Here is a 144,179-nt window from a genome sequence, read left to right as displayed (position 1 = left end):
TTAAAAGGACACAGAGCAAGAATGTGTATCCGAAAAGTGTGGTGCAACTTTTGTAAGAGCAACACACACCAAGAAACCATATGCAAAAAGAAAGATAAACGAGACAATGTCAAAAAGGTTACGGATGAACAATCCAATGATTACCTCTTCAAAGCAGCACAAGAAGAAAGTGAGTCAGCACCCAAAATAAAGATGAAAGGCATTATGGTGGATGCAGGAGCGACATCCCACATTGTAAATGATATAAATAACTTTACAAGCTTTGACAACACTTTTCAACCAGAGACTCATTCAGTGGAACTAGCTGATGGGACAAGATGCAGTGGAATGGCCCAAGGAAGAGGAACAGCAACGATACGTCTAGTGGACAGCGATGGAACACAGCACAGGGCACAACTACGAAATGCTCTGTACATGCCCTCATATCCCCACAACATCTTTTCAGTGGCGAGAGCAGCCGACGGAGGAGCAACCATAACTTTCAAGAAAGGAGAGAGCCACATGATCACTAAAGATGGTAACAGATTTAACATAAACGAAAATGAGAAGCTATATTATCTACCAACTGTTGATGCAAATGAAGATCAGTGTAAAGTTTGTCATGACGTACAAACATGGCACGAGATTCTAGGGCACTGCAACTATGATGATGTAATCAAACTCCAAACTGTGGTCAAAGGTATGGTAATTAAGGGAAATGTTGTTAAGCCAGATCAGATGTGTGAAATATGTACAAAAGGCAAGTTTACCCAAACGAGAAATAGGGAGCTAGATGCTAAAGCAAATAAACCCCTGGAGTTAATCCATACAGACCTAGCAGGGCCAATGAAAACTGAAAGCATAGAAGGACACAAATACACACAATGTTTCACAGATGACTATTCAGGTGCTGTATTAGTATATTTCCTTAAGTCAAAAAGTGATGCAATTGCTGCAACAGAAAAGTTCTTAGCAGATGTAGCACCCTATGGAGATGTGAAGTGTATACGTTCAGACAACGGCACTGAGTTTACAAACAGAAAGTTCCAAATGTTACTAACAAAGAACAAAATAAGACATGAGACGTCAGTGCCTTATTCGCCACACCAAAATGGCACAGCAGAGAGAGAATGGCGAACACTGTTTGACATGGCTAGATGCTTACTGATAGAAAGCAAACTATCAAACTATTTGTGGAACTATGCCATTCAAACAGCAGCTCATGTTAGAAACAGGTGTTACAATAGACGGACAAAGAAAACAGCATATGAGTTACTTACAGGAAAAGTACCAAATGTGTCACAAATGCAAAAGTTTGGGTCTACATGTTTTAGTTACAAACAAGAAAAAGGAAAACTAGACTCCAAAAGTGAGCAGGGCATTTTCATAGGATATGATAAAATCAGCCCAGCCTTCCTTGTATATTATCCAGAAATGGAAAAGGTCCAAAAGATCAGATTGGTGAGATTCGCAACCAAAACAAGTGTAGAGAGAGAGACACAAACTTTGGAGCCATACGCAGGACATGACATTGGCAACAGAGACAATGCAGTCTGTGACAGTGACCAGAAGGATGAGGACAGAGTTCAACCTGAAAACAGAACTGAGGATTTAAATGAGCAGGAAGATGTGGAACAGTCAGCGGCAAATGCCGAAACAGAAATCAGAAAGAATCCATTCAGGATAAAACAAAAGCCAGCTTATTTACAAGATTTTGAGACTGATGATTCATTGGACAGATTACAAACATGCGTTGATTTCTGTTATCGAGCAGTTTGTGACATTCCAGAAACTTATCAGGAAGCCGTGTTATCATCCAAGTCAATGCACTGGAAAAACGCCATGGATGAGGAGATGAACTCACTAGTGGAAAATGACACATTCCAGTTGACTGACTTACCACCAGGTAAGCGAGCTTTAAAAGCAAAGTGGGTTTATGCACTCAAAACAGACACAGATGGATCTAATAAATATAAGGCGAGATTTGTTGCCAAAGGATACGACCAGAAAGTAGGAACTGATTACGAAGAGACGTTTTCACCGACAGCTGACATGTTAAGTGTAAGAATTCTCATGCAGAAGGCGGCACAGGAGGACCTAATCTTACATCAGATGGACGTGAAGACCGCGTATCTGCACGCACCCATAGACTGTGAAATCTATTTAGAACAACGACAAGGATACGAGAAAAACTCTAACACTGGTGAAAAACTGGTATGTAAACTGAACAAATCATTGTATGGACTCAAACAGTCGGGCAGAAACTGGAATACAGTGTTACACACCCATTTATGTGAAAATGACTTTGTGCAAAATGAAGCAGATCATTGTGTGTACATGTAGTGAGTCTTCTTCTGCGTTGTGTAATTTTTTTAAATAAAAGACACTTCACCATGCCGTCGGTTCAGTATTTATTGGGAAACCTGTGTTGGAAACACAAAACACACACACACAGGTCTCAACTTTCTGGCGGAGTGATATCTGCTCCTTCTCACTCAAACGTCCGAAGGAAGAGGAAGTAACATTCATTCATTCATATAAAAATAATAATAAATTAAATTACATTAACAACAACGTTTTCTTACAAAATAATAATGCACAAATCCACATACCTGTGTTGGAAACACAAAACACACACACACAGGTCTCAACTTTCTGGCGGAGTGATATCTGCTCCTGTGTGATGCAAACACCATGCGTAAGTACTATCAAACAATTTACACAGTCGACGCTCTACGTCTAAATAACCGAAATTGTGCATAAAAATTACTCAAAACAACACATCACTTGTACCCACAACAATATTGGGTTAACTTTTCAAGTATCTAGAAACGTTTAGGAAGAATATTTACAATATGAAGAAACACGGAGCAGTGAAGAACTATTACCTTCTCGTTCAAACGTCCGAAGGAAGAGGAAGTAAAGCAATCGAAAAACAGCAAAGACACTTCCCGCACCGGACATCCGGTTCTTCAAAATAAAAGCGTTACTTCAAAATAAATATAACACCCTGTCTAGTTCATAATATAGCGCAACAACATCACACTATTACATACACAAGAGAAAAATATGGTCAAAAGGTAATACTTATTATTTGGGTAGATGACCTTATTTTAGCTGCTTCAAGTGAAAAATCAATGCAGGATGTAAAAAGAATGTTAACTCAGAGATTCAAAATGAAGGATTTGGGAATCCTAAAACATTTCTTAGGAATAGACTTTGAACAAACAAATGGACTAGTCAAAATGTCACAAGAGAGATATGTGAAAAAGGTTTTACAAAGGTTTGATATGGAAAATTGTAAACCAAGAGAAACTCCTTGTGAACCAAAACTTGATTACGCAGAAAATGCTGAAAAGTTGAAACAACCAAGACAGTACAGAGAAGCAGTGGGAAGTTTAATTTACTTATCCACATGCACTCGACCTGACATAAGCTTTGTTGTGAGTAAATTATCTCAACACTTTAATGAACCTACTATGGAACATTGGAATACAGTGAAACATGTATTCAGATACCTAAAAGGTACATCAGAACAAGGACTTGATGGCTGTCAATATGTTAAAACAAAAGTGTACGATGTTTACAAATTGGTTTAACACAGTGAGCTAATAGCGAGTGGGGGTGTTAAGATTGATCTGCGCTCTTACTCTGTGTGGCTTTATTGTGTAGGTTGGATGTTGTAGCGCATGTTCCCCTCTTGGGGCGCTCTGCTGTGTTGTGTGGTGCAGTTGTGTGTTATGTTCAAGAAGAAGAAATAATAAAGTCTCCTCTGTGAGAGGACGTTGATCAGACTCGATGAAAGTGTCATTCTTGTGCACGCACAAAGAACTCCACGAAGCTCAAACACCTTAACATGTTGCCTTCATTATAAGACTCATATACGGATTTTCATTTTTTGCAGCTCCAGACAGATTGTTTTTTTGTATTTTGGTCCAATATGGCTCTTTCAACATTTTGGGTTGCCGACCCCTGATCAACTTTGCTGGATTGTTGTTTTATGACCTGTTGTATTGTCACCAGTGTTCGGCAAATTACTTTGAAAAATAGTATTTAATAATACAAACCCTGTTTCCATATGAGTTGGGAAATTGTGTTAGATGTAAATGTGGCACTGAGTGATTTGCTTGATTAAAATAGTTGCACCCCCCCCCCCAATTAAAAACTATTTAAGGTCAGAAAACTCGATTTAAATACTGTTTATAGACTAATTTTTTGTGATGTCAAGATTTTCTATGTATTTCTATGCAGCAGGCGATATTTAGTTAAACCAGCAGAGGGCGCTTGGTGCCGTTGGTATCAGTAGCTGGCGCCGTAGAAGAAGTCTGTCAGTACGTGATATGAAAAAAACAGATGCATCAAGCTCCGGTTGTAACGCTGTGTTAATTGTTTTGCAGGTAAGCTGGTTTGCATATAACACATACAAGCAGTAGTAGAATTGATTCTGTACCTTTTAGAGTAAGCAATGTTAAGCTAAGGTCTGTTTTGTGAATGTTATGACTATGAGTTAAAAACGAGTCACATTCAGGGTATTTTCTAAGATGGCGGACGTTGGTCCGAGAGTAACCGCAGTGACGAAGCAAAATACAGTTAGCTTTAGTTTAAGAGTAAGTTCACGACATAAATCCTCAGAGATACTTGAAAATAAAATGTTAAATGCCATTTATGTTACAAGGACATGCTAAACGAACTTTTGAGTGTTGTATTGATCATAAGCACACCAGATGTGTGTCAAAGCTAAACTACAGTTAGTGTGTGCTAAGGCAGTAGATTTACAGTCACACATTGTACAGTAGGTTGAGTACAAGTAATGATAAAATGACATAAGTGATAAATACAATCCATATATTATTAAACAGTGATTAAAAACAGTAAAACAGGTTTTTGTGTATATATACAGTATGCATGTGTAGGTGTATACATAAATATATTTTTGGAATATTTGTAAAATTGTTCAACTCCATACATTGTATTTTGTAGAAGAAGTCTGTCAGCACGTGATATGAAAAAAACAGATGCATCAAGCTCCGGTTGTAACGCTGTGTTAATTGTTTTGCAGCTTGATCCTGAAAAATAAATGTGTCGCACAACGAAAGAGTTGGCCCATCTTTCGAGCTGTGTAACATATTTTGGCGAGCTAGCCAGGAGCCACCACCACCATCGACCCTCCTTCCCAAGAGACGGACCTTATTCTTCTATTAAACATGGAAAAAGTACAGCCACTGCGTGATGAACTGAGTGCAGCCTTGTGGCAGCTGGAGGAAGAGCTTCTCGTGGATGTCTGCGGGCGACTGAAATTTTCCGGCCTGGACAGCCGAGAGTCTCGCAGCAAGTCAAGACGGGCGCTCATCCAGATGGCAGAAGGCGCGTTTGATGAGATTGAGGAAAGTGAACAAGAAGAACAAGTTGAAGAATGTTACAAAGAGTTAAGTAAATATCTGAATAAATTAAACGTTGAACCATTGTCAAAGAAAGGATCAGAGAAACTGTTTGACACTGACACCTCACCCAAAAATACACCTTCTCCACTCAGAGTTCGACCAGAGCAAACACATTTTCTAAAAGAGGTAACTTTGAGAAGGGAGTTCAAGATCTGTGGGCAGATAGGTGAACCCGGACAGAGGGAAAAGCTATCCTACCTCAGTCTTGTGCGTCAAATTGGGGTGGTGACTGAAAAAGGACATTCAGAGACTGAAATAATCGAAGCAGTAATCAGGGCTATTAGTCCAGGCCTGCCCCTCAGAGATATGCTGGAAATAAAACGTGAACTGACCCTCAATAAACTGTTCACCATATTAATGGAACACTACAAGGTAGTGATGTGATCGGCAATTCTTTTGACTGTACTGAATCACTAGAATCAGTTCCTTAAATTGAGTCGTTCAAAATATTCGTTCACCGACACCCCCCTCCCCCCTCCCAAAAAAAAAAAAGGAGGAGGGCGGCGTGTGTAGTACAGTACAGTGCAGACATTCGCGGGAGAAGCAGCAAATAGGGTGAACGCGAGTCCCTACACAGCTCTGTGCATGCAGTACATCAGGCAGTGAGTGACACAGTCAGCACAGTTCAGTACGTGAACCTGAATCACTTCTGCAGCAGCAGTTCTGCGTGCAGTTAAGCGAATCATGAGTCAGTCAGTAACAGCTTCCCCAGCGGCAGATCTCGGTGTGTGTCAGTTCGCGAACGACACAAGCCCTCAGCACCCAATGAACGACGCGCACAGTCACTGAACGAGAGCCTCAATGTGACGTCCTCCTCCGCGACACAGTCAGTTCTCTGTGTCAGTAGGTTCGCGAGTCCTGATTCTGAATGAGTGACTGAGTGCAGCGCGAACCTGAATCACGTCCTCAGCGACAACCAGTCAGTTCTTGTAGGTTCGTGAAGCGAACCTGAAGCACTCAGCTACAGTTCTGTGGGCCAGAGGGCGACAGACGTGAATCGCTCTCTGCCCTGACAGACTCCCCTTGACGTTCGCAAACAGACATTGCAGCTGTAGTAGAGATTCTGTTACTTTTAAAAACACTGTGTGTGCGTTTCCGGCCTGTCCAAAAAAACAAAATGTGACTAAATGTCTTGGTTGTTAAATATGTTTTATTGCACTGAAATGAAAATAAGAAATAAATAAAAGTGGGAAATAAAATAAATAGTAATAGCTTACTAAAATGCTTGCAATCAACAGTTAAATAAATAGGCCTTGTTTGTTTAGTGCAAAAACAAATATTAAATTAAGAAACCCTTAACAAATGCCAACATAAAAACTAAATGTTCTGTAGCAAAGAAAATGTAAACTTAAATATGCAAACAAAAAGAAAATAAATACCTTCAAAATAAAACAAATAAATTAAGAGCCAGAAATGCCAACATAAAAACTAAATGGGTTGTACTTGTATAGCGCTTTTCTACCTTCAAGGTACTCAAAGTGCTTTGACACTACTTCCACATTTACCCATTCACACACACATTCACACACTGATGGAGGGAGCTGCCATGCAAGGCGCTAACCAGCACCCATCAGGAGCAAGGGTGAAGTGTCTTGCTCAGGACACAACGGACATGACGAGGTTGGTACTAGGTGGGGATTGAACCAGGGACCCTCGGGTCGCGCACGGCCATTCTTCCACTGCGCCACGTTGTCCCAAATGTTCTGTAGCCTACGTTTAAAAATATAACAAAGAAAATATCAACTTAAATGTGCAAACACAAAGAAAATAAATAGGCTACCTTAAATAAAACAAAACAAATATTAAACCAAGTGCCAGAAATGCCAACATTAAAACAAAAATTTCTGTAGCTTACATTTAAAAATATAAAAATGGAAATTACAACTTAAATATGCATTAAAAAATAAAATAAATAGCTTAAATAATATACAAATCAAGAAAACTAAACACACACACACACACACACACACACCAAAAGTGTCAAACAAAGGAAAGATTGTTCTTGTACATTATGTTCTCTTTCAAGGTATTTTCGTCCAAAGATCTTGCCCCTACTCCAGATTTGCATTTAAAAATAAAAGCTGACTGACTTTGGATGAGCTGAGCCGATTATTTTTGTTACAATAACTGTGTAAATAATAGCCTATGTATGTGTACATACATTAGTTATTATTTTTATTTTAAATCTTCTCAAAACAGCCTGCCCTACACTTTACCCCCCACCCCTCCCCCTCGCGTCGCTGCTGCTCAGCCTTGCCCTGCCTGCACTGAGTTTCTTTCTGTCTCCTCTACTCTCATAACTTTATGTTTTGAGATGATGGGGCGCACGTGTGTTTGTTTTCATTTGGCTTGAGTCAACATTAGCCGTTAGCTTGGAGAATGAATGGAGAACGGATGCCAATGGCATGCAACATATCCCCGCGACGGGAGGAGAATCACTCGCGGCATTGGGGCGAGCAGTGCAGAGAGCGAGAGCATTGTCGTTCACTGAGTGATTCATGTCGTTAATCCGCGGTGAACGAATCGTTCGCTCAGTCCCTCCCCCCGGCCCCATGATGAGTAGCTGGCTGCGTCGTTCGCCGACGTCGAGGGTTCAGTGAGTCACAGAATGCGCCAGTTCCACTCATACCGGCATGGTCGCAGCGGAGCTCAACTGAACTGAGAAAGGAACGAATCAGTTCATGAAGTGATTCGGTTCAGTACGTTCACTCAAAAGATTCGTTCGTTCGAACGAATCGTTCGCAAACGACACAACATTACTACAAGGTAGACAACCCCACTGAGCTATACCACCAGCTCCTCAATATCTCCCAAGAGTCCAGAGAGACTGTCCTTAACTTTGTTTTTCGTACCATTGAACTGAAAGAGAAACTGTTGTGGAAAGTTGCTAATGAGGAAACTGATGAACTTTACAGCCGACGCACAATCCAGAGCAAGTTTTTACGTTCCATTGAAAAACAGGGCTACTCAGCGATTCCGTTAAGTATCAGTTAATGCCCCTCCTCAGTGATGTGAGCACAACAGATGAAGAATTGATCGAAAGAGTAACTGAAGCGTCAAAGCTGGAAAGTGAAAGACTTGAGAAACGTAAAAGGTCAGCTGCAACCAAGATTCCCAAAGTGCAAGAGCTCCAAACAGAATGCCAGGCAGACCCCGCACCTGTCCAGAGCCCCGCAAAGCCCAGGGAAGCCCAGAACGCAGTGGCCGTGAAAGCTGTGAAAGGTAAAGGGACTAAAAGTGAAAGCACTGACACACAACAAATCATTGAAGAGTTGCATAAAGAAATGAAGCAAATGTTTATGACAATGATGGGGACCAGTCCCCGTGCAAGTGGACCAAAGCAGAGAGAAAAGGGCTGTACAAAGTGTAGAGAAGAGGGAACAGGAGATAACTGTTCACACTGCTTCAAATGTGGGCGTGAGGGTCACTTCTTTCGGGGATGCCGAGCTCTGAGACAGTCGGGAAACGGGGAGGGACTACTGAGACGGGACCAGCAGTCGTCCAAAGCCAATCGTCCCAAGGGAAGCTCCCAAATCCAGAACCAGCCTCCACACAACCTACAGACAATACCAGTGTAAGCAAAGTTCACTATTTACCCCCTCAACGCAAGTCACAGTTAGTCAGCCTTGTGGGAAACGGATGTACAGTGAACTGTCACGGCCCTGACGCACACCAGTGCGCAATCATCTGGGAGCCGCGCTGAGCGCACCTGCGCTCGCGCGCGCGTCACTCAAACTGCTGCAGGCAGCTGCGTTTCTTCAATCAACACACCGGCAACTGATGAGAGGGACGACTACTTAAACAACCGCCACCAGAGATCCCTTGCCAGAACGTAGCAATCTGTACATCGTACCGTAAGCTCGTCTCCAGCTTCCTAGTGCCTTTTTGATCCTGATCTCTGTGCTTTTTTCCCTGCGTTAATTGTCGTGTCCTTCCTCACCCCGCAGCTTCCTGTGTGTCCCCGAGTCACGCTGTGTGTCGTGTGCTCCTGGATCTTCCCTGTCTTCCTCGTGCTTCCTGGTTCTCGACTCATCGCTCGCCAAACCCCCCCCCCCACCCCCCGGACTACGACGACCCACTCCTGCCTCCCGACCAACGCTTCCACCCCTGGACAAACCCTGTCTGACAGCACCGCTCCTCTCAACACGCACCTCCAACACTTACGGTAAAACCCTCCAGTTAAATTCTACACATAGTCTGACACCCATTTCCTGTTTGATTACATACACATCTACTATATATATATATATTGATATATATAATATAATATATAATATCATATAATATATTGGATAATATATTGTATGAATTATACATATATATATATATATATATATATATATATATATATATATATATATATATATATATATTTATATATTTATTATTATTATTATTATTATTATTATTATTATTATTATTATTATATATATTTATATAGAGATATATATATATAATTCCCTTTTGAATAAATACGCCCCAGGCTAAACGCTCTCCCTGTCTCAGTGCCGTCTCCTTCTACCCGGTATCATCACAGCACGTTCTGGCCAGGTCGGAACCAGACGGCACGAGAAGAGCACGCTCCACTCCCTCTCCCCGACCCCCCACGAACCCCGATCTTCCCACCGTGTACACTATTGTCCAGCAGCAACAGTCCCGCTTCGATCACTTGGAGACCCAGCTTACTGCTGCCTTTGCCAACCTGCTGTCAAGGCTGGACACCATTGAGCCAAGACCCCCCCCCCCCCCCCCCCTCCACCTGCGCTGAATACGGGTGCCTCCGCGGCTGCCTCAGCGGCTGCCACATGGGACGCCTCCCTCACCAGGGAACCCAAGATTGCCACCCCCAAGACATTTGAGGGAGATTTTGAACTCTGCCGGGGATTTTTGGTCCAGTGCGAGCTCATATTTCAGCACCAGCCTTCTCGCTACTCATCTGATGGGGCAAAAATTGCCTTCCTGTTCTCTCTCCTGTCAGGGAGAGCGCTGCGATGGGCCACAGCGGCAATCGACCAGAGCAACGGACTCGGTACTGACTACTCAGCCTTCCGCGCCGAGTTCCGCGCTGTTTTTGACCACCCAGTGGACGGGGGGGATGCCGCCTCCCACCTCCACTCCATTCAGCAGGGCTCCCGCTTTGTTGCTGATTACACCCTGGAGTTTCGCACCCTCGCAGCTGACAGCGGGTGGGGGGACAAGGCACTCCAGAGCGCGTACCGACGCGGGCTCAGTGACTCAGTGAAGGACGGACTTCTTCGGGACCGACCAACGTCCTACCGGGCCTTAATTGACCTCGCTCTCCAGATGGACCAAAGACTAATCGAGCGAGCGGCAGAGCGAGCACACAGCAGGTCAAGCCCAAGTGCTCGCACCAGAACGCCCGCTGTCATGTGGCCACCACTATCGGCCCCTGGGACCACCGGCACGGATGATCCCATGCAGCTAGGCAGATCCCGCCTGGCAGCCGAAGAACGAGAGAGACGCTTTCGGCAACGCCTCTGTCTCTACTGCGGGGTGGCAGGTCATGAGATCAGGAACTGCCCGATACGGCCAAAAGACAAGGCTCACTAGTCAGGGGAATCCTGGTGAGCCATACGTCCGTTCCCCACAAGCTGAAGAATCCAGGCATCCTCTTCCCAGCGACTTTATCATGGAACTCCAAGAACTTAACCATCGGGGCCTACTTGGGTTCTGGAGCGGACGACAGTCTTATGGATCGGGAGTTCGCACAACAGGCTGGTATACAGCTTCCACCCCTTGAGACCCCCCTACCGGCTCAAGCCCTGGACGGACACCCTCTCGGTCCCATAACCCACCGGACGGAACTCCTCTCACTTACCCTCTCAGGGAACCACACTGAGACTATTAGTCTCTGGGTTCTGGATGCCCCCATTGCCCCCCTAGTCCTTGGTCGCTCTTGGCTCTGCAAGCACGATCCCCACATTGCCTGGTCTACAGGCAAAATCCTGGCCTGGAGCGCTACATGCCACGCTAACTGCCTCGGATCCGCAGTTCCTCCGAGTGGCAGCCCCAAGGCCACCTTACCCCCCACAGACCTCTCTAATGTGCCCCCCGTCTATCACGACCTTGCCGCGGTCTTCAACAAGGAACAGGCACTCTCCCCTTCCCCGCATCGACCATATGATTGCTCTATAGACCTAGTTCCCAATGCTGTCCTCCCATCTAGCCGCCTATACAATCTGTCCCTGCCCGAGAAGAAGGCCATGCAGGACTACATTTCGGACTCTCTCGCCTCCGGCATCATTACTCCCTCTAAGTCCCCGGTGGCAGCAGGATTCTTCTTTGTGGGCAAGAAAGACGGATCTCTACGCCCCTGTATTGACTACCGGCAACTAAATAACATCACAATCAAGAACAGATACCCCCTCCCCCTCCTGAGCTCTTCCTTCGAGCCACTCGCACCCGCCACAGTTTTCAGTAAATTGGATCTCCGCAACGCGTACCACCTGGTACGCATCAGGAAGGGGGATGAATGGAAAACCGCATTCAATACGAACCTGGGCCACTTCGAATACAGGGTAATGCCCTTCGGCCTGACGAACGCCCCGGCGGTTTTCCAGGCTCTGGTCAACGACGTATTGCGGGACATGTTGGACCAGTTTGTGGTGGTGTACCTTGATGACATTCTTATTTTTTCTAAAACCCTACAGGAACACCAACAGCATGTCCGACTGGTCCTGCAGCGTCTACTGGAGAACCGCCTGTTCGTCAAGGCCGAAAAATGTGAGTTCCACAATTCTGCAGTTAACTTTCTGGGTCACATTATACAAAAGGGACACATCAAGGCGGACCCCAAAAAGGTCGAGGCAGTAATAGAGTGGCCACAGCCCTCCACACGGACGGAGTTGAGACGTTTTCTGGGCTTCGCAGGATTCTACCGCCGCTTCATAAAGGACTTCAGTAAGGTGGCCGCTCCTCTCCATAACCTCACTTCCACCCTCATCCCATTTCAATGGACCAAGGAAGCCAATGTCGCCTTCCAGGGGCTGAAGAGGAGCTTCACCTCCGCACCTGTGCTCGTCCATCCCGATCCTGATTGTCCATTTATCGCCAAGGTGGACGCATCAGATTCTGGTATCGGCGCGGTACTCTCCCAGCGTGCCCGAGAGAATAATGTCTTGCATCCATGTGCATTTTTTTCCAGAAGACTCACACCATCGGCGCGCAACTACGACGCAGGTAATCGGGAACTGCTGGCAGTTCACGACGCCCTAACTGAGTGGAGACACTGGCTGGAGGGGGCAAAACATCCGTTCCTGGTACTCACCGATTATCGCAACCTCATCCATATTCGCTCTGCCAAGAGACTTAATGACCGTCAGGCACGATGGGCACAATTGTTCAGTAGATTTGACTACACGCTCTCATTCAGACCAGGCTCCCGCAATACAAAGGCTGATGCCCTCTCCAGACAGTTCTCGGTGGAGACCATCAGCACACACTCAGCGGAACCCATTCTCCCCCCTGCCCGGGTGGTGGGGATGGTCACCTGGGAGATCGAGGCACTGGTAAAAGCGTCACTCCTCGTGAACCCAGGACCTGGTGGTGGACCCCCCAACAGACTGTTTGTTCCACCTGACCTTCGATCCAAGGTACTGGACTGGGGTCACTCCAGTATTTTCGCTTGCCATCCGGGGGTCCACCGCTCGCTATCATTTATCCGGCGCTCATTCTGGTGGCCATCTATGGAGACCGACACCAGAGAGTTCATCGCCGCTTGTTCCACGTGCGCCCGCAACAAGGCTTCCCACAGCCCTCCGGCGGGACTCTTACGCCCCCTACCTATTTCTGGTCGACCCTGGTCTCACATTGCTCTGGATTTTGTGACCGGATTCCCCGCCTCCCAAGGTAATGCCACTATCCTAACCATAATTGATAGATTCTCCAAGGCTGCACATTTTGTCCCCCTCCCCAAGCTTCCCTCCGCAGCTGAGACTGCCGATTCACTCATCAGACATGTGGTCAGACTCCACGGCATCCCCCAGGACATCCTCTCTGACCGTGGCCCCCATTTATCTCCCGTGTGTGGCAGTCATTCTGGATATCACCCACAGAGTAACGGACAAGCAGAGAGAGCCAACCAGGGGTTAGAGACAATGCTCCGCTGCGTCGCCGCCCGCCAACCCTCTCACTGGAGCAAATACATACCCTGGGTGGAGTATGCCTTTAACTCCATGACCAGTTCCGCCACAGGTATGTCCCCTTTCGAGTGCTCTCTAAGCTACCAACCACCCATGTTTTTACAGCAAGAGGTCGAGGCAGCGGTACCCTCCACCCGGGCCCACCTTAAACGCTGCCAGACCATTTGGAAGACTGCTCGGGCTGCCTTAGTGAAGACATCAGACAGGATGCACCGCAACGCCGACCGGCACCGCATCCCGGCACCCTCCTATCAGCCCGGGCAGCAGGTGATGTTACGGGCCAAGGACCTCCACCTCAAGGTACAGTCCTCTAAATTGGCACCCCGCTACGTGGGACCTTACCCCATCAACGCCATTGTCAACCCTGCTGCCGTTCGTCTCTCTCTCCCATCTTCCATGAAGATCCACCCAAGTTTTCACGTGACCCAAATCAAGCCTGTGTTTATCAGCCCCCTCTCACCCCCCACCCTTGCCCCTCCTCCTCCCAGGGTTCTCAAGAGCGGTAATCGGGTTTGGACTGTTAAGGAGATCCTCAGGGTTCGTCGGCAGGGTAGAGGGTTGGTCTACCTGGTCGACTGGGAAGGCTATGGACCGGAGGACCGATCCTGGGTGCCGGCCTCCTACTTCGCGGACCCCTCTCTTATAGAAGATTTTTACCATGCCAACCCGGATGCACCCCGTAGCTCGTCTGGAGTCTCGCATAAGGTGGGGGGTACTATCACGGCCCTGACGCACACCAGTGCGCAATCATCTGGGAGCCGCGCTGAGCGCACCTGCGCTCGCGCGTCACTCAAACTGCTGCAGGCAGCTGCGTTTCTTCAATCAACACACCGGCAACTGATGAGAGGGACGACTACTTAAACAACCGCCACCAGAGATCCCTTGCCAGAACGTAGCAATCTGTACATCGTACCGTAAGCTCGTCTCCAGCTTCGTAGTGCCTTTTTGATCCTGATCTCTGTGCTTTTTTCCCTGCGTTAATTGTCGTGTCCTTCCTCACCCCGCAGCTTCCTGTGTGTGCCCCCGAGTCACGCTGTGTGTCGTGTGCTCCTGGATCTTCCCTGTCTTCCTCGTGCTTCCTGGTTCTCGACTCATCGCTCGCCACCCCCCCCCCCCCCCGGACTACGACGACCCACTCCTGCCTCCCGACCAACGCTTCCACCCCTGGACAAACCCTGTCTGACAGCACCGCTCCTCTCAACACGCACCTCCAACACTTACGGTAAAACCCTCCAGTTAAATTCTACACATAGTCTGACACCCATTTCCTGTTTGATTACATACACATCTAATATATATATATTGATATATATAATATAATATAATATAATATATTGGATAATATATTGCATGAATTATACATATATATATATATATATATATATATATATATATATGTATTATTATTATTATTATTATTATTATTATTATTATTATTATATATATTTATATAGAGATATATATATATATAATTCCCTTTTGAATAAATACGCCCCAGGCTAAACGCTCTCCCTGTCTCAGTGCCGTCTCCTTCTACCCGGTATCATCACATGAACTGTGTAATGGACAATCATCCAGTCAAAGTTTTGTGGGACACAGGGGCCCAGTTGAGCATAGTCAATGAAAACTGGCGACAACAGCATCTAGCCCACACAGTCGTCCGACCGATATCTGAACTGTTAGAGAATGAGACACTCACAATTTATGCTGCTAATGACACGCCCATTCCCTACACTGGCTGGATTGAAGTCCGATTTCGGCCCGACAGTGATTCATCCAAAAGTGAGTTTGCCGTGACCCAGCAGTGGCCAGTGACCCCATCATCGGCTACAATGTGATTGAGGCCATTGTAAACAACAATGAAGGCAAAACTAAAGGGGGGAGAAAGCAGCTTGCCCACAAAGTGAGTAAAGCTTTTGAGATAACAGTCAGAACTGCTTGAGATAACAGTCAGAACGTCGTCACGCTAGTGCAGAACAGCAACGGAGATTCAGACATTGGTGTGGTGCGTATTGGTGTAAAAACAGTGACATTGCCAGCTAAGCAGGTCACAGTAGTTCACATGCGGGCACATGTTAGTCAACAAGTCAGGGGCCAAGACATGTTCTCGCCTGACACATCTGATCCGCCACCAGAGGGCATCGTCTACAACGAGATACTGGTAAAAATCTCAGACAGAAAATTGCCATACGTGCCCATCCCAGTGACAAATACCACAGACCACACCATCTACTTGCAAAGTTGTAAAGTTATTGGGCATCTCGAACCAGTGAAGACAGTTTATTCTGCAGACATTCAAACGAAAGTAAACAAACTGACAAAAGACGACAAGAGCAGCACAGAGTTTCAGACAAACAAGCCAAACCACACGGAGCCGTCCGAGAATCAACACACACACAGACCAAAGTCGTGGGATCCACCTGTGAGCCTACAACACTTAACACAGGATCAACAAGCAGCGGCAAGGAGAATGTTGAGGGAGGAATGTGAGGCATTTGCATTTGACAGGGACGATGTAGGCTGCATACCATCGCTCAAGATTCACATCACCCTAAATGACACCAGCCCAGTGCAAAAGACCTACATGTCTGTCCCAAAACCCCTTCACAATGAAGTCAAAGAGTACTTGCAAGATCTGCTCAACAAAGGTTGGACCACACCCTCACGGTCCCCCTCCTCGTCGCCTGTCGTGTGTGTTCGTAAGAAAGATGGGGGCCTCCGTCTCTGCTGTGATTTCAGAGAGCTTAATCGCAAGTCAGTTCCAGACCGTCATCCAATACCAAGGATTCAAGACATGTTGGATACGCTGGGTGGAAGCTCCTGGTTTTCAGTGTTAGATCAGGGAAAAGTGTACCACCAGGGTTTCCTTGATAAAGAAAGCCGGCCGCTGACAGCCTTCATCACACCTTGGGGATTATATGAATGGGTGCGCATTCCCTTTGGCCTAAGCTCCGCACCCGCAGAGTTCCAGAGAAGTATGGAGCATTGCTTGGCTGGCCTTAGAGACACTATTTGCCTCCCATACCTGGACGACAGCCTTGTACATAGCAGCAGCTTTGTAGACCACGTTCCGTACATCCGTCTTGTCCTCCAGCGATACAAAGAGCACGGTGTAAAGTTGACTCCAAAGAAATGTGAACTTTTTAGGAGTAGTGTTAAGTTTCTGGGGAAGCTGGTGACAGGAGAAGGCTATACCATGGATCCGGCAGAGATGGCGCCAGTAAGGGCCCTAAAAGAAAAGAGACCTGCAACTGTTGGAGAGGTACGTCAAATGCTTGGCTTTCTCTCTTATTACAGGCCCTTCACACCCAACTTCTCTCGTGTGGCCCACCCGCTGTACAACCTGCTCAGTCCCCCAGCTCCTGAGAAAACCACTACAGCTCCTGCAGAAAAGTTCAAAAAGGGGGTCAAGAAGAAGAAAGGCCACAAGCCATCACGCACGCCCATACATTGGACCAGTATCCACCAAGAAGTATTGAACCAGCTTGTCGATACACTCACAGCGCCTCCAGTCCTCGGGTATGCTGATTTCACCCAACCATTCGTGTTACACTGTGATGCTTCGCAAGTCGGCTTGGGTGCTGTGCTATATCAGCGGCAGCAAGGAAAGATGAGAGTGATCGCGTTTGGCCCCCGCACCCTAAGTCCAGCAGAGAAGAACTACAACCTGCACTCTGGCAAGCTTGAGTTCCTGGCGATGAAGTGGGCCATCTGTGAGCGCTTCCGAGATTATCTGTACCATGCTTCATCGTTCGTCGTGTACACAGATAATAACCCATTAACGTATGTGCTCACAACAGCGAAACTCAATGCCACAGGTCACAGATGGGTCGCGGAGCTGGCCGATTACAACTTCACCATTCGCTATCGTCCAGGAAAAACCAACGCTGATGCTGACGGACTGTCGCGGATGCCCTTGGACATTGAAAACTACATGAACACCTGCACAGCCGAAGTCACTCAAGAAGCAATGAGTGCATCGATGGAGTCAGTGCCCTAAAGTTGATCAAAGACTCTGACACGAACCAGCCTTTCACTCCAGACCAGATCCGCAAAGAAGAAGAAGACGAGATCCTGGAAAGAGTCATCTGGTTTAAGACACAGAACAAAAGGCCAAGTAGAGCCGAAGCAAAGTCCGAACATCCTGCTGTCGCTGCACTGCTCAAGCAATGGCTAAAGATTCCCATTGATCCAGATGGTGTCCTGCGTCGCCGCACTGTCCACAGAGAGCAGCTGTTGATCCCTGGTTTTCAAAGAGCTGCACCAGGAGATGGGCCACTCAAGGGTGGAAAGGACGCTGGACTTGATAAGAGAGAGGTTCTACTGGCCACAAATGAGTAATGAAGTGGAGCATTTTGTCACCGAAGAATGTGAGTGTTTGAAGAAGAAAAAGCCAAGTAAGCAGACTCGAGCACCTCTGACCACGATCTATACTACATACCCGTTCCAACTCGTGTCCATAGACTTCCTTCATTTGGAAAAGTGCAAAAACGGCTAAGAATACATTTTGGTAGTTATGGATCACTTTACAAGGTTTGCTCAAGCCGACGCTACAAGGAACAAAACAGCCAAAACAGTTGCGGACAAGCTGTTTAACGACTTCGCACTCAAGTTCTGGTTTCCTACAAGAATACACCATGACATGGGTAAAGAGTTCGAGAACAAGTTAATGGCAAGGCTCAAAGAACTGTCAGGCATCCAGGGCTCACACACGACACCGTACCACCCACAGGGTAACGGACAGGTTGAGAGATTCAATTGCACCCTGTTGTCCATGTTGCGTACCCTGGAAGACAAAGAGAAAGACAATTGGAAAGAGTCGTTAGCTAAAGTTGTCCATGCATTCAACTGCACGAAAAGTGAAGCGACAGGCTATGCTCCGACTACCTCGTCTTTGGTCGTCCCACCCGCTTGCCAATTGACCTGTTGTTCGACATAAAGAAAGAGGAGTCCCATGTAGATTACAACGATTATGTAAACAGTTGGAAGAAAAGAATGCAAGAGGCCTACGCTATAGCAGCAAAAACAGCTGACAAAGAAGCGACTCGAGGAGAAGCTCACTACGACAAAAGAGTTAAAGGCAGAGACCTCAAGCCGAGCGATAGAGTTCTCCTCCGGAATTTCACTCCCAGGGGTGGTCCCGCAACGATCCAGTCCTATTGGGAAGAGCAAGTTTACAAAGTAAAAGAGAGAAAAGCAGAAGATAGTCCAGTGTATCAGATTACTCATGAAAACGGAAAAGGAAGAGGTAAAGTAGTGCACAGAAATCTTCTCCTCCCGTGCGACTTTCTGCCCTGCGAGAAGCCCCCAGCAACTACTCCACCAGCAGCAAAGAGGACATCCAGACTTCAACGGAGAAAGCAGCAGCAGCAACCGCCAGACAATGGTGACACCTCAGACGATGACTACAATGGAACCTACCGGTGGTACCTTCGGCCTGGTCCAGGAAGGCGGCGGCAGCAGACTCCACTCAACCCACTGGCGGAGCCCTTCCAGCCTCATCAGGACCCAGTGCAACTTGAAGAGGATTTGCCACTACAGAGCGAAGAGGATTTGCCACTACAGCGCGAAGAGGATTTGCCACTACTGAGTGAAGAGGACATACCACCACAGACTGAAGAAAATGTTTCGGGTCCCGAACAAGACCATCTAGCACGTGGTGAGTCCAACACTGATGTCTCAGTCGTCGATGAAGGTGAGATTAAGACTATGAACCAGCGACCTCAGCGACAGAGACAATCACCTATGGTACTGAGTTACAACACTTTAGGTCAGCCGACTTGGGTACAGAGGGGTTGTAAGGTAAAGACTCAGGTTATTGAGAGTAAAACCTTTTGGAGACCCTGGGCTGTCCAAGTGTGCTAAGGTTACAGACTAAGTAACAGAAATGTCAGTAGACATTTAATTTTGTGGGGGAGAGTGTGGCACTAAGTGATTTGCTTTGACTAAAATAGTTGCCCCCCCATTAAAAACTCTTTAAGGTCAGAAAACTCGATTTAAATACTGTTTATAGACTAATTTTTTGTGATGTCAAGGTTTTCTATGTATTTCTATGCAGCAGGCAATATTTAGTTACACCAGCAGAGGGCGCTTGGTGCCGTTGGTATCAGTAGCTGGCGCCGTAGAAGAAGTCTGTCAGTACATGATATGAAAAAAACAGATGCATCAAGCTCCGGTTGTAACGCTGTGTTAATTGTTTTGCAGGTAAGCTGGTTTGCATATAACATACAAGCAGTAGTAGAATTTATTCTGTACCTTTTAGAGTAAGCAATGTTAAGCTAAGGTCTGTTTTGAGAATGTTATGAGTTAAAAACGAGTCACATTCAGGGTATTTTCTAAGATGGCAGACGTTGGTCCGAGGGTAACCACGGTGACGAAGCAAAATACAGTTAGCTTTAGTTTAAGAGTAAGTTCACGACATAAATCCTCAGAGATACTTGAAAATAAAATGTTAAAGGGGAACATTATCACAATTTCAGAAGGGTTAAAACCATTAAAAATCAGTTCCCAGTGGCTTATTTTATTTTTCGAAGTTTTTTTCAAAATTTTACCCATCACACATCCCTAAAAAAAGCTTCAAAGTGCCTGATTTTAACCATCGTTATATACACCCGTCCATTTTCCTGTGACGTCACATAGTGATGCCAACTCGAACAAACATGGCGCATAGAACAGCAAGCTATAGCGACATTAGCTCGGATTCAGACTCGGATTTCAGCGGCTTAAGCGATTCAACAGATTGGTATGGATGTATTGAAACGGATGGTTGTAGTGTGGAGGCAGGTAGCGAAAACGAAATTGAAGAAGAAACTGAAGCTATTGAGCCATATCGGTTTGAACCGTATGCAAGCGAAACCGACGAAAACGACAAGACAGCCAGCGACACGGGAGAAAGCGAGGACGAATTCGGCGATCGCCTTCTAACCAACGATTGGTATGTGTTTGTTTGGCATTAAAGGAAACTAACAACTATGAACTAGGTTTACAGCATATGAAATACATTTGGCAACAACATGCACTTTGAGAGTGCAGACAGCCCAATTTTCATCAATTAATATATTCTGTAGACATACCCTCATCCGCGCTCTTTTCCTGAAAGCTGATCCGTCCAGTTTTGGAGTTGATGTCAGCAGGCCAGGGAAGCTAGGGTCGATATTCTTCTCTTGATCATCTTCGGTGGCATAAGGGACGGTGTGAGCCAAGACATCCAGGGGGTTTAGCTCGCTCGTCTGCGGGAACAAACTGCCGCCCTTGCTTGCCGTGCTACCGAGGTCCGTTGTCCCTGAATAGCTCACACACTCCGGCAGATTCAATGGGGGTCTGGCGGCAGACTTCTTTGACTTTATCGTTGGAAATGCATCTGCTTTGAGTGTCGCAGGATATCCACACATTCTTGCCATCTCTGTCGTAGCATAGCTTTCGTCAGTAAAGTGTGCGGAACAAACGACCAATTTCTTGCCACTTTCGCATCTTTGGGCCACTGGTGCAACCTGAATCCGTCCCTGTTTGTGTTGTTACACCCTCCGACAACACACCGACGAGGCATGATGTCTCCAAGGTACGGAAAACAGTCGAAAAAACGGAAAATAACAGAGCTGATTTGACTCGGTGTTTGAGAAAATGGCGGATTGCTTCCCGATGTGACGTCATGTTGTGACGTCATCGCTCCGAGAGCGAATATTAGAAAGGCGTTTAATTCGCCAAAATTCACCCATTTAGAGTTCGGAAATCGGTTAAAAAAATATATGGTCTTTTTTCTGCAACATCAAGGTATATATTGACGCTTACATAGGTCTGGTGATAATGTTCCCCTTTAAATGCCATTTATGTTACAAGGACATGCTGAACAAACTCTTGAGTGTTGTATTGATCATAAGCACACCAGATATGTGTGTCAAAGCTAAACTACAGTTAGTGTGTGCTAAGGCAGTAGATTTACAGTCACACATTGTACAGTAGGTTGAGTACAAGTAATGATAAAATTACATAAGTGATAAATACAATTCGTAGATTATTAAACAGTGATTAAATACAGTAAAACAGTTTTTTATGTATATATATATGTATGTGTAGGTGTATACATAAATATATTTGTGGAATATTTGTAAAATTGTTCAACTCCAGACATTGTATTTTGTAGAAGAAGTCTGTCAGTACGTGATATGAAAAAAACAGATGCATCAAGCTCCGGTTGTAACGCTGTATTAATTGTTTTGCAGCTTGATTCTGAAAAATAAATGTGTCGCACAACGAAAGAGTTGGTCCATATTTCGAGCTGTGTAACATAAATATATACGGAATACAATGATTTGCGAATCCTTTTCAACCCATATTCAATTGAATGCACTACAAAGACAAGATATTTGATGTTCAAACTCATAAACTTTATTTATTTTTTTTGCAAATAATAATTAACTTAGAATTACATGGCTGCAACACGTGCCAAAGTAGTTGGAAAAGGACATGTTCACCACTGTGTTACATGGCCTTTCCTTTTAACAACACTCAGTTAACATTTTTGAAGCTTCTCAGGTGGAATTCTTTCCCATTCTTGCTTGATGTACAGCTTAAGTTGTTCAACAGGCCGGGGGTCTCCGTTGTGGTATTTTAGGCTTCATAATGAGCCACACATTTTCAATGGGAGACAGGTCTGTACTACAGGCAGGCCAGTCTAGTACCCGCACTCTTTTACTATGAAGCCACATTGATGTAACACGTGGCTTGGCATTGTCTTGCTGAAATAAGCAGGGGCGTCCATGGTAACGTTGCTTGGATGGCAACATATGTTGCTCCAAAACCTGTATGTACCTTTCAGCATTAATGGCGCCTTCACAGATGTGTAAGTTACCCATGTCTTGGGCACTAATACACCCCCATACCATCACAGATGCTGGCTTTTCAACTTTGCGCCTATAACAATCCGGATGGTTCTTTTTCTCTTTGGTCTGGAGGACACGACGTCCACAGTTTCCAAAAACAATTTTAAATGTAGACTCGTCAGACCACACAACAATTTTCCACTTTGTATCAGTCCATCTTAGATGAGCTCAGGCCCAGCAAAGCCCACAGCGTTTCTGGGTGTTGTTGATAAACGGTTTTCGCCTTGCATAGGAGAGTTTTAACTTGCACTTACAGATGTAGCGACCAACTGTAGTTACTGACAGTGGGTTTCTGAAGTTCCTGAGCCCATGTGATGATAGCCTTTACACACTGATGTCGCTTGTTGATGCAGTACAGCCTGAGGGATCGAAGGTCACAGTTTAGCTGCTTACGTGCAGTGATTTCTCCAGATTCTCTGAACCCTTTGATGATATTACGGACCGTAGATGGTGAAATCCCTAGATTCCTTGCAATAGCTGGTTGAGAAAGGTTTTTCTTAAACTGTTCAACAATTTTCTCATGCATTTGTTGACAAAGTGGTGACCCTCGCCCCATCCTTGTTTGTGAATGACTGAGCATTTCATGGAATCTACTTTTATACCTAATCATGGCACCCACCTGTTCCCAATTCGCCTGTTCACCTGTGGGATGTTCCAAACAGGTGTTTGATGAGCATTCCTCAACTTTATCAGTATTTATTGCCACCTTTCCCAACTTCTTTGTCACGTGTTGCTGGCATCAATTAATGATTATTTGCAAAAAAAAAATGTTCTATCAGTTTGAACATCAAATATGTTGTCTTTGTAGCATATTCAACTGAATATGGGTTAAAATGATTTGCAAATCATTGTATTACGTTTATATTTACATCTACCACTATTTCCCAACTCATATGGAAACAGACAGGGATTGAATGCACTTTGGTGGCTACATCTCTTCTTGTCCACAAATAGGGTATTGTGGGATTACATGATTATTACTTAATTGAGTTGCTGTCAAATAATCTCCTGTAGTAGTTAAAATTGTGTATGTCTTAGTAACACCATTATTATGTAACGGCATTATGCCTAACACTGGTTGTCACACATCTCCTTTCCTTCCATGTTCCTCCTTTACTCAATGGTTCCTTATTTTGGCTGTTTTCTATCGACAACTTGTTTATGCTGCTGCATTAAGGCAAGCTGTCTTCCCCCTCCAAATCCTCTTGTGTACTGAGACGTACGCCTAAAACAAGGTCTAACCTTGCATAGTAGCAACGCGGCAAAGGCTGTAAATGGTTGGCTTTTAGTACTTGTCCTGTGTTGATACGATCCAATCATGAGGCATACTGCCCCTATGAAAAAAGGTCTTCTTTATTTACAATTAAAGTTGTATCACACAGCACCAGTTCCAATAACACTCAATGCCTTTTTAGGTACCATTGTTTATTAGCAGCAAATGAGCTAATTATGACAATTTAAATGTCTTTGTTTCTCACCAGAAAACACCCCTAGAATTAAAAGACTGATGCGCGGCACCGCTGCTGCCCACTGCTCCCCTCACCTCCCAGGGGGTGAACAAGGGGATGGGTCAAATGCAGAGGACAAATTTCACCACACCAAGTGTGTGTGTGTGTGACAATCATTGGTACTTTAACTTTAATAACTTTGAAAGACTCATGAAAGTGCCTCAAGGGACAGCTGAGTGACAACAGGAGCCACAACAGAGGGATACAAAAGCCGCAGGTTGCACACCCCTACATTAGACATTCATATAAGTAGCATATTTCTTTCGACTACATAACTACATAAAAATATCAGATTTTACTAAACATCTGAATTTGGCATCATAGCCTGCAGTGTGAACGTAGCCTGAGCTGCGGTGGAAAAATCTTATTTCTTTGGATTTTTTATGGGTCAAAAGTTAAGAAAGTTGTTGAAAGCATTTGTAAAGTAATTAGATCAACGCATTGCATTTATTTAATAATAAGAATTTCCATTTACGCAGTAATGATGGACCAAATGTGTCACTTATAATAGTTCACACAATTCAAATGTGTGGGACAATTACGTGAGAGGTAGAAAAAAGAAATTAACCAACTTAAATAGCTTCTGAGCTGAAGTGTGAACACCGCCCACCCCTCCCACACACACAGGCAACCATGTGTGATGTGTGTGAATTGCTGACTTCATAAAGCCAAGCTCCGCTCATCCTTAATTTAATTGCTAGAGAAAAGGTTAGTGCTACAAAGCAATTACCAAATGTGATTTCTTAGCAGCTATTAATTGTTTGTTGTGGGAATGTGTGCGTTCACGAGTGCGTGTGTGTTTGTGTGTGTGGGCGTGTGCGTCTGCGTGTGTGTGTGTGTGTGTGCGTGTGTGTGTGTGTGTGTGTGCGCGTGTGTGTGTGTACCAAAAGAGGGGGGCAGGGAAGTTGTGAAAGCATGTGTGTTTATCTGTGTTTCGGTAACATATTTAGACAATAAAATATCCTTACATTTTTCAGTATGTATATATATATACAGTATATAAAGTACAAACTGTACAGTGTGTGTATATATATATATATATATATATATATATATATATATATATATATATATATATATATATATATATATATATATATACATATATATATACAGTATATAAAGTACAAACTGTACAGTGTGTGTATGTGTGTATATATATATATATATATATATATATATATATATATATATATATATATATATATATATATATATATATATATATATATATATATATATATACTATTTTATACAGTTTTTGAACAATTTCCCTTGTGGATCATTAAAGTTTGTCTAAGTATATGTATATATATATATATATATATATATATATATATATATATATATATAAATATATACAGTATATATATAGACTTAGACTTAGACTTCCTTTTTATTGTCATTCGAATTTGAACTTTACAGTACAGATAAGAACGAAATTCCGTTGCATTAGGTAGTGCAGGATAAAAAAGCAATAAGGTGCAGATATAAATAATTAGATTACAGTACAGATAAATATATTGCACTTTTGCATATGCATCCACGTTTATGGATGTATGTTATATTGTTTTTATATTCCAGCGAGTTAATCCATTTTTGGGGGGAATTGAGGGGATTATTTTAATGCGTTCAAGAGTTTTACGGCCTGAGGGAAGAAGCTGTTACAGAACCTGGAGGTTCTGCTACGGAGGCTGCGGAACCTCTTTCTAGAGTCCAGCACTGAAAACAGTCATTGGTCGGGGTGGGAGGAGTCGTTGCATATTTTCTGAGCCCTGGTCAGGCAGCGGCTTTTTGCAATTTCCTGAATAGGAGGAAGAGGAGTCCTGATTATCTTTTCCGCCGTCCTCACCACTCTCTGCAAAGACTTCCAGTCTGAGGCACAGCAGGCTTCAGTCCAGACAGAGATGCTGTTGGTCAGTAGGCTCTCTACAGTGCCTCTGTATAATGTGGTGAGAACGGGGGGAGGGAGCTGTGCTCTTTCCATCCGACGCAAAAAGTGCATGCGCTGCTGAGCTCTTTTTACAAGTAGGGACCAGGTCATATTGTCAGTTATCTGCACCCCCAGGAACTTGGTGCTGCTTACCACCTCCACTGTTGTGCCGTTGATGAAGAGTGGAGTGTGGCTGGACTGGTGCTTCCTGAAGTCGACGATGATCTCCTTGGTCTTGTCGACGTTCAGGACCAGGTTGTTGGTTCTGCACCAGTCAACCAGATGTTTCACCTCCTCCTTGTAGTTGTAGGTGCAGCAGTCATGGGAAAAAACCATCCGGGTTTACCCCAACAAGAAACCCTGGATGACCAGCCAGGTCCGCACACTCCTCAGGGCCCGCGACGCAGCCTTCAGGTCAGGGGACAGGGCACTGTACAGTGTTGCTAGAGCCGACCTGAAGAGAGGGATTAAAAAAGCAAAGGCGGACCACAGGAGGTGCATAGAGTCCCATCTGTCCAGCAAAAACTCACGGGAGGTGTGGCGGGGCATTCATGACATCACGAACTTCAGAGGCTTTAATATGACAACTGCGGATAAGAGTGCGACACTGGCAGAGGAGCTTAACTGTTTCTTTGCCCGTTTCGAAACCCCCCAGCGACACTCATCTGCTCCAGCCCTGCCCCCGCCCCCACCGGGCTCCGGCGCCACTCCACTCACTGTACAGGAGCACAGTGTCAGACGAGTGCTCCTGGCTGTGAACCCCAGGAAGGCTACCGGACCAGACGGAGTACCTGGAAAGGTGCTCAGGACGTGCGCCCACCAGCTCGCTCCCCCCCTCACCAGGATCTTCAACCTCTCCCTGGCTCAGGCAGTCATCCCATCCTGCCTGAAGTCATCTACAATAATCCCGGTGCCGAAGAAGTCTCCCATCACCAGCCTGAATGATTACCGACCAGTGGCCCTCACTCCGGTAATCATGAAGTGCTTCGAGTGACTTGTTCTCCAGCACATCAAGGACCATATCCCTCCAGACTTCGACCCCCACCAGTTCGCATACCGGGCGAACAGGTCCACAGAGGACGCCATCGCTGTTGCTCTCCACTCTGCTCTGAACCACCTGGAGCAGCAGCAGAGCTACGTCCGGATGCTCTCTGTGGACTATAGCTCTGCCTTCAATACAATAATCCCGGACAGACTCTGCAATAAACTGGACACTCTTGGCCTCCCCCCTCTCACAAACGCCTGGATAAGGGACTTCCTAACGAACCGACCCCAGAATGTGAGACTTGGCCCGCACCTCTCATCCTCCCGCACGCTGAGCATCGGCTCCCCACAGGGCTGTGTGCTGAGCCCCCTCCTCTACTGCCTTTTCACCCATGACTGCAGTCCGGCCCACAGTGACAACCTTACCGTCAAGTTCGCCGACGATACCACAGTGGTCGGGCTCATCTCCAGGGGTGACGAGGCTGCCTACAGAGAGGAGGTCCTGAAGCTGACGGCCTGGTCTTCGGAGAACAACCTCGCTCTCAACACCAGCAAGACCAGAGAGATCATCGTCGACTTCAGGAGGAGCAGCACCGACCCTGCCCCCCTCTACATCAACGGCGAGCGTGTAGAGAGGGTCCACACCTTCAGGTACCTTGGAGTCCACATCTCTAATGACTTCTCCTGGACAGTCAACACCACATCAATCATCAAGAAGGCTCAGCAGCGGCTACACTTCCTTAGAGTCCTCGGGAAGTACAACCTGAAGCCTGACCTGCTGCTGACCTTCTACCGCTCGTCCATCGAGAGCCTGCTGACCTACTGTATTACGGTATGGTACGGCAGCTGCACTGCAGCAGACAGGGAGAGGCTGCAAAGAGTGGTCAAGACGGCTCAGAAGATCATCGGCCGCCCTCTCCCCTCTCTGACGGACATCTACACCTCCCGCTGCCTCAACAGAGCCAGTGCCATCATCAAGGACAGCACCCACCCTGGCTCTGACCTGTTCCACCTGCTGCCCTCTGGGAAGCGCTACAGGTGCATTAAAACCAAAACAAACAGGCTAAAGAACAGCTTCTTCCCCAGGGCCATAACCATCCTGAACGGACTGCCCCATTGTCCCTCATAACTGCCTTCTCTTCGGTGCAATAACCCATTCCACCAACCACCCTGTTTTTGTTTTTGTTTTTTTCATGTATATATTCATTTCACACCATATTCATTGCACTTCTACATTTTTTATATTTTTATATATTTGCACATTGTTTTTCTAGCATGCACACATCGCACTGTATGGAATGGCCTCAATCTCGTTACCTTGCGTAATGACAATAAAGCTGATTCTGATTCTGATCAACATGAACAGCAGCGGACTCGGTACTCAGGGAGATGGCACTGGAGATGTTGTCGCCCACTCTCACAGACTGGGGTCTTTCTGTGAGGAATTCAAGCAGCCAGTTGCATAGGGAGATACTTAATCCAAGGGGGGCCAGTTTTGCTCACTAAGTGCTTCCTCCCACGTCCAAAGACATGTACCTGGGGATAGACTGATTGACAATACACTCTGTGAGTGTGAATGTTGTCTGTCTGTGAGGTGGCGACTTGTCCAGGGTGTACCCCGTTTTCCGCCCGAATAGATAGAGATAGTTGATTTAGGTTGCACATTAGAGTAACAGGAAAACGAAGGGAGTTATTCGCTTTCCATCCATCCATCCATTTTAGCTTATTCCCTTCGGGGTCGCGCAGCCTATCTCAGCTACAATCTATCTATATTGTAGCTGGAGCCTATCTCAGCTGCAATCGGGCGGAAGGCAGGGTACACCCTGGACAGACAACATTCACACTCACATCCACACACTAGGGCCAATTTAGTGTTGCCAATCAACCTATCCCCAGGTGCATGTATTTGGAGTTGGCTCCAACTGTGGGGGAGGACATGCAAACTCCACACAGAAAGATCTTGAGGCCGGGATTGAACTCACGACGACTCAGAACCTTCGTATTGTGAGGCAAACGCACTAACCTCTCTTACACCGTGCTGCCCGTTATTCGCTTTCATTAAAACGTTATCATAATGATATTATGGTATGATAAATGGGTCCAAAAGGTATTTGATAAAGTTGTTATTAAATACTTTTTGGTTCCATTTGTTTTTAACAAAATAAATCAAGTATTGAGTGTATCTTACCTTTCTGTACTTGTATCTGAAGCAGCAATAGCTATCCTCCATGAAAACTTACTTTGTATGATCACATTCATTTTGTCTTAGAGAATAGCTATCCTCCATGAAAACTTACTTTGTATGATCACATTCATTTTGTCTAAAAGTCCAGTTAAGAGAAGTATTTAATCTTGGATACAGTATATAATCCTCCATATTGGCAGACACATTAATTTAATGAAATTGAATTCCAAGCAATAAAACAATATTTTTGCATCTGACAAAAAACACCCACAAACGCTTAGGCCGTAAGGCCTGCCCGTTTTTCGTTTCATCTCGTTCCCATGTCTGGGCACTAAATAATTTTTGGTTCTTAAAAAATATATTTTGGTTTTCAATGAGAAAAAAAAGTTCTCCACTGGACATCCAAGCACATTTTTTAAATTAGTGTTTAAAGTTGGGACTATTTCTTGCTTGGCGTAACAATATTTTCGTCTCAAGAGGTGACGTTTTTGTCATGTGCTTCACATTCGACCAATCGGGTAGCCGCGCAGGTCCAAGATGGCGTTGTCAACAACGTCTAGCGATGAAGAGGAAAATACTCTAAACAACCTTAAAAAAGTTTGAAAAAAGAACAACAAAATATGCTACATGCATGTTAAGTCTGTTAGGAATGAAGAGGTGAATGATTTCACTATCAGAAGGTGGGATACTTACAGGAATTGTTTAAAACGGTGGCTTTGCTGTGATGGCGAGTCTCATAAAGTAGCCGAGACATTCAAATCCTGTATCAATGTTGAATTTAAAGATATTCCTGATGACGCTGGCTTTCACCCGACTTGTTACCGGTGGTTCATTGATAAGAAGCGTTTGGATTCTGCCGAAAAACTGGCCAATCGGCTGGATGTGGGTCAAGATGAGTTTGTGGCATCGGACATCGCTTCACGCTCGACAAGTGACATTCCAAAGAAAAACCTAAGATCGAAGACGGGCCTGCCTATCAGTTCTGCTGGCCCTGTGCACACTGCCATTTGTATCATTTGCAAGAAAATGGACAAGAGAATTACTTTGGGAGGCAGAGGGACCAGCTTTCACAGGCAGAAACGCTTTCAGCAGGTAAACACACACACACACACACACACACACACACACACACTACACGTTACACTTACACACATACAAACCATTTAATCATCTTTTATTTTTAGGCCTGTTGATTAACGCTGCCAGGATAAAGCAAGACAGTAGCATTCTCTTGCATATTGAAGACAGAGACTGTGTGGCCATGGAAGTGCGGTACCTCAAGTCCTGTTACAGACAGTACACCAGGTTCATGACAAAGTCTGATGTAACAGTTACTGGAACGCAGATGAAGAAGTGTGAGTTATTAAATTGCATTATCAATTATATACACACGATTAAATTACAATTCATATTATAGATGCATGACAGATACAGTGTCAATAATTATTAAATGAATATAGAATAAATAAAAGTTTCACTTTTTGAATTTACTTTTCCATGATATTACATTTGTTTTAGATGTACTTTAAAGGCTGTTTGTATGTAGCTACAATCTTTACTGCATACCTTTTGGCACATACCGTATTAAATGTGTGTGGGTGTGTGTGTGTGTGTGTGTGTGTGTTTCTTTTCAGAAGTGAACCAACCTTTGATGCCAGCTACAACATATTCTGCGAGAGGATCATCCGCCAAAGGATAATTGTTATCAGGAGGTGCTGACAATGAACCAGCTACGACGAATGTTTTTAAATACGGTACAAAAACATTTGTTGTTGATTGTGATGCTTCAAACTACAGGTAACAACAGAAGCTTTTTTTGGCAGCGATGTAAAACACTTTTATGCTGGAAAATATCAAAAGAATAATAAATAATAATAAAAAAAGGCTTTGATAGTATATTTAAACTACTAATACTTATGAATATATCTTTATTTACACCCTTGTGCTCCCCTTTCCCTGTGTTCTTATGTTGCAGGCAGGATAAATTAAAGAGATGGCTGACTCTGGACTTTCCCCAACTGGTGTTTCAAGTGCAACATTTGCGAACTGGATTTTGTTGAGACATTGTCCGCAGATAAGCTGATAGACAGGCTACCTCATCCATCAAGTACAAACACAACTGAGTCAACTGAAGTTAGCCAAGGTGAAAGTGACACTGAACACATGGCAAGAACAACAGCTGGTCCGCAAACTACTGAGAACACGAGGGCACTTTATAGTGCACCGCAGCTACTATGTGACTCTCCCGGTATAACGTGCCCCTGGCCACCCACATCAGATGATTTAAATGTGTCCGATGCAAAATCTGTTGTCCCACTTGAACTGTACAATGTTATTGCTTGGATTGTAGGTGCAACAGAGGAACCAACATTAGCTTGTTATGTTGATATTCCAGAAGATGTGAACCTAAAAGTAAAATCTGTTTGTCAAGACATTATGTATCTTGCATCTAAAGGTCGGAGGCAGACACCCAAATCATTATGTCTTGGTCTAAGTATTCGGCATTTAACAAGTTCATCACAAGTTGTGTCAGTGCTGAGTGGACTAGAACATTTTGTTTCTTGAGATATTCTCTCAAAGGTATAATGTCTGCCCCTTCACCCAATGGCAATGGATGGCACATTGCGGATGGGGAGTTAAAAGTTACATGGATGACTACAAATCCTGCCCCTGATAGTGTGTTAAAGGTAGTCCACTGCAGCTGCAAGCAGAGCAAATGTGAGACAGGAAGATGTTCCTGTATGTCTGCAAGACTGTCCTGTACTGATTTGTGTCGGTGCCAAAATTGTGCCAATATTTCATGGAACCAGAGGATAAAAGCACATGGGAAGATGGCTCTGATGATAGTGATAGCTAAGAGGTGAACAATGTCTCCGTCGTTCAGAATACGCAAAGTCACACTTAATCAGTTAGTTCTCTAATAAAAATTGGAGTTTGTGCCCCATTTGAGAGAAATCCCTCAGAGTATTTCAGTATTTTTCTTTTAGTTAAATACTTTAAAATTAGAATGTGAGGTTACAGTGCACTTGACCTTAAAAAAATTATAATAATCATAGTTTGAGTTTGTGCCAAATTTGAGGAAAATCTATCAAATAATTCTTGAGATATGGCTTTAACAATGTGCAAAGTTAAGACAAAATAATAAAAAAATGTATTTAAAAAAAATAATCAAGACCTGCTGTGACATCGACACATTGTTTTGTTCATGTAAATATTGTTTTGTACCATATTGTGTACAGATTCTAAAATGTAATGCAGTTTTTGTTGTATTTCCATTTTTCGGCATTATTCGATATTTTGATTGATGTCAGCCATTTTGGGCCAAAGTGTTCTTTATTTTATTAAATGTTTTACTTCCTCTTATAACACAGTATCTACTGAAATTTTTATGTATAAAACATCATTGTTTAGCAAAATGTACCATGTGTATGATCAATTGTACAGGTTGCTATTCACTTATTTTGAAGCGGTTTTTTTTCATTTTTTTTGTATGTTTCATGGTTTAAATTCAAAATAAAGGATACCAATGCTAAAATACTTGTCTCAAATGTTAGGTATATGTATTAATGTCAATGTGTGAGAGAGATTCTGTTTCCAGAATGAATATAAATGCATTTACAAGAAAAAACAGCTGCATAAGATTTTCGTTTTTTTGGAATTCCTATATTTATACATTTATGGCTCTAAAGAAAAACCGCCAGAGTATTTTGTGGAGAACTTTTAACCTAATGTCCACAATGACATTGTCTATGCAACAATGCAAAAAAGAGTAGTGCCCAGACGTGGGAACGAAAATAACTTTCTAGCCACTTTTTCCTAGTTCACCTTATGGCCTAGCTGGCTTACTCTAAAAATAATGCCATGTTTGTTATAAATACAGTTTAAAAAAAAAAAAAAAGGCTGTCTTCCACAGGAGAGACATGTGTCTGCTAGCTTGAGTGCCCCAACTTCTCCAAGTGTGGCGAGTCATAGTACTGCTGAAGCATTGAACTGCAAGTTGACAATATACTGCCCTCTACCTTGAGGCAGAGGTACTTGCTTACCTCATGGCCTGCCTTTTCCCGTGGCAACAAGCACGCACACGCTCAATACACTTTGTGTGTAGCTGTGGAGGCACCACCTGTGGCTGCCTCACTTCTCGTCTGCCTTGTTATTTTGATCAGGAAACACGGAATTTCCGCGATTTTGACCATGAAAATTATCCAAATATATAGGAACCACACCAAAATCACATAAAAAGCATAAACCAAAAGATAAATATTCAAACTTATTTTATTTTTTTACTTCGTTTTTGAACATCTCATGGTTAAGCCACCTGGTGGCAAGGTGAGGCACTGCCTCACTTGCCTCCCCTGACAGCTGGTGGTGAGAAAGAATTTGCCATCAATCCCACGTGGGTGCTCCGCATTATATATCAGTGATGTGCTGTCAGGGGAGGCGAGTGAGGCAGTGCTTCACCTTGCCACCAGGGGTTAAAATGCTTAACCATAGATGTTTAAAACTGAAGTAATAAAATAATATTAGTTTTAATATTTCTCTTTTGGTCCATGCTTCCTATGTGATTTTGGTGTGGTTCCTGTATATTTTGATAATTTTCATGGTTAAAATTGCGGAAATTCCGTGTTTCCTGATCAAAATATAGCAGCAGACGAGAAGTGAGGCAGACACAGGTAGTTCCTCTACACACAAAGTGTATTGAGCGTGTGCGTGTGAGGGGGCGTGTGCTTGTTGCCACGGGGAAAAGGCAGGCCATGAAGCAGCAAGTGCCTCCGCCTCAAAGTAGGGTGCGATATATCAAAAGTTCATGAACTGCCAACACCGGTCAACCCTTAAGAAGTAGAAGAAGAAAACAACAGACAACAACTGCTCCACTTCTCGCACATTGTGATGCTTTTTCGCCCTAAAAATGGAGGATTTGATTTCTAAAATAAGGAATTTTTCAAGACGGGACTTTCAATCTAAGCTAGAAGTCATTAATACTGGGAGACCAACACCAGAGCTGCCAGATTTGATTCAAACGTGTGTGGTCCGAGGACAGAAAATAACGCGTTAATTTCAAAAAGATGGAATACTGGAAAGAATGGGTTTGTGGCTGTGCTACAAAAAACGTCTGTATTGCTTTGCCTGACTTTAATTCTCAACGAGTGACCGTGTTTTGACCAAAATGGGATATACTGAGGTGACGACTTGTCCAGGGTGTACACTGCCTTCCGCCCGAATGCAGCTGAGATAGGCTCCAGCACCCCCCCGCAACCCCGAGAGGGACAAGCTGTAGAAAATGGATGTGATGGGATGGATCTGAAAAACTTGCCAAGAAGCCTCGAAAAAAATGAAAGCTCATCTGCTTACATTCAAGGTCAGATTTCTTTAAAAACATTTGGAATATCACGTATTGATCTGGCTCTAAATGAACAACGGAGACTAAATATCAGCATCCACAATGCCAATGTAAAGGAAAATTGTGAGATATTAAAAGACCTGATAAACGGCACCTGCTTTTTGGGGAAACAGGAGCTTGCATTTTGTGGCAATTATCTCAATTGAGAAAGAGAGACTTTTAAAACTCAGAAAAAGCAGGACTTCTACAAACCCCGTTTCCATATGAGTTGGGAAATTGTGTTTGATGTAAATATAAACGGAATACAATGATTTGCAAATCCTTTTCAACCCATATTCCATTAAATGCACAACAAAGACAATATATTTGATGTTCAAACTCATAAACTTTATTTTTTTTTTCAAATAATAATTAACTTAGAATTTCATGGCTGCAACACGTGCCAAAGTGGTTGAGAAAGGGCATGTTCATCACTGTGTTACATCACATTTTCTTTTAACAACACTCAATAAACGTTTGGGAACTGAGGAGACATATTTTTTTAAGCTTCTCAGGTGGAATTCTGTCCCATTCTTGCTTGATGTACAGCTTAAGTTGTTCAACAGTCCGGGAGTCTCCGTTGTGGTATTTTAGGCTTCTAATGCGCCACTCATTTTCAATGGGAGACAGGTCTGGACTACAGGCAGGCCAGTCTAGTACCCGCACTCTTTTACTATGAAGCCACGTTGCTACACGTGGCTTGGCATTGTCTTGCTGAAATAAGCAGGGGCGTCCATGGTAACGTTGCTGGGATGGCAACATATGTTGCTCCAAAACCTTTATGTACCTTTCAGCATTAATGGTGCCTTCACAGATGTGTAAGTTACCCATGTCTTGGGCACTAATACACCCCCATACCATCACAGATGCTGGCTTTTCAACTTTGCGCCTATAACAATCCGGATGGTTCTTTTCCTCTTTGGTCCAGAGGACACAACGTCCACAGTTTCCAAAAACAATTTGAAATGTGGACTCGTCAGACCACAGAACACTTTGCCACTTTGTATCAGTCCATCTTAGATGAGCTCAGGCCCAGCGAAGCCAACGGCGTTTCTGGGTGTTGTTGATAAACGGTTTGTGCCTTACATAGGAGAGTTTTAACTTGCACTTACAGATGTAGCGACCAACTGTAGTTACTGACAATGGGTTTCTGAAGTGTTTCTGAGCCCATGTGGTGATATCCTTTACACACTGATGTCGCTTGTTGATGCAGTACAGCCTGAGGGATCGAAGGTCACGGGCTTAGCTGCTTACGTGCAGTGATTTGTCCAGATTCTCTGAACCCATCCATCCATTTTCTACCGCTTATTCCCTTCGGGGTCGCGGGGGGGTGCTACAATCGGGCGGAAGGCGGGGTACACCCTGGATATTACGGACCGTAGATGGTGAAATCCCTAAATTCCTTGCAATAGCTGGTTGAGAAATGTTGTTCTTAAACTGTTCAACAATTTTCTCACGCATTTGTTGACAAAATGGTGAACCTCGCCCCATCCTTGTTTGTGAATGACTGAGCATTTCATGGAATCTACTTTTATACCCAATCATGGCACCCACCTGTTCCCAATTTGCCTGTTCACCTGTGGGATGTCCCAAATAAGTGTCTGATGAGCATTCCTCAACTTTATCAGTATTTATTGCCACCTTTCCCAACTTCTTTGTCACGTGTTGCTGGCATCAAATTCTAAAGTTAATGATTATTTGCAAAAAAAAAAAATGTTTATCAGTTTGAACATCAAATATGTTGTCTTTGTAGCATATTCAACTGAATATGGGTTGAAAATGATTTGCAAATCATTGTATTCCATTTATATTTACATCTAACACAATTTCCCAACTCATATGGAAACGGGGTTTGTACAACAAATTCATAGAGATCTTCGTCTAGAAGGAAAGGCGAATGGACTTCATTTACAAGTAAAGGTAAGATATACTGTCTCGTGCAGGGGTCCTCAAACTACGGCCCGTGGGCTGTATGCAGCCCGCCAGCGTCCAAAATCCGGCGCGCGGGAAGTCCCATGTTAAAAAAATAAAAAACTAATTAAAAAAAATATATATATATTTCTAATATTATTATATTTTAAAATATGTCCTTTGTAATCCATTTTCCACCGATTGTTACTCTCGATGTCTCCTAGCCGCTCAGGCATATCATATTGTCTAAAAATGCATTTTCCCATCGATAACGTGACATCATTGCACTCGCGCCACAGTGTCGGGCGAGCACGCAGCAAGTGCGCGCTCTTCAGCCAATTAGTGCGCAAGGAATATATATATATATATATATATATATATATATATATATATATATATATATATATATATATATATATATATATATATATATATACAGTGGGGCAAAAAAGTATTTAGTCAGCCACCGATTGTGCAAGTTCTCCCACTTAAAATGATGACAGAGGTCTGTAATTTTCATCATAGGTACACTTCACCTGTGAGAGACAGAATGTGAAAAAAAAATCCAGGAATTCACATTGTAGGAATTTTAAAGAATTTATTTGTAAATCATGGTGGAAAATAAGTATTTGGTCACTTCAAACAAGGAAGATCTCTGGCTCTCACAGACCTGTAACTTCTTCTTTAAGAAGCTCTTCTGTCCTCCACTCGTTACCTGTATTAATGGCACCCGTTTGAACTTGTTATCTGTATAAAAGACACCTGTCCACAGCCCCAAACAGTCAGACTCCAAACTCCACTATGGCCAAGACCAAAGAGCTGTCAAAGGACACTAGGAAAAGAATTGTAGACCTGCACCAGACTGTGAAGAGTGAATCTACAATAGGCAAGCAGCTTGGTGTGAAAAAATCAACTGTGGGAGCAATTATCAGAAAATGGAAGACATACAAGACCACTGATAATCTCCTTTGATCTGGGGCTCCACGCAAGATCTCATCCCGTGGGGTCAAAATGATCATGAGAACGGTGAGCAAAAATCCCAGAACCAGACGGGGGGATCTGGTGAATGACCTGCAGAGAGCTGGGACCAAAGTAACAAAGGTTACCATCAGTAACACACTATGCCGACAGGGAATCAAATCCTGCAGTGCCAGACGTGTCCCCCTGCTTAAGCCAGTGCATGTCCAGGCCCGTCTGAAGTTTGCCAGAGAGCACATGGATGATACAGCAGAGGATTGGGAGAATGTCATGTGGTCAGATGAAACCAAAATAGAACTTTTTGGTATAAACTCAACTCGTCGTGTTTGGAGGAAGAAGAATACTGAGTTGCATCCCAAGAACACCATACCTACTGTGAAGCATGGGGGTGGAAACATCATGCTTTGGGGCTGTTTTTCTGCTAAGGGGACAGGCCGACTGATCCGTGTTAAGGAAAGAATGAATGGGGCCATGTATCGTGAGATTTTGAGCCAAAACCTCCTTCCATCAGTGAGAGCTTTGAAGATGAAACGTGGCTGGGTCTTCCAGCATGACAATGATCCCAAACACACCGCCCGGGCAACGAAGGAGTGGCTCCGTAAGAAGCATTTGAAAGTCCTGGAGTGGCCTAGCCAGTCTCCAGACCTCAACCCCATAGAAAATCTGTGGAGGGAGTTGAAAGTCCGTGTTGCTCGGTGACAGCCCCAAAACATCACTGCTCTCGAGAAGATCTGCATGGAGGAATGGGCCAAAATACCAGCTACTGTGTGTGCAAACCTGGTGAAGACCTATAGTAATCGTTTGACCTCTGTAATATAACCTTTGTTGGCAATAACAAAGTATTGAGTTGAATTTTTGTTATTGACCAAATACTTATTTTCCACCATAATTTACAAATAAATTCTTTAAAAATCCTACAATGTGAATTCCTGGATTTTTTCCCACATTCTGTCTCTCACAGTTGAAGTGTACCTATGATGAAAATTACAGACCTCTGTCCTCATTTTAAGTGGGAGAACTTGCACAATTGGTGGCTGACTAAATACTTTTTTGCCCCACTGTATATATACGGTATATATATATATATATATATATACGGTATATATATATATATATATATACGGTATATATATATATATATATATATATATACGGTATATATATATATATATATATATATATATATATATATATATATATATATATATATATATATATATATATATATATATATATATATATATATATATATATATATATATATGTATATGTATACAGCCCGGTCCCCGGCCAAATTGTTTTAACCCAATGCGGCCCCCAAGTTCAAAAGCTGTATGTGTTAATTGTATGCTAAGTGTGTTGAAATGTTTTATTCTAGCGTCATACTGTGTGTTTTTGTGATTTTGAGCCGGTGCCATTGCATCATACTGTATGCTTGTAAATCTGACAAGTGGGTCAGTGGCTCCCCAACCTCAAACCTCACTGCACGTCACTGTTCTTTCTTGTTTGTTGAATGTATTAAAAATATATGTAAGACCAGTGTTAAAGTTCACTTTGGAATTCAACAGTGAGGTGCACTTCCTCCTTTAGACAGTGAGAGGCAGCATTGCCTAGTTTACAGCATAGCCCAAGTTAGCAGTGCACAAAAGCAGTTCCTTTTAGGTCTAGTTTAAGCTAGTTCGGTGACGATTTCAAACGTTTTCATCTGCTCAATTCTCATGCCAAACAAAGTATTATCGGTATGTATCGTTGAGTAGCATGGTAATATTTGATTGTGGTGTATTATTCGTTGGCTGTGATGTAATATGGGACATTTTATGGCCAAAAGTCAGTCGTGCTAATTTTTTGGTTGAGTCAAGGAGAAATTGTCCTCCAGTCAATGTCTTTGGAGGGTCACTGTGGTCAACTGACCAACAACTGTTTTTATCAGCTCAGAAATATTTCTAAAGTGAGAAATTTGCTGTCAAAATTGGATCTCGAAATGATCATTCACACGTTCATTTCTTCTCATATTGGCTATTGCAATTCTCTTTTCACTCTTTTCAACAAGTCCACGTTAAAGAGACTTCAGGCGGCTGCCAGACTTTTGACCAGTGCATCCAGAACACCCCATATATTAACCCATTTTTATGCAGTCTGCATTATCTTCCAGTCAAATTCCACATAGAGTTTAAAATTTTCTTCCTGACTTTCTGTGCGTTGCATGGTGGGGCTCCTCAGTAAATCACTGATTTGTTATGCCCCTACACTTAAGGGCGCAGCCTCCGGTCTTCAGGCCAGGGTCTCCTAAATATCCCAACAACCCATTTTAAAACTCGTGGAGACCTGACATTCAAGGCTATAGCTCTCAGACTCTGGAACAACTTGCACCAGTCCCTCTGTGAGCTTGACTGTGTCGACACTTTTAAGAAACATTTGAAGACTTCTCTTTTTAGTAAAGCTTTTAGTGAATGTGCCTTTTAACTGTCATTTTTAATCCACTTGTTATCCTTTTTCTGATGTTGCCCCTGTTGTTTTAAATGAATTGTTGTGTTGATTCACCTATGTTTTGTACAGCGCTGTGGAGGGGGGGTTGTTCTGCGGGCCTGTGAGTAGATTGCCCAGCTGGGGCTTGTTATCTAATCACCTGTCACCCTTATTAGCAGCAGCCGCACGAGACACGTTGTTGGAGTTGCAGCGAGAGAGAGACACGACAAGAGAAAGACTGTCGCCGAACAGTGTGCTGTCGTGGCGTGTGCGCAAATAAAACGCTTCTCAAACCTGACTACCAGGCTCACGAGAGGATCTGTCCTGAGCAGGGGAACCCACGGGAGGGCAACTTCCACATTTTGGCGCCCAAGCAAACTTGATCACCAAGACGATGACAACCTCCGACCCCTTGGCAGTTTTGGGGCGCATTTTTGCGGAGGTGACGGCGGCCAGCCAAAATCAAATAGAGGCGCTCCGACTACAGCTGGCCCAACAGACCCAAATTCTACAGTCGATGGCGGACCGGGTGGGAGAGGCACCGCCAACATCAGCGGCTGTCTCCGTTCAACGCATGGGGGAGAAGGAGGACCCCCAGGCCTTCATAGTCACTTTTGAGGCCACGGCGGCGGCGTGCAGATGGCGGAAAGAGGAATGGGGGATGCGGCTTCTGCCGCTGCTAGCAGGGGAAGCGCAGCGAGCGGCGCATAGCCTGCCTTTGATCATCCTTGTGCTTCATTGCAGTTCCCGGCTGCTGCGGATACAGTGCTTCCCGTGCAGACGGACCCTCAAACGCCTGGGCAGGCGTGCTGGAGGCGTGGGCAGCCCGGTCACGTGTGTCAGAGACCTCTGCGCATGGAGGTGAGGCAGGTGATCCGGGTTGTCGGCCCCACGGTGCCCTGCCCCGGCCCGGGTGAGACGTACTGTATTCCGGTAAGGTACAAGGGAGTACACACCGGGCGATGGTGGATTCGGGCTGTGAGCAGTCCATGATCCACCAGAACCTGGTTCAACCCGGGGCTTTGAGGCAGGCAGCACGGGTGAAAATTAGATGTGTTCATGGGAATGTGCACAAATACCCCGTGGTGCTGGTGGAAATTCAATGTGACAAAAAAAATATAGTGTCAAGGTTGCTGTAAGTACGCATCTTACACACCCCTTAATCCTGGGCACCAATTGGGCGGGGTTTGACGAGTTAGTGACGCAGTGTGCAGGGTGTGTTCATGACCGTTAGGAAAGGGGAATATCTGCGCAGTTCTCAGTGGCGATGCGGGCTCATCCGACACTGCCAAGGGGGAGGGGGAACCGGCGGGGGCTTCGCGGGAAGCCCCACCATCCCCCACTGGCACCCCACAGAAGACTTCCCACTTGAGCAATCTCGGGATGACACTCTGCGCTCGGCCTGGGACCAAGTGATATCTATTGATGGTCAGCTGGTGCGTCACTTTGCTTTAATTAGAGTGAGTCGTGACACTCAAACAGGAGAGGAAATCACCCAGTTGTTGGTGCCGAAACGTCGTAGGGAAATGGTTTTCCAGGCAGCGCACTTTCACCCCATGGCCGGACACATGGGGTATGGATAAAACACTCCACTGGGTAATGGTCCGTTTCTATTGGCCCGGCATCCGGGCAGACGTACGCCGCTGTTGCGCGGCCTGCCCGGACTGCCTGGACTGCCAGCTGGTCAATCCAGCGGCCACCCCCAGGGTGCAAAGGCATCCATTAACACTCATGGAGGTCCCGTTTGAGCGGATTGGCATCGACCTCGTCGGACCATTTCACCCGAGCCACGGGGATATCGTTTTGCGCTAGTCCTGGTGGATTACGCAACTCGCTATCCTGAAGCAGTGCCGTGTAGCGCAAGCGTTGTTTCAGGTCATCTCCCGAGTTGGAATCCCGAAAGAGATTCTGACTGACCAGGGCACGTCCTTTATGTCACGCACGATAAAGGAACTATACGGACTATTGGGAATTAAGGCTATTCGGACCAGCGTCTACCACCCGCAGACCGACGGGCTGGTGGAGCAGCTGAATTAGATGCTGAAATCCATGATCCGTAAGTTTATGCACAAGTACAAACCTAATCGCCAAGTGGCAAGGACCCTTTGTGGTCACACGGTGAGTGACTGATGTGGATGATGATTTCAGGTGTTCGGACCGGGGCGAAGACACCCAAATTTACCACCCCAACCTCCTGAAAGCATGGAAAGAGGCGGAGCCTGTTTCCATGGTGACGGCGGTCAAGGAGAGGGAGGAGTTCGGGCCGGAGGTCCCGCGCTCTGCCCAGCCCTCTGCCCAGCCCTCCCACCTCCTCTGTGATAATCAGCTTACACCAGCACAGAGAGCAGATGTTGCCCGGCTGCAGCAGCGCTTTTCTGATGTGTTCTCCCCGCCGGCTCGGCCGCACGAACCTCATCCAACTTCATATTGAGACCAGCCCGGATGTGACGGTGCGGTCTTGGCCCTACAGGCTGCCCAAACACAAACACAAAGTGGTTCGGGAAGAATTAAAATCTATGCTGGAGTTAGGGGTAATAGAAGAATCCCACAGTGCGTGGTGCAGCCCCATCGTTCTGGTAGGGAAGAAGGATAGGTCTGTGCGGTTCTGTGTGGATTACCGCAAGGTGAATGAAGTGTCACGCTTTGACGCCTACCCGATGCCCCGAGTCGACAAGCTCCTGGATCGGCTAGGCACTGCACGTTTTTTCACGACACTGGATTTGACCAAAGGTTACTGGCAGATTCCTTTGGAAAGGAACGGAAAAAACGGCATTCTCCACTCCGGAAGGATTGTACCAATTCGTGACACTTCCGTTCGGCTTGTTCGGTGCGCCCGCCACATTCCAGCGCCTTATGGGCGCTGCATACGCGGCCACTTATCTGGATGACGTCATCATCCAGAGTGGCGGCTGGGAAGAACACATGCGATGCTCGAATCCCTGAGGCAGGCAGGGCTCACCGCCAACCCGGCGAAGTGTGCGGTTGGCCGGAGGGAGGCACGGTATCTGGGGTACCACTTGGGAGGAGGGCAGGTACACCTGCAGATAGATAAAACAGCAGCAATTGTGGCCTGCCCGACTACCAAAGACGAAAAAAGAGGGTGAGGCAGTTTTTGGGACTGGCAGGCTACTTACCAGAGGTTTATCCCCCGGTTTGCGGACCTGACCAGTCCACTAACTGACCTCACCCGAAAGGGTGCTCAAGATCTGGTCCAGTGGACGGAGCAGTGCCAGCAGATATTTGAGAGGGTTAAGAAGGCCCTCTGCGAGGAGCCGGTCCTGCACATGCCAGATTTTTCTCTCCCGTTCTGTTTGCAGGCTGACGCGTCGGGCAGAGGGCTGGGAGATGTTTTGTCCCAGCAGGTGGGAGGCGTCGACCACCCCATTCTTTACATCAGTTGAAAACTCTCAGACGGGAGGCGAGGTACAGCACGGTGGAGAGGGAGTGCCTCGCCTTCCGGTGGGCGGTCAGTGCCCTCCGGTACTACCTCTTGGGGCGCTCATTCGGCCTCTGCTCGGACCACAAACCCCTCCAGTTGCTCCACCGCATGAAGGATGCCAACGCGCGGATCACCCGTTGGTATCTAGCTTTGCAGAGCGGGGTGTGTAAGGACCGGCCTCGAAGCCAGCGGCAGGTGAGTAGATTGTCCAGCTGGGGGTTGTTGTCTAATCACCTGTCGCTCTTATTAGCAGCAGCTGGAACGAGACACGTTGTTGGAGTTGGAGCGAGAGAGAGACACGCCGAGAGAAAGACTGTAAGCAAAAGACTGAAAAGTTGCAGAACAGTGTGCTGTCGTGGCGTGTGCGCAAATAAAACGCTTCTCAAACCTGACTACCGGGCTCACGAGAGGATCTGTCCTGATCAGGGGAACCCACGGGAGGGCAACTTCCACAAGCGCTTTGTGATTTTATCTGTGAAAAGCGCTTTATAAATAAAATGTATTTACTTACATCCAGGCCATCTGTGTATTTTTAATAACCAATGACAAGAAAGACAACACTTGGTCAACTTGGTAATCAACGTCAAAGAAGAGGACCACCCTGTCCTCCTTTTTCCAAACGGACTGATTTTTTTTCAGTAAGGACATCCTGCAAAAATAGTATAGCAGGATATGTTGAAGAGGTTAATTTAGCCTACTAATGTGTATTAATAAATGGTTGATTTATATCACACCTCTGATGAAGGCTGCAGAAGCAAAATAGCCGAAACTTGTCAGGTACAAAACTTTACCTTACTAGTCTATATAAATCAACCATTTATTAATAGTATAGCAGGATGTGTGTCAATGTGCAGTTGCTACATAAAGACATAATGTTTCCCTGCCATCACATATATTCTGCTTAAAAACCTCTTAAGGCCCAAGCTGTTTGTTTACATGCTTTTTTTTATTTCTCTTTGCTATTTGGGCTTATTGGACCCTAATTAGAATAAAAACTAAGAATCATCTTTTGATATGATGTACTTAGTCCATAAGTAACAAATGTGTACTTCATGTTTAGTGACATGCTAATTCTTATTTTTACACTTTTTTTTCCAAATTCCATTGTATATTATACTCTTCTGACACCACCAGATGGCAGTATAAGTGTCCACATAAGCGGCCATAAGACGCCAATTCAGTAGTGTACACAATTTTGGAAATAAGAGCTAAAAGGTGATGTCCACGCATGTGGCCACTAAGCCTTAGAGGTGTCATTTTGATATGTATTGCAAAATCACTTCAACATGTAAGGTTTTATCCTAGGTATGCATTCCAAAGGCAAAGCACTAGTTAGATGTCTTTGGTGTTTGGCTTGTTGAGCAATCCCCGAAATTAAAATAGTCACTTTCTTAAATGGATACATAATAAGCATGAATGTACAAGCCAGTTTTTTGAGACCCGTATTTTGTTAATGTGGACAGGATGGAGCAGCACTTTGTATGTTGTTTTTTTTTCATACTTAACTCACACCACTAGAAGACACTTGATTGTTGTGTATGTTAATCAAGTTACTAATGTGATGTCATAGTGAAGACTGATGAAAGGTAATGTTTATTTTCAAAAATGGGCGATATTATGATTACATTTCTACATTTAAAACACTTCCTTGTGGTCTACATAAATTATTTTCAAACTAGTGTTATGCAGGCTCCATCTAGTTGTAGGCCAAATAATCACTGAATTAACAATTCAAGCATAGTGTCAATGTTCAAACAGTGTGTAATATTACAGTGGCCAAAATGTTAACTATATTTGTGAAATAAAACCTCTGCCTTGTTTTTAATGAATACTTAGGCCCATAATATGCTACTGTATTCTAAAATTGGTTATTATGATAGTTCTTGGAAAGCCAATTTTTTTCGGTGGTGGTACTTGATGAAACAAGTTTGAGAACCACTGGACTACAACATCAGACTACAATCGACCCACACCCCATCTGAGATCGGCAGACAGCTCGCAATCGACATAATGGGTACCCTTGACGGCATAAGCGCCATTTGTTACAAAAGGCATTATTCATATTGTGGTATAATATGAAGATATGTGCTTTAAGTTCATTCCAAAGGAATATATGTGCAGTATGAAGAAAAAGTTATGGTGTAATCATCACTGTACTTTAATTTGAAGGTTTGCAACTTCTGCCTGTATGTGAACTGAACAGGAAATGTTGTGTTTTCGTAAATGTGTTCTGTGACATCAATACAGATGTTGATGGGGACAGGAGAGCAACATGAATGTTCTACCGTGTGAGTAGATACACAGCCAACTCAACGAGTAACACCCATTCCTGTATGGAAGTACAATTGTCTCACATCAAATTATATATATCAATATGATATTAATACATATGCATATATTAATAAATATACAAATACAAATGTGACATACAAATAAATAAATAATTTGTATAAATAAACGCGTATTTGTAAATATATTTTTGAGATTTGAAAAGTAATAACTAGTATTGATAACTGTTTCAGGTGTGTTGAAGTAGTTATATGGGTTATTCTTGTTTAGCGGTTTTCTACCTTCAAGGTACTCAAAGTGCTTTGATTCTTTTTTTTCTCCTCCGACTTCCACTTCTACTTCGTTAGATATTTTGGATGTTGCCAGACGTCGTCGTCACATCAACACCTGTACAAGCTAAGAGACTGACTAAACTATCTAGTAGATACAACCATGGCACTACTACAACACACCTGAAACAGTTATCAATACTAGTTATTACTTACCCATCCATTTAATCCACTGTATGACCCTCCCTAGTGTGCCTCTGATTGGCTGGACAGTGTCTGACCATGTCTGTGACCCAGACCGCTCTGTCAGTATGGGTATATTGTATGTATATACTGTATTTTCGTGCCAAAAAAAGTGAGCAAAATGGTTAAAGGATTATTGATAATATAGTGTAATAAGACTGGTAAATGAATCATTATATATAATGATAATGATGACGAAAAAGCTAGTTATATGATTTATAAGGGGTGAGAGTATGAAAGTTTCACTTCTTCCTACTCTATTTCTTTACCTTACTGTAATGTTATCAAGATTATTTCCTTTTTTCATAATTTTTTCTTTTGCTTTGTTTTTAACATGTCCCAAAAAAACTACTACTACCAACTTGTACAACATGCACAGTAAAGAAAATCAAACAAAAACATTTATTCATGTAAAACAAATATCACCTAACATCTTTGACAATCGAAGCATGATCGTAAAAATCCACATTTTGTGTTATTGATGTGTGAAACTGCTATATAAACATGGAAGGGTGCCTCCTCTCCTCTAAATGCAAGGGCTCCTAAAGCAGGATTACGAATTCTGTATTCTTACAAAATAGAACATATATATATATATATATATATATATATATATATATATATATATATATATATATATATATATATATATATATATATATATATACAAACCCTGTTTCCATATGAGATGGGACATTGTGTTAGATGTAAATATAAATGGAATACAATGATTTGCAAATCATTTTCAACCAATATTCAATTGAATGCACTACAAAAACAAAATATTTGATGTTCAAACTCATAAACTTTTTTTTTTTTTTTGCAAATAATGATTAACTTAGAATTTCATGGCTGCATCATGTGCCAAAGTAGTTGGGAAAGGGCATGTTCACCACTGTGTTACATGGCCTTTCCTTTTAACAACACTCAGTAAACGTTTGGGAACTGAGGAGACACATTTTTTAAGCTTCTCAGGTGGAATTCTTTCCCATTTTTGCTTGATGTACAGCTTAAGTTGTTCAACAGTCCGTGTGTCTCCGTTGTGGTATTTTAGGCTTCATAATGCGCCACACATTTTCAATGGGAGACAGGTCTGGATTACAGGCAGGCCAGTCTAGTACCCGCACTCTTTTACTATGAAGCCACGTTGATGTAACACGTGGCTTGGCATTGTCTTGCTGAAATAAGCAGGGGCGTCCATGGTAACGTTGCTTGGATGGCAACATATGTTGCTCCAAAACCTGTATGTACCTTTCAGCATTAATGTCGCCTTCACAGATGTGTAAGTTACCCATGTCTTGGGCACTAATACACCCCCATACCATCACAGATGCTGGCTTTTCAACTTTGCGCCTATAACAATCCGGATGGTTCTTTTCCTCTTTGGTCCGGAGGACACGGCGTCCACAGTTTCCAAAAACAATTTGAAATGTGGACTCGTCAGACCACAGAACACTTTTCCACTTTGTATCAGTCCATCTTAGAAGAGCTCAGGCCCAGCTAAACCGACGGCGTTTCTGGGTGTTGTTGATAAACGGTTTTCGCCTTGCATAGGATAGTTTTAACTTGCACTTACAGATGTAGTGACCAACTGTAGTTACTGATAGTGGGTTTCTGAAGTGTTCCTGAGCCCATGTGGTAATATCCTTTACACACTGATGTCGCTTGTTGATGCAGTACAGCCTGAGGGATCGAAGGTCACGGGCTTAGCTGCTTACGTGCAGTGATTTCTCCAGATTCTCTAAACCTTTTGATGATATTACGGACCGTAGATGGTGAAATCCCTAAATTCCTTGCAATAGCTGGTTGAGAAAGATTTTTCTTAAACTGTTCAACAATTTGCTCACGCATTTGTTGACAAAGTGGTGACCCTCGCCCCATCCTTGTTTGTGAACGACTGAGCATTTCATGGAATCTACTTTTATACCCAATCATGGCACCCACCTGTTCCCAATTTGCCTGTTCACCTGCGGGATGTTCCAAATAAGTATTTGATGAGCATTCCTCAACTTTATCAGTATTTATTGCCACCTTTCCCAACTTCTTTGTCACATGTTGCTGGCATGAAATTCTAAAGTTAATGATTATTTGAAAAAAAATAAAAAATGTTTATCAGTTTGAACATCAAATATGTTGTCTTTGAAGCATATTCAACTGAATATGGGTTGAAAATGATTTGCAAATCATTGTATTCCGTTTATATGTACATCTAACACAATTTCCCAACCCTTATGGAAACAGGGTTTGTATATATATATATATATATATATATGTATATATATATATATATATATATATATATATATATATATATATATATATATATATATATATATATATGCTGCATTTTTCGGAGTATAAGTCGCTCCGGAGTATAAGCATTTTTTGGGGAAATTTATTTGATAAAACCCAACACCAAGAATAGACATTTGAAAGGCAATTTAAAATAAATAAAGAATAGTGAACAACAGGCTGAATAAGTGTATGTTACACGACGCATAAATAACCAACTGAGAACGTGCTTGGTATGTTAACGTAACATATTATGGTAAGAGTCATTCAAATAACTATAACATATAGAACATGCTATACGTTTACCAAACAAACGGTCACTCCTAATCGCTAAGTCCGATGAAATCGTATACGTCTAGTCTCTTACGTGAATGAGCTAAATAATATTATTTGATATTTTACGATAATGTGTTAATAATTTCACACATAAGTCGCTCCTGAGTATAAGTCGCACCCCCGGCCAAACCATGAAAAAAACTGCGACTTATAGTCCGAAAAATATGGTATATTATATATATATATATATATATATATATATATATATATATATATATATATATATATATATATATATATATATATATATATATATATGATATTTGATCATCATGGCACTGATCACGGCTGCCTCGGTGCTCTCGTGCGCTCTGTTTTGTTTGTTTTTGTGCGTAAATTGTGTGTCCCCGTGCTCTTACATCCGCGAAGAGCTACTGAACATCAGATCCATCATCCCTACGGACTTATTGCCGGTCATCTTAGCGTCAGCTGCGGATTTGGTCTATTCTTTGATCAAAAGAGGGAAACCGTTTCGAAGAGGAAAGCGAGCGGGCGCTCTTGTCCATCTCCGCAGACGGGGATTATGCACGCCTGTACCTGGCATCGTTCTCTCCAACGTCCGCTCACTTGCCAACAAGATGGACGAGCTAGTGTTACTGATGAGAAGAAACAAGGACTTTTCCTCATCTTGTGTTTTGTGCTTCACGGAGACGTGGCTGAGCGCGAGTTTCCCGGAGAGCGTGTTTCAACTGGATCAATCAATCAATCAATAAATCTTTATTTATATAGCCCTAAATCACAAGTGTCTCAAAGGGCTGCACAAGCCACAACGACATCCTCGGTACAAAGCCCACATAAGGGCAAGGAAAACTCACCCCAGTGGGACGTCGATGTGAATGACTATGAGAAACCTTGGAGAGGACCGCATATGTGGGTAACCCCTCCCCTCTAGGGGAGACCGAAAGCAATGGATGTCGAGTGGGTCTGACATAATATTGTGAGAGTCCAGTCCATAGTGGATCCAACATAATAGTAAGAGTCCAGTCCATAGTGGGGCCAGCAGGACACCATCCCGATCGGAGACGGGTCAGCAGCGCAGAGATGTTCCCAGCCGATGCACAGGCGAGCGGTCCACCCCGGGTCACGACTCTGGACAGCCAGCACTTCATCCATGGCCACCGGACCTGTGCCCCCCCCCCCCTCAAGGAAAAAGGGAGCAGAGGAGAAAAGAAAAGAAACGGCAGATCAACTGGTCTAACAGGGGGGCTATTTAAAGGCTAGAGTATACAAATGAGTTTTAAGATGGGACTTAAATGCTTCTACTGAGGTAGCATCTCTAATTGTTACCGGGAGGGCATTCCATAGTACTGGAGCCCGAATAGAAAACGCTCTATAGCCCGCAGACTTTTTTTGGGCTCTGGGAATCACTAATAAGCCGGAGTTCTTTGAACGCAGATTTCTTGCCGGGACATATGGTACAATACAATCGACAAGATAGGACGGAGCTAGACCGTGTAGTATTTTAGACGTAAGTAGTAAAACCTTAAAGTCACATCTTAAGTGCACAGGAAGCCAGTGCAGGTGAGCCAGTATAGGCGTAATATGATCAAACTTTCTTGTTCTTGTCAAAAGTCTAGCAGCCGCATTTTGTACCAACTCTAATTTTTTAATGCTAGACATAGGGAGACCCGAAAATAATACGATACAGTAGTCGAGACGAGACGTAACGAACGCATGAATAATGATCTCAGCGTCGCTAGTGGATAAAATAGAACGGATTTTAGCGATATTACGGAGATGAAAGAAGGCCGTTTTAGTAACACTCTTAATGTGTGATTCAAACGAGAGAGTTGGGTCGAAGATAATACCCAGATTCTTTACTGATTCGCCTTGTGTAATTGTTTGGTTGTCAAATGTTAAGGTGGTATTATTAAATAAATGTCGGTGTTTAGCAGGACCGATAATCAGCATTTCCGTTTTCTTGGCGTTGAGTTGCAAGAAGTTAGCGGACATCCATTGTTTAATTTCATTAAGACACGCCTCCAGCTGACTACAATCCGGCGTGTTGGTCAGCTTTAGGGGCATGTAGAGTTGGGTGTCATCAGCATAACAATGAAAGCTAACACCGTATTTGCGTATGATGTCACCTAGCGGCAGCATGTAAATACTAAAGAGTGCAGGGCCAAGAACCGAACCCTGAGGAACTCCGCACGTTACCTTAACATAGTCCGAGGTCACATTATTATGGGAGACGCATTGCATCCTGTCAGTAAGATAAGAGTTAAACCACGACAAAGCTAAGTCTGACATACCAATACGTGTTTTGATACGCTCTAATAAAATATTATGATCGACGGTATCGAAAGCAGCGCTAAGATCAAGAAGCAGCAACATAGATGACGCATCAGAATCCATCGTTAGTAGTAGATCATTAGTCATTTTTGCGAGGGCTGTCTCCGTAGAGTGATTTGCCCTGAAACCGGATTGAAAAGGTTCACAGAGATTGTTAGACACTAAGTGTTCATTTAGCTGCTGTGCAACAATTTTCTCGAGGATTTTCGAAATAAAGGGAAGGTGGGACACCGGTCGGTAGTTTACCATGAGGTCAGAATCAAGGTTAGGTCTTTTGAGCAGAGGATGAATACCGCTTTCTTGAATGCTTGGGGAACAGTGCCAGAGGAAAGTGATAAGTTTATAATATTTAGCACTGATGGACCTAATAATACAAAAAGCTCCTTGATAAGTTTCCCAGGAAGTGGGTCGAGTAAACATGTTGTTTGTTTTATCCCAAAAATAGTTCCTCTAATGTTATTTCATCAAAAAGAGAGTGACTATTTTGTATTGCAGTATCCGTCGTAGATACAGTTGTATCTGTGTTCATAGAACCCAGTTGTAGCTGGGATGCGTTGTCTTTAGTCTCCTTTCTAATGAGTTCAATTTTCTTATTAAAGAAATTCATAAAGTCATCTGCCGAGTGGGTGGAGCTATTGGGAGGAGTCCCTTGTTGGGTTAGCGATGCTACTGTACTAAACAAACATTTAAGGTCGTTTTTGTTGAGGCGGATGAGATTTGAGTAATATTTAGCTTTAGCTAAGGTAAGCATGCGTTTATACTATATTAAACTATCACTCCATGCTTGATGGAAAACCTCAAGCTTGGTCGCGCGCCATTTGCGTTCCAACTTTCTACATGATAATTTATGAGCTCTGGTTTCTTCTGTAAACCATGGGGTGCGCCTTTTAGGGGCCCTTTTTTGTTTTAGCGGTGCTATACTATCAATGGTTTTGCGCAGGGCATTGTCAAAGTTGTTAGTGAGGTTATCAATAGAGCCGACATAATTTGGGAATGGTGCCATTACCGAAGGCAGTAGGTCAGCAAGAGTCATCGTTGTGGCAGCATTAATGTTGCGGCTGCTATAGCAGTTATTATTATTATTAGTTTGTTGACAATGAGTCAGAACTTCGAATTTTATAAGGTAATGATCGGACATTACTTTAGTACACGGGAGTACCATAACTTTGGAGGTGGTGACACCCCTGACCAGCACTAGATCTATCGTATTGCCGTTGCGATGCGTAGGTTCATTTATTATTTGTGTAAGACCACAGCTATCAATTATAGTCTGGAGCGCCACGCACTGAGGGTCCGATGGGGTATTCATATGGATATTAAAGTCCCCCATTATGATTATATTGTCTGCGTGCGTCACTAGATCAGCAACGAACTCTGAGAATTCATTAATAAATCTTCTTCTCCGCGCGGACCGAGACGCCGGGCTCTCTGACAGCCATCGGGTCGCTGCGTCTCGGAGCTGCTGCCCGAGCACAAATGGGCAGTCCCCTGGCCCCAGCCGCAGCGCCCGTAACCGGCGTTGGTGGTCCTCCGCTGTGCAGCCGGTCCGGTCCAGTACCGCTCTCCTCAGGTCCGGAAAGTGCACCCGGGAGGCCGCCGGTAGGCTAAGCGCTGCCCGCTGCACCTCCCCAGAAAGCAGCGGCAGCAGGAGCACCTCCCATTCTTCTTCCGGCCGCCGTGGCCTCGAAAATGTCGAGGAACGCCTGGGGGTCTTCAGCCTCCGCCATGCGCTGCATGGAAGCTGTTGGTGTTGGTGGTGGTGCCGCTCCCACCCGGCCAGCCAGCGCCTGCAAATCTGGCTCTGCTGCGCCACTTGCTGGCGGACCGCCTCCAGCTGATGTTGGCTCATCGCTGCCACGTCCACCAGCACTTGTCCCAGCGCTGTCAAGGGGTTCTGTTCCGTCATTTTTTAGCCACAGGCCAGTTGGGCGCCAGTTGTGACAGGTGTCTAGGTGTCTGGGTTCTCTGTGGCTTGGATAGTTCTCTGTGGCATTTCCCACGCGACGAGATGGCCTGAGGGTCAAAAAGAAGTAGGGCGCATGAGTGCCATTGAAGGATATTACAGTTAACTTTGACAGTTTAATAAATACATATATATAAATATATATACAGTCGTGCTCATAAGTTTACATACCCTGGGAGAATTTATGATTTCTTGGCCATTCTTCAGAGAATATGAATGGTAACACAAAAACCTTTCTTCCACTCATGCTTAATGGTTGTGTGAAGCTATTCATTTGGAAACAACTGTGTTTACTCTTTTTAAATCAAAATGACAAAAGAAAGTACTCAAAGGTTCCTGATCAAAAGTTTACATACCCCAGTGACTTTGATCTGATAACATGCACAAAAGTTGACACAAACAGGTTTGAATGGCTAATCAATGTTCCAATCCTCACCTGTGACATGTTTGTTTGTAATTCATGTGTGTGTATAAAAGATCAGTGAGTTTCTGGGCTTCTGACAGACCATTGCATCTTTCATCCAGTGCTGCACAGATGTTTCTGGATTCTGAGTCATGGGGAAGGCAAAATAATTGTTAAAGGATCTGCGAGAAAAGGTAATTGAACTGCATAAAACGGGAAAGGGGTATAAAAAGATATCCAAGGAATTGAGAATGCCAATCAGCAGTGTTCAAACGCTGATTAAGAAGTGGAAATTGAGGGATTCAGGTAGATCAGCAAATATTTCAGCCACAACTGTCAGGAAAATTGTTGGAGATGCAAAGAAAAATCCACAAATAACTTCAGCTGAAATACAGGACTCTCTGAAAAATTGTGGTGTGGCTGTTTCAAGATGCACAAGGAAAAATGGGCTGCATGGTCGAGTCGCCAGAAGAAAGCTATCACTCCAAATTACTTTGTTCCAGAAGTTTTGAGGCTTGTCTCTGTGCTGTTTGGCGTAATGTAAGCGGGATACTTTGTGACATTTGCGCAGAAATGGCTTTCTTTGGGGGGGGGTTGAGGTGGGCGGGGTCGGGTGGGCGGGGCCGGTGGGCGGCGTTAAGAGGGTAGGTGTATATTTATAACTAGACATCACTGAAATTTAAGTATTTCTTACATATATATATATATATATATATATATATATATATATATATATATATATATATATATATATATATATATATATATATATATATATATGTATGTATATATATGTATGTATATATATATATATATATATATATATATATATATATATATGTATGTATAAATAACATTAATACTTAACTTTCAATGAATTGTAGCATATATATATATATATATTTGTATTTTATTATATATATATATATATATATATATATATATATATATATATATATATATATATCTATATATATATACTGTATATATATATATATACATATAAATAAAATAAATACTTTTTTCAGTGTTCAGTGTTCATTTATTTACACATATACACACAAAACACTCCTCTCTACTCATTGTTGTATTTGAAAGTGCAATGCTTTGCAGCCAGTAGCACAGCCTTTGAAGGAGCGTAGGTATGGGCAGTGTAATATTCTGGGTTGGAGTCAGAACCGACTCCCACACTTGACGTCAATACAAAGTAAACCGTTGGCCAACCAAAAACTAACCACGGAACACTATACCGTCTAGTGTTCTGTGGTTACTTTTTGGTTGGCCAAGCGGACGTGACGACAGGCTGTCCTCACTCAGGTCCGCACGGACCTGGAGGGGGCGTGCCTTAAGTCCGGCTGGAAATCGGGAGAAATTCTGGAGAATGGTTGTCCCGGGAGTTTTTCGGGAGAAGCACTGAAATTCGGGAGTCTCCCGGAAAATTCGGGAGGGTTGGAAAGTATGCTCACAATACGAAGGTCCTGGGTTCGATACTGGGCTCGCGATCTTTCTGTGTGGAGTTTGCATGTTCTCCTCGTGACTGCATGGGTTCCCGATGGGTTCCCTCCGGGTACTCCGGCTTCCTCCCACCTCCAAAAACATGCACCTGGTGATAGGTTGATTGGCAACACTAAATTGGCCCTAGTGTTGAAGTGAGTTTGTAATAAATATCAAAATGACATTTTAAGCAGAATATATGTGATGAATGTGAGTGTGACTGTTGTCTGTCTATCTGTGTTGGCCCTGGGATGAGGTGGTGACTTAATTGTCCAGGGTGTACCCCGCCTTTTTCCCGAATGCATCTGAGATAGGCTCCAGCACCCCCCGCGACCCTAAAACGGACAAGCGGTAGAAAATGGATGGATGGAAGATAAACAGGAAGGCGACAATTGTGTCATTTGATCAATAAAGGGTTGATATATTGGCGAAAATCGTGCTGATTGGCCAAAATGTGCGGGGAAGCTAAAATCGATTCTTATGGATTGGTTGAGTTTGCATGGATTGGTGCAATCAAAAATTCCTGGAGGTACTGAGTAGGTACTTTATACTGGAAAAATATGCAAAAACTACAATTCAAATCTACTGACTTGATTTATACGGTTGAATAAAGCTTAGTGTATACTTTCATGTCAAGTAACATGCGTAGACGACGTCGTCTTGCCCTCTCCCCCTGCGTAGACTCCCGCAGACAGACATGTGATTGGTCAGCTTTTGCTGACAAGGGTCCCTGAGCACAGGAGAGCAGACGTGCTTGAAATGCACAAATTATTGTATGAGATAAAGCAACTGTGATTGAACATTTTCATGCAAACTGATATTGTGTACTTTATAGCTCAGTGCACTTTAAAAATAATTACTGAATGTGTCGTTTTTCAGCTTATTGTGTCCAGAAGAGGTCACCAAGTACGACACTCTTTTTATCTTGTATAGCCAATCTTGTGCTAACAAGTTCAATTTCAACCCATATTCTCTCTTGTGCACACACGTCTTTTTCTCTCAAACACACTTCCTCATTCTCAGGCAATTATCTTTCTAGCATGGTGTGTGTGAACATGAGAATTCTGAACATCAATAACACATGACCATACACATTAACACTAGCATGTCATTGACTTACACACTGGTTATTTAACAGTTTTGTTTATTTTGAATTACATTATAGCACTCTCCACGACTCGTTCAGAAGTTGCACAGTCCATCTTCACAAACACATTTTCCTGTGGTTTATGAGTAAAACGTCCATTGAAAGTAAACTGATGATTCTGAAAGATTAGTTCCAGTGTAGACAAATATGATAATGTTGTGGTTGTCATCACTCATCACAAGAAGGTAAATATCTAGTCATCGACAGTTGCGGTTGCTCCTTCTAGAGACACTGCCCCTTAGTGTTTTGGAAAAGAATTACAAGCCTGGCGCCACCCTGCCACAGAATAACTATAAATGAAACAAGACACAGTCAGAGGGGACACAAGCTAGGTGATGAGAGAGTATATTCCAGCTTTAACTCCCCACTACCATTTTGTATACTTGACTTGTTTTCAACATTTGTTTACAGAGGAAAGTCCCGTTGAGATTACAAAAGTATTTTCCAAGGGAGTCCTGCAACAAACATTCATACAGTGTGGTGGGTGAAGTTTCTTGTCCAAAGACACGATTGCAGTGACTACCATCAAGCCACGCCACCCCTCTCTGTACCAGCAGAGTGCTTTCTGTAGGAAACCTCCATAGCCCTCCTCCTGTTCCCTCCCACTGCACCTCCTGTCTCCTCCCTCCATCAGCTCTGTGTGTCTCTGCACTTGTCTCTTCAGTCAAGGAGAAAGTAATTGTAGGAAAGAATAGAAGAAAGAAGCAGTTGGAAAACTAAACGAAACATAAGTTCTCTTCTTACAGAATGCCACAAAAAGGTAGGCCCACTTTATTTTCATTCTGTCCCTTTCACCTCTCTTAAAAGTTGTGTTTGTAAATGCTTGAAAGTCATTTTAACACCACACAATGTTTCTGTTTCAATCTTCAAACAATAGATGTTTATGAACACGGTCTCCTCTCTATTTCATTTTATCACTTTTTACTTGGATATTTTTGATGTGTATAAAACGTGTCTGTCAAGGGGATAAATATATCAAAACTTAATGGCTTTGGATATTCAGAAGACCAAAAGTTAATGATTTTTTTTTTTATTGCGAGTGGCAAAATATTAACACTTTGTTGGTACAGCGTCTAACCAAATACTTCTAAAGCTATCTTATCTTACTTTGCTAATTGTTGTACTGCACAATATCACGATATTGACTTTGTATATTTCTATGTTTCTCGACAACAAATCTGATAATCCTCAATTAATATTGTTATTATTATTATCATTATTATCATTACTGATTTTGGATGTTTACCAACTGTTACTGATTAACCCTTAATCATAAGCGATAGAACATGCTTTTTTCCAATTTATTCTCGAATTATATGTTTTTATACATTGTATCCACAATGCCATATATATATATATATGGGTGAATATACATTATTATTACACTGTAAACAATACCAATATTTAACAGTATTTTTTACACTAAAATGCTCTAATCAAAATATACTGTAACATCAAAAAAATGACTGTAAAAGTTGCAATACACTTTCACAATTCAATTAGCTGTTATTTCAAAGTATAATACTGTAATCATAGTCTTCTGTAACTTCACAGCAAATTGCAGTGAAGATATTTCACAGTAAATTACTGTAGATGCTACTGTGAAAGTGATGCAATCATTAGCCAACACTTTGCTATGAATTTACAGTGAATTTACAGTGTACATTACCATATATCATTCTTTTATGTGTTGACGAATCGGCTATATCCAATTCTTTTTTTGAGTCTATATAGGTTAAAAGAGACGTATATCCCTTAGTGCAAAATTTGCAGACAACAAGAGGTTTTTTTTGTTTGTTTTTTTAAATGACACCCTAATTTTCTACAAATACAAGTACAATTTGTTGAAATGTAAAAATGCAAACACATTCTTTGATTGGTATAAACCCTCCTGGAAAATATTTGGACACTCCTGCCTTTTTGGTCAAATGTAAGGGCATTCACATCATTAAATTAAACACACGGTAATATGATTTATAGAATTATGGCAAAGTGATTTAATCCAGGCTCTTTTGTTTATCTAACAACATGGGTTTTGATAAACATGTTGATAATTGATGATATTGACCGTCCAATTAAGTTGGGTTAAATAACGACATAATTAAGCAAATTAACCGCACTATTAATCAGGTCAAAATTAATTTATCCCAGATGTAAACGTGTGAATTTAGAAGTAGTGGAAATATGTTCTAATGAAGCACATTAGATCTAAATAAAATAGAATATGGGCAACATGTGATTGATTTCAGGAGTTCAATTCAGCCCTAAAAGACAATTTTAAGGCTCAGGAATTCTTTGTAGTGTAAACTAATACAATAATTAACTTTTGGACATTTTTTTCACATTTTAAAGGATAGTGAACTTGGTGGTTTTGTTAGCTATGAACTATAATCATATACATTAAGAATACGTGAATGGAATACTTCATGAGAGTAAGAGTTTCACTTTTTGAATTGAAATACTAAAATAAACTTTTTTTTCAGACATAAATGTCGCATCTTTCATTAACACCTTATTTCTTTTGCATTCAGTAATTAAAATATACTTAATTACGTTGCAGACACTTGGGGACTGGATAACATTTCAACAATATCCTCTTTTTTTTACCATTTGATGCCATAAAATTACCATATATTTTTATTTTGTATGAACCCATGAAGCTTGATACATTGTTTGCATTATACAGGGGGTTTCTAAAGTACCTCTTTTGGCACAAACGTGCATATATATACAGGTCAATGTTGTTTTACTAATTTATAAGTTCATGTTATATAGAATATAAGTAAACATTTTCTTCATTTAATGTATTTATTTTAATGTACTTTAATATGTGTGTTATTTTTTGTTGAATGTATTTTTTCCACGATAGCCCATTCATTGTTTTGCATTACTTCATTAGTTATTTTTTAGAACGTATATATGTGCAGATTTTAGGGACATCCTGCATATTTATGTTTTATTGTAAAACGTGTACAGCGGTATACTCTTGCTTAATTAGCCTTCTCGCTTCTTCAACATAAATATAAAAAATATGTGTGAACCGCAATGAAAGCTTTTATTGATTTATTTTTTAAACACTAACCGTTATTATTATTTGTAAATAATTATAGTGTCATTTATGGGCATTATTTAGGTAAGGATAAAAAATGGTCTTCGTTTCTTTTTGTCATTAGTAATTTTCTTTAAGTCAGTTTTGGGCTCCCCGGCGCGGGTTTGTGCGGCGTTTTTTTTTTTTTTTTTTTCTGGGTTTTTTACGAGCCACAACTAACGAGGCACCGACACCGAAATCCTGCGAAAGCACAAAGAAAAAGGCCAGCGGGTGGATGCGATCTTTGTGTTCGTACACAGGCTGAAGGTGTTGTAGTCGTAGCGGGGACAAGGTGCCTCATAGACGGCCTGGCTCTTTGTACGTGCAGACCTCCTCCCTCGTCATTATTATGCACTTCCTTCAAGACAAGAAAATTAGAAGCTTTCAAATCTTTCAAAGTTATTCTTAAGCCAAGCAGGACTATTTGGTATTCATCAATACCTTCTCTAATAATCAGTCAACCGAACTATCTGTTGAAATAGTCAGTATTACTTTCACTTTCATTATTCATGTTGGTCGTCTTAATTCAGCTTCAACACGCATTAACGTGTTTTTATTTTTTATTTTTGATGCAGTCAGAAATTAAGAACATGTTTAGGCTTGATGTCAAAACATTAAAATAAATAACTGTAAATGAATAGCCATTTTCTAGGTATTCTGTCATTTATTATTGCTATCCTATTAATCTATGATCTTTAGACACCTTATTTACTGATATTTTAAAATGTTCTATTTGAATGGATGGATGGATAAGCTTTATTATGTATTGTTTTTATTTATTCCTATTTTGTGTACAACAAAACACAAATGTGGAAAACCTAGCACACTTCCCTTCCAATGAAAATACCATTCCTCTATACCGCAAAAACTCACTCAGTTAATTAATAGTCATTAATAGTAAAAACAACTGTAATAATATTTGCCATATCGCTCTGCTGCACTACTTACAAAGTGTGAGTTCAGGTTAAAGGTATTTTTATGGTTGTCGTTCATACATTGCATAAACAAAATTACACAAGTAATAAAAATAGTAATAATTTAAAAAAGTAAGAACAAGTAAGAAAGTAAAATTTACAGTGGTTTTTACACCAAATTACTGAAAATGTAATATTATTATTCTACTGTAAACATCTGACGATTGAGCTGCCAGTAATACTTATTTTACAGTGTACATAATTTGATTATCATATTATTATGATGATTATCATTATTCTAAAAATGTACAATCATTGTATTACTAATATTATTATTATTATTATTATTATTATTATTATTATTATATTGGGGTGAAAATATGCAACTACTCATTTTCTTAAAATATGGTTTGTTCGCTAATACTGTTTTACCTAAAGTATTTCTTACGACAGAACCCGCAAAATGGCTGTCATTCTGAGTAGGCCGGGGTTAAAGTTCAAATTTCAGATTGTTAGTTATCATCTTCCACTCCACATGACCAACACATCGTGTTCTAAAGCAGGGGGTCTCAACTTTTTCCACAAAAGGCCACATACGCTTTTACATGTTTTGTAAATATAAAGTGCCAAAAAAAAGTAAATCCAATAATTGTTGACAGATACTAAGTCTATGTTACTGTCAAAAATCTAATGTGTAATGTAGCATACAACATGTGTCTTAATTATGCCAAAAGCCAAAATGCCCCCGTGGGGACATATTTTTGAAAGCCCTGTACCACAGTTTGACATCCTTTTACAAGCCTCGGTATCCAGTGGGGGTTGTATTTGTGTTCATGTGTTCACATAACGTAACCAAAGATGATTACTGTTTTTGTGCAGATTACAGAAGTCAAACGAGCTGGGAGAGCGGTGTGGCCTCAATGATGCAAAACAGTGAGTTTATTGATATTTTATTGCTAATATTTTATCTGTGATTTCAACTGATGTGGTTTCTGATATGGAAACCTTAAATTCTCAATTCACAGTTTAAAACAGAAGTCTTCAACAGGGGGCGGGCAACCTCTAGGGAGTCTGCAGAGGTACTTTTGATTAGACTTTTTTTATGTTTTATATTCCTCCTGCAATTTATCCACAAAATATAAATGCATTTAAATACACATCTAACCTTGCAGGTTTAAAATTAAAATGTAATATAAAAATATATTTTTAAAATTGCGTTAGTATTTTAGCTAGCAATTAGCGCTCTTGTTGCCAGCTAACAAATAGTGGCACTGGATGCCATCTAAACAGTTAGAGCTCTTGTAGACAACTAACATTTTGCTCTGTAGTTGCCAGCTAGCAATAAGCCCTTTTTTTGCCAGCTAGCAATTAGCCCTCTAGTTGTCAGCTAACAAGTAACACCTTAGTTGTTATCTAGCAATTAACAGTGCTAGCTGCCAGCTAGCAATTAGCACTCTTGTTGCTAGTGAGCAATTAGCGCTTTACTTGCCAGCTAACAATTAGCACTCTAGTTGCCAGCGAGCAATTTGCACTCTTGTTGCCAGCCCGAAATTAGCACTCTAGTTGCCAGCTATCTACTAGCGTTCTTGTTCTCAGCTAGCAATTAGTGCTCTATTGCTTATATAAGAACTTAAAATGTAGAAGTTGGGGAGGAATTTCATTTTGTTTGACTGTTAACAGTCAGGTAAATATGTTTACTTTAAATATGTTCAGTTTTATTGATTTCCATTCATGTAAAGATCAAGTTTGTTAAAGGGGAAGTGCACTTTTTGGGGAATCGTTCACGATCATTATGAAAGACATGACGACGGAAGTATTTCTTTAATGTTATTTAAATATTAGATAAATGCGATCAAAAGTCCGCTTACACAATGGAGCGTAAGGGATCCGCTCTATTCTGCCTATAAAGCCCTTGAAACATTTAAACACATCCAGTAAGGTTGTATATACATACTGTAAGTATATATGTAATATAGTAACAGGCACATGTATAAAAATATGTAATATTTACATATTTTGAACATATTAAGCATAAGCAGCGCATTAATTTCTAGAACGCCTCACGACATATGCTTTTTTTCCCCAACAACATAACTGATTACTGCTCATGAAAGCCAACAAACCTAATAAAACATAATTTACTGTACAAGGTCTGCTGTCATTAGGAATGTCGACTAATAGAAACTTGTTATATTCCTGTTCAGATGAAGAATGACTCATAATCCTTGTGAAGAAAAGGGAGGTGGAGCCAAACGTCTTTTTGTGTCGTTTTCGCCATTACTGTGTTTAAATTGACTGTCAAAATCTACCAACTTGTTGGAATTTGCTCAGCCTTCTTCTATACAGGTGAGATGCATGATTTATGATCTACAAATCCCGTTTCCATATGAGTTGGGAAATTGTGTTAGATGTAAATATAAACGGAATACAATGATTTGCAAATCATTTTCAACCCAAAGACAACATATTTGATGTTCAAACTGATAAACTTTTTTTTTTGTGCAAATAATCATTAACTTTAGAATTTGATGCCAGCAACACGTGACAAAGAAGTTGGGAAAGGTGGCAATAAATACTGATAAAGTTGAGGAATGCTCATCGAACACTTATTTGGAACATCCCACAGGTGAACAGGCAAATTGAGAACAGGTGAGGGCCATGATTGGGTATAAAAGTAGATTCCATGAAATGCCCAGTCATTCACAAACAAGTTTGGGGCGAGAGTCACCACTTTGTCAACAAATGCGTGAGCAAATTGTTGAACAGTTTAAGAAAAACCTTTCTCAACCAGCTATTGCAAGGAATTTAGGGATTTCACCATCTACGGTCCGTAATATCATCAAAGGGTTCAGAGAATCTGGAGAAATCACTGCACGTAAGCAGCTAAGCCCGTGACCTTCGATCCCTCAGGCTGTACTGCATCAACAAGCGACATCAGTGTGTAAAGGATATCACCACATGGGCTCAGGAACACTTCAGAAACCCACTGTCAGTAACTACAGTTGGTCGCTACATCTGTAAGTGCAAGTTAAAACTCTCCTATGCAAGGCGAAAAATGTTTATCAACAACACCCAGAAACGCCGTCGTTTTCGCTGGGCCTGAGCTCATCTAAGATGGACTGATACAAAGTGGAAAAGTGTTCTGTGGTCTGACGAGTCCACATTTCAAATTGTTTTTGGAAACTATGAACGTCGTGTCCTCTGGAACAAAGAGGAGAAGAACCATCCGGATTGTTATAGGCGCAAAGTTGAAAAGCCAGCATCTGTGATGGTTTGGGGGTGTATTAGTGCCCAAGACATGGGTAACTTACACATCTGTGAAGGCGCCATTAATGCTGAAAGGTACATACAGGTTTTGGAGCAACATATGTTGCCATCCAAGCAACGTTACCATGGACGCCCCTGCTTATTTCAGCAAGACAATGCCAAGCCACGTGTTACATCAACGTGGCTTCATAGTAAAAGAGTGCGGGTACTAGACTGGCCTGCTTGTAGTCCAGACCTGTCTCCCATTGAAAATGTGTGGCGCATTATGAAGCCTAAAATACCACAACGGAGACCCCCGGACTTTTGAACAACTTAAGCTGTACATCAAGCAAGAATGGGAAATAATTCCACCTGAGAAGCTTAAAACATGTGTCTCCTCAGTTCCCAAATGTTTACTGAGTGGTGTTAAAAGGAAAAGCCATGTAACACAGTGGTGAACATGCCCTTTCCCAACTACTTTGGCACGTGTTGCAGCCATGAAATTCTAAGGTAATTATTATTTGCAAAAAAAAAATGAAGTTTATGAGTTTGAATATCAAATATCTTGTCTTTGTCGTGCATTCAATTGAATATGGGTTGAAGAGGATTTGCAAATCATTGTATTCCGTTTATATTTACATCTAACACATATTCCCAACTCATATGGAAACGGGGTTTGTACAATAAATTTCCAAGGAGCAGGGAAGCGAGGAAACAGCTGACCACTCGATGATGTAAACATAGCAACATAAACTGGTGATCACCTTGTCGCTATAAATAGTTTGTCTGCGTTAGCGCTTATAATAACAATATCACTAATCCTTGGTTAATATTCAAGTCACCAAATGTAAATATAGTATTGTTGGCACTTTTTGGATGGTTATATGGTTATATGATTGGTATATAAGTAAACTTTGATTGATTGATTAATTGATTGATTTATGGGCGGAATAGAGGACCTCCCGTCAGCGCCACTGTAAGCTGACTTTTATTTACGTTTATCTACAAGTTAGAATGCATTAAAAAAATCCATTTGTCATCATGTCTTTCATAATGACTGTGAATGATTCCAAAAAACTGCAGTTTCCTTTTAATGTCTCTTTTGTGAGACAAATATTTTGTTCTTTTGGCCAGGTATTGTCATTTTGTGGTTTCTGTTAAAACAGTAATTTATCCTGTGCTTGCTACAATTCTCCGGGGATAGCTTTCCGTGGAGCGTAGCTACATTTAATCAAGCAAAACTTGTAGCTTAGCTTATTACATTTTCCAAGTAGCTTCCCCATAGTGTTTGGTGGAAACACAGGGAGAACTTTATTTACCCGGGTAAATGTGTAAGTTCCTGCAGTGGAAACACAACAAATAAACCTAAGGCATTGTGTTATTGCCCTCTACTGGTCAAATTTAACACTACATGTTTTAAAGAAGCTTAGCTCGCCAGAGAGTCAACAAATAATAAAGAAAATAACACAACCACGAATACTAAAGACATCAAGAAGTCAGCAATATCAATACAAAACAAACAAAATATCTTTATGCACATTATCTACTTACAAAGATTTGACCAAGTTTCATGATGAAGCTTAAACATGTTGATTTGTACAGTTGTTGATGGTCTGGAACAGTGTGTCCGCCGCTTAAATTGTCCAACAGAAAACAATAAATCGAGCAGCAGCTCAGGGCAGAACATCCATCATTTATTGTATAATCGCTGTTAAAAGTCCCATTTTCACAATTTATTTCGATTTTTTCAGTGTCAATAGTGCCCTTTTTTAATGTAGTCTTCTTCTAATCATCCCACTGCTGCTTCATTGTGACACATTTGCCTCACTGTTGCCCCTGCGGGGTGGTGGGAGTACTGCATATATTTACATACTTGACACTTCTCTTTTGTAAAGTAAATCTGAACAGCCGATATGGGCATCGACATCATCTATATGATTTGCCTGAGAAACTGGACAGGACAAAAAAAATAAATTAAAAATTAAAAAATTTAAAAAATAAATAAATAAATACAAATTAAAAATACTTGCCAACCTTGAGACCTCCGAATTCGGCGGGGGGGGGGGGCTAGCTAGAATTCACTGGAATTCAAGTATTTCTTATATATATATATATATATATATATATATATATATATATATATATATATATATATATATATATATATATATATATATACATCAGTGACGTGCGGTGAGGTTCATGGCAGGTGATGCACTGACTTCATCACAGTCAGATTTACAAATATATGAACCCTAAAGAGTATCTTATTCACCATTTGATTGGCAGCAGTTAACGGGTTATGTTTAAAAGCTCATACCAGCATTCTTCCCTGCTTGGCACTCAGCATCAAGGGATCGAATTGGAGGTTAAATCACCAAAAATTATTCCTGGGCCACTGCTCCCCTCACCTCCCAGGGGGTGTTCAAGGGGATGGGTCAAATGCAGAGGACAAATTTCACCACACCTAGTGTGTGTGTGACAATCATTGGTACTTTAACTTAACTTTAACTTTACACATACAAACTGTAGCACACAAAAAAGCACATTTAATAAAAAAAGCATTATTATGGTCTTACTTTACTTATAAATGAAGTCCATGCGCTGCTCCTTTTGAACAAAAGCATCGATAACTCGTTTATAGAAGTCTTCCTTATCTTTCTTCAGTTTTAAAAGTATCTCTGTCTCGATGGAGATCTTCCTTTAAGTATTACCTCCTGCTTCGATTGAAAGTCCAGTTTAGAAAACTGTTTTATTTTAGATATGTAATCCTCCATGTTAATAGTCCAGGCGAGAGGAAAAAATAAACGATCACTGCTAATTGTTGCTGCTTGTTGTCACTTCTTCTGCAGCCGAGTAGTCGCAAGAATGATCTCTGGGATCACTAGCGCCCTCTACCACCAGGAGGCGGGATTACTGCGAGCCTCACACAGTGCGTCTTCGCAGCCGTTTTATGATTGCTCACCACAAGAAATACGTTACACACATACAGTTGATGACAAAATACACTGTACATTATATGCCTCAGCTAACTAAACTATAGAAATGTATAATATAATTCATATAGCAATACGGTCTCACTGCACAGCAGGCCAGCAGTTAGCCGAGTCATTGCGCAATCCATGATGAGGCTCAACTCAGTGATGTGCCTCAACTGGCTGGTGACTCACCGCAAGTCTCTTCTCAGTATTTGAACGGCAAATGTGAAAATTCAGCGATTTTGAATAAAAATAACCTAAAACTGGTGAAGTTAAATGAAAAATAACTTTATAGTATAATCACTGGATACATATAACAATTTAATTTTTTTTTTCTTTATACATTTTTTTTCTTTCCATGATGGCACCTGAGGCCCCGCCTTACCTGCCTCCCCTGACTGCACGTCACTATATATATATATATATATATATATATATATATATATATATATATATATATATATATATATATATATATATATATATATACATAGTACAGTGCACAGTAATGAAAACACAGTTGTTCTACTAACTGTACTGTACCTGCTGCTTCCTTTAAAAAAAATAACACTTACATTTCACTATTTGAGTAGCCTTTGTTCTGCCAATTGAGTACTGGCGAGCGATCTCTGAATCCGGGTACATATCCTTCACGGATTTGTTGAAAACATCCGCAAATGAGAACGGGATGTTGCTTGCAGCTATCAGCATAGCCATTTTTGTCTTGGGCCATGACTGTCTCTTCTTCGTTCTTCTGCTTCGTCTTCTGTTATGTTTTTGGACATTACTACTTGCTGTAGTTTTGAAGCAATGCATGATGGGAATCCGGATGTTGTGTGCCAGTGTATTAACGTGCCGGCTGGAATAAACACACGCTGAGAAATAGCTCCGTGCCTGCCTACTTTATGGGTTATATATAAACCTACGGAGACATATATAATAATCTCCTTTTCAGGTGAGAGAGGACGCTAAAGGCAGTGCCTTTAAGGCACGCCCCCAATATTGTTGTCTGGCTAGAAATCGGGAGAAATTCGGGAGAATGGTTGTCCCGGGAGATTTTCGGGAGAGGCACTGGAATTCGGGAGTCTCCCGAAAAATTTGGGAGGATTGGCAAGTATGTATATTAATCAAGTCTATTTGGGTAATGTTCGGTTAGCCAAATGAAAAGCTTTGGTGGGCCGGTAGTGGCCCGTGGGCCGCCAGTTGAATAAGCCTGATCAACATGTAGTCTGATTATGCTAATGCTACATTGGTAACACATCATTACATTTGTCATTTGACTTATCCAGTTATAGTTATGTAGTGCAGTGCAGACAAAAAAGATTCTTCAAAAGTAATAAAAATCTTAACAAACAACGTATTGTAAACCCTAACTCTGTTACTACATGTGCCAGTGTCCTACTTGCTAATAATATTAGGAGAATGCTACATGCTAATGTATCATTACATATTGTCATATATCGACTGTTACTGAACCTACTGCTTTATTGTATTCACTGCTGCCTCTGCGATTAAATATAGTTTTGTGTAAATCCTTCTGTATAGTTAACATCAGACAGAGGCAGTTCTCATAGTCAAGCTCTGTATTTTGGTCTCACTGGGCCCCGCACCCGAGTAGGTAGATTGTCATAAAACATAAAAATTAAGTAGGCAAATCTTTTTTTTTAACTGAGAATGCAAGTGTGTATAGCAACCTGTGCTAGTTAATACAACCAATAACAGAGAGTTTACAGCCATTGTGTTGCAGCATGGACATACACTATATTGCCACGAGTATTTGGCCACCTGCCTTGACTCACATATGAACTTGCCATCACATTCCTAACCCATAGGGTTCAATATGATGTCGGTCCACCTTTTGCAGATATTACAGCTTCAACTCTTCTGGGAAGGCTGTCCACAAGGTTGCGGAGTGTGTTTATAGGAATTGTCCACCATTCTTCCAAAAGCGCATTGGTGAGGTCACACATTGATGTTGGTCGAGAAGGCCTGGCTCTCAGTCTCCGTTCTAATTCATCCCAAAGGTGTTCTATTGGGACTCTGTGCAGGCCAGTCAAGTTCATCCACACCAGACTCTGTCATCCGTGTCTTTATGGACCTTGCTTTGTGTACTGGTGCACAGTCATGTTGGAAGAGGAAGGGGCCTGCTCCAAACATTTCCCACAAGGTTGGGAGCATGGAATTGTCCAAAATAGTTTTGGTATCCTGGAGCATTCAAAGTTCCTTTCACTGGAACTAAGGGGCCAAGCCCAACTCCTGAAAAACAACCCCACACCATAATTTCTCCTCCATCAAATTTCACACTCGACACAATGCATTCCGAAATGTACCGTTCTCCTGGCAACCTACAGACCCAGACTCGTCCATCAGATCGCCAGATGGAAACGCGTCATTCATCACTACAGAGAACGCGTCTCCACTGCTCTATGGTCCAGTGGAGACGTGCTTCACACCAGTGGTCCCCAACCTTTTTGTAACTGCGGACCGGTCAACACTTGAAAATTTGTATTGATCTATATTGATATATAATGTAGGAACCAGAAATATTAATAACAGAAAGAAACAACCCTTTTGTGCGAATGAGTGTGAATGAGGGAGGGAGGGTTTTTGGGTTGGTGCACTAATTGTAAGTGTATCTTGTGTTTTTTATGTTGATTTAATAAAAACAAACAAAAAAAATTAAAATAAATTATTATTATTATTATTTTTTTAATTTCTTGTGCGGCCCGGTACCAATCGATCCACGGACCGGTACAGGGCCGTGATCCGGTGGTTGGGGACCACTGCTTTACACCACTGCATCCGACGCTTTGTATTGGACTTGGTGATGTATGGCTTAGATGCAGCTGCTCAGCCATGGAAACCCATTCCATGAAGCTCTCTGCGTACTGTATGTGGGCTAATTGAAAGGTCACATGAAGTTTGGAGCTCTATAGCAACTGACTGTGCAGAAAGTCAGTGACCTCTTTGCACTATGCGCTTCAGCATCCACTGACCTCTCTCTGTCAGTTTACGAGCCTACCACTTTGTGGCTGAGTTGCTGTTGTTCCCAAACTCTTCCATTTTCTTATAATAAAGCCGACAGTTGACTTTGGAATATTTAAGAGCGAGGAAATTTCATGCACAGGATCCTATGACAGTTCCACGCTGGAAATCACTGAGCTCCTGAGAGCGGCCCATTCTTTCACAAATGTTCGTAGAAACAGTCTCCATGCCTAAGTGCTTGATTTTATACACCTTGGGGCCCTGTTTTAAAGAGGAACTTGGAACACTGTAAACACATTGGCAGATCCTTGCATTGACATTTTAACCTTGGTAGCAAACTTAGAACACTGGGATCCAAACGTGTGATTTACATAACTGAGGAGTTCCTCAAGGCACCCCCTTAAGTCCTCTAATTTTTTGCAGTTACATTTTTTTATAAAATGTAATTTTTATATCTAACGTGTTGTTGTAGCTTTTTTCCTTCAGATGCAGTGAGTAGTTATTTTCAACTTCTTTAGTTATAGTATCCATCCATCCATTTTCTACCGCTTACTCCCTTTTGGGGTCGCGGGGGGCGCTGGAGCCTATCTCAGCTACAATCGGGCGGAAGGCGGGGTACACCCTGGACAAGTCGCCACCTCATCGCAGGGCCAACACAGATAGACAGACAACATTCACACTCACATCCACACACTAGGGCCAATTTAGTGTTGCCAATCAACCTATCCCCAGGTGCATGTCTTTGGAGGTGGGAGGAAGCCGGAGTACCCGGAGGGAACCCACGCAGTCACGGGGAGAACATGCAAACTCCACACAGAAAGATCCCGAGCCCGGGATTGAACCCAAGACTACTCAGGACCTTCGTATTGTGAGGCAGATGCACTAACCCCTCTGCCACCGTGAAGCTAGTTATAGTAGTGTTCCTCAATGTTCCATTTTAGGTCCTCTCTTTTTCATCACTTGGGCTATTCAACTGGTGGCCCCCAAGTTCAGTTCCAAAAAGCCTGTGAGAGACTCACATTTTTGCAGCACATTCTTAAAAACACTAGAGTGCTGTCGTAGAGATGATCTTTACTCTCTTTTTTGCAGAAAGTCCTTAAAAACAACAGAGCACTCCTGTAACTCTGACAAAATGAATAGGCCAAAATCAAATGTCTATTGTAGAGGACGCTGGTTGCCAGTTATATATAAAATAAGACTAATAGTAAAGGGAGAATTACGGATTTCCAAAAATGTGGCCTCCAAAACACTTTAGTTTAATATCTTTTTAATACACTAATACAAACACGTGAGCGTTGCTGACAGTACTGGGATTGTTGCTCCATAAATAACTAACTTTCACAATAGAACAGGATCAAAATAGTCTAAAATGTTAAAATCAGGCACAGTAATTAGTTTTATCGTTTAATTAATGTGATCGTTCCTCGGCACGCAACAGCAGATGACATGACAATGTACTGTAGCGACATAAATGATACAAAGTTTTTTACAGCTCTTTTGTGCGGTCGATAAGTTTGATTAGGACTGTCACAGTTAACATGATCAATACAGACCAAAAATGACTGCATTAACCAGATTAATCACGCAATTTATTTTGAGCGCAAATGCTCCTTTATCTTAACTGCAAATGGTTAGTTGAAAGGCAGAGCAAGTTGTCATACGGTGGATGATCAGGTCAGTGCTCTGACTGTTTTACTCGAATGAAAAATTCACTTCAAGATGAACCCAGGTAGGATTTTACATAAAACTGTTTCCAGGTTTTGAGCAAGAAAATGATGTACGTTCAGTAAAACAACTTTTAAAGTGTGTAAGAGTATTATTTTTGTTTTAGAACTTAATTTAAATTACAGTATTTTTCGGACTATAAAGCGCACTTAAAATCCTTTAATTTTCTCAAAAATCGACAGTGCGCTTTATAATCCAGTGCGCCTAATGTACGGAATAATTCTGGTTGTGTTTACCGACCTCGAAGCAATTTTATTTGGTACATGGCATAATGGTAAGTGTGACCAGTAGATGGTCACATAAGAGATATGTGTAGACTGCAATATGACGCCAGTGAACAACACCACAACTTTAAATGTTCCATTGAAAATAAAGAGTATTACACACGCACTCAAAAATATCTCTTACCTTCTGGCACCTGCTGATATGTATTTGAGATCTGCATAAGTCCTGAAAATTTGCGCACATCCGCCACTGTCGTCCGTGCCGATACTGTAGTCGATAAGCTTCTTCTTTTTCACTGTCTTCTTGTTATAGGGCTTTCACCCTCTGCTGTTGCTATTTCTAATAAAAAGTAGCGTAAAGTTCTAACTTATATCTCGCTATAGAAGCGCTAAAAACTACAAGTGTGGTGGGTTTACATAATTCATCCACGGAACTTTAGTTATTAGAGAGTTCCGGTTGGACGGTTTTTCACAGGACACATTTCCGGCGTTGTTGCACTAGTGAGCCACGAATGCTGCTCCGTTGTTGATTTAAGTAAAGTCTGAATGTCATTAGCTCCATCTTTTGACACTTCTTTAAATCCCGTCCTTGCACGCTACACCGCTACAACAAAGATGATGGGGAGAAGACGCTGTGGAAGGTGAGCCACGTAAATAAGACTGCCCACAAAACGGCGCATCCTGAAGGGACTGTCAGAAAACGACTTGAAGATCGTCTGTAAAACATAATCTATGCAACATTTTGACCAAAGAACCACCATTACATGTTATGTATACCACAAGGAAGTGTTTTAAATACAAAAAAAAAATAATAATAATATGACCTCTTTAATGCACTTTATAATCCGGTGCGCCTTTTGTATGAAAAAAGACCTGAATAGACCCGCTCATTGACAGTGCGCCTTATAATCCGGTGCACCCTATTGTCCAGAAAATACAGTATGCAAGCAAGTAATTTACTGTGATTAATTTATTATTTAAAATTCAAGTGTGATTTAACTGATTTAAACAAAGAATGAATCGTTTGACAGCTCTACTTTTAATGTACCGGTATGTTTAAATGAATGCTTCGGTCCTTGTGATTATGGTTCTCTTCGAAGTCACGGGGGAAAAAATTCCTACTATTTTTAAACTATGAAGTAAAGCGTAGTTTTAGCATAGCACCTGCTTGCTTTGACGGACTATTTAAGATGAATTTTCCACGAAAAAGTAACTTATTTTCATGAATTGACGTGGATGACGTCTACATTGTTAGTAGGAACATTCCATTCTTACTGCACTAAATAATGACAATTGTTTTTCTCACTCACTGATATATTAATATCTTAAATATTTGTAGCAACTTTATTTTGAGGAATAAGAAGAACATATTGTTTTGGTTATCCACTGCTGAAAGTGTTGTCTACTAATTGCTAAAACAAGAGAGACATATATTTTACTCGCTTTTAATTCAATTGTAAATATAAAAAAATCGTTTTTTGGTGTTGAATTGTGACTATTTTTTTTTACCTTTTTACAAAGCAGATCAATGGCACTTTTGAATGTTGAATGATCCAGATTAATCAGAGTATTTTTTATTTTACAAATATTATATGTACTTTACAAATTTTGTACGAGGTCAACTCTCTAATCTGCCTGAAGACGGTGTTCCATTTCCATGGGATGCTCTCACAGAGAAGGCGCTCTCGGTGAAGGAACTCTTCCTAGTTAGAACCACACGGTCTCTGCGGGCGGCCCCTCTGGTTACACGATGTGTGGTGTTCCGTACGGTCACAAACTGGCTCAGTGGAGGTGAAGATAAAGCATGAATGACCTTGTAGATTAAACAGAGATTATTTGAGTATTTGATTACATTTTTCCTGTCATGTCTGTGTAATCATGTTTTGTTTTGTTTAGTTATTGGACTCTTTTTAGTTCCTGCTTTTCACTCCCTTGTCTTGTTTCCATGGTTACCCATTAGTTTCACCTGTTCCACATTTGGACTCATTGTGCACTCTTGTTTGTCACCATAGCAACCCATTAGTTTTCACCTATCATGTCACGCACCTGTTTTGAGTCACGCACCTGTTGTTAATCATGTCTGTGTTATTTAAGCATTTCATTTTCTGTTGTTCGTCTTGGTGTCATATCTTTTCTAACCCTGCTATCCTCTCATATCAAGCCATGTTCACAGTCCCATGCCACAGTAAGTGTTTTTATTTCGTGTTCACAGTTTCTGCCTTTGTGCAAGTTTTTTACCTCCGCCATTGTGCGCGCCTTTTGTTTGCTTCTGTTTTGTAGTTTGTTAGTGTTTAAAATAAATCATGTACCCACCTTCAAGCCATGTCCGATCCAAGTTCACTTGCATCTCGGGAAAACAATCACTCCATAGTCCACGTTCTGACATTTCCAATTTAGAAGGTCGTGTTTTTGTAATATGGTGCAGTGGTGAAATGTTTGTGTTAGAGCTGCAGCTATCGAATATTTTAGTAATCAAGTATTTTATCGAGTATCCCGATCGATAAATCGAGTAATTGAATTAATCATATTTTTACTTAAATTTTTTTTTTGTCCTGTCCAGCTTCTCAGGCAAATCATATTGTTGATGTAGATGCCCATATCGGCTGTACAAATTTACTTTACAAAAGAGAAGTGTGGGATACTTCTCTTATTGCCTTATTTGTATTTTGACTTTATTAAATGGGTTTATATTATTATTTGGTGCACCCAGGCCAGAGCAATATTTTTGCTTAATTAAGGTTTAATTATACATGTTAAGATGTGCCCTCAATTATTGCGTAATTGTCTTTTATTTCCTAAACGCCTGTTTTCATTATTGAAGGCTGGCACGGACAGCTGAAATGCGTCTGTGGTTGATTTTACCAATTTGTGTGTGCTAATAAAAACAGGTGCGCTCACAGCCCTATGTGCTGTGTGGTGTGACAGCATAAACAAAGTTCTTGTCTCTCATGCGTTTTTGATGATTATTGTACGGTGCTATTTAAGTGGTGGTTTCTCCACGCAAATCCGCTGAGCTGTTTTCAACCTGCCAACAATACATAAACAATATTAAAAAGACAAACCACTTAATAATGCCAACAACAGTTTAACATTTTAAGAATGCCATATAGTTCATTGCATTCATTGTATGCAAAATAGTAATCAATGTTAATTTTGCCATCATAACATGTTTGAGATGAAAACACACATATATATACAATTAGTTTAAAACTAATATTCCCTGAGAAAGTTAAAATAAAACTATATTCTTAGTATCAAAAATAAAACAATTAGAACAGTTTTCATTATCCATTCTTCCATCCATTTTCTACCGCTTCGGGGTCTCAGCTACAATCGGGCGGAAGGCGGGGTAGTGCCTTTAATACTGCATTTGAAATGTGCAACTTCATCTTCAGAACCAATATGGCTGACAGGAACTTGGCACAATTGCACACTGTGAACAAGGACTTGGAACTCTTACATTCTACAGAGACTATAGGGGTTGCAAGTGCAAGCTATCCAAGTAGCATGTGATTGCATGACTTGAATAACCCGAATAACTTTACACGACTACTTTCGCGTGGTTACTAATGAAAGGCTATTTGATCACGACAGTTCGGATAGCATTGTTAGTTTTCAATACCTTTTGGCATGGTTATCATAATGAATAACATTTATTTTACTAACACAACTTTTGCATTTACATTTGATAATAGATGACTTACCTCGCCTCCGGACGTCCCTCAATCGGATGTTTTCTCGACGGGTGCTACAGCATCGAACTTGTGCTATTGTGATATGCAAGCTCCACTTTGCAATGTTTGCATAGTAATGTGTTTTCCTTCCATTTTAGTGTGAAGTATTCCCACACCTTAGACAACTTTTGTCGCTTCTTAATTCCCTCGTTTTGCTATGACTCTTGTCCACTGCTTTCTGCGGCGTCTGCCATTGCGAGTTATGTCGGCGAAAAAGTTTTCTAAACTCAAGCGTATTTAAAAGAGCGGTGTTGTGCAGTGCAGGTGGCCCCGTATGATCTGTGACGTAAACACGCTGTGCAACACCTAAACAGTCCACACGAACACAGAGAGTTTCAAAAACACATATTTGGGGTTAAAACAATCTCCATCCACACAAGTGTAGTTTCAAAACTGTCTATGTCTACACACAAATGCATACACATGCTGTCATGCTTATTTTGTCCAATCAGAAGCCTAAAAAAAGCAGCAATATCTGACTTGGTGCAGCATTACACCTCCTATTATGTTTAGTTTGATCGACTTTAGATGTACAATGACATGTGCATTATCTTTAAAACCTACCTGCACGTACACACAGAATCCTGGAAACATTATTAAAGAGCAAATTCATGCCTGTGCTGCTGAAACCCATACTTGCCAACCCTCCCGAATTTTCCGGGAGACTCCCGAAATTCAGCGCCTCTCCGAAAACCTCCCGGGACAAATATTCTCCCGAAAATCTCCCGATTTTCAGCCGGAGCTGGAGGCCACGCCCCCTCCAGCTCCATGTGGACCTGAGTAAGGACAGCCTTTTTTCACGACGGAAGGACAACAGGGTGACAAGAACTAAATCATCCAGACTAGAGATAAATTGTATTATTATGTTTATCTTACCTACAAATAAATATATTTATTAAATAAAAAAAAAAAAACGAAATAAATTGTTACTATATTTTGCTAAAAACATAAAAATTAATTGTATTTTTATTTGTACTTTTTCTGACTCCTTATTACATCCAGCCATAGAATTATACATTAAAATAAACATGTTTGAAATAATTAATTTTAAATAACTATAGTAAGTTATTTAAAATGACCATATTTCATTATTAAAATAATTGCTTGTTTATCAACAACTTTAGCATTTTATTCATTACATTTTGAAGCTCTCAGAAGCCAAGTTATGTTATATTCCTTAAGATTTATTTATGCAAGTTTTAAGTACCTATTATCTAAACACAGTTTTGTTTGCATATTTTCAGGATGTATATATATATATATATATATATATATATATATATATATATCCATTTTCTACCGCTTATTCCCTTTGGGGTCGCGGGGGGCGCTGGAGCCTATCTCAGCTACAATCGGGCGGAAGGCGGGGTACACCCTGGACAAGTCGCCACCTCATCGCAGGGCCAACACAGATAGACAGACAACATTCACACACTAGGGCCAATTTAATGTTGCCAATCAACTTATCCCCAGGTGCATGTCTTTGGAAGTGGGAGGAAGCCGAAGTACCCGGAGAGAACCCACGCAGTCACGGGGAGAACATGCAAACTCCACACAGAAAGATCCCGAGCCCGGGGTTGAACCCAAGAATACTCAGGACCTTCGTATTGTGAGGCAGATGCACTAACCCCTCTTCCACCGTGCTGCCCCTATATATATATATATATATATATATATATATATATATATATATATATATATATATATATATATATATATATATCAGTGACGTGCGGTGAGGTTCATGACTGGTGAGGCACTGACTTCATCACAGTCAGATTTACAAACATATGAACCCTAAAGAGTATCTTATTCACCATTTGATTGGCAGCAGTTAACGGGTTATGTTTAAAAGCTCATACCAGCATTCTTTCCTGCTTGGCACTCAGCATCAAGGGTTGGAATTGGGGGTTAAATCACCAACAATTATTGCCGGGCGCCGCGCCGCTGCTGCCCACTGCTCCCCTCACATCCCAGGGGGTGAGCAAGGGGATGGGTCAAATGCAGAGGACAAATTTCACCACACCTAGTGTGTGTGACAATCATTGGTACTTTAACTTAACTTTAACTTTACACATACAAACTGTAGCACACAAAAAGCACATTTAATTAAAAAAACGTTATTATGGTGTTACCTTTACTTATAAGTGCGGGAACAGTGGTGTTCGTGTTGGAGGAGTTGTGAATGAATGAAATATGAAATCCGTGCTGCAGTCTGCAGGTGTACCTAATGTTGTGTCCCTGCAGTCGTTCACGGCTCCTCCGGCGCGAGCATTGTTGTTTTTGCACTTTTTGGCTTCTTGTTAAGTGACTTTTTTTGGGTGGATTCGGTCTTGCACGTGGAGGGTTTGGGTGTGGGCTTTGGTTGGTGTGGCGCTCCCGTCGGGGGGTGCAGTCTGCGGCGGAGGTGCATTAACCGGCACCAGAAGGCGGGATTACGCGAGCCTCACACAGTGCGTCTTCGCAGCAGTTTTATGATTGCTCAGCACAAGAAATACGTTACACACATACAGTTGTTGACAAAATACACTGTACATTATATACCTCAGCTAACTAAATTATGGAAATGTATGATGTATAATTCATATAGCAATACGGTCTCACTGCACAGCAGGCCAGCAGTTAGCCGAGTCCGCAATCCATGTTGAGCACAACTGAGTGACGTGCCTCAACTGGCTGCTGTTCACCGCACCGTCTTTTCTCAGTATTTGAACGGCAAATGTGAAAATTCAGCGATTTTGAATAAAAATAATCTAAAACTGGTATATATATATATATATATATATATATATATATATTTTTTTTTTATTAATTAATTTTTTTTAATTTTTTTTTATGTATATAAGGTTTTTATTTTTACCATGTACAATCATAATTAAAAACAAACAAAATATAGTATGTCAACAGTGTATGCATGTTTTTGTGATACATGTATCGTAAACATATCTTTAGAACATATCTGGTCCAGGGGGATATTATATATGTTTTGAGAGAAAATATTCCACTAAATTGTTATGACTCAGGCTCGCACAACAACAATAATAATTGTAACAGTGTTCCTTCTGTACTGCTATCTAATTTGCATGTATATGTACTTAAAACGACCAAATGTTGACAGTGAAGGGCTTTATGAGAGTTTCAAAACAACTATACATTCAGTATCTGAAAACATATTGATCAATTTGAAATAATGGGAGACTTTTGGGACTGTCAGACAACTTAAAAAAAAAAGTTAAAAAAACAATTTATAGATGAACCAGATTTGTGGAATCAAATACATGTATATGAACATTTTAATTCATTTACATATGAACCTATGAAACTTCACTTCCCATACTTTTCTCTTTTCTGGGTTGTGGGGAAAGTGATGCAAATGCTTTGTCATGATCCGTTACCCGGATCATGGCATGATTTATGTTGGTTATGTTTCTGTTTTAGTCTGTTTCCTGGGTGCACACTCTTTCCCTGTTTACTGTTGGTTTCCATGGGCACTGATTCTCCTCACCTGTCTTAGTTTTGCAATTAGTGTTCCCACCAGGTGTTTTGGTTGATCACTCCCCTTTATAGTTTCCTGTCACCCAGCAGTAGTTGCTGGGTCAATGTTTGCTTTATGCAACATTTACGTTCCCCTGGTTTTCTCCTCGTTGTAGTAAGTTTGTTCACGCTAGCATTCCTTGTTTATCACCCTTGGTGACATTTTATGTTTTGTTTAGCTCCACGCTTGCTAGCGTTTTCAGGTTTGTATTTTTTGATCATGTCCTAAAAATCATTAAATATACTTCATCTTACCTGCACGCGGCACCTGCTTGTCGTCTGTATTGGAAGGAACGCTACCAGCGCAGCTATGCGTCCCCGCAGACGTAACAGATTGACCCAGCCAGACGAAGTGTTCCTGTCCAACATGGACAAACAAGATATCCTCCGGGAACTCCAAGCGGACACCCAGCCGTGGGAATACGAGGACGAAGCCGAGCTGTCCGAAGAAGAGCTTCCGGCCGACGCTATGGTAGCATGGGGGCAGCTAATGGCTAAGTTGACGGAAGCAGAGACCCGTTTCCTCCCCCACTCTCAAGCCACCCGGACGTCGTCCACCCCACCCGGTACGCGAAGGCTCGGGCAGCGGGCCAGCTCAGAGCAGGCGCAGAAGGGGTACCAGACGGACACTTTGCCCTCAACATTGTCTGCCAGGCTCTTCCCGTGCGGCTTCTCCTCCCCTCAGACACCACCTGCTGGCAACTGTCCAGAAAGGCGCCAGCGGCGCACACGCACAAGGCCAGCTTCCAGGCTTCCTAGAGCCCACCCGCCCGTGCCCTCTGCTCCCGCCGAACTCTCACAAGTGCTCCCCCCACCAGCTCCATCTAGCATATGGAACCTGCTTCCTGAGGGGGGGGGGGCAGTGCTGGTAGCGTGTCAGCGGGGCAAGCAGACCTCATTCCACTGAGGTTGCTGCCTGCCTCTCCTCCAGCGGGGGCACTGTCTGCTTCGGCCCTACTTCCTGCTCCAGTGCCACAAAGCAAGTTGGACCCGCCAGAGAAGTACAGCGCAGAGTGGGTGGACAACTGGTACCAAGAGGTGCTGAAGGAACTGGAGAGGGAGGAGCAGTCCTGTTCCGTCCTGCAGCCACCTACCGCTCTGGCCCCGCCTGTCACGTCTGAGCCGCCCACTCCTCTGGCTCCTCCCACGCCGACAGCCCGGACGCCTGCCACTCTGACGCCACCATCAACTCTGGTGGTCCTGCAAACGCCATCCTCTCCACCTCCTGCTCCATCGCTGCAAAGCACACGAGACCCCGCAGAGACCGACCAAGTAAAAAGGGCATTGCACCAACAGGCCAAACAACTTGGACAACAGGAGAAACAGTTTGGCGTTCTTGGGGCTTGCGTCAACGCCATGGCGGAACGCCAAGACGCCCGCCTTGATGCTTTGGAGAGACAGCTGGGAAGTATACTCACCGCGCTGCAGGTGATGATTCCCCCTACGGCCAACCCAGCAGTCCAGCTGAGACATCCACCATCCGCAGATACTCCGTTGCCTGATTCGCCCTTGGCTCCGTCCACACCGACAGACGAGCCGCCTGCTCCGCCTCTGGCTCCGCCCATGCCGACAGACGAGCCGCCTGCTCCGCCCACGCCAACAGACGAGCCGCCTGCTCTGCCCACGCCGGCAACGCTGCCTCCTGCTTCCACGGCGACGTTGCCTCCTGCTTCCACGGCGACGCTGCCTCCTGCTTCCACGGCGACGCTGCCTCCTGCTTCCACAGCGACGACGCCTCCTGCTTCCACGGCGACGACGCCTCCTGCTTCCACAGCGATGACGCTCCTCCTTCCACGGCGACGACGCTTCCTGTTTCCACGGCGACGACGCTTCCTGTTTCCACGACGCTTCCTGTTTCCACGGCGACGACGCTTCCTGTTTCCAAGCCTGCCTCGCCTACCACGCCTCCCGGGGCTTCCACGCCTGCCTCGCCTACGACGTACCCACCTCCTCGTGTCCGGCGGGCCGCAGCACGGCGCCGCCCACCTCCTCGTGTCCGGCGGGCCGCACCTCGGCGCCGCCCACCTCCTCTTGTCCGGCGGGCCGCACCACGGCACCACCCACCTCGTCGTTTCTGGACTTTTCATGCACGCCTTTGGCGCCAACAGCAGCGACGCCCCAAACTTGGGTACAGGACTCAAAGACTGCTGAGGTTCTGGCGCCAGTCTCGTCCGCCTCCTCGAAGGCCACAGACATGGCCATTCCGAGGTCGCCCGCCTCGACGATTGCGGCGACAGTCTACCCGCCGCCACCACCTGACTTGTCCCCGGTGGCTTCGGGGACACATGGCCTGGTGGCCCACCACCAAGTCCTCCCTCCACCCTCCCGTGACTTTTGACTTTCTGGGGTTTTTTTATAGGGGAGGGGTTTCTAGTTTGGGACGTCTTGGATCCGTCCCTTAAGGGGGGGGTTATGTCATGATCCGTTACCCGGATCATGGCATGATTTATGTTGGTTATGTTTCTGTTTTAGTCTGTTTCCTGGGTGCACACTCTTTCCCTGTTTACTGTTGGTTTCCATGGGCACTGATTCTCCTCACCTGTCTTAGTTTTGCAATTAGTGTTCCCACCAGGTGTTTTGGTTAATCACTCCCCTTTATAGTTTCCTGTAACCCAGCAGTAGTTGCTGGGTCAATGTTTGCTTTATGCAACATTTATGTTCCCCTGGTTTTCTCCTCGTTGTAGTAAGTTTGTGCACGCTAGCATTCCTTGCTTATCACCCTTTGGTGACATTTTATGTTTTGTTTAGCTCCACGCTTGCTAGCGTTTTCAGTTTTGTATTTTTTGATCCTGTCCTAAAAATCATTAAATATACTTCATCTTACCTGCACGCCGCACCGGCTTGTCGTCTGTATTGGAAGGAACGCTACCAGCGCAGCTATGCGTCCCCGCAGACGTAACATGCTTCTCGCAGTTTTTGTGAGTGAAACAGCCCCATGCTGCACAACAGAGCGTGTTTATGCGGCAAAAAAACTATTTAATTTAAAGAGAAGTCAAATGAGGAAAAGCAGTGCACGCATAGCTCCAACTGTCGCCAGCTCAAAGTTGGTACCCAGCATGGTACCATGTAGTCACGTGAGGGCTTTGAACCAACAGAGATCATCTAAAACTGTGTTGTCCATACTCTCTATATCAGAGGTGGGACCAAGTCATTGTTTTGCAAGTCACAAGTAAGTCTCAAGTCTTTGCCCTCAAGTCCGAGTCAAGTCCCGAGTCAAGACAGGCAAGCCCCGAGTCAAGTCCAAAGTCAAGACTGGAAAGTCTCAAGTCAAGTCCTAAGTCCTGCATTTTGAGTTTCGAGTCCTTTCAAGTCCTTTTAACCACAGACTAATATATTAACACAGATTGTGTATGCTTTTCAAACGCTGTATTTATTTATTAAAACAAGTGCATTTTAAATTGCAGGAAAGAAAATTGTGCTGACATTGCACTTTATAATAGCACTATTAACCAGTCATTTTAAACATTAACTCATTCCTTTACAGAACAAACACATTGAAAAATAAAGTGCAAATGTACTTGTTTGTACAAAAGTGTTAACATTGAAAAAACATGACATATACGTGAACATAACAAAAAAGTTGTACTTTTTATATGTCAGGGCCCTATGCTGCATTGCATTTGCAAAAGACCAAATTAGCCAAGAGTCTGTCAGTCATTTGTGCACGATGGGGGCGTAGTATGATGCCACCATGGCTGAAAACTCGCTCCACTGGAGCACTGGAGGCAGGCACTGCCAAGACTCTCATGGCCACTCGGAACAGTGAAGGAAGAGTCTTCATGTTCAACGCCCAGAACAAAAGGGGGGAGAGAGTTGTTTTGGGTTGGTGCACTACTTGTAAGTGTATCTTGTGTTTTTTATGTTGATTTAATTAAAAAAAGAAAAATATATATATATATATATATTTCTTGTGCGGCCCGATACCAAACGATCCACGGACCAGTACCGGGCCGCGGCCCGGTGGTTGGGGACCACTGAGGTAAACAACCAACAGTATGTCAGAAAGCTAGCTAAAACGGTACACATATTCATAATATAGTATACATTTTAACTGACCTTTATTTTACTATTTTTGTCTTTTTTTAGGTGGTTAAAATATGCGGTGCTGCTGACCGCCGTCTAACGTTACGTGTGATATATTGACTAACGTAACCCTGCTTAAAAAAAATCACTGAACAAAAAGTATGAATAAGGTAGTGAACTGCAACAGATTCCCGTGTTTGCAATAACGTTATAACGTTAGCAGTGAGTTTACAGCCTCACTGATTTAACTACACAGCAAATAAAAGTCACGTTACTTAGCCAATAAACGTTATCTTACATTCAAAACTTACCGTTCTTTGTGCAACTTCAAATGCCGGACGAAGTTGGAAGTTGTTGCCTCTCCATCAGTAATTTTCGAACCGCATGTGTTGCATACTGCAAACCGTTTTGTGTTGACCACCTCGTAATTTTTATACCCAAACGAAATTATTTTAGGTATCATTTTTTGTTCACTGGTGTGTGGTTTGGACATGTCTTCTTCGTTGGTTGTCCTGCAATTTGATTGGATGAATGCTGTGAGATGAAAACAAAGTAGATCTAATTTGATTGGCTGTTGTACTGAGACCACACCAGCTGACACACGCAACGCTGATAGACAAGTACACAATGAAAAATACGGAGCGCTTCCGAATAACTTTTTCATCTTTGGGTTTGGGGGAAAGTAGCAAGTCATGTCAAGTCATGTCAATTCAAAAGGCTCAAGTCCAAGTGAAGTCACAAGTCATTGATGTTAAAATCTAAGTCGAGTTGCAAGTCTTTTTACATTTTGTCAAGTCGAGTCTAAAGTCATCAAATTCATGACTCGAGTCTGACTCGAGTCCAAGTCATGTGACTCGAGTCCACACCTCTGCTCTATATACACCTCTGGTCTATGGTGTGTTGTCTTAGTCAGTAAGTAGTCTTTGCTTTTAAGTTTAATGTGCCAATCTTGTCTTTTGTTGAGTCCTACAGGTTTTTTGTACTGTAAATATTGTACTTATTACACAGTAGCTATTTGGATTTTAACATGCATCTCAGTTGTACTTTGATTACAAAATTTGGAGTTGTTGAAATTGTCATGTAAAATCGCTAATGCTAATTGCTAGCACGTATATGGCATATCTACAAATCCCGTTTCCATATGAGTTGGGAAATTGTGTTAGATGTAAATATAAACGGAATACAATGATTTGCAAATCATTTTCATCCCATATTCAGTAGAATATGCTACAAAGACAACATATTTGATGTTCAAACTGATAAACTTTTTTTTTTTTTTTTCAAATAATCATTAACTTTAGAATTTGATGCCAGCAACACGTGACAAAGAAGTTGGGAAAGGTGGCAATAAATACTGATAAAGTTGAGGAATGCTCATCAAACACTTATTTGGAACATCCCACAGGTGAACAGGGAAATTGGGAACAGGTGGGTGCCATGATTGGGTATAAAAGTAGATTCCATGAAATGCTCAGTCATTCACAAACAAGGATGGGGGGGGGGGGGGGTCACCACTTTGTCAACAAATGCGTGAGCAAATTGTTGAACAGTTTAAGAACAACATTTCTCAACCAGCTATTGCAATCAATTTAGGGATTTCACCATCTATGGTCCGTAATATCATCAAAGGGTTCAGAGAATCTGGAGAAATCACTGCACGTAAGCAGCTAAGCCCGTGACCTTTGATCCCTCAGGCTGTACTGCATCAACAAGACATCAGTGTGTAAAGGATATCACCACATGGGCTCAGGAACACTTCAGAAACCCACTGTCAGTAACTACAGTTGGTCGCTACATCTGCAAGTGCAAGTTAAAACTCTCCTATGCAAGGCGAAAACCGTTTTATCAACAACACCCAGAAACGCCGTCGGCTTCGCTGGGCCTGAGCTCATCTAAGATGGACTGATACAAAGTGGAAAAGTGTTCTGTGGTCTGACAAGTCCACATTTCAAATTGTTTTTGGAAACTGTGAACGTCGTGTCCTCCGGACCAAAGAGGAAAAGAACCACCATGTTATAGGCGCAAAGTTGAAAAGCCAGCATCTGAGATGGTATGGGGGTGTATTAGTGCCCAAGACATGGGTAACTTACATATCTGTGAAGGCGCCATTAATGCTGAAAGGTACATACAGGTTTTGGAGCAACATATGTTGCCATCCAAGCAACGTTACCATAGACGTCCCTGCTTATTTCAGCAAGATTATGCCAAGCCATGTGTTACATCAACGTGGCTTCATAGTAAAAGAGTGCGGGTACTAGACTGGCCTGCCTGTAGTCCAGACCTGTCTCCCATTGAAAATGTGTGGCGCATTATGAAGCCTAAAATACCACAACGGAGACACCCGGACTGTTGAACAACTTAAGCTGTACATCAAGCAAGAATGGGAAAGAATTCCACCTGAGAAGCTTAAAAAATGTGTCTCCTCAGTTCCCAAACATTTACTGAGTCCTGTTAAAAGGAAAGGCCATGTAACACAATGGTAAACATGCCCTTTCCAAACTACTTTGGCACGTGTTGCAGCCATGAAATTCTAAGTTAATTATTATTTGCCAAAAATAAAAAATAAAGTTTCTGAGTTTGAACATCAAATATCTTGTTGTTTTAGTGCATTCAATTGAATATGGGTTGAAAAGGATTTGAAAATCATTGTATTCCGTTTATATTTACATCTAACACAATTTCCCAACTCATATGGAAACGGGGTTTGTACAAGTCACGATTCATTTTGATTCCGATTCTTGAGGTGACAATTCAATTCAAAATTGAAAATAATTCAAAAATAATATCTTGCTAGAATTGTGTTGAATCCAACACAATGCTAGCAAAATATTATTTTTCTTTCTGTTTGTTTAATTAGATTGATCAAACTTTTAAGTTGTGATAATCGTGATTAATCACAGTAAATTACGTTCTTGTGTCACTTATAGTAACTTTGAAAAAGACCGCAATATCTAGACCCAAATGCAATTTTATTGTCACAATGTCATATACAGACAATTTGAAGAATATTTTACGTAAATGTACGTCACTTATTTAACAGTTTTATCTAAAGTCACAACAGGGTTTATTTTGAAGTGAAATTTGTCACAGAGTGCACCAGTCAGTCTCTTTACTCATCTTTGCAATGACGTATGCATTGACCTTGCTCACCGACTGTATAACAACACCTGCCGCCTTTCAGGTAACCATCCGCGGTTAAAGTAAAGGCGCATGTACGAAATAAATAAAATAAATACATTGGATGATTAATATGCATATGTACATAATGAATGCAATATATTTTTGTGATTAATCACATGAATTAACAAATTAATTTTGACATCCCTAATTATTTTGTACATCCATTATAATAAAACCTTTTCAAAAGAGGTTACTAGCAGTGTTGGGTTAGTTACTGAAAACCAGTAACTAGTTACAGTTACTAGTTACTTTATTTCAAAAGCAACTCAGTTACTAACTCAGTTACTTACACCAAAAAGTAATGCGTTACTGTGAAAAGTAACTATTTAGTTACTTCTTCTACTTTTTTTTTTAAAGCTCCCATTAATGCCCTTTTAGCCTTCATTTCAGTACTGTTATTGCACTGGAGAATAAAACAATCTGTTGATCAACTTGACATGCATTTGCATCACTGAACTCTGCTAAGTAATGTGGTCTACATACAACACACAAAGACAAAGATATGTTTCAAAGGGCCAATTTAATTCAGGCCAGAACAAATTGACACAACTATTTTAAATAGCTGCAACATAACATACATAAGTAACAAACAGCATAATAACAACATAGCTGTAAAGCTGGCTTCACCTAAGGAAGGCACACGTGACATACACAAAGCCTAACCAGGCAGATTTGAATTGTTGTTTTGGGCAGTAGACGGGATCTTTGATCCAAGACACAACTTATATTTAACTAAAATGTTCTTTTCTTTGTGCTCGACAAAAGAAAAGAAGTGAGAATATCTCATACTTGCCAACCCTTCTGAATTTCAGTGCCTCTCCCCGGGACAACCATTCTCCCAAATTTCTCCCGATTTCCAGCCGGACTTAAGGCACGCCCCCTCCAGGTCCGTGCGGATCTGAGTGAGGACAGCCTGTCGTCACGTCCGCTTGGCCAACCAAAAAGTAACCGCAGAACACTAGTGTTCTGCGGTTACTTTTTGGTTGGCCAACGGTTTACGTTGTATTGCGTAACCCACTCCCCTCCTTCCCCTTCCCACACCCAGACACACACACACAGAGAGCGCAGAGGAAAAATCAGAAGCATGTCACTGCAGCGCAGCAATAAAACACTCAGATCTTCTGTTTCTATCCGATACTACATAAAAAATAACGTAAAATAACGCAGTAACGCATCATGTAGTAACGCGTTAGTCCCAACACTGGTTACAAGTTACAAAAGCTCCTCTTAGCTGCTGACGTTTGGTGCGATCATGCAACAGTAATCACAGATTTTTTTAAATTTAATTTTAAAGTGGATCTTGAAAATGTTAAATTGCGCATTTTGAACAGCGAAGCCTTACTATACTTTCAAGCGCTTTCAATCAGGAATACTTGCTTAGTTGCCGTAGGAAATTGCAAGATTAAACAAAGGCAGTCCGACGAGTCCAAGTGCTTGTTTGCCTGCCAAGTGCCTGAGCCGGTGCTGAGTCTGCAACCGGACATTACGCCATGAGCAACAAAGGTATCCAAATATGGTACCGTATGGTTTTTCATGAATCTCTACCCGGTAGTATTGACAGGATTAGATCGGAACCTATTACCTGCAAAAGTATCAAATTCAGAGACTGATTGAAAGTTTGGACAACACTGTTTTAGAGGAATGGGCAATGTTCAGCTGGTGTATTCAAATTGTGATCTGTTGGACACAGTTAACTGTACCTTTAAATACATGATTGAGATGACTGAGTGTGTATGTTGTTGTGTGTTCTGGTTGATTGTGTGACATATTAATTAATGGCCTGTGGAGCTCTGTAAATCTGCAATATGTTTCCCTCCATTGAGCCATTAACAGACAATAGACAATTGCATGGCAAATCCCTTCTTAACCTGCCCTGTGTCACATGTGTGTTGCAGAGCAGCAGACAAAAAAATAGGTTGTAAATTCACTTAATAAAGTCAACAATACTGGCCTGGGTGTGGAAAGGCAAGGGTTTTATGTCTTTTTACAACGTAGAAAAAGGTTAGAGTTACTATTGTAGTTTGACAAAATACAATCAAGCCTATGTAAATATAAAATATGCACTGGTACTTTGGCTTAAGAGTTTAATTTGTTCTGTGACGCAGCTCATAACTCAAAATACTTGTATCGCAAATTAGTCTTCCCCATTTAAATGAATTGAAATAAATGTAATCTGTGCTGGGCTCCCAAAACAAATGCAATGTAACACACTTTAAAATAAAATAAAAAGAGCTTCATGATAAAAAAATATTGTATGGAAAACAATACAATAGAGTGTACTGCAAACAACCAAAGTAGTTTTACGAAGTAATGTAAAAATAATGTACAACATTTACATTACACAGTATATAGAAAGCGAACTTCTACGATATATTCTTCAAGCGACTTCTCTGTCAAACACACCATCAGCAGCTTATCCATATTTTTAATGGATAAACGATATATGCTTCAATAGCAGTGCTTGGTCATTGTTTTATGATTTGTTTATTTTATTCAAAGGATATCAAACGCAGCAGCGTCCTTCACACTCACTTTCTTTTTTCCAATGGTTGAAATATAGATTTACAGTATTCACAACGTTTCACTTTTTTCCACATGTTTTAATGTAATAGCCTTATTCCAAAATGGAATTAAGTCATTTTTGTCTTCAAAATCCTACAGACAATACCCCACAATGACAGTTTGAAAAAAAATAATTAAAAAAATAAAAATTCACGAGTATTCACAGCCTTTGCTCAACATTTTGTTGATGCACCATTGGTAGCAATTACAGCCTCAAGTATTTTTGAATACAATGCCACACGCTTGGCACACTTATCTTTGGGCAGTTTCGTCCATTCTTCTTGCAGCACCTCTCAAGCTCCATCAGGTTGGATGAGAACACTTTAAACATATATGATGTATAGAGGCATGATTGTAATTGGCATGTTCATTGGTTAGTTCAAGTCAAAGGCAATAACTGCCTCTTTTTGTCAGATTGGAGCTTTGTACAGGTGTCTCCCATTTTGTAAATGTCTGTATTATTTCATAACTTTGTTTTTTGACCAAAAAAAATTTAAATCTAACTTTTCTTTTTTATAAACATATATTTTTTAGATTTAAAAACGTTTCACATTTTGTTAATTTGTTTTAGTGTGAGTGCTTTATTTAACAGTTCATACTTTCATCCAGCTTTTGCTCCTGTATAATTCAGTAATTCTAATATTTGTATTTGCTCGTTAACAGCTTATTTTTTTGTTTTGTGAGTGTAGGTCACAGTGGGGTAAACCAGCTTGGAGGTGTGTTTGTGAATGGGAGACCATTGCCTGATTCCACCAGGCAGAAGATAGTAGAACTGGCTCACAGTGGAGCTCGACCATGTGATATATCCAGAATTCTACAGGTACAGCCTGGTACAGCACTAACAGCCATGAAAGCACAATCTGCTAAATAAACATTTTATTTTGGGTCACAGCTTGCATAGAAAACTTACAGTATTTGCTCTGTTTTTATTGAATTGCTCTACTGTCCACATTATATTACCTACCAAGCGACATGCAGACACTTTAACCACTGTCAGAGTCAAATTGGATTCATAGTTTAAAAAAAAAATCAAACTTACATTTTTAATTTTTAAGTTTGTATTTCTATTGTTTTCAGGTGTCCAATGGCTGTGTGAGTAAGATTTTAGGCAGGTATTACGAGACAGGTTCGATTCGTCCTCGGGCAATCGGAGGAAGTAAACCTCGGGTTGCCACTCCAGAAGTTGTAAGCAAAATCGCTCTGTACAAGAGAGAGTGTCCATCGATCTTCGCCTGGGAGATCAGAGACAGGCTGTTGGCGGAGGGAGCCTGCACTAATGACAATATTCCCAGTGTAAGCTTTCATTTTTGCATCTTGATTAAAAACAAAACAAAAGTCCAATGTAAAACCTTTGTCAATAATTACAGTAGAAAGTGAAAATATATTTTACATACATTTCCTGTGCATTACAATGCCTTAAAATATAAACATGTTGTGGCATACATTTGTGTGGATCATTACACTGTGGCAGTCTTTTAAATCTGACGTACAGTGCCAAAAAAAGAAAACTCATACCAGGATACTGAATATTAGGGGTGTAACGGTACAACATAACCACAGTGTACCTCAGCTTTAAAAGTTTGGTGAGTATAGTGTCGCCAAATGAAATTAATTGAAATCAATTTATTGGGGCTTAATCCCCCAATACAGCACAAATTTAACATGCAACATGCCTTTTAAAAAAGTAGAGCAGACTTTTACATACAAATATTGTATTGAAAACAATACGATAGAATGTAGTACAAACCACTACAGTAGCTGTATAAAGTAATGTAATAATAATGTACAGTATTTACCTTGGAGGGTGGAAAAAGTATTATGGTATCTGCTTTTAGCTGCTACTCCACATTTTCATGGATAAATGTCCGCTGTTTGGATGTTATTTTAATGTTTTTTGGCTGGCGTTATCAACTCATTCTGCTTCAGTATGGTGCAGTTTAATTTTGCTATGCTCCAAACTACTACACCAAGCTAGCTACATGTTTGGTCATTTTATTGATGATGTATTTCTTAAATTCCATTAATATCATCCACCTATTCTCAGCTCTGTCCTTCAAACTCACTTTTTTCCTTTCCATAATTGAAAAAACAAAGTTATGTAAATCCATTGCTATAATCTAATTATAGTAAATTAGACCAGATGTTTCAACGAATCTTACGGTGTTCACTGTGAGAATTTACTATGCCAACGAGAGGTGGGAAGGCTCATAACCCGGATTGTTGACCTTAAAAGAAAGCATAACAGTAGTGAACAGTTTTAAATGAATTTGAAAGACATGAAACATGAAATAACTACATACTGCTGGCAGGTAATAATCCAGTGTATACAATTATCAAATAAAAAATGAAAAAAGTAATTGCAATTTTTTTTTCAAGTGAACTGTATTATCTAATCGTTTACAACTAATGATGCAGTCATGTTCAACAGCAACACTTTAAAGGGGAACAGTACTTTTTGGGGAATTGTGCCTATGGTTCACAATCATTACGGGAGACAAGAATACGGATGTTGTTTTTTTAAGTGCATTCTAATTGGTAAATAAGCATAAATAAAAGTATGCTTACAATGGAGCCAAGAGGTTTTGTATTCCGCCCATAAAGGCCTCGGAAACAAACATCCAAAAACCAGAAACAATACTCCATTTATATTTTGTGGCTTGAATAGTAACCAAGTATTAGTGACATTGTTATTATAAGCGCTAACACAGACAGACTAACTATAGTGGCGCCGTGATCACAGAGAGGTAACTAGCTTATGCTGCTATGTTGACATCATCGGCTGGTAAGCTGCTTTCTTGCCGTGAGCTCGTGAAAGTTTATTCTAGATCATAAATAATGCCTCTCACCTTGATGGTGGAAAGATGAGGACGTAATGCAACACGTTGGTACACTTTGACAGCCAATTTAGACCCGAAAATGGCGAGAAAGACACAAAAAAACGCTTGGTTCCACCGCTTTTTTCTTGGCGAGGATTAGGAGTCATTCTTCATCTGAACGGGATTATATGAACATCCTAAAATCCCAGTTGACATTGTACAGTCAGTGATGTTTTATTATGTTTGTAGGCTGTAAGGAAGTCTGGAGTGAGTAGTAATCAGTGATGTTGTCAAAGGAAAAGCAAACGTGATGTGTTTTTTAATTTAATGCAAGTATGACATGTTATTATGAATGTGTCTCTTACTACATTACATATATTTACAGCATGTATATACAACCTTGATGGAGGTTTTTAATGTTTTTTTAAGGGCTTTATAGGCAGAATAGAGCGACCCAATAGACTCGACTGACCTTGGATCGCATTGATTTACTAGAAAAAAGCATTAAAAAAATTGTGGGGACAAGAGGAGGACAAGACAACAACAACATATACATATATATATATATGTCTTAATAAGGTTATCCAAAAAATAGTGCTCGATACCGTAGTAGAGCGCAATATATGTATGTGTGGGAAAAAAGATCACAAGACTACTTCATCTCTACAGGCCTGTTTCATGAGGGGTTCCCTCAATCATCCTGATGATATGATATATATATATATATATATATATATATATATATATATATATGTATATTCTTCTACTCAATGTGGCCACTGTGTCAAAACATTTGGTGACTCCTGGATTGCAGAGTAGACATGTAGCGTGAGGCCCACAAGCACTTTTAACCTCTCTCCACAGGCAAGCGGCTGCGGATTATAAGGAATAAAATCACCAGAGACAGCTTCTTACCTGAAGCTGTCAGACTGCTGAACACTAACCGGGTTCCATAGTCCCCCTCGGTTTTTTTTCTGCCCCCAAATTGCCTATTTATTACTGCCTCTTGTAATACTTGCACCAAATTTCATACTGTATATGTGCAAATGTGTATGAGTATGACAAATAAAGCTCCTTAAATCCGCATCTGTAAATACTACGAATATATAAACTTTTACTTACCAGCATTGTAGAAACGAACACCTCTTATTACTAGTGCAAAATTACTAACATTTTGATGTAATGTAAATTCCATTTGATGTATTAATATGCAGCAAAATTGTGGTTGTTCTTTCCTTATCAGGTTTCCTCTATAAACCGAGTGCTAAGGAACTTGGCCAGTGACAAGACGCAAATAGGAACAGAAGGAAGTGAGGGGATGTTTGAAAAGCTCAAAATGCTTAATGGTCAAGGAACCTGGGCGGGGCGAACTGGGTGGTACCCTGGCTCCACACTCATTGCCACTGGTAAGAAATTAATGTAATAGCTTACACTTTGCTAATCCTCCTGTCTGTGTTCTATGTCAATGGCACGGATAGAATTAATTTCTATTTAACTATGTTGACCAAGAATAGTGCAAATAGCTCAAGCTGCACATAGGGCAAAGACATAGCCAAGTAACAAACACCACTCAGAGCCAAGACGACTGTGGACACACATATGGTCAAAAGTGAATCCAGTATTTAAGGGTGCTACGAACAGACAGCAATGTCTTTCCTGCCATATCTGTCTTTTCATGTCGTACTTGCAATGTATCCTTGTTTTAATATCTGTGATGTCACTACCAATGGAAATGCAAGAATGACGCAAGCTCGATATAAATTGTCTGGTAACTCCCCCATATCATATACTGGTTCCTCATTGTGTCAAGTGTCCTAGCTTTACCCACTATCAGGCACCAAATATATTAGTTATTAGTTTTGGGAATGGTTGGTGCTTGGGTTAGAACCCAGTGACAGCAGAAAATGGCCACAAAAGGAAGTGCGGCCACGTTCAAAAACCCACTTAGGCTCAATTTGAATAGCCCTCCTCCGCCCATGTTTTTGCCTTCTCTACTTGGTTTTGCACGTTCATGTCAACCATGAGGTACTGTATTGCTTTGATTTTACTGTCGTCACGTCCTGTCACGTCACGTCAGCTCTGTTCTCAATGGGTACTAGGTGCCATTTTGCCTTTCTCGACTAAAAAATCCCCTATGCATGTGTTCTTTTCGGCTGTACGAATCGTTGAAATCACGAAAAGAATAAACATTTCTTCAGAGTTCCTCGAGAGGTAATCAAAAAGGGCAGAAGAGCGCAAGATTTTACGAAACGGCGAAGAGAAAAGCATGCAGCTCACACTCCAGTCCAAGGGAGCAGAGTCAAAGAATGAATGAGTTTGCTGTGATCACTTTGTTAAAAGTTTGTTTGATATACAGTACAGGCCAAACGTTTGGACACACCTTCTCATTCAATGTTTTTTCTTTATTTTCATTACTATTTACATTGTAGATTGTCACTGAAGGCATCAACACTATGAATGAACACATGTGGAGTTATGTACTTGAAAGGTGAAATAACTGAAAACATGTTTTATATTCTAGTTTCTTCAAAATAGCCACCCTTTGCTCTGATTACTGCTTTGCACACTCTTGGCATTCTCTTGATGAGCTTCAAGAGGTAGTCACTGTGTGTGTGCCTTATCAGGGTTGATTAGTGGAATGTATTGCTTTATCAATGGGGTTGGGACCATCAGTTGTGTTGTGAATGAGAAGGTGTGTCCAAACTTTTGGCCTGTGCTGTACTTTTAACGTTTATTTATTTAAGTATTATCTTGATATTATTTGTATTTCTTAAACACGTGCTAACACGTGTTTATGAAATACACCAACTTGTTGTATCAGTGACGTGTTGTCACTGGAAGCAGGTGAGGCAGGGCCTGCCATCATGGAAATAAAAAAAATGTAAAAAGAAAAAAAAAAAATTAAATTGTTATATGTATCCAGTGATTATACTATAAAGTTATTTTCCGTTTAACTTCACCAGTTTTCGATTATTTTTATTCAAAATCGCTGAATTTTCACATTTGCCGTTCAAATACTAAGAAGAGACGGTGCGGTGATCAGCAGCCAGTTGAGGCACGTCACTCAATTGTGCCTCACCATGGATTGCGGACTCGGCTAACTGCTGGCCTGCTGTGCAGTGAGACCGTATTGCTATATGAATTATATTATACATTTCCATAGTTTAGTTAGCTGAGGTATATATTGTACAGTGTATTTTGTCAACAACTGTATGTGTGTAACGTATTTCTTGTGCTGAGCAATCATAAAACTGCTGCGAAGACGCACTGGCTGAGGCTCGCGTAATCCCACCTCCTGGTGCCGGTTATTGCACCTCCGCCGCAGACTGCACCCTCCGACGAGAGCGCCACACCAACCAAAGCCCACACCCAAACCCTCCACGTGCAAGACCGAATCCACCCAAAAAAAGTCACTTAACAAGAAGCCAAAAAGTGCAAAAACAACAATGCTCGCGCCGGAGGAGCGTGAACGACTGCAGGGACACAACATTAGATACATCTGCAGACTGCAACACGGATTTCATATTTCATTTATTCACAACTCCTCCAACATGAACACCACTGTTCCCGCACTTATAAGTAAAGGTAAGACCATAATAACGGTTTTTTTAATTAAATGTGCTTTTTTGTGTGCTACAGTTTGTATGTGTAAAGTTAAAGTTAAGTTAAAGTACCAATGATTGTCACACACACACTAGGTGTGGTGAAATTTGTCCTCTGCATTTGACCCATCCCCTTGCTCACCCCCTGGGATGTGAGGGGAGCAGTGGGAATAATTGTTGGTGATTTAACCCCCAATTCCAACCCTTGATGCTGAGTGCCAAGCAGGGAAGAATGCTGATATGAGCTTTTAAACATAACCCGTTAACTGCTGCCAATCAAATGGTGAATAAGATACTCTTTAGGGTTCATACGTTTGTAAATCTGACTGTGATGAAGTCAGTGCCTCACCAGTCATGAACTTCACCGCACGTCACTGCGGTGTATACAAAAAGCACCAACTCGGCGAGTCTAAATAAAAGAAAGCAAATGTGAGCAAAACCTAAATTAATTAAGTTTTTACCAAAGGCAACAAACATAAATGAAGCTCTCAGGACATACACAATGGTGACATCGATAGTTATTTAAAAAAACGTGACTCGTAAACAAGCGCATGCAACAGCAACAAACATGGCAGTAGACGCAAAGTTAAATCATAAAATGCAACCTGACCGGAGCAAAAACTATATATATTTATCCAGGGGAGTCTTGATCTGTTTTGTCGTGTAGAATTTGTCTGGAGCACAGTAGTTCGATATGTCTGGGAACATTACCGACATATAATGCTTGAAAACTCCCGACAAATCTGTTTTTGATAAAGTATAGGTTTTTTTTGCATTGCATAGTTTGATTTTTTTGCTCATATCTGCTTTTTGCAGGAAGATTTAAGCCTCTTTTGTACTCAGATAGTTTGCATGCTTTGCTGTATAACAGCCATCTATCTTGGCTGGGTTGACCACCACTGCTTTCCACTTTCGAGAAGAAGCCAAATATCAGAACACAAGCAATAATCCGTCAGGTGGGGAGGAAGGACGAAGTACCTCCCTCGAAGCGAAATGAGCTCACAGACCAGAAACACAGAGAAGCGTACAAATGTTAGGAATGAGCGTAGATATTGTTTTTCATAACAATGACACTGGTGGTTCAGTGAGACTTCAAACCTTTGCTACTGTACATAAATACTGGCTTTAAACAAAAATACACAATGGAACATATTTTACATACCGCAAGCTGATGCGGCAGCAGTTGCATATTTCACCAAAAACCTTATCTTTTAAAACGTTGTTCTTTTTAATGAAGACAGACGAAAAATACATAAAAATGTTCGCGTGTGACTGCATCTTGAAAGTAAACAAATATTTGTCGTATCTGCCTTATTCACTGCTGGCAAACGGCAAGGGTTGATGACATAGCAAGACTCGATCGACGTCCATATGCATTGGGGCTTATTTGCAATACTTCACCATGACACTAGATGCTAGAATGGAGGTTAATTTGTGTCTGTATTACAAAGCTTTTTTTTTGGACACTGAATTTATGTAACTGATTTTTTTGCATTTGAATTTTGCGAACTGAATTATTTTCCATCAAATTATGCTGACAATTTCATTGAAAATTAATTCAGTGTTCTAAAATTAACTGTACAAAAATTCAGTGTAAAAAAATTTGCTGCTTCAAAATGCAAGACTCCATCCATCCATCCATTTAGTAGAAAATGGATGGCAAAAGGTAACACCAAACATGGCTATGGCTGTGGACAAGACTGTGGCAAAGAAACGCTGGAGGTATGCACAAGAAGATACAAATCACCCTGGCACAGGACAGACAGAGGGCGAGACATTTAAGCATGGGGGAACAGGTGAAATCAATGAAGACAAACGATGACACACGAGGAAGGGCAACTGATCTGAAACGAGAGGGAGAGTTAGCTTTTCAAAATAAAACAGGAAGTGACAAGACAACCTGAAACCAGACAAAACACAGACAAGACTTCACCCAGGTGTGACCAAACCCAGCTAATGAGGTGTCAAGTTTGAAGTCACGTGACACAGGTCTTGCAAAACAGCATAAACAGCAACCTTGGCATAATACAACATAGTTAACAATTCAATGCGGCCCGCTGGATATTTTCAAACTATAGAAATAATTCTAATGGTTAGAATCTGAACTTTTGAGTGACATATGAAGCTCTGCTTCATGCAGACGAGGCAGAACAGAGTAGGGCAGAGTGGACGGGGCTTGTTTACAGAGGAAAAAAAGGCTGATAGTGAGTGTCAGACAGAGGCCTGCAGAACAGTGATTTTATATTCAATATGTGTATGTTTTTAACTCTTTGCGTTTGTTTCCCTGTGTTTGTTGCATATTTGTTGCTCTTGCTCGATTGTAAAAGATGTCAAGCAAGACACCTTCTTGCTTGACATCTTTTCTGCAGGAGCACAACGCATATTCTCAATATCCAGTGTTTTATTGTTCATAGATTATATTGTAAATCCCACATTCTATATTTTCATGTACTGTATATTCTGACTGTCATATAATTTGATAAAATAACTAATGTTCATTCCGTTTTTGAGATGTTTTTTTTGTTTTTTTTTTACTTAAAAAGAATGTAGGATTTACAATATTAACTATGAACAATAAAACACTGAATATCTAAAATACATGAACGTTGCTCCTTTACTGCAGACCAGCTCCTTGATCGACATATTTTCAAAGATGCAAAAAACACGGCGAAAAATAAAGGCAAAAGGATAAAAAAAAAATCCACTTACTCGATATAATATCACTGTTCCTCTCTGAGCTGCCACCTTAACGTGGTAGAGGAGTTTGCGTGTCCCAATGATCCTAGGAGCTATGTTGTCCGGGGGCTTTATGCCCCCTGGTAGGGTCTCCCAAGACAAACTGGTCCTAGGTGAGGGATCAGACAAAGAGCAGCTCGAAGACCTCCATGAAAAATAAAAACCAAGGACCCAGATTTCTCTCGCCCGGACGCGGGTCACCGGGGGCCCCCTCTGGAGCCAGGCACGGAGGTGGGGCACGATGGCGAGCGCCTGGTGGCCGGGCCTGTCCCCATGGGGCCCGGCCGGGCACAGCCCGAAGAGGCAACGTGGGTCCCCCCTCCAATGGGCTCACCACCCATAGCAGGGGTCATAGAGGTCGGGTGCGATGTGAGCTGGGCGGAAGCCGAAGGCAGGGCACTTGGCGGTCCGATCCTCGGCTACAGAAGCTATTGTAGCTCTTGGGACGTGGAACGTCACCTCGCTGGGGGGGAAGGAGCCTGAGCTAGTGCGTGAGGTGGGGAAGTTCCGGCTAGATATAGTCGGACTCACTTCGACGCACAGCAAGGGCTGGACTCTTTTCCACTCTGGCGTTGCCGGGAGTGAGAGGCGACGGGCTGGGGTGGTAATTCTTGTTTACCCCCCGGCTCAGAGCCTGCACATTGGAGTTCAACCCGGTGGACGAGAGGGTAGCTTCCCTCCGCCTTCGGGTGGGGGATGGGTCCTGACTGTGGTTTGCGCTTACGCGCCAAACCGCAGCTCAGAGTACCCACCCTTTTTGGATTCACTCGAGGGAGTACTTGAGAGTGCCTGCCCGGGTGATTCCCTCGTTCTACTGGGGGACTTCAATGCTCATGTTGGCAGCGACAGTGAAACCTGGAGAGGCGTGATTGGGAAGAATGGCTGCCCCGATCTGAACCCGAGCTGTGTTTTGTTATTGGACTTTTGTGCCCGTCACAGATTGTCCATAACGAACACCATGTTCAAACATAAGGGTGTCCATATGTGCACTTGGCACCAGGACACCCTAGGCCGCAGTTCCATGATCGACTTTGTAGTTGTGTCATCGGATTTGCGGCCTCATGTTTTGGACACTCGGGTGAAGAGAGGGGCAGAGCTTTCTACCGATCACCACCTGGTGGTGAGTTGGCTGCGATGGTTGGGGAGGATGCCGGACAGACCTGGCAGGCCCAAACGCATTGTGAGGGTTTGCTGGGAACGTCTGGCAGAGTCTCCTGTCAGAGAGAGTTTCAATTCCCACCTCCGGAAGAACTTTGAACATGTCACGAGGGAGGTGCTGGACATTGAGTCCGAATGGACCATGTTCCGCGCCTCTATTGTCGAAGCGGCTGATTGGAGCTGTGGCCGCAAGGTAGTTGGTGCTTGTCGTGGCGGTAATCCTAGAACCCGTTGGTGGACACCGGCGGTGAGGGATGCCGTCAAGCTGAAGAAGGAGTCCTATCGGGTTCTTTTGGCTCATAGGACTCCTGAGGCAGCGGACAGGTACCGACAGGCCAAGCGGTGTGCGGCTTCAGCGGTCGCAGAGGCAAAAACTCGGACATGGGAGGAGTTCGGGGAAGCCATGGAAAACCACTTCCGGACGGCTTCGAAGAAATTCTGGACCACCACCCGCCGCCTCAGGAAGGGGAAGCAGTGCACTATCAACACCGTGTATGGCGAGGATGGTGTTCTGCTGACCTCGACTGCGGATGTTGTGCATCGGTGGAGGGAATACTTCGAAGACCTCATCAATCCCACCAACACGTCTTCCTATGAGGAAACAGTGCCTGGGGAGTCTGTGGTGGGCTCTCCTATTTCTGGGGCTGAGGTTGCTGAGGTAGTTAAAAAGCTCCTCGGTGGCAAGGCCCCGGGCGGAGATGAGACCCGCCCGGAGTTCCTTAACCCTTTGATGCATAACATATGCACACCCCTTTTAATGCACAACATGGGTCAAAAATGACCCGCACCAATTTCCCATGTTATTTCATGCTGCCTGAGTGTTTCTTTGCTGTATCTTTTGAAATCAATGTATTTTATAATTTAATAATTCAAGTATTCTTTAAAAATCTTGTTTTTGATTACCACAAATCATTATTTATATTTTTCCTACCTTACCTTATGAACAAAAGTATTTTTTGTAATACTACATCAAGTTTACACACATGGGTCAAAAATGACCCATTATCCAAGTGCGATTTAAAAATGGATGAAGGCATATTACAATAATGTTTTACTTCAAATACTTATTTTAGATGTGATTCAGGCCAAACAATCATACATTTATTATTTGAAACCTGTTTATTTGTCATTTTGGCAAACATCTGGCAGTAACAAAAATAAACTTGTGAATTAGACCAACGTAAAATAAAATTGTCAATTCAGTTCTTATGATTCTTTTATTCTTTATTAGTTAGTTATCAGATTCCTCACATGTAGCACACATTACCACTGTGCGTTTGTGCTCCTTGCACACAGGCTTCTTGCACTGCGAACACCAGCTTTTGACTTTTCTGTCTTTGGCAGATGGGCAGATCGCACATCTCTTCCTCTTCGCCGTGCCCTTCTGTCTTATGTCCTCTTCTGGTTGGGTGGTGACTATGGTTTGTTTTTCTATCCCGCATCTTCCCATTGCCTCTATGATATGCTTTTGGAGTGTGGGTGCGCCCTCCATGCGGCTCTTTATATGTGGCATGACCAGCTCTTTGCCCAGCTTCTTGATGAATAGTCGGCGTGCATTGGTGACACCACCCATGTAACCAGGGTGTTCTGCAGTGAAGTTGGTGTAAGCATTGAGAGTGGCAATATCCAGCATATTGTACCAGAGCACCATGGGCCACCTCCGTGTTCTCCGCTTGCATGTGTAGGTGCCAACCATCTGATCTGTTGTGTCCACTCCTCCTTTTGTTCTGTTGTAGTACAGTATCACTTCTGGTTTCTTCTTCTGACTGTCATCCACTGCTTTGTCATCATGCATTGTGCTCAGAAGGAATTAATTCCTCTTTCTTGACACTTTTCCACGTTTTCCCTTTAGCTGCGGCTGCTCTTTGTCCCTCTAAGTTGGTGCATTTTAGAACCTCCTCAATGATGTTGTCATTGATGAACATATCCCATGCATCTTTCCGTGAAAGGTCCTGGGCAACGTCTGAGCCTCAGAATGTTATGGCTTCTTGTTCTGCTGGAAGTGGGGGGATTCTCATTCCAGTAAGACCCCTTTTTACTCAGTCTATTGGACTGGGTCTGTGCTTCCTCTTCTGAGGATTCATCATCAGATGAGTCACCTATGTCTATGTCTTCTTCATCTAGGAGAGCTGGATTTGAAGACACACCCACATCTTCAGCTTGATCCTGGGGCACATAGTCCGGGTCATCATCCTCAGATATTTCAGACTCTGAATCAATTCCAATCGCCTCCTCATCTGGTTCTTCATCCAGCATCCTTAGAACCATCTCAGCTGTAAATATTTTAGCCATACTCTGGATAAAGCAAATCAAACGTACAATACTGTAAAATGCACATCAATCTAAATTCCTATCTTGAGTTTTATGTTGGTGACCCAGCTATAAGATTAGTTTAGCTAACAAGAATATGTCAACAGTTAGCTAATAGTATTGCAAATATTTCCCTTTCTGACAAGTGATGCACTAAATTATGCCAACCCTTTCACAAGGCATCAAATATTTTCTTAGGTAGAACAATTGTAAAATAACTTACTTACTTATCAGATGTTCAAAGGTGTTGAGTAGAAAAATGTGTCAGGTGAGCAGTTGTCTGCACCAAATACATTCCTAATTGCAAACAGGCTAAAATTCAAAAGGTTCCTACCAAATGTCACAGTGAATGCAGGTGGGTCATTTCTGACCCATGTGTGTGAAGTTGATGTATGAATACAAAAGCTGTGCTTGTTCATAAAGTAAGAAAGGAAACATAAAAAATATGATTTTAGCTGAACAACAACATGATATTTACTGAATATATGTGATAGTAAACGATAAAATACATTTATTTGAAATATATAGCAAAGCAATGCTCAGGCTAACATGAAATAACATAGAAAATAGATGTGGGTCATTATTGACCCATGTTGTGCATTGGAAGGGTAGTAATACAAAAATCATTTTTATTCAAAAATTATGAAGAGAAAGAATGAAATAACAATGTTTAATGACCAAAAACAAGTTAATTGAGGAATACCTGGAATACTGAAAGATTACATTCAATTATTGCAAAGAAACAGATAATAAAAATTTGGTTGGGTCACATTTGACCCATGTTATGCGTCAAAGGGTTAAGGCTCTGGATGCTGTGGGGCTGTCTTGGTTGACAAGACTCTTCAGCATCGCGTGGACATCGGGGGCGGTACCTCTGGATTGGCAGACCGGGGTGGTGGTTCCTCTCTTTAAGAAGAGTAACCGGAGGGTGTGTTCTAACTATCGTGGGATCACACTCCTCAGCCTTCCCGGTAAGGTCTATTCAGGTGTACTGGAGAGTAGTCGAACCTCGGATTCAGGAGGAACAGTGTGGTTTTCGTCCTGGTCGTGGAACTGTGGACCAGCTCTATACTCTCGGCAGGGTCCTTGAGGGTGCATGGGAGTTTGCCCAACCAGTCTACATGTGTTTTGTGGACTTGGAGAAGGCATTCGACCGTGTCCCTCGGGAAGTCCTGTGGGGAGTGCTCAGAGAGTATGGGGTATCGGACTGTCTGATTGTGGCAGTCCGCTCCCTGTGTGATCAGTGCCAGAGCTTGGTCCGCATTGCCGGCAGTAAGTCGGACACGTTTCCAGTGAGGGTTGGACTCCGCCAAGGTTGCCCTTTGTCACCGATTCTGTTCATAACTTTTATGGATGTGGTCCTGATGGCTTCTTCTGGCCAGGATCTTCAGCTCTCACTGGATCGGTTCGCAGCCGAGTGTGAAGCGACTCGGATGAGAATCAGCACCTCCAAGTCCGAGTCCATGGTTCTCGCCCGGAAAAGGGTGGAGTCCCATCTCCGGGTTGGGGTGGAGATCTTGCCCCAAGTGGAGGAGTTCAAGTACCTCGGGGAGTCTTGTTCACGAGTGAGGGAAGAGTGGATCGTGAGATCGACAGGCGGATCGGTGCGGCGTCTTCAGTAATGTGGACGCTGTATCGATCCGTTGTGGTGAAGAAGGAGCTGAGCCGGAAGGCAAAGCTCTCAATTTACCGGTCGATCTACGTTCCCATCCTCACCTATGGTCATGAGCTTTGGGTTATGACCGAAAGGACAAGATCACGGGTACAAGCGGCCGAAATGAGTTTTCTCCGCCGGGTGGCGGGGCTGTCCCTTAGAGATAGGGTGAGAAGCTCTGCCATCCGGGGGGAGCTCAAAGTAAAGCCGCTGCTCCTCCACATCGAGAGGAGCCAGATGAGGTGGTTCGGGCATCTGGTCAGGATGCCACCCGAACGCCTCCCTAGGGAGGTGTTTAGGGCACGTCCGACCGGTAGGAGGCCGCGGGGAAGACCCAGGACACGTTGGGAAGACTATGTCTCCCGGCTGGCCTGGGAACGCCTCGGGGTCCCACAGGAAGAGCTGGACGAAGTGGCTGGGGAGAGGGAAGTCTGGGCTTCCCTGCTTAGGCTGCTGCCCCCGCGACCCGACCTCGGATAAGCCGAAGAAGATGGATGGATGGATGGTTCCTATGGTCACCGTGGTGTGTTGTTCATCTATTAATGACCAAACTTTGTCTTGTGAACAATGAGCTTATGCTCAAACATGTATTTTTCCTTCTATGAATGCATCCAAACATGTTTTCTTCATTACGTTTACCTGAACATCATAATCCAGCACCACATTGTGTATCACACTGAGATTAGCTGCATATCATGACAACTAGAAACTGTATGTCACTCAAAAGTACAGATTACATTGGAATCATTTCTAGAGTTTGAAAACATCTAGCGCTATGAAATGCTAGTTATATTGCCTAGTTAACTACCTTTTTTATGCTGTTTTGCAAGACATGTGTCACTCGACTTCAAACTTGACACCTTATTGGCTGGTTCTGAGACAGGAATGATTGCTTCAGTCTTAATTTACACTGAATTGTTTACACTGAATTTGGAAAACACTGATTTTTAAAACACAGATTTTTTTCCAAAAAATTGTCACAAAATGTAAGTTACGTAAATTCAGTTCGAAAAAAAAAAAGCAAACTTAGTCATTGTGGTCCACCACAGAACAAAAACAACCTGGTCATTTACCTTTTGTTGTGAAATACTACCATGCGAGCTGTGTACACATATGACCGTGCAATGGATATCACTGATCAATGTTTACTGTATTTGATATGGGCCAAGGTTGTCTTCAAATAGTCAAAGATTCAACAATTCAAATCAGAGGAGTCTGATTTGACGATCAGCCCTGTAGTCAAATCCTACAATAACCCTTTTCTCCCCTCCGTGGGAAGGAGATGAGTTGAGTACCTGCTGAGACCCTGCGTACAGCAGGTGTAGTGGCAGGATAGATTGATTGCGCTCATCATCCATCCATCCGTCCATCCATTTTCCTTCAGCTTATCCCAGCTGCACTCGAGCGGAAGGCAGGGTACACCCTCGACAATTTGCCATCTCATTAAAGTGCCAACACAGACTGACAGCCATTCAACACTCACACATCTTCTAAAATATTGGATTTGTAAAATATTGTGGCCCGGAGGTGTAGCTCTCCTTTTGCCAAGGTAATGATCCTTCTGCTGATTGACATACAGAAACCTTGTTACGACTTTTCCTTCCTCTATTTAGTCAAGTTTGTATTCAACAAATGAAATATTTGTCTTGTTGACTTTATTGAAAGACTGTATTATTTTTATAAGTACCTTTATTAACTTTCGGAGGGTCATCGTATACTACTCGAGCACATCCGTGTGACGTTACTGACACCTAGTGACCAGTTCCGCATACATCATCTTCTGTGTATGTTTCTTTAAAAAAACGCCATAGATGGGTGATGGATGGATTTTTTATTGTCATTGCACAAGTACAACAACATTTTATTTTCAGCACAATCCCGTACAAGATTAGACAAACAAACATTATACAGTCTTACAGAACAGGAACGCTGATGGGTCGCCACTACCGTGCCCCGTTAAAGGTGGGAAAAAGGTAGCCTATGTTTGCCTTATGTTAGCTCTGCCCCTGGTACTGCTAGGGTTTGTTTGTTTGTTAGTTAGCAATGCAGATTCAAAAGTTATGGGCGGATGTTGATGAAACTTTAAAAAAATGACACAAATGCAATAAGAAACAAGTGATTGAAAAATAAGTATTTTCTATTGGAAGATAGGGCTTGGCAAAGGGCTGCATTCTCTGGGTGCTTTTTTTAGTTATTATTTAGTGCTGTCAAAATTAATGCGCAACTGTCATTGGTCTAAATCTGATTAAAAAATGTAATGTAACAAACTACAGTATTTGCAGTGGAGAATGACTCAAATCCCCTGAACATCTCGTGCAAAGCATTTCAAGCAGTTTGTCCAAGCAGTGTTTCAGTGATAGGTTGCTGAATCTTAAAAAGATGTTGGAGTACAAAAAAAGAATACAGTCCACCAACATAAAGTACTACTCACAATCTGCAGGAAGGCATTTGCTTTTCACCAAACTATCTTAAAATACTGAATGTACAACACAAAGGGAATAACAGGTCCATCTTATTGTGGATGAATGTTTTTTTTATATGTAAAAAACATTTTTAAGTCTCTTTGCTCATGCAAAATGTAACATAATTACCGTATTTCTGGGTTATAAGGCGGACTTAAAATCCTTTTTTCCCCTCAAAACTCGACAGTGCGCCTTATAATCCGGTGCATCTAATGTACGGAATAATTCTGGTTTTGCTTACCGACCTCGAAACGATTTTATTTTGTACATGGTGTAATGATAAGTGTGACCAGTAGATGGCAATCAAACATAAGAGATACGTGTAGACTGCAATATGATGGCAGTCACACACAAGAGGTACGTGTACACTGCAATATGATGGCAATATGACTCAAGTAAACAACACCACAATGTTATATGTTCCATTGACAAAATAGAACATTACACAAGGCCCTCGAAAATCTATCAAAATGTTTTAGTACGACTTTGGTAAACTATGAAGCCACACCGCTTGATGGGTTGTAGTGTGCTTCAACATAGGAGTATTATTATGGTGTGTGTATAAGGTAAGACACATTATCTGGCGTTTTGTTTCACAATATTATGCAAAGTCAACTTTTCTTACCTTCTGTTACCTGCTGATCTGCATTTGGGATCTGCATAAGTCCTGAAAAATAGTCAATAAACTTATACTTTTTCTCTATCTTCTTGTTATGGGACATTCATCATCCAGTGTTGCCATTTGTAATATAAAGTAGTGTCAAGTTCTTACTTATATTTGTCAGTAAACTCGCAATGAAAGCACTAAAACATACCGGTGTGGTGAGTTTACATTATTCACCCAAGGAACTTTAGTTATTAGAGAGTTCTGGTCGGACGGTTTTTCACAATTTTTTTTATTGCACTAGTGAGCCACGGATGAGGAGATGCTGCTCCATTATTGATTTAAGTAAAGTCTGAATGTCATTGAAACAGTTAGCTCCATCTTTTGACACTTCTTCCACTCCCGTCCTTGCACGCTACACCGGTACAACAAAGACGACGGGGAGAAGACGCTGCTGAAGGTGAGCCACGTAAATAAGACCACCCACAAAACGGCGCATCCTGAAGCGACTGTCAGAAAGTGGCTTGAAGATGAAAAAGATGTAAAACATAATTTATGCAACATTTTGTCCAAAGAACCACCATTACATGTTATTTATATTTTAAATTTATAAAAATATAATAATAATATGACTCCTTTAATGCGCCCTATAATCTGGTGCACTTTATATATGAAAAAAGATCGAAAATAGACCATTCAACGGCAGTGCACCTTATAATCCAGTGCGCTCTATGGTCGGAAAAATACGGTAATATACATTTAAAATTATGAATTTTTTATCTTGATCAATAGAAAATAATCTACAGCATCCATGTGATTAATCTTAATAAAATAGTTTGACAGCACGATGACTATTACATGTAACAAAAAGAACATGTATCATGGCAGTGGCCCATATACTGCTGCCCCTATTCCAGCACTATTTTGTAATGACAACAGCCAAGTCATGCTAAGCTACAACAAGTACCCCCCTCCATCTGTCTACAGTATGTTTGTGCATTTGTGTGCATATGTGTGACGGGGGAGAAAAGAGGTAGTGTCTGGTGACATTTGTGTCTTTTTACGCCCAATTGACTGTGACTCTGAGCAATTGCTTCATTCTCCTTCATAGGTTGTGTCCGCTGGAGATAATGAATAATTAGGCTGGCAGCACTATGACCATCACAAGGAGCTGGAGTCTGTTTTGATATTGTAAATTAAAAATATAAATATAATTTAAACGATTAACTGAACTGCTGCAATTATTGAGCAACTTTGCTTAATGTTTTTACCTCAAATAATCTAAACGACCGGAACTTGTTTTGTATATTAAATATTGTGCATACAGGGGCAAGTGTGGTTGCTTTTATGTTGGTATGGTAACTGCTAAACAAGTCACCACAATCCCTTAATTGTGGTGACTTAAGAAATGTGGGAAACAAGACAAGCATATGTCATAAATAAATTCATGAAATAATAATTCTAAATTGTACAATTTCAATGTTCAAATGTACTCAGATTAAGCCAAAAATGTCAAAACATACAAGGGCAGACACGTACGCTGAGTCCGCAGAGGTCCGCGCGTACTCAAAGCGGACGTCCACCAGGCCTGGGATTCTGCTACGCGCGCTCGGGTCACACAAAACACAGCTCGGCTCATATTTTTCTCATCGACCTGCATTAATGTATGTGTGAAACCATTTTAAGACAATTTAATTGCAGTAAATAGCTCAGACCCTCTCTTTATTCTACTGCTTCCCAAAACAACCAGTTAGTGTAGCTCCACTTTCTCGCAGTCAATGTATGGAGCCATGGAAAATAAATGTCAACAACGCGTACAGATTGTGGGATTCACGGGTAACTACAACGCGGCCGTGTGCATGACTATGCAAGCTCTGATGACTGCAGACATTCTACACGAAGTCCGTTCCGCCTACAGTACGCTGGAGTCTGTACACCTAAGGCTGAAATTTTACCAATATTTTTATTCATAGGTTTTAGGGCATGAATTGCACCACTTAATGCACTTTGACACATCACTACGGTGATGCTCTAACAACATTGTGTTATTAGCGATGATAATGACAACTAGAAAAGCACTTGAAGCCAGGCCCTATCTCTGAATAGTAAAAAAGTCCTAAATCCAGACAGTGATCCCCAAAATGTAATAACTTGATCTTTTCCCTTGCCCAACATGTCCTGAAATTTTCATTACAATCCACTAGTAACTTTTTGATATTTATAGTGGAATTATGGAAACTGAGTGAACACTCTTGTCAGTCATCCACTATATATTTGTCTCCTACAAGTACACACACACACACACACACACACACACACACACACACACATAAATGTTTTGTATTTGTTGCCTTCTTGAGACCTTCGAAAAATGCCTACCTCTTTAGGACCACCCTTTCCAGATATATATAAAGATTTGTATTTACAATGTTAATAATATATACATACAATGCAAATATAAAAAAGGTAAGCTTTTAGTTGTTGTTTTTTATTTAATTTTTTGTTTGTAATTGGTTTTTAATCTTCATTATTTACTTCAAGTTATTACAGTATATCTCTATATACATATGTATTTTTATTTTTTAAATTAATTTTGGCCAAAGGGGGTGTGTTGCAATTTCTTACACACACTTATTACATATGTTGGCCAGAGGGGAAGCACTTAATTTTTTACACACACTTGTTATTTCATATGTAGACTAGGGGGCGAGCCCTTTTAAAACCGATACACAGTCAATTTGAAAAATCCCTCCTTTTTGAGACCACCCTAATTTTGATAGCTTTCACCCCCAGGGGTGCAAATGAGACATTCTCCAGGAGTTGCTATGGTTTTCCGTACTGGGACCATGATTTTGGTCCTAACTTGTTCACCGGTTCTCATATGGAAGGTACTTTTCACAGTGTGTGTGAAAATTATAAGGTAACATCGCAGAAATGATTTGGATCAGGCTCAAAGTCTAATCAGTTGTTCCTTATCCCATTTCTGACATTTCCTGAAAATCCTCCTATAACCCTTTGAGTTATTTTGCTAACTAACTGACCGACTGACACAGAAACCAATAGCAACAATTACATAACCTCCTGGCCCAGGTAATAAAGAATTTAATTGAATGTAATTTAATTATTTTAGTATGAAGCACAGTACTAATAGAAGGTGAAAACTATACATTAACGTCACTAGATAGTAAAATATACAAACAACATACAGGATGTTATATAAACATGTGCTTGTTTCCTCCATCTTTGAGGTAGAATGTGCGCAGACAGGAAGGGTGGAAAACACGATATCGGACAGCTCCAACAACGACGACCCAGAGGAGACTCAAATGAGGCTTCAACTGAAGAGGAAACTGCAGAGAAACAGAACATCGTTCACACAGGACCAAATAGAAGCACTTGAGAAAGGTTTGCATCTACGTATGAACTAACATTTCTGATAATATGGCTGTATAAATGCATTGATATATTATTTATTAAACATTAATACATTATCATTGTGTTTTGAACACGGCCCATTTCGAACCACCAAGACCACCACGAAAAATGAACATATTTAAATGTTTTGTGTGGTACCCACGGTTATCAGGGTTCATGGCTGATGAGTGACTTGATAACCAGGTTTTGTGTTTGGTGTTGATGCGTGTTTTTCGCGAATTGCAGAACCGTCATGAACCGCCATGTAAACCGGCAATGTGTGAAAGACCCTTCAGAATATCTGTTGGTGCAATTTTGTGTGGAATTTACATGTTCCTCATGTGCGTGGGTTTTCTCCAGGCTAATTGGAGACTCTAAATTTTCCATATATGTGAATGACTGTACGTATCTAAGTCCCTCTTTGATTTCGCAATGTCACGATCACACTATTTAAAGCAAATTCAACCAATTCAACCACTTACCGTGAAATACTGATGCGCAATTAATCGATTTTAAAACGTAATCTGATCAATTATGACGATATCAAAAAAGACAATCGTCGACACAATGTTATTCTCTATTATGTCTTGCACCTCCATACAGAAGGACAACGATCTCTGCAGCAAACCACCAATCAGGCCTGTATGGTAGAATGGCCACCATTCTTTCGTAAAAGTTTGCCAAAATCCACCCGAAAGACTCTCGGACCATGAGAAACAACATTTTTTGGTCTGATGAGACAAAGATTGAACTCTTTGTCATGAATTCCAGACATCATGTTTGGAGAAAACCAGGCACCAGTCATCACCAAGCCAATACCATCCCTACAGTGAAGCATCGTGGTGGCATCATCATACTCTGGGGGATGTTTTTCAGTGGCAGGAACTGTGGGACTAGTCAGGATAAAGGGAAAGATGAGTGCAGAGACATCCTGGATGAAAACCTGCTCCAAAGCGCTCTTGAACTCAGACTGCGACGGTTCATCTTTCAGCAGTACAATGACCTTAAGCACACAGCCAATATATTAAAGGAATGGCTTCAGGACAACTCTGTAAATGTCCTTGGGTGGCCCAGCCAGAGTCCAGACTTGATCCTGATTGAATATCTCTGGAGAGATCTGAAAATAGCTGTGTCCCATCCCACCTGATGGAGCTGCAGGGGTGCTGCAAAGAGGAACAGGCGAAACTGCCCAATTATATATGTCCCAAGCTTGTGGCATCGTATTCAAAAAGACTTGAGGCTGTAAATGCTGCCAAAGGAACATCAACAGATAATTGAGCAAAGGCTGTGCTGGCTTATGTACGTGTGATTTCTTCGGGTTTTTTTCCCAATATATTTTAAAAAGCTCTAAAAGAACATTTTCACATAGTCATTATGGGGTATACAGGTAAAAGCCAGTAAATTAGAATATTTTGAAAAACTTGATTTATTTCAGTAATTGCATTCAAAAGGTGTAACTTGTACATTATATTTATTCATTGCACACAGACTGATGCATTCAAATGTTTATTTCATTTAATTTTGATGATTTGAAGTGGCAACAAATGAAAATCCAAAATTCCGTGTGTCACAAAATTAGAATATTACTTAAGGCTAATACAAAAAAGGGATTTTTAGAAATGTTGGCCAACTGAAAAGTATGAAAATGAAAAATATGAGCATGTACAATACTCAATACTTGGTTGGAGCTCCTTTTGCCTCAATTACTGCGTTAATGCGGCGTGGCATGGAGTCGATGAGTTTCTGGCACTGCTCAGGTGTTATGAGAGCCCAGGTTGCTCTGATAGTGGCCTTCAACTCTTCTGCGTTTTTGGGTCTGGCATTCTGCATCTTCCTTTTCACAATACCCCACAGATTTTCTATGGGGCTAAGGTCAGGGGAGTTGGCGGGCCAATTTAGAACAGAAATACCATGGTCCGTAAACCAGGCACGGGTAGATTTTGCGCTGTGTGCAGGCGCCAAGTCCTGTTGGAACTTGAAATCTCCATCTCCATAGAGCAGGTCAGCAGCAGGAAGCATGAAGTGCTCTAAAACTTGCTGGTAGACGGCTGCGTTGACCCTGGATCTCAGGAAACAGAGTGGACCGACACCAGCAGATGACATGGCACCCCAAACCATCACTGATGGTGGAAACTTTACTCTAGACTTCAGGCAACATGGATCCTGTGCCTCTCCTGTCTTCCTCCAGACTCTGGGACCTCGATTTCCAAAGGAAATGCAAAATTTGCATGGTTGGGAGATGGTTTGGGGTGCCATGTCATCTGCTGGTGTCGGTCCACTCTGTTTCCTGAGATCCAGGGTCAACGCAGCCGTCTACCAGCAAGTTTTAGAGCACTTCATGCTTCCTGCTGCTGACCTGCTCTATGGAGATGGACATTTCAAGTTCCAACAGGACTTGGCGCCTGCACACAGCGCAAAATCTACCCGTGCCTGGTTTACGGACAATGGTATTTCTGTTCTAAATTGGCCCGCCAACTCCCCTGACCTTAGCCCCATAGAAAATCTGTGGGGTATTGTGAAAAGGAAGATGCAGAATGCCAGACCCAAAAACGCAGAAGAGTTGAAGGCCACTATCAGAGCAACCTGGGCTCTCATAACACCTGAGCAGTGCCAGAAACTCATCGACTCCATGCCACTCCGCATTAACGCAGTAATTGAGGCAAAAGGAGCTCCAACCAAGTATTGAGTATTGTACATGCTCATATTTTTCATTTTCATACTTTTTAGTTGGCCAACATTTCTAAAAATCCCTTTTTTGTATTAGCCTTAAGTAATATTCTAATTTTGTGACACACGGAATTTTGGATTTTCATTTGTTGCCACTTCAAATCATCAAAATTAAATGAAATAAACATTTGAATGCATCAGTCTGTGTGCAATGAATAAATATAATGTACAAGTTACACCTTTTGAATGCAATTACTGAAATAAATCAAGTTTTTCAAAATATTCAAATTTACTGGCTTTTACCTGTATGTTAGAATTTTAAGGACAAAAAATATTTAATTCCATTTTACAATAAGGCTGTAACATAACATGTGGGAAAAAGTAAAGTGCTGCAAATACTTCCCAGATGCCCATCCATCCATCCATTTTCTACCGCTTATTCCCTCGGGGGCGCGGGGGGCGCTGGAGCCTATCTCAGCTACAATCGGGCGGAAAGCGGGGTACACCCTGGACAAGTCGCCACCTCATCACAGGGCCAACACAGATAGACAGACAGCATTCACACTCACATTCACACACTAGGGCCAAATTAGTGTTGCCAATCATCCTTGAAATCACTTATCAACTGAATAACACATGTAGTATTTTATTTTCAGAATTTGAGAGGACACATTATCCTGATGTGTTTGCACGAGAGCGTCTTGCCAACAAAATAGACCTACCAGAGGCACGAATACAGGTATTCCTTTTTGCTTTCATGCTTTTAGTGTATGCATATTTGTGCAATAGTGTTATTCTTAAAGTCATTTTGGTTTGAAAAGTTTGATACAGACGGGTTTGTGATGACCACTGTGGTCCGATCTACTAACATTTTGAGTGTACTAAAACATGTGCAAACTTGATAGTTCCCAAAGCTGATCTGCTAAGCTCATGCTAAGAATTGTGTCTCCTAATGGGGGACCTATCATGCAAAACCTGTTGTTGTGTATTTGGGATCTGCATAAGTCCCCAAAATTTGAACTCAAACCATGGCAGAAATATTTACAAAACAATCCTTACCATATTGCCTTTGAAAATTACAGGTACTTGTTTTTTGTTTTTTTTTGCCGCGCTTGCTATTGCTGGGGTGAGTTTTTCCTTGCCCTTATGTGGGCTTTGTACCGAGGATGTCGTTGTGGCTTGTGCAGCCCTTTGAGACACTTGTGATTTAGGGCTATATAAATAAACATTGATTGATACAAGCAGAGGCGTATTTGAGGCAACGCACATGCGCAGAGTACTTACAAGCAGACACAGTGTAGAGACAGAAAAGGGAGAATGGACGCATTTTGGATTAAAAACTAACAATAAAGGTGAAGCTATAAACACTGAAGTGCTGCTATGCAAGGAGTGCTTTAAAACATGGCTAGCTAGCTAGCATAACGTCCATTTGCAGTCGGCAATGTTTTAGCTACTTCTAAATCACTAATCCTCGCCTCCATGGCAGCAAATAAACTATGTTTCTTAAATGTATCCTTCCTGCAGAACTAGGAATAGCTAAACATGCCCCAGGACACAATGTAGGAAGATACAATAGCTAACCGCTAACAGAAAGCTAGCTCTCCTGAATGTAAACAAATGCCATCAGTAGACCCATAATAAATTCATAAAAGTTAATCTACACAGACATCAACTGTAACGATACCAAATACAAGAGCCCTATGTAGTCAATAATACAATGATTACATCAATATTTTTACTATCACAAAATCTTTTGTCATTTTTTTATTGTTTATAAAGCCAGGAAATACGTATGTCTCTGGACACAAAATAACTTTTAAGTATGACCCTGTAACTACTTGGTATTAGATTGATACCAAAATTTATAGTACCACCCAAAGCTTATGTAAAGTATCCAAACAACAGAAGAATAAGTGCTTATTACATTTTAACAGAGCTGTAGACTGAACATGTTAAAACAGAAAATAGAACAATATTAACAGTAAATGAACAAGAAGATTTAATAATTAATGTTCTATCGCTTGTTCCTCATAACTTTGACAAAATAATAGAATGGGAAATTACACAATATGTTTCTGCATACTCCAGCAGCCAAATTAGAAGCCTTTGTTTGCTTACTTATTACTAAAAGAGTAGTTGTTTAGTATGTTCAGTATTTTGTAAAATTGTTCTTCGATTGCAATAAGAAACACCTTTTATTTACCGTAAGATTTTTTTTTGTGGTTCCCTTTATTTTGAAAAGTATTGAAATACATTCTGATACCAGTACCAAAATATTGGTATCAGCACAACCGTGCAATGTTAAGTGTATATACAGTCGCGATCAAAAGTTTACATACACTTGTACAGAACATAATGTCATGGCTGTCTTGAGTTTCTAAAACTTTCTACAACTCTTATTTTTTTGTGATAGAGTGATTGGAACACATACTCTTTGGTCACAAAAAACATTCATGAAGTTTGGTTCTTTTATGAATTTATTATGGGTCTACTGAAAATGTGGCCAAATCTGCTGGGTCAAAAGTATACATACAGCAATGTAAATATTTGGTTACATGTCCCTTGGCAATTTTCACTGCAATAAGGCACTTTTGGTAGCCACCCACAAGCTTCTGGCAAGCTTCTGGTTGAATTTTTGACCAGCTCCTCTTGACAAAATTGGTGCAGTTCAGCTAAATTTGTTGGTTTTCTGACATGGACTTGTTTCTTCAGCATTGTCCACACATTTAAGTCAGGACTTTGGGAAGGCCATTCTAAAACCTTAGTTCTAGCCTGATTTAACGTGTGGACAATGCTGAAGAAACAAGTCTATGTCAGAAAACCAACAAATTTAGCTGATTTTAATTTAGCATGTTCCGTTGACCTCTGATAAATTCGTAAAAGAACCAAACTTCATGAATGTTTTTTGTGACATCTCTTTCTTTGTTAAGACGTTCCTTTTCCTTTGCCCTCTCCAACTCAAGCTCCATCTCACGTTCCCTTTCCCATCGTCTCACCCTCTCCTCACGTTCCGTCTCCCTGATACTACCACCACCTTGGTGGTAGTAGTATTATGCTCTGGGCCTGTTGGGTCTTGGGCGCAGTTGGGTGTTCCAACAGGACAATGACCCCAAACACATGTCAAAAGTGGTAAAAGAATGACTAAATCAGGCTTGAATTAACGTTTTAAAATGGCCATCCCAAAGTCCCGACTTAAACGTGTGGACAATGCTGAAGAAACAAATCCATGTCACAAAACCAACAAATGTATCGGAACTGCACCAATTTTGTCAAGAGAAGTGGTCAAAAATTAAACCAGAAGCTTGCCAGAAGCTTGTGGATGGCTACCAAAAGTGCCTTATTGCAGTGAAACTTGCCAAGGGACATGTAACCAAATATTAACATTGCTGTATGTACACTTTTTACCCAGCAGATTTGGTCACATTTTCAGTAGACCCATAATAAATTCATAAAAGAACCAAACGTCATGAATGTTTTTTTGTGATCAACAAGTATGTGCTCTAATCACTCTATCATAAAAAAAAATAAGAGTTGTAGAAATTATTGGAAACTCAAGACAACCATGACATTATGTTCTTTACAAGAGTATGTAAACTTTTGACCACGACTATATGTATTGTGTATTGTATTATGTATAAGCATTCATAAGACATAAGCAATAATAATCAAAATAATATCAAAAGAAGGCCTGCAAAATCTTGACAGCCTATGTCATATATTGGTTCCACCTGGTAAATCTAGGTGTTAGACTTTAAAAAACCTTTGTGCAATATTAAAAATGTCTGCATGTCTGTCAGTAGACTCAATATGGAAGCGCTAAAAACTTCAACATGGATGGCGGGGAGAAGACGCAGTCGAAATGGAGGCACATAAATAAGACCGCCCACAAAACGGCGCATCCTAAAGAGACGGTCAGAAAACGGCCTTAAGACAGTCTATAAAACATAATTATAGACTGTAATAAATTATGACCGAAGAACCACCATTATCTAATGTATGTATGTCATGTTATGTAGAACACAAGGAACTGTTTTAAATGTAGAAAAAAATCATAATTTCACCACTGTAATGAGTAGATCAGACAGCTCAATCCATTTATTTAGTGTTTCTGTCTTCACGAAAATGCAGAATATATGATGATTATAAGAACACAATACTGGGAGAAGGAGATACAAAAACAACAATTTAATCCTCGCAATGTGATTTATCTGTTTTGCGACTGTTGTTGTGTGTCTATATTTAGCATGTTTGAAATGTGCGTGCAAACTGGCACAGCTACGCACAAATAGCTCTGAGAAAGGAGGTGACCGCACTGCAAAGAAAGACAATAGACACAGAAACATCTGTCCTACATCTGTGTGTGTGTGTCAACATATTTGGACTGACAGAAATAAAAAAATAAATAATGCACTTGTCATCTGTTCAGCAATATAATTTTCTAATTGTATAGCTGCTGGATGACTTGAGAAGTTGACTAAGGCAAATTCAAATTATAGTGTCAGCCAGAGAGGATTGGTGTTTGTAATTGGCATTAGAAAGGAATTATCAAATACTTATTCACCAAAAAACTGATCGGTGACCAATATATATATATATATATATATATATATATATATATATATATATATATATATATATATAGGGATAAAGCGGTAGAAAATGGATGGATGGATGGAGATATATATATATGTATATATATATATATATATATATATATATATATATATATATATATATATATATATATATATATATATATATATATATATATATATATATATATATATATATATATATATATATATATATATATATATATATATATATATATATATATATATATATATATATATATATATATATATATATATATATCTCCATCCATCTATCCATCTTCTTCTGCTTATCCAAAGTTGAGTCGCAGGGGCAGCAGCCTAAGCAGAGAAGCCCAGACTTCTCTCCCCAGCTACTTCGTCCAGCTCTCACTCCTTAGGCGTTCCCAGGCCAGCTGGGCGACATAGTCTCTCCACCGTGTCCTGGGTCTTTCCCGTGGTCTCCTACCAGTCGGACGTGCCCTAAACACCAACCTAGGGAGGCGTTCGGGGGCATTCTGACCAGATGCCCGAACCACCTCATCTGGCTCCTCTCGATGTGGAGGAGCAGCAGCTTTGCTTTGAACTCCTACCGAATGACATAGTTTATTTACCTATCTCTAACGAAGAGAGCCCACCACCCAATTGAGGAAACTCATTTTGGCCGCTTGTACCCGTAATCTTGTCCTTTCTGTCGTAACCCAAAGTTAATGACCATAGGTGAGGACAGGGATGTAGATCGACCGGTAAATTGAGAGCTTTGCCTTCCAGCTCAGCCTTTCTTCACCACGACGGATCAATACAGGGTCCGCATCACTGCAGACGCCACCCCAATCCAGCTGTCTCACAATCCACTCTTCGCTCACTCGTGAACAAGACCTCAAGGTCTTCAATACTTTTTATTAAATACAAACCCCGTTTCCATATGAGTTGGGAAATTGTGTAAGATGTAAATATGAACGGAATACAATGATTTGCAAATCCTTTTCAACCCATATTCAATTGAATGCACTACAAAGACAACATATTTGATGTTCAAACTCATAAACATTTTTGCAGCAGCAGCAGCAGCACGGTGGAAGAGGTGTTAGTGCATCTGCCTCACAATACAAAGGTTCTGAGTAGTCTTGGGTTCAATACCGGGCTCGGGATCTTTCTGTGTGGAGTTTGCATGTCCTCCCCGTGACTGCGTGGGTTCCCTCCGGGTACTCCGGCTTCCTCCCACCTCCAAAGACATGCACCTGGGGATAGGTTGATTGGCAACATTAAATTGGCCCTAGTGTGTGAATGTGAGTGTGAATGTTGTCTGTCTATCTGTGTTGGCCCTGCGATGAGGTGGCGACTTGTCCAGGGTGTACGCCGCCTTCCGCCCGATTGTAGCTGAGATAGGCTCCAGCGACCCCCGCGACCCCAAAGGGAATAAGCGGTAGAAAATGGATGGATGAATGGATGGAATAATTAACTTAGAATTTCATGGCTGCAACACGTGTCAAAGTAGATGGGAAAGGGCATGTTCACCACTGTGTTACATGGCCTTTCCTTTTAACAACACTCAGTAAACGTTTGGGAACTGAGGAGACACATTTTTTAAGCTTCTCAGGTGGAATTCTTTCCCATTCTTGCTTGATGTACAGCTTAAGTTGTTCATCTGTCCGGGGGTCTCCGTTGTGGTATTTTAGGCTTCATAATGCGCCACACATTTTCACTGGGAGACAGGTCTGGACTACAGGCAGGCCAGTCTAGTACCCGCACTCTTTTACTATGAAGCCACATTGATGTAACACGTGGCTTGGCATTGTCTTGCTGAAATAAGCAGGGGCGTCCATGGTAACGTTGCTTGGATGGCAACATATGTTGCTCCAAAACCTGTATGTACCTTTCAGCATTAACGGCGCCTTCACAGATGTGTAAGTTACCCATGTCTTGGGCACTAATACACCCCCATACTATCACAGATACTGGCTTTTCAACTTTGCGCCTATAACAATCCTGATGGTTTTTTTCCTCTTTGGTCCAGAGGACACGACGTTCACAGTTTCCAAAAACAATTTGAAATGTGGACTCGTCAGACCACAGAACACTTTTCCACTTTGTATCAGTCCATCTTAGATGAGCTCAGGCCCAGCGAAGCCGACTGCGGTCCTGGGTGTTGTTGATAAACGTTTTTTGCCTTGCATAGGAGAGTTTTAACTTGCACTTACAGATGTAGCGACCAACTGTAGTTACTGACAGTGGGTTTCTGAAGTGTTCCTGAGCTCATGTGGTGATATCCTTTACACACTGATGTCACTTGTTGATGCAATACAGCCTGAGGGTTTGAAGGTCACGGGCTTAGCTGCTTACGTGCAGTGATTTCTCCAGATTCTCTGAACCCTTTGATGATATTACGGACCGTAGATGGTGAAATCCCTAAATTGATTGCAATAGCTGGTTGAGAAAGGTTTTTCTTAAACTGTTCAACAATTTGCTCACACATTTGTTGACAAAGTGGTGACCCTCGCCCCATCCTTGTTTGTGAATGACTGAGCATTTCATGGAATCTACTTTTATACCCAATCATGGCACCCACCTGTTCCCAATTTGCCTGTTCACCTGTGGGATGTTCCAAATAAGTGTTTGATGAGCATTCCTCAACTTTATCAGTATGTATTGCCACCTTTCCCAACTTCTTTGTCACGTGTTGCTGGCATCAAATTCTAAAGTTAATTATTATTTGCAAAATAAAAATTGTTTATCAGTTTGAACATCAAATATGTTGTCTTGTAGCATATTCAACTGAATATGGGTTGAAAATGATTTGCAAATCATTGTATTCCGTTTATATTTACATCTAACACCATTTCCCAACTCATATGGAAACGGGGTTTGTATAATAATAAAAAATATTCAATGAAATAATCAATGACGCATTAACCAACAACTTAACAAAAAATGAAATCATACAAAACCTGAAACCAGTGAAGTTGGAACGTTGTGTAAATCGTAAATAAGAACAGAATACAATGATTTGCAAATCCTCTTCAACTTATTTAACAATTGAATAGACTGCAAAGACAAGATATTTAATGTTCAAACTGAGAAACTTAATTTGTTTTGCAAATAATTATTAACTTAGAATTTAATGACAGCAACACATTGCAAAAAAGTTGGCACAGGGGCATTTTTACCACTGTGTTACATGAAATGTCCTTTTAACAACACTCAGTAAATGTTTGGGAACTTAGGAGACCAATTTTTGAAGCTTTTGAGGTGGAATTATTTCCCAATCTTGCTTGATGTATTTTACGCTTCATGTGCCACACATTTTCAATTGGAGACAGGTCTGGACTACAGGCAGGCCAGTCTAGTACCCGCACTCTTTTACTACAAAGCCATGCTGTTGTAACACGTGGCTTGGCATTGTCTTGCTGAAATAAGCAGGGCCGTCCATGAAAAAGACGTTGCTTGGATGGCAACATATGTTGCTCCAAAACCTGTATGTACCTTTCAGCATTAATGGTGCCTTCACAGATGTGTAAGTTACTCATGCCTTGGGCACTAATACACCCCCATACCATCATAGATGCTGGCCTTTGAACTTTGCGCCTACAACAATCCGGATGGTTATTTTCTTCTTTGTTCTGGAGGACACAACGCCCACAGTTTCCAAAAACAATTTGAAATGTGGACTCGTCAGACCACAGAACACAGGCCCAGCGAAGCCGGCGGCATTTCTGTGTGTTGTTGATCAATGGCTTTCACTTTGCATAGTAGAATTTTAACTTGCACTTACAGATGTAGCGACACACTGTAGTTACTGACAGTGGTTTTCAGAAGTGTTCCTGAGCCCATGTGGTGAAATCCTTTACACACTGATGTCGCTTTGATGCAGTACCGCCTGAGGGATCAAAAGTCACAGGCATTCAATGTTGATTTTCCGCCTTGCTGCTTACGTGCAGTGATATCTCCAGATTATTTTAACCTTTTGATATGATGGACAGTAGATGGTGAAATCCCTAAATTCCCTGCAATAGCTGGTTGAGAAATGTTGTTCTTAAACTGTTGGACAATTTGTTCACGCATTATTTCACAAAGTGGTGACCCTCACCCCATCCTTGTTTGTGAATGACTGAGCATTTCATGGAAGCTACCTTTATACCCAATCACCTGTTCCCAATTAGCCTGTTCACCTGTGGAATGTTCCAAATAAGTGTTTGATGAGCATTCCTCCAATTTTTCAGTCTTTTTTGCCACTTGTGCCAGCTTTTTTGAAACATGTTGCAGGCATCAAATTCCAAATGAGCTAATATTTGCAAAAAAATAACAAAGTTCGAACGTTGTGTATCTTGTCTTTGCAGTGTATTCAATTGAATATAAGTTGAAAAGGATTTGCAAATCATTGTATTCTGTTTTTATTTACGATTTACACAACGTGCCAACTTCACTGGTTTTGGGCTTTGTAATTAAATCATGAGGTATCCAATTGTTTCCACAAGGTGTGTGCTGATTATATATATATATATATATATAGTGTTGGGACTAACGCGGTAACTAGTAATCTAACGCGTTATTTTTTATATTCAGTAACTCAGTTACCGTAACTACATGATGCGTTACTGCGTTATTTTACGTTATTTTTTATGTAGTATCGGCTAGAAACTGAGGATCTGATCGTGTTTTATTGCAGGGAAGCAATGACATGCTTCTGATTCTTCCTCTGCGCTTTCTGTGTGTGTGGGGAGGGGAGGGGAGGGGAGGGAAGGAGGGTGCGCAATACAACGTAAACCGTTCGCCAACAAAAAAGTAACCACAGAACAACTATACGGTATAGTGTTCTGTGGTTACTTTTTGGTTGGCCAAGCGGACGTGACGACAGGCTGTCCTCACTCAGGTCCTCACGGACCTGGAGGGGCGTGCCTTAAGTCCGGCTGGAAATCGGGAGAAATTTGGGAGAATGGTTGTCCCAGGGAGAGGCACTGAAATTCGGGAGGGTTGGCAAGTATGAGATATTCTCACTTCTTTTCTTTTGTCGAGCACAAAGAAAATAACATTTTAGTTAAATGTAAGTTGTGTCTTGGATCAAAGATCCTGTCTACTGCCCAAAACAACAATTCAAATCTGCCTGGTTAGGCTCTGTGTATGTCACGTGTGCCTTCCTTAGGTGAAGCCAGCTTTACAGCTATGTTGTTGATTGATTGATTGATTGAAACTTTTATTAGTAGATTGCACAGTACAGTACATATTCCGTACAATTGACCACTAAATGGTAACACCCCAATAAGTTTTTCAACTTGTTTAAGTCGGGGTCCACTGATTCATGATACAGATATATACTATCAAATATATACTAACATCATAATACAGTCATCACACAAGATATTCATCAGGGTATATACATTGAATTATTTACAATCCGGGGTGAGGGATATGGAGGACGGACGGGGGGGGGGGGTTAGGTTTGGTTGTATCAACACTTCTGTCATCAACAATCAGCATCAACAATTGCATCATCAGAGAAATGGACATTGAAACAGTGTAGGACTGACTTGGTAGGATATGTATAGCAAGTAGTGGACACAGAGAGAGAGATCAGAAAGTATAAGAAAAAATGTCTACATTTGATTATTTACAATCCGAAGAGGTATTATGTGGAAGGGAGGGTGTTAGTTTAGGGTTGTAGTTGCCTGGAGGTGTTCTTTTAGTGCGGTTTTGAAGGAGGATAGAGATGACCTTTATTTTATACCTGTTGGGAGTGCATTCCATATTGAAGTGGCATAGAAAGAGAATGAGTTAAGACCTTTGTTAGTTCGGAATCTGGGTTTAACGTGGTAAGTGTTAGTGTTAGTGTTATTATGCTGTTTGTTACTTATGTATGTTATGTTGCAGCTATTTAAAATAGTTTTGTCAATTTGTTCTGGCCTGAAATAAATTGGCCCTTTGAAACATATCTTTGTCTTTGTGTGTTGTATGTAGACCACATTGCTTAGCAGAGTTCAGTGATGCAAATGCATGTCAAGTTGATCAACAGATTGTATTATTCTCCAGTGCAATAACAGTACTGAAATGAAGGCTAAAAGGGCATTAATGGGAGCTTTAAAAACAAAAAGTAGAAGAAGTAACTAAATAGTTACTTTTCACAGTAACACATTACTTTTTGGTGTAAGTAACTGAGTTAGTAACTAAGTTACTTTTGAAATAAAGTAACTAGTAACTGTAACTAGTTACTGGTTTTCAGTAACTAACCCAAGACTGTATATATATATATACATATACATATATATATATATATATATATATATATATATATATATATATATATATATATATATATATATATATATATATATATATATATATATATATATATATATATATATATACATAGGCACCTGATTCTCACCAAGACACAGGATATGGTTTGCAGAAATCCGCAAAGGGCATTTATTGCACAGGTCCTTTTAGGAAGGGCAGGGTGTGGAAGTATCAAACTTAAAGTCTCAATTAACCGACATAAATCTTTCCCATCTGGGGTTCTCAATCCGTCACAATGCACACTTCCTTAAACGTCCTAGGTATTTGCCTATCAAACAAGAGAAACATCATATCAAAAAACATTTCACCAGTAATGTCATTAATGGGGAAATAGTGGATGTCTCAGTTTACCGCCTGATGCACCTGCCTTGACACAGAGGAGAGCCAGACCTGAATGAGGCAGATTTAAGAACCGTTTGTAGCTGGGCCCCACCTGACCGCACAGCTGGTGCCACTTCAGGCTCATTGAGTAGGTTCAACGGTATGTAGCGCCCCTCGATGATGCAGCCAAAGCTGGGGCGTTGTCCTCCGTGTTCCACTCTGCCTCCATGCCCTGGCTCCTCCCCTGGACGTGCCTACCTGACAGGCGATGCTTGAGTGAGACTATATATATATATATATATATATATATATATATATATACACTATATATATATATATATATATATATATATATATATATATATATATATATATATATATATATATATATATACATAAATAAATAAATAATGGGTTGCACTTGTATAGCGCTTTTCTACCTTCAAGGTACTCAAAGCGCTTTGACAGTATTTCCACATTCACCCATTCACACACTGATGGCGGGAGCTGCCATGCAAGGCGCTAGCCAGCAGCCATCAGGAGCAAGGGGTGAAGTGTCTTGCCCAAGGACACAACGGACGTGACTAGGATGGTAGAAGGTGGGGATTGAACCCCAGTAACCAGCAACCCTCCGATTGCTGGCACGGCCACTCTACCAACTTCGCCGCGTATATATATATATATATATATATATATATATATATATATATATATATATATATATATATATATATATATATATATATATATATATATATATATATATATATATATATATATATATATATATATATATATATATATATATATATATATATATATATATATATATATATATATAAATAACTTTGTTTAATATTTTCTGAAAAGTAGTCATTTGTTTCCAAGCATCTCTGCACATGCTGGGCTTGAACCGGCAACCACATATTCACATATTCTTTGAGCTAAAATAGCACTTCTCTTAACATTGGACTAAGGTTTTTCTCTATTTTTTAACATTCATAGGTTTGGTTTTCCAACAGAAGAGCAAAGTGGAGAAGAGAAGAGAAGTTGAGGAATCAACGGCGTCAAGTGTCCAACTCTTCCAACCATATTCCCATCAGCAGTAGTTTTAATGCCAGTGTTTACCAACCTCTACCACAAACTACAACACCAGGTACTGCTAATGACAAATACTATGCACTGCAAAATAACTCATAAATATTATAAAAACACTGTGGTACCTCAGGATACGAGTTTATTTGGTTCTGTAACGTATCTCATACCTCGAAAAACTTCTATTATGTAAAAGTGTCGCCCACTGAAATTAATTAAAATGAATATAATCGGTGCTTGGCCCCACCAAAACAATGACAAAAACAATACAATAGTTTTATAAAGTAATGTAATAGAAATGTACAGCATTTACTTTGGAGAGCGTACTTTTACGGTATCTCTTTCCAGCTGCTTTGCCGTCAAACGAACCATCAGCAGCTTCTACTTATTTTAATTTCATAAATGTTTGCCGTTAAGATATGACTTTAACAGTCCTGGCTGGCATTATTGACTCATTCTGTAGTGCAGTGCTAGTCATGTTTTTGATGATGTTTTTCTTTAATTCAATGAATTTCATCCACTTCTTCTTCTCAGCCCTGTCCTTCACACTCACCTTCTTCCTATCCATTCTTGTAAAACAAAGTTATGTCCATCTCTAGTTATAAGTTAATGCTAGCAAGTTAAACTGGATGTTTTAGTCAGATCTACCGACTAGAGGCGAGGAGGCTCGTAACCCAAATTTTTGCTCATAACCTAAAGCATAACTCATATCCTGAAAAACTGAGGCACTGGTATCCCGAGGTACCACTGGATACACTGGATAGATATGAACATGTGAAGCAACAGTGGCTGTTGGTACCCTTGAAACACACAGTAGTTTCGTGCATGTCGCTCAAGAATGAGTTGGTACTAAATTTTACCTTGGCTTAAGGGTATATATTGTTTGTAAATATATAAAATACTTTGTAAGAAAAAATGGCAAAAGATTAAACACAAACAATACCACCAACCTCTTGTACAGCCCATGCATCCATCCATCCATCCATCCGTCTTCTTCCGCATATCCGAGGTCGGGTGGCGGGGGCAGCAGCCTAAGCAGGGAACCCCAGACTTTCCTCTCCCCAGCCACTCCGTCCAGTTCTTCCCGGGGGGATCCCGAGGCGTTCCCAGGCCAGCCGGGAGACATAGTCTTCCCAACGTGTCCTGGGTCTTCCACGTGGCCTCCTACCGGTCGGACGTGCCCTAAACACCTCCCTAGGGAGGCGTTCGGGTGGCATCCTGACCAGATGCCCGAACCACCTCATCTGGCTCCTCTCAATGTGGAGGAGCGGCGGCTTTACTTTGAGCTCCCCCCGGATGGCAGAGCTTCTCACCCTAACTCTAAGGGAGAGCCCTGCCACCCGGCGGAGGAAACTCATTTCGGCCGCTTGTACCCGTGATCTTGTCCTTTCGGTCATAACCCAAAGCTCATGACCATAGGTGAGGATGGGAACGTAGATCGACCGGTAAATTGAGAGTTTTGCTTCCGGCTCAACTCCTTCTTCACCACAACGGATCGATACAGCGTCCGCATTACTGAAGACGCCGCACCAATCCGCCTGTCGATCTCACGATCCACTCTTCCCTCACTCGTGAACAAGACTCAGAGGTACTTAAACTCCTCCATTTGGGGCAGGGTCTCCTCCCCAACCCGGAGATGGCACTCCACCCTTTTCCGGGCGAGAATCATGGACTCGGACTTGGAGGTGCTGATTCTCATCCCAGTCGCTTCACACTCGGCTGCGAACCGATCCAGTGAGAGCTGAAGATCCTGGCCAGATGAAGCCATCAGGACCACATCATCTGCAAAAAGCATTTGGCCAGGATCTTCAGCTCTTTTGTACAGCCAAATACTGTATTTATGGTTTTGCCTTGTAAGAATATATTTTTGAAATACGCTAATTTGTAGGGATGGAAATGGATAAGATTTTTCCGGTTCGGATTCCACTTTCGATTCTGCTTAACGATTTGGCTCTTTATCAGTCCTCTTATCGATTCTTATTTGGAAAAAAAAGAAGATGAATTAGCATCAATTTTGTTTAGTTTAGAGCTAACATGACCTTACAAAGGCAATTTTTTATTTTTAAATTTATTTGCAAAAGGTTTTTTTAGTGCCTCTTAAGACTCTTAAGAGGCACATGTGCCTCTTAAGAGTCTTAAGAGGCACGTAGCGTATAAAAAAAACCTTTTGCAAATAAATTTAAAAATAAAAAATTCAGTAGAATTTAACAAAACACAACATGTGTCACAAGAATGTGACATTTCATAACATTTTTTAAACTTTTAAGACGCTTTGTCATCTACCTAGAAAATATACCGTGCAAAGGCTTGTTTCCATAAAGGTTAAAAAAAAAATGACAGACTCATGCAAGCAACATAAAATATTTAAAACCTCCTTTTGATATAATGTTGACGTTCATTGCTTACAGCTTATGAAAACCATAAATTGAAAATCTCAGAAAATGTGGTGTTGGTTTTTTTAAACTGTACCATGATCATTACAATTATATTAAATAGAGGCTTGACTTACGTCACTTGGCATGTAATGACTTTATATCACATATTAGTTTCACGTTTGAAGTTGAATTGCTGACATGAATGGACTTTTTCACGATTCACGAAGCACGTTGCATAATGACATCATTCACACTCAGAAGAACCGTTAAGAGGATCGCTCGACAAACTGGCAAGCGATTCCAAGGCATTGATACACTATGAACCTGTTCTTTTCAGAACCGGTTTTTGATTCCCATTTTAGTTATTTGTGTAATTCTTTTGACTGATCCCCTCTTTTTAAATTGTTTTTTGTATTTTTAGTGTCCTTCTCATCAGGATCTATGTTAGGGAGGTCTGACTCGGTTCTGTCAAGCAGCTACAGCCTACCAGCCATGCCAAACTTTAGCATGACGGCCAGCCTACCCATGCAAGTAAGATTTTTGTGTTTAGATATTACCAATAATTATCACATTAAGCACTGCAGGACTATTCAACTGGACTGAATAACCCCAGAGTTCAGTTTTTTGCAGCAAATTCAAAAACACCAGAGTGCTCTGTAATATAGGGGAACTTTAAACAGTGGCAGATCCTTGCATTGACGTTTTAACCTTGCTAGCAAACAGAACACAGGGGCCCAAACTTGTTATTTACATAAATTAGGTGTTTTTCAGGAGTCCTCTTCTTTTTCGGCAGTTACACCTTTTTTCCCGTAATGGGATTTATGTAACTACAAAGTTTCTGTAGCTTATTTACTTAAGATGCAGTCAGTGGTCATTTGTTCAACTTTTTAGTTATACTAGTGTTCCTCAAGGTTCCCCTTTTAGGTCCTCTCGGACTGCCTCTAGGTAATGTTGCAATCTTTCATGCCAACAAAGCAAGCATTACTGATAGAAAGCGCTTGAAAGTAAGACTCCACTTTCAAACAGCGCTAAATTGATGCTAGATATGCCATATACATTCTACTAATTAGCATTAGCGATTTTACATGTTGATTTCAACACCTCCAAATGTGGTAATGAAAACAAAAATGCTCATTACAATCAAACAACTGTTATGAAATATGTACAATACTTACAGTATAAACACTTTGTAGAGGGTCAACAAAGACAAGACTGGCACATTCAACTGAATGGCAAAGGCTACTTCCTGACCATGGCAACACACTAGTGACAAATTGAATTGAATGCATACTTACATATTAGACTCAGAAGTGTAAGAAAACAATAAATGACAACTGTGGACAGCACAGTTATTATTATCAACAAAGCAAAAATTTGTACCGGTAAATACTGGCATTGATTCCCAGGTACAGGGAATTGGTACTATATTGGTTCAAATGTGCAAGGTACCCAGCCCTAGTCCAGATAAACATCCCCAAATGTACTAAATATTTCGCACATGTAATTTTGTCCAACTTGGCATTAGCCTCGATATGCTCTTGCTTTGTTCTGGTGTTCGTTTCTACAGTTTTAATGAAGTTGTATTAATCTGTACTTTCAGACATCTAGTCAGACATCGTATTCATGCATGCTGCCCACCAGCTCAGGTGTAAATGGAAGAAGTTATGAGACCTACACTCCTCCACATATGCAAGCACACATGAACAACCAGTCACTGACCTCCTCGACATCGTCAACAGGTAAACTAATGTAATAAACCCACATTGTTCGCTCACCTCGGTCAGATAATATACACAGATACATCTAAATAAAATGTGAATATCATGAAATAATTGTATCTCTTGTTTAAATAAGAGAAAGCCACAGTTTGACACTGAGTGGAATATTTTAAGCATAGATATCTTGCAAGTTGCCCTGCGATGAAGTGGCGACTTGTCCAGGGTGTACCCCGCCTTCCGCCCGATTGTAGCTGAGATAGGCTCCAGCGCCCCCCGCGACCCCAAAAGGGAATAAGCGGTAGGAAATGGATGGATGGATGGATCTTGCAAGTTTGCAAGCTTTCAGATACTGGTCATCTATTACGCTCAAAATAGCTGCAGGTTTGACACAGTAGGCTACACAATTATAGGGAAGATTGAAGACTTGACAGATATCCAGAGGACAGTCCTGAAGCCCTTTTCCACCAAAATTTCAGGAAGTTCAGATTCCTGGAACCTTAAGTTCCTGGAACAATAGCTTTCTGTACACTTGTGTGGTTCGTGTTTCCAACACATTTCACAGTTCAGGGTAGTTTATAGTAATCTGGCTGATGACGTATGGATGAGTGGTACACTTTATTTCTACATTTATGTAAATATACAAACAATAATAGGTTGTATTTATCTTATTAAAATGTAAGGAAATAAAATACAAAGCAATACGATACAAAACAATATGATTAAAAACAAAATTTGCCAAATTTTACATAAAAAATCAACAAGGCTTTTGTCCAAAGTGTCTAAGAGTCAGAAAGCTGTCCTTTATGAGGATTAAGCGAGTCCTTATGGTCCATTTTTGTTGCAAATAGACAACATGAACACATCAGATTTGGTATTAGCTTGTTAACATTAGCATTCAAATCAATCGGTTTGAGGTTAAAAACAACACAAATGGCGTGTCACTGACTACTTTTAGAACATGTAACAATGTAAGTAGTGAATATTTAATTACAGCTGAGTTAAAGCAGAAACAACAGCGTTCGACAGCTCAGCCTGCCCCTGAAACATTCCTCAGGAATTTTCAAAAGTACCACCTCGCTACTAGAAACTAAAATAGTTCCTGTAGAACCTAATTTACCTGCCTAAATTTTGGTTGCAACGACAGGGGGCATTTCATTTACCGTATTTTCCGGACTACAAGGCGCACTTAAAATCCTTTCATTTTCTCAAAAATCGACAGTGTGCCCTATAACCCGGTGCGCCTATTGTACGAAATAATTCTGGTTGTGCTTACCGACCTTGAAGCAATTTTTTTTGGTACATGGTATAATGATAAGTGTGACCAGTAGATGGCAGTCATACATAATACATACGTGTCGACTGCAATATGATGGCAGTAAGCAACACCAAAACTTTAAATGTTCCATTTAAAATAATAAAGAACATTACACACGGCACTCAAAAATCTGTCGAAATGTTTTAGTACGACTTTGACGCAGATGGATTGTCGGCCCATTATGGCTACCACAGTCAGAGATACAAGTATTACAATAGTGTGTGTATATGGACTGCAAAATTGCACCCATTGCACCCAAAATTGCATTTTGTTTCACAATATTATGCAAAACCAACTTTTCTTACCTTCTGGTACCTGCTGATGTGTATTTGGGATCTGCAAAACTCCCGAAAATTTGTGCATGTACGCCACTGTAGTCCGTGGCGACACCGTAGTTGACAAGCTTCTTCTTTTTCACTGTCTTCTTGTTATGGGACATTCATCCTCCGCTGTTTCCATTTGTAATATAAAGTAGTGTAAAGTTCTAACGTATATCTCGCTATGGAAGCGCTAAAAACTACCAGTGTATTGGATTTACATACTGTAATTCACACACAGAACTTTACTTATTAGAGAGTTACAGTCGGACGGTTTTTCACAATGTCTCACTAGTTGTTGCACTAGTGAGCCACCGATGAGGAGATGTTGATTCGTTATTGATTTAAGTAAAGTCTGAATGTCATTAAAACAGTTAGCTCCATCTTTTGACACTTTTTCCACCCCCGTCCTTGCATGCTTCACCGCTACAACAAAGATGGCGGGGAGAAGACGCTGTCGAAGGTGAACCACGTAAATAAGACCGCCCATAAAACGGCACATCCTGAAGCGACTGTCAGAAAGTGGCTTTAAGATGGTCTGTAAAACATAATCTATGCAACATTTTGACCAAGGAACCACCATTACATGTTATGTAGACCACAAGGGAATGTTATCAATTTAGAAAAAAATCATAATATGACCCCTTAATGCGCTTTATAATGCGCTTTATAATCCGTTGCGCCTTTTGTATGAAAAAAGACCCGCTCATCGGCAGTGCGCCTTATAATCCGGTGCGCCCTGTGGTCGAGAAAATACGGTAAATGGGAAAGTTCTTATAAAAGATCCTGTGGTGTAAAAGGGCTTGTTGACACGCTCCACAATTTAGGCCAGAAAGGGTCATTGCTTAAGAAGCAAGCTGTTCAGAGAGTAGCACTCAAAGAAAGTTGAGCGGTACGTGTGTAAAGTGTGGAAGGAATAGGTGAAACAGATGTACAGTTGCTACGGGTGGGCATATAAATCACAACATCGATAGTATCAATACTAGCTTGATGACATCGATCCCTTCATTTTAGTTTTTCAAATGTACAGCCACCAAATTACTCGTTTTCCTCAAAGTTTATGCGACCACAGCCAGGGCCGGCCCGTGGCATAGGTCGTATAGGCAAATGCTAAGGGCGCCGTCCATCAGGGGGCGCCACGCCAGTGCCACAAATGTTGGAGAAAAAAAGAAAAAAGAAAAAAAGTTGGTACTATTATTTCTAAATACAAAAAATAATCCCACGTTAATTAAAATGCAAAGTAAAGCCTATTTAATAGAAATATTATTTGTTACAACATTACGCCCCCCCCCCCCCTCCCCCCCATCTCCACGTTGCCCTTCACCCTGCTAACTACCACCCCACTGCTGACTCTGTTTTTCAGGACTACCATGACGTGGACCCCGACTTAAACAAGTTAAAAAACTTATTCGGGTGTTACCATTTAGTGGTCAATTGTACGGAATACGTACTGTACTGTGCAATCTACTAATAAAAGTTTCAATCAATCAAAACTTCAATGGACGTTGTTTATGGAGTTTTGATGACATTTTAATATTTACATTTTTGTTAAATTGAAGAAATGTTGTTAATATTTACCAGTTACTTTTTTCTTAAATAATTCAATGTAGTAAAACATGAAAACAAATATGTTATTAATTTTATGCGAATACATTTTGTTATATTGTTGCTTTAAGTGATAAAAATGTTTTTTTAATTTAAATAAAGTATTTCCCCTGAGTTATCTTAGACATAATAAGTCAACAAGGGGTAAATTCACAAAACTATTAAATGATTATGACATTGTAAATCAAAGTATCGGTATCAGTATCGTCAATACTCACCCTCGATTTACTTGGTTTAAGGATCGATAACAAAATCCCCAGTATGGCCCACCCTTAAAAGTTGCATTACTTAAAAAAAAATTACCTTTTTCTGCTGCTTTTCCAAAATGTATTTTAATTACACATACTGAGTTCTACCTCTACCTCTTTCATCAGGTCTGATTTCTCCAGGAGTTTCAGTTCCAGTCCAAGTCCCAGGAAGTGAAACAGACATGTCGCAATACTGGCCTGGTCTGCAGTAATGTTCTTAAATGCTCGTGTCAAAAGGGACATTTCATTGATAAATGGTACAGATTGTAACTAAACCTTTGAGGAAAGTGAGACAAAGAGTTTGGGTATGGTTCTGAGTGGAGGACTTTTACAGTACTTAATGGTTGCTGTAAACCAGTACGCCTTAGCAACAATATTTATTTTCTTACCATGGCATTATGGAGCCCAAACACCACACCGCCAGGAAGTTTTGGTACAGTCATCCCTCGTTTATCGCCGTGGTAATCGAAAGTCCGCAAAGTAGGATTATTAATAATAGATCGAATATTTTCATAGTTGTAGCAGAAAAAAATCAGATTAGCTTTTTTTTTGACACATTCCTACCCCTTGAAACATGAAATTACAACCATTTAGTAATCTTTACACTCTTTTCACCCAAAAAAGTAGCTTTCAGTGCTGTGACTGTCAAGTTGGTCAACTTTCTTAAGCATTCCATGTTGTTGGCATGAGTGTCCTGCATTGTCATTCTACATCGCTCACAAAAACGTCTCACCAATGTCATGCAAAGCTGAGATGATGTCAAAGTGTGAACTAAACGTATATAGCGCTTTTTTCTCTCTAGAGATGAAGATTCAGTGAATCAACAGTTTATCTCCACCTTGCATTGCCAGGACAGCTAATGATAGAAGTCAGTAGTGCTACTTCTCGCGTCTTGCATTATGATATTGTTCACGTCAAAGGCTCATCAATGTGGAGATGTGTTATTGATAATGCAGGAGTTAACGATGAATTGCATCAAAAAGTTGTTCTGCCAAAAGTTGGTTAACATGGAGCGATAGACATACAAACCCCAAAACCAGTGAAGTTGGCACGTTGTGTAAATCGTAAATAAAAACCGAATACGATGATTTGCAAATCCTTTTCAACCTATATTCAATTGAATGGACTGCAAAGACAAGATACTTAACGTTCCAACTGGAAAACTTTGTTATTTTTTGCAAATATTAGCTTATTTGGAATTTGATGCCTGCAACATGTTTAAAAAAAGCTGGCACAAGTGGCAAAAAAGACTGAGAAAGTTGAGGAATGCTCATCAAACACTTATTTGGAACATCCCACAGGTGAACAGGCTAACTGGGAACAGGTGGGTGCCATGATTGGGTATAAAAGCAGCTTCCATGTCATTCACAAACAAGCATGTACTATACTTGAGCAAATTGTCGGAACAGTTTAAGAACATTTCTCAACCAGCTATTGCAAGGAATTTAGGGATTTCACCATCTACAGCCTGTAATATCATCAAAGGTTTCAGAGAATCTGGAGAAATCACTGCACGTAACATTGAAAGCCTGTGACCTTGGATCCCTCAGGCGGTACTGCATCAAAAAACGGCATCAGTGTGTAAAGAATATCAACACATGGGCTCAGGAACACTTCAGTAAACCACTATCAGTAATTACAGTTTGTCGCTACATCTGTAATTGCAAGTTAAAACTCTACTATGCAAAGCAAAAGCCATTTATCAACAGCACCCAGAAAGGCTAAGATGGACTGATGCAAAGTGGAAAAGTGTTCTGTGGTCTGATGAGTCCACATTTCAAATTGTTTTTGGAAACTGTGGATGTTGTGTCCTCCGGAACAAAGAGGAGAAGAACCATCCGGATTGTTCTAGGCGCAGAGTTCAAAAGCCATCATTTGTGTATTAGTGCCCAATGTTTGGATAACTTACACATCTGTGAAGGCACCATTAATGCTGAAAGGTACATACAGGTTTTGGAGCAACATATGTTGCCATCCAAGCAACGTTATCATGGACGCCCCTGCTTACTTCAGCAAGACAATGCCAAGACACGTGTTACAACAGCGTGGCTTCATAGTAAAAGAGTGCGGGTACTAGACTGGCCTGCAGGTAGTCCAGACCTGTCTCCCATTGAAAATGTGTGGTGCATTATGAAGCCTAAAATACGACAACAGAGACCCTGGACTGTTGAACAACTTAAGCTGTACATCAAGCAAGAATGGGAAAGAATTCCACCTGAAAAGCTTCAAAAATGGGTCTCCTCAGTTCCCAAACATTTACTGAGTGTTGTTAAAAGGAAATTTCATGTAACACAGTGGTAAAAATGCCCCTGTGCCAACTTTTTTGAAATGTGTTGCTGCCATTAAGTTCTAAGTTAACAATTACTTGCAAAAAAAAATTACTTTCTCAGTTCGAACATTAAATATCTTGTCTTTGCAGTCTATTCAATTGAATATAAGTTGAAAAGCATTTGCAAATTATTGTATTCTGTTTTTATTTACAAATTACACAACGTGCCAACTCATACTTGCCAACATTGAGACCTCCGATTTCGGGAGGTGGGGGGTGGGGGGTGGGGGGCGTGGTTAAGAGGTGAGGAGTATATTGACAGCTAGAATTCACCAAGTCAAGTATTTCATATATATATATTTATGAATATATATGCATATGTATATACAGTATATATATATATATATATATATATATATATATATATATATATATATATATATATATATATATATATATATATACATCCTGAAAATATGCACACAAAACTGTGTTTCGATAATTGATACTTCAAACTTGCATAAATAAATCTTAAGGAATATAACATAATTTGGCTTCTGAGAGCTTCAAAATGTAATTAATAAAATGCTAGAGTTGTTGATAAACAAGCAATTATTTTGATAATTAAATATGGTAATTTTAAATGAATTATTATGGTCATTTAAAACTAATTATTTCAAATATGTTTATTTTAATGTGTAATTCTCTAGCTGGATGTAATAAGGAGTCAAAAAAAATACAAATAAAAATACAATTAATTTTGATGTTTTTAGCAAATTACAGTAACAATTTATTTGTTGTTTTTTTTAAATTAATAAATATATTTATTTTTAGGTAAGATAAACATAATAATATAATTTATCTCTAGTCTGGATGATTTAGTTCTTGTTGAACTGTTCTGTTGTCCTCCCGTCGTGAAAAAAGGCTGTCCTCACTCAGGTCCGCATGGAGCTAAAGGGAGCGTGGCCTCCAGCTCCGGCTGAAAATCGGGAGATTTTCGGGAGAATATTTGTCCCGGGAGGTTTTCGGGAGAGGCGCTGAATTTCGGGAGTCTCCCGGAAAATTCGGGAGGGTTGGCAAGTATGCAGCCAACTTCACTCGTTTTGGGTTTTGTACATGGATAAACGTCACTTTTAAAATATTTTAATGGTAATTTTTTATGTATACTTCTTTCCCAAGTTTATGCGTGTGTGCGTGTAAGTACGTGTTAATGATTATTAAATTAAATCACTTACTTAAGATACTTTATGAAGTTCCATCCATTTCCTTGCATTATTTTTATTTATTGAATTGACTGACTGAATAAACAAATCATCCACTTTCATTTCCTTGTGACTATGTAAATTCACGTCTACGAGCTCAATCCTGTTCCCCCTCCACTTAAAAATGCTGCCATTAAGTTGAAAGTGGAAAAAAAGAAAAACGGAAAGTTGAATATAAAACCCTGTCACATTTGAAAAAAAAAACTGTAACAGTTAAAAAAGAGTCTAAAGATTGATATTAGAAACATATCAGAAGAAAAATATATTCACAATCATTTGGCATTTTTTAATGTCTGTCTCATTTTTAAATTTAACATTTTACAATACCAATACTTCTTTCAGAATTACTACAACTTTTTCTACAAAGTTGTTTTTCAATACCAAAACTTAATTGGATGTGTTCTGGGTCCATATGGCTTGTATCAGCTATCATTCAAAAAGAGATGCAGCGTTTTGGTTCAGGTAATTGGATCATTCTTTGCTAACAAAGACACCCACTGCCCAAAATCCATTTTATTCAAAAATTCCAGTATGAAGACGCAAACAAGAGAAATGTCTGCTATGGTTTCAAAAGCCTGCAATGTGTATAGAATTTCCCAATTTAGTGAAGTGCTTGGTAATGTGAAAACTGTGACAGGCATGGATGTTCTTAACTCTAAAAAAAAACCCAATCGGGAGGTTCTAAGTTCTATTTCTGATAATCTTATGTCCAGACGTTATCAATAAACCACATTGTTATGGAATGGAATCAGAACCTAGCTATCTAGCTATCTTATATAGCATGAACATTCAATTGTGTCTCGATATGAATATTTTTTTTATTGCCATGTGTAAAGTATTTGTCTTCTTCAGTGACTGGGGAAGGTTTCCATAATAAACTTGTTTTTAGTGACAACGACTGTATTTCTTCCATCGTTTAACCCATTTGACGCAATGTTATGGTGCTATAAGTCCTGTTGTAAATCTGATATAAGATGGTGCACATACTGTATGCATGCTGCAAAACCGAATGGGACATATATATTTTACGTAATGCCTCATATGACAAAAAACACCAGAGCCATTAGGTCAAAGGCATGACTTGGGCAGTTCAAAAACATGATTGTGGTAAGGCAACCTTTTCCACTTATCTGGGTTGAAGACCGCCACTGAAGAGCTCAATACTTTAATGTAGGGCCATTGGCCAGGAATCTACCCTATGCCCAATCCATAACATTAAAGAAAAACCTACAGATTTACGCATAACTTTCTATAACCAAAAGACCTGCTGAAGTCATATTACACTCATTGATTGCTGAAAATCTGACACATATTGACCTACCTTTGGACCGCAACCTGCAGCTGATTCTGGTGGGGCTTGGCACGGATAACCAGACTTGCACCAGCGGTTGTCTTCCACTGTTGGACCTCCTTCCATGCAACTTGGTGACAGCCGACTTCCGTCCACTGAGAGACAAAGTCGTCAGCGTCTACACCTCTGCCTATACTGTGGGCAGTCGGACCACTTGATCTCCCGATGCCCCACTCGTTCAAACCAAACCGCTCACTATTCGTATGTCAGGTAACCACATCAAAGAACGTCATTCCCTCACTTTCTGCTCCCGTTGTCCTTGGGCTCATCTGGCTGGTAATGCACAACCCACAAATAGACTGGAACAAGCTATCTATTAGCAACTGGAGAGTCTTTTGCCATTCTCACTGCCTCCGCTCTGCTAGTCCACACGTCGTGGTTCCCACAGAATTACAGCCTGATCCCATTGATTTAGTTAATGTGCCCTCTGCTTATCACGATTTCCTGGAGGTATTCAGTTATGATTGTGCACTCTCCCTTCCTCCACATCGGCCATATGATTGCTGTATCGATCGCCTCCCGGGTGCTAAATTACCAACATCATGACTAAAATATTTCTCGGCATGAGCGTGAGGCCCTTTTCACATGCGTCCGGTATTTTTAGTCCTTCTTCCTCACCACTAGCAGCAGGGTTTGTTGTTGTTTTTGTCGAGAAGAAGGATAAATCCCTTAGACTAGGGGTCGGCAACCCAAAATGTTCAAAGAGCCATATTGGACCAAAAATACAAAACAAAAATCTGTCTTGAGCCGCAAACAATTAAAAGCCTTATATAAGTGTTATAATGGAGGCAACACATGATATAAGTGTCTATATTAGCTATATTAGCCTATTATCATAGGCTGACGCAAATCTTCGTTGACAGACATGTTGTATTTTAATTTTTATTCTACACATATTTGCAAAATCATAAATAAAATGGAGGCTTCTCACATAATGAGATAACTTCTGGAAATGACTGGCTCAGAATAGCCAAAGGTATAGATTTGTGTGTCCAAGTTGAAGGAAACGGCAGGCTGTCTTCTTCTAATGGATTGATTACAATCTTTGCAAGCTGGGTAATGTTTGCTGTGGTCTGGAAATACATGGCACACAAACAACTATCAGCAATGCAGCCAATATTACATACAGATAATATGTTATGAGACATTCAAATATAAATGTAATACACAGAGGGCATATGTAAAGGAAATTAAATGAGCTCAAATATACCTACAAACGAGGCATAATGATGCAATATGTACATACAGCTAGCCTAAATAGCATGTTAGCATCGATTAGCTTGCAGTCATGGATTGACCAAATATGCCTGTCAAGCACTGCAGCAAATCAATAAAATCATCAAAGCTGACCTTTGTGCATTCACACAAGGCATAAAACATTTGGTGGACAAAATGAGACAAAAAGGGAGTGGCAACGTAGGACAAAACGTTGCTTGCCAAATACGGTCATCAGTGAAGCATGTATAACATAAACAGGGATTTCTAACAATTAGGAAGGTTTTTGTCACGTTTGTTCTCCTACAGAAAGTATATTAAAACAAAAAATATATATAATTTTTAATCTTTTTCCATTTTCACACATCTCTGAAAGAGGTCCAGGGAGCCGCGGGTTGCTGACCCCCGCCTTAGACCAATTATTGATTATCGTACATTAAATCAAGAATCAAAAGTAATCCCCTATCGCTGCGAGATTCGGCATTCAGTGCTATTCACCAAGCCATGTTTTTTACCAAGTTAGCCTTTCGAAACGCATACAATTTAGTTCGCGTCCAGGTGGGAGATGAATGGAAGACGGCTTTCAACACTCACAGAGGTCATTTTGAGTATTTGATGATGCCTTTTGGTTTGACGAATGCTCCCGCATGTTCCAGTCTTTGATTAACGATGTACTTCGTGACATTCTGGGTGGGAGGGGACGGCGTGGCGTTGGGAGAGTGGCTGTGCCAGCAAACTGAGGGTTCCTGGTTCGATCCCCGGCTTCTACCACTCTAGTCACGTCTGTTGTGTCCTTGAGCAAGACACTTCACCCTTGCTCCTGATGGGTCGTGGATAGTGCCTTGCATGGCAGCTCCCGCCATGAGTATGTGAATGTGTGTGTGAATATCCATTGTCAAGGCCTTGAAGGTAGAAAAGTGCTATGCTTACTATGCATACTTATTTTTTCCCCGATGTTGGAGGAACATTATCAGCAAGTACGTCTTGTCCTCCAAAGATTGCTCGACAATAAAGCTGTTTGTCAAAGCAGAGAAATGCGAATTCCATGATCCTGCTCTTTTTTGGAGGTATATTATGGAGCTTAAACCCGATCCGGCCAAGAGTCAAGCCGTTTCCTACATCTAGAAAGCTTCTGCAAAGATTCTTAGGTTTTGCAAATTTTTATTAGCGATTTATTCACGATTACAGCTGAGTCGCTCAGCCGCTCACAAAGCTTACATCTACTAAGATCCCGTTTCGATGGACCCCAGAAGCTGACAAGCCATTCCTCAACCTAAAATATATTTTTACCACTGGTCCTAATCTTGCCCATCCTGATTCTGCCTCTCCGTTTTTTGTAGAGGTCAGCGCATCTGATTCTGGCATTGGGGCCGTCCTCTCCCAGCGTGATTCCACACCTGCTCCTTATCCTCCCGTCTCCTGACTCCGGCAGAAAGAAACTATGACATAGGCAATCGGGAACTACTGGCTGTCGTATTAGCGCTGCAGGTGTGGAGGCACTATGTAGAGGGCTCGGTACAACCATTTACCATATTCATGGACCATAAAAACCTGGCTTACCTGCGCTCCGCCCATGGACTGAACCCCAGACAGGCACGGTGGGCTCTATTCCTCTCCAGATTCCACTATACTTAGACATTCCGCATTCTAAGAACGGCAAGCCTGACGCCTGTCTAGAATGCATTCCCCTGTGACAGACTACACACCCGAGAGACTATTGTTCCACAGTCTTGGATCCTTGGAGGTCTACAATGGGACATCGAGAAGGAGGTAGAGAAGGCGCTCAGTAGCTCCACAGCTCCAGCCAAGGTTTGTTGGGCTTTACACTATCGAATGCATCATTTGTCGCACCTCGTTCCAGCTCCGCCTTTCTGAGGCTCTCAAGATCCATCCACTGTTCCGCGCACGTCTCCCTCCTTAAGTCTGAGGCCTCCTGCGATTTGAGTCCTTCTGAAGTTCCTCTTCCTCCTTGGTTGATCGACGGCCATCTGGCTTTGAGGGTCAAGGCTATCTTGGACGTCAGGCGAAGGGGCAGAGGTTTCCTTTACCTGGGGGACTGGGAGGGGTACAATCCTGAAGATCGCTTGCAGAGCACTACAGGCTTTTCCCAGGTGGCATCCGTTAAAAGGGGGTGGGGGGAGGGGCTGTCACATTCCTGTTATTCTCCTGCTCCAGCAATGTTCTCTCTCTCTCTCCCCAGTTGTCATGGCAGCCCAGGAAGGCGGGAAGGCTTGAGCACACCTGGCACTAATCACCACTCCCTACTTATAGTGATTGCACACACCTGTCCTTTGCTGGTTCTTTCCTTTATTCCCTCCATGAGTCCAGACCATGCCAACTTTCTTCCTGCCAAGTCTCAAGCAAGTATTTTCTCTTTGCTGTTTCATTTGTTACTTTGTTTTTGTGCTCTGCCTTTTTGACCACTGTCCTACTGCCAGTTTATTTTGTACTTTGTTCCCTTTGTTTTCTCATGGCAATGGTTCCTTCACCCCTGCGATGAGGTGGCGACTTGTCCAGGGTGTACCGCGCCTTCCGCCCGAATGCAGCTGAGATAGGCTACAGCACCCCCCGCAACCCCGAAAGGGACAAGCGGTAGAAAATGGATGGATGGAGGGTTCCTCCACCCAGTGCCATTGTTTTTGTTCATGCCCTTATTTAGATAATTAAAGATGGCAGCCACGCTTCCGTCAGTCTACCCCAGGGCAGCTGTGGCTATGAAAGTAGCTTACCACCACCAGGTGTGAATGAATGATGGGTTCTCACTTCTCTGTGAAGCACTTTGAGTGTCTAGAAAATTGCTATATAAATCTAATCCATTATTATTATTATTATTATTATTATTATTATTATTATTATTATTATTATTAGTATTAAAGATATTTTTTAACTTTTACATCTTCCTGTCTGTCTGAGGTTCAAACTTTGCTGAGCGTGACAGATTATGTGAGATAGAAATTAAATGTAGACCAGTCATGGCCAAAAGGGAATACAGCAAGCAGAAATATTCAACTAATGTTTTTTTGATGGCCACATCTCCAGAAAGCTAAGGACCAAGGGGCCGGACTTCTTCCTTCACGAGTCTTATGTTGTATATTCCTAGGAACCAGCATCTTTACACTTGATTTTGGTCTATTTATTTTGTCAGAGTTACATATGCGCTTTGCTGTTTTCATGGATCTTCTACAAAAAAGTTAATCAAATATGTTTTCTATGACAGCACTCTATTTTTTTTAAGAATGTGCTGCAAAAATGTGAGCCTTTCACAAGTTTTTTTTTTTTTTTTTTTTTTTTAACATAACACACAGGCCCCCACTTGAATAGGTGAATGATGAAAAAGAGAGGACCGAAAATGGAACCTTGAGGAACACTACTAGTATAACGAAAGAGGTTGAACAAATGACAGTTACTGACTGTATCTGAAGTAAACAAGCTGCAGCAACACAAATCACAAAAAAAATGTAACTACCAATAAGGAAAAGACTTAAAGGGGTGCCTTGAGGAACTCCTCAGTTACAGTATGTAAATCACAAGTGTGGACCCCAGTGTCCTAAGTTTGCTCAAAAAGTTAAAATGTAAATGCATAGATCTGCCAATGTGATCACTGTGGTCCAAGTTCCTTGATACAACAGGAGCACGCTAGTGTTTTAGGAATTGATGCAAAAACAGAACTACGGGGCTGGTATGATGTCATTTCCAGGCCAGATTTAGCCCCCGGGCCGGCAGTTGAATACCACTGGCATACAGTAATACAAACCCAGTTTCACAGTGGTTATAAATTGTTGTTTTTTTCACTTTCTTGTTGTCTACATAACATGTTATGGTGGTTATTTGGTCAAAATTGTGCAAAGATTTAATTTTACAGACAATCTTTAAACCGCTTTCTGACCGTCTCTTCAGGATGTCGTTTTGTGGGCGGCCTTATTTACGTGCCTTCACTTTGACTGCCTTCTGCCTGTCAGCTATGTTGAAGTGTTTAGCTCATCCATATCCATTAGGGCTGTGAATCTTTGGGTGTCCCACGATTCGATTCAAAATCGATTCTTGGGGTCACGATTCGATTCAAAATCAATTTTTTTTTTCAATTCAACACGATTCTTGATTCAAAAACGATTTTTATTTTTATTTTATTTTTTTAATGAAAACAATACACAACAATACCACAATAATGCAATACAATTTCAAAACCAAACCTGACCCAGCAACATTCAGAATAGAAATAAACAGAGCAATTGAGAGCAATTGAGGACACACAAACATGAACAATCCAAAAGTAGTGAGACAAAAATTAATGTTATCAACAACAGTATCAATATTAGTAACAATTTCAACATTGCAGTGATTAAAAATCCCTCATTGATATTATCATTACAAGCATTAATAAAAAAAAAAAATTAAAAAAAAGAACAATAGTGTCACAGTGGCCTACACTTGTATCACATCTCATAAACTTGACAACACATTGTGTCTAATATTTTCCACAATGATATAATAAGTCATATTTTAGGTTCATTTAATAGTTAAAACAAATTTAAATAATGGATCCCATATTCCAATACATGACTCATTAATATCTAAACTAAATGCAGTTTTTTCTACTGATATCATCTCCATAGCTTGTGTGTACCAGTCAGTATGAGTTGGACTATCAACATCTATCCATTTTTTTAATATGACCCTTTTTGTTATTATGCATATTGAAAGAAATGCATTTTTACTCTTTGATGACACGTTACTAAATTGATGGAGATCCCCAAGAATACAAGTTTGCAGTGTCATTGGGATATTTATATTAAGGACTGTGATTGCTTTTTTCAATAGATGAACAAGAGTTGCCCGACACTTCATACATAGCTTGTCTACTACACCAATTTTAAACAGCTGGAAAGATGTAAAGTAAAATGTGTCTTAAATTGAGTCAGCTTATCTTTAATGCTTCTAAAGGGCTTATTGGCATTTTTCCAAATATCATTCCATGATATGTCTCTTTCAGTGATGTACAGTCACTAGAGGCAGGTGAGGCGGGGCCTCACCTGCCATCATGGAAAGAAAAAAAATGTAAAAAGAAAAAAAATTAATTAAATTGTTTAATGTATGCAGTGATTATACTATAAAGTTATTTTCCATTTAACTTCACCAGTTTTAGATTATTTTTATTCAAAATCGCTGAATTTTCACATTTGCCGTTCAAATACTGAGAAGAGACGGTGCGGTGAACAGCAGCCAGTTGAGGAACGTCACTCAGTGCCTCAACATGGACGGACTCAGCTAACTGCTGGCCTGCTGTGCAGTGAGACTGTATTGCTATATGAATTATATTATACATTTCCATAGTTTAGTTAGCTGAGGTATATAATGTACAGTGTATTTTGTCAACAACTGATGTGTGTAACGTATTTCTTGTGCTGAGCGATCATAAAACGGCTGCAAAAGACGCACTGGCTGAGGCTCCAGTAGCCCCGCCTCCTGCACCCCCGCCGTAGAATTGTTATATCAACTAAAGCCCACACTTAAACTTTCCACGTGCAAGATTGAATCTTTTTAAAAAAGTTATTTCATAAGAAGCCAAAAAGTGCAAAAACAATAATGTTCGTGTCGGAGGAGTTGTGAATGACTGCAGGGCCACAAAATTAGGTACACCTGCAGACTGCAGGTGTATCTAATTCACAACTCCTCCAACACGAACATGATTGTTTTTGCACTTTTTGGCTTCTTATTAAATAACTTTTGTAACCTATTTTTATGGGCTTTCCTATTTGTGATGTTAAGTTCCTGTTATGCGCTGTTATACAGTATATGCCTTGAGCTCTTATTTTGAAGGCGCCAAGAGCGGAAGTGATGACATGTTGTAGTGGAGCGGAGGTTTTTGAAAGAAGATAAATAAAGTGGTCCTCGTGTAAACTGGAGCCTCCGTGTTTGTTATTTTGTAGTTTCATACAGTATAGGCGATATTTATAAACCCTCGGTTACACTTTTTTAAATAGATTCAATCTTGCACGTGGAAAGTTTAAGTGAGGGCTTTAGTTGATATAACACACCCGTCAGGGGGTTCATTAATCCAGCACAACAGCGGCGAATGGACTTTATTTATAAGTAAAGGTAAGACCATAATAACGTTTTTTTTATTAAATGTGCTTTTTTGTGTGCTACAGTTTGTATGTGTAAAGTTAAAGTTAAGTTAAAGTACCAATGATTGTCACACACACACTAGGTGTAATGAAATGTGTCCTCTGCATTTGACCCATCCCTTGATCACCCCCTGGGAGGTGAGGGGAGCAGTGGGCAGCAGCGGCGCCGCGCCCGGGAATAATTTTTGGTGATTTAACCCCCAATTCCAACCCTTGATGCTGAGTGCCAAGCAGGGAAAAATGCTGGTATGAGCTTTTAAACATAACCCGTTAACTGCTGCCAATCAAATGGTGAATAAGATACTCTTTAGGGTTCATATGTTTGTAAATCTGACTGTGATGAAGTCAGTGCCTCACCAGCCATGAACCTCACTGTATGTCCCTGGTCCCTGGTCCATCATCCATTTCCGAACACATGCATTATTTGCATTTCTAGTGTGGTGTTCATTTATTATTCCATAAAGTAGTTTAATTAATGTCTTAATTGTATCCTG

The 144,179-nt window shown here is 41.2% G+C and overlaps 1 protein-coding gene across 1 annotated transcript; it reads left to right on the top strand.

The window, feature by feature from the left end:
* Positions 1-56,717: 56,717 nt before the first annotated feature.
* Positions 56,718-131,675, top strand: LOC133612100 (paired box protein Pax-6-like). Its single transcript, XM_061969268.1, has 11 exons — positions 56,718-56,730; positions 60,852-60,905; positions 88,853-88,983; positions 89,241-89,456; positions 92,223-92,385; positions 108,758-108,910; positions 112,243-112,325; positions 123,796-123,946; positions 126,682-126,791; positions 127,861-127,999; positions 131,590-131,675. The coding sequence occupies exons 1-11, from the start codon at positions 56,718-56,720 to the stop codon at positions 131,673-131,675; spliced, it is 1,299 nt and encodes a 432-aa protein (XP_061825252.1).
* The last annotated feature ends 12,504 nt before the right edge of the window (positions 131,676-144,179 follow it).

The sequence above is a fragment of the Nerophis lumbriciformis genome, linkage group LG10, assembly GCF_033978685.3.
Source record: "Nerophis lumbriciformis linkage group LG10, RoL_Nlum_v2.1, whole genome shotgun sequence".
NCBI lineage: Eukaryota > Metazoa > Chordata > Actinopteri > Syngnathiformes > Syngnathidae > Nerophis > Nerophis lumbriciformis.
This window is presented reverse-complemented; position numbering and strand designations above follow the sequence as displayed.

What these genes read in the sequence shown, in the direction of transcription:
- LOC133612100 (XM_061969268.1), top strand. An exon ending in ATATATCCAGAATTCTACAG is followed by an intron (nt 88,984 to 89,240) that starts GTACAGCCTGGT and finishes TATTGTTTTCAG; the next exon opens with GTGTCCAATGGCTGTGTGAG. An exon ending in TACCAGAGGCACGAATACAG is followed by an intron (nt 112,326 to 123,795) that starts GTATTCCTTTTT and finishes TAACATTCATAG; the next exon opens with GTTTGGTTTTCCAACAGAAG.